At 43.4% G+C, this 138719-nt stretch overlaps 4 protein-coding genes, 4 long non-coding RNA genes and 1 pseudogene across 10 annotated transcripts; 6 read left to right on the top strand and 3 right to left on the bottom strand.

Annotated features, from left to right (window-relative positions):
- The first annotated feature begins 25919 nt into the window (after positions 1 to 25919).
- Positions 25920 to 28152, top strand: LOC146761888 (uncharacterized). Its single transcript, XR_014942711.1, has 3 exons — positions 25920 to 26113; positions 26636 to 26719; positions 28093 to 28152. It is a non-coding gene; the product is annotated as an uncharacterized LOC146761888 (long non-coding RNA).
- A 10-nt stretch (positions 28153 to 28162) lies between these two features.
- Positions 28163 to 29160, top strand: LOC146761887 (uncharacterized). Its single transcript, XR_014942709.1, has 3 exons — positions 28163 to 28239; positions 28633 to 28742; positions 29049 to 29160. It is a non-coding gene; the product is annotated as an uncharacterized LOC146761887 (long non-coding RNA).
- Positions 29161 to 50745: 21585 nt separating this feature from the next.
- LOC146761886 (uncharacterized) lies at positions 50746 to 54836 on the bottom strand. Its single transcript, XM_085539214.1, has 7 exons — positions 54713 to 54836; positions 53730 to 53776; positions 53452 to 53620; positions 53272 to 53334; positions 52344 to 52642; positions 51714 to 51755; positions 50746 to 50904 (listed from the first exon to the last, which is right to left on the bottom strand). The coding sequence occupies exons 1-7, from the start codon at positions 54834 to 54836 to the stop codon at positions 50746 to 50748; spliced, it is 903 nt and encodes a 300-aa protein (XP_085395340.1).
- A 2279-nt stretch (positions 54837 to 57115) lies between these two features.
- Positions 57116 to 60851, top strand: LOC146761885 (uncharacterized). The gene is made up of 4 exons (XR_014942706.1): positions 57116 to 57176; positions 58271 to 58363; positions 59825 to 59946; positions 60753 to 60851. It is a non-coding gene; the product is annotated as an uncharacterized LOC146761885 (long non-coding RNA).
- Positions 60852 to 63314: 2463 nt separating this feature from the next.
- LOC146761884 (DNA topoisomerase 2-beta-like) lies at positions 63315 to 68205 on the top strand (the record flags this gene model as incomplete). The annotated part of the gene is made up of 8 exons (XM_085539213.1): positions 63315 to 63416; positions 63859 to 64014; positions 64179 to 64262; positions 65249 to 65407; positions 65770 to 65845; positions 66874 to 66984; positions 67453 to 67550; positions 67765 to 68205. Coding segments are annotated over 8 exons (933 nt in total), but the record flags the coding sequence as incomplete, so codon positions are not given.
- Positions 68206 to 72809: 4604 nt separating this feature from the next.
- LOC146761883 (C-C chemokine receptor type 9 pseudogene) lies at positions 72810 to 74379 on the top strand (annotated as a pseudogene).
- An 8902-nt stretch (positions 74380 to 83281) lies between these two features.
- LOC146761882 (zinc finger CCCH domain-containing protein 11A-like) lies at positions 83282 to 86462 on the bottom strand. Of its 2 annotated transcripts, XM_085537723.1 has the most exons (7): positions 85779 to 86462; positions 85412 to 85499; positions 85232 to 85294; positions 84893 to 84979; positions 84306 to 84602; positions 83900 to 83970; positions 83282 to 83447 (listed from the first exon to the last, which is right to left on the bottom strand). In XM_085537723.1, the coding sequence occupies exons 1-7, from the start codon at positions 85830 to 85832 to the stop codon at positions 83388 to 83390; spliced, it is 720 nt and encodes a 239-aa protein (XP_085393849.1). In that variant the 5' UTR covers positions 85833 to 86462; the 3' UTR covers positions 83282 to 83387. The 2 variants fall into 2 exon arrangements, with proteins under 2 accessions (XP_085393849.1, XP_085393848.1); XM_085537722.1 differs by lacking the exons at positions 83282 to 83447; positions 83900 to 83970 and having other exon boundaries at positions 83980 to 84602.
- Positions 86463 to 105642: 19180 nt separating this feature from the next.
- LOC146761881 (zinc finger CCCH domain-containing protein 11A-like) lies at positions 105643 to 109625 on the bottom strand. Of its 2 annotated transcripts, XM_085540877.1 has the most exons (7): positions 108172 to 109625; positions 107805 to 107892; positions 107625 to 107687; positions 107286 to 107372; positions 106699 to 106995; positions 106293 to 106363; positions 105643 to 105840 (listed from the first exon to the last, which is right to left on the bottom strand). In XM_085540877.1, the coding sequence occupies exons 1-7, from the start codon at positions 108223 to 108225 to the stop codon at positions 105781 to 105783; spliced, it is 720 nt and encodes a 239-aa protein (XP_085397003.1). In that variant the 5' UTR covers positions 108226 to 109625; the 3' UTR covers positions 105643 to 105780. The 2 variants fall into 2 exon arrangements, with proteins under 2 accessions (XP_085397003.1, XP_085397001.1); XM_085540875.1 differs by lacking the exons at positions 105643 to 105840; positions 106293 to 106363 and having other exon boundaries at positions 106373 to 106995.
- Positions 109626 to 111157: 1532 nt separating this feature from the next.
- On the top strand, positions 111158 to 118933 carry LOC146761880 (uncharacterized). The gene is made up of 5 exons (XR_014942699.1): positions 111158 to 111543; positions 112063 to 112146; positions 113782 to 113928; positions 114352 to 114461; positions 117379 to 118933. It is a non-coding gene; the product is annotated as an uncharacterized LOC146761880 (long non-coding RNA).
- Positions 118934 to 138719: the final 19786 nt, after the last annotated feature.

Raw genomic sequence — 138719 nt, 5'->3', positions numbered from 1 at the left:
AGAAATATATAAGGGCTGCTGAGGCCAGGCTGGATTTCCATTTCTTTATGAACTGGGGTGTTGCTGCGGATGTGTTTATCTCCTGTTTTGTCTCTTGTGCTTGTTCAAGAATTTTAGAACATACTATGTCAGTGTTTGTTTCTATCCTGCTTTCTCTTCTCTGTCTTTCAGGTCAGCTCGTGCTAGAAGTCGATGGCATCGCTGTATGAATCAAGGTCAGTTTAGGAGCAGCTGCTAGTGGAAGGAATCAAGTCCAGGCTAATAAACGGAAGCATCTCCTGGTAAGGTGTCAGAGGCGGCAGTAATGATGTCTGTCATCATAAAAACCAGAGGGCAGGCTCATCCAAGTTCTTGCTGGCTGATGTTTGGGAGTATCTTGTTTTCCAGCTGAATGATAAGAAAGCTAAACATGCTGAGCCGTTACAGCTTGAGCTGAAGTTGTGAATGTGCTCCCGGATGTTTCCTTTAGTGGTAAATCATGTTCTGGCACTGTGATAGTCCTATCTCTGTCATGATTTGGAGCACAGTGTCTGGTTGCAAGCCTTGTGTTCCTGTTTCTATGAACCTTACATTCTTTCTGTCTTCAGAGCAAGTGCAGGGTGCTTCCTTGCTTTTGGTGGATTCATCCAGGAGGCTTTCAGAAGGCCAATTGCAGTATTCATAACACAGAGAGACAATGGGAATGGACTGTCGTTACCACCAGGCAAAAGTTTCTTATGTCATGAACAATATAAACAAAATTCTTACCTCTGGCCTGGCCCTGAGCTGCTGCAGCTAAAAGGCTGTTTGCTTTTGGGTGGCCCTTCCTGGAATTACCTGATGAATTTTCCCCCAATTTTTAAATGCCATTTGCACTCATAGCTTCAATTCTAAATTTGGGAGAGGAGTTAGATAAGGTTAGGGTAAGGTGTTTCTTTTTTTTTTTCTATTCTCCTAGGTGACTGTGTGTTTTCTGCCAGTGCTGTGGTAGCTCTGTAACCGGGGATGGTCCTAATGCTCATGAAATAGCTCTACTGGCAACCCAGAATTTGACCATTGGGCTGCCTACTGGATTAATTTCTGTAGATTGAACAAACCATCTCAAAAAGGATACAATCAGTTTATTTTTTGAAAGGCTGTCAGCTTTTGAGGTCGCTGAGAAGTCTTGGTTTATCAGTCACTAGCAGCTTGCTGGAGCTTGAAGTAGATGAATTGTCCCTTACAGAGCTGTTAAATAAAACCTTCTAATTACTTTGGCATTGTAGCTCTGAGCTAGGCTATACCGCTGGTGTGTGTGCCTGTGCTGCAGATGGCATCCTTCCTCACCCTTCTCCTCCTCCTTGGCAGAAGATATCACCATCAGCTTTCTATCTCACACAGCAGTTGTTCTCTGGGCAGAGAGTTGGTCGCTTCCCAGTTTCTCTGTGGCACTTCCCTAGGCTGTTAGTTCTCTCTTTTTCTGTTGGTGTTCTGTGTAGTCTTCAGTTTGCCCTTAGATGCCAGGCCACTTGAAAAGAGTTTTCAAATTATATCCATCCTGATTTCTTTACGTGTTGTCCTTTTTTTAAACAAACAAACAAACAAACAACAACCAAAACAAAACAAACAAACAAAAAAAAACAAAAAAAAAAACCCAAAAAAACGTCCTTTGTTCTCCCTGCTTTTCTGTCCTGTCTGGATTTAGCTGTGTTTTTCTTCAGCCTGCTTTCCTTCCAGTGCTGACAGTCATGGGGAACTCCTAGTTGTGTCAAGGAAAATGAATGCCGCAGCACACATTCCTTCTTGATATGTAGCAGGTGCTGGTGATAGCAGAGCCCCTGTTCTCTGTGAGCAACTTGTGTTTAGCCTGCATTCGTTGATCTCTGATCTGCTAACCTTGTGAAAAGATGAAACAGAGCTTCCAGCTACTTCACTGGGATTGTGGTTTGCACTGCTTTGACTTTAGTCCTGCTGGCCAGTGATGGACAAGGCAGAGGTGTTGGGATACTGAGAGAAGTGTTTGTGTTTGGAACTCTGCATTTTTTTATTTTTATTTTTTTCTTAACCATCACTGGGGACTGCTTCAGTTTAGCAGAGGAGCCTTAGTGGTGTGGTTGCCTCAGGTGTACCTGATCTCATGATGGTATGTGGCCTTTTGGCAGAGTTTGGGAACTGACCCCTCAAAACAGTGTTTAGAACTAGTTGCAGGTGATAGCAAGGCTAATCCAGTAAGGTTTTGATGAATCTGTCACAGAAGAGTTACCTGTCCTTATGAGCATGGCTGGTGTGTGGTGTATGTTGCTGCGACCTTCCTTCTTCTGTGTATGATGAAGTAGCTGCTTTCTGGGTGGGACATTAAGGCTTTGGATGTGATAAGTTGGAATCCTATTGTGAGCCCAAATTCAGCAAACAGTTACTGCTTAACAGGGGCCTCAGGCATATGTTTTAAGTTTCTCTGTTTCCTGTAGGACTTAAAAACGTGTTTATAGCTTTGCAGAGTATATATGGAACAAGGTGTGCTTGAGTATCTTGTGTTCTCCTTGGCAAGGACGTAATAAAAACCAGTCCTGGATGTTTGGTGAGGGAGCAGTGTTGAGAGAGGCGAGCCAAGTGGTGGTAGGAGTCCTGAGCCACCGGGTTTCTGTGCCTCTGTGAGGAGCTTTTTGTTTTGGAAATGTCCAGATTAGCTTTGGCTAAGCCTCTGAGCTTCTGGATGCTTCTCATAACCAGCTCAAACCTCTCAAAAGCTTGAGGTTTGTCCATCGCTAATTTTCAAATGAATTGCATGGGGAAATGAAGATAAAAACCAAAACCCTCAAGTAGAAGTACTTGTTATTTTAAGAATAGAAAGGATAATGAATATGCCAGTAGTGTTTGATTGTTATGGAGGAGCACAAAGTAGTGGCCAAGAGATAGGAGAAATAAGGAGGAAAGTCTCTTGGTTTGTTGATAAACGTCAAGATGGGTAATACACACATAAAGAAAGATAGTGGTTTTAAGGGTTGGAAAAATATTGTGAAGCACCTGTGTTTCGCCCCAGATTAAAAGATTTGGAACTCTCCCAGAGTAGAGAACAGTTTGTCTGATTTCCATTTTGCTGAGCAGTTCAGGCCATCAGAGAGGACTTGCTGGCCTCTGGACAAAGGGAGAGTGTGAAGGAGAGGAGGAAATAACGATGTTAAGATCTGTGAAGAAGGATGAATGGCAATGGTTGTTTGTCACCTTACTGCCCTTTTTGTCTCCCTAGAGCCCAGCTGACTTCCTGGGATTGCTGAATAGCTGCCTTTTGTTGCCTTTTGCTGCCTCCTGCCTATCAGACCAAAAACCAGTGGTGTAAAACTGAGTGTGAATTTAGTGGGGTAAGTCCTTGAGTTTTCTTTATTTCCGTAAAAGGCATTGGATGTCTCAGGATGGAAGTCCAGGTACCTGCTCAAGTGTATTACAGCAGTCATGGAATTTCTATTTCAGAGACTTTTTCAAAGCCCTTCAGGTGGAAAGGCAAAGGGATGTGCAACTTTGGAGTAGTAAATGGTGCATATTAAAATGTAAAGAGGGCTAATTAATGTAAACAGACTCTAGTCATGCCGGTGTATAGCTTTCTTTAGGAGGGTACTCAGGAATTCTTTTCTGACAATGAGTGATAGTGTCCCAACTCCAGGTGCGTGCTCAGCTTGGAAATGCATGCACATAGCTTTTGCTTGGCCAGCTGCTTTGAATGCATCGCACTGCATCATCTTGTCTTGACCTCTTTGCTCCCTCCATCAAAAGTTTTTCTCGGTCTAGACTCGTTGCAGGTGCTCGCTGTGTTATTTTGACCCACGTGAGATCAATACAGAGATGAATACAGAAAATTAAGTAGGGTTGTGCAGCACTAATTTGAACGTCTTAGGGAAACGATCGTGCTTAGGATAGGGTATCTTCCACACTGCTGATTGTCATCGTCCCCCACCCTTTGTGGGACTCAGACTTGTAGAACTAGCTCTTTGAAGAGAGGGCTCCTAAGGTATTAACCCATGTAAACTTCAGAGTACCAGGTGGTGTGATGGCATTTATGGGGCAGAGCCCACAGGGAATATGCCTCTGTCGTCACTCAGTCTTGTGATGACACAGCGCCTGCTGCAGCATGGGGTCAGTGGGACTGCAGGCACAGCGGCATGGAAGCTGAGCCAGCCACAGCCTGGTGTGTGCTGTGCAAGTTGCCCTGCCTGGTGCTGGGCTTAATGCTGCCCTGTGCTGATGAAGGCAGCCTCGGAGTGGTGTGGTGCAGCAATTTTTGCAGCTCCCTGCCAATCAGGACCCCGACCAAGCAGCAGGTTACTTGTGTGAGCAGGGGCGTGGGGGGGAGCCCATTTCACTTGCTGTTACAGCCTCAGAGAAATGTGGTTATTTTTAAAATGAAGCTTCTGACTGCCGGAGGACTCGTGTCATTCTCGCATCCCACTTTAGTGGATCCTGTCATGTGACTTGAAAGCACAGGCTGAGAGTGCAGGCTTGTTGGATTTCATTTGATCTTTCCTGTCGACAGGAACCAATGGGTGGCTTCCAGAATAGTTCAAGATGTCTCTGTTAAGAGCGAGTTTTACTACACGTAACTGGAACACCAAGCTCTTGATATTGTGCTGCTGATTAAAGCATTCTTTCCAATCAGCTGAAGAAATAGGCTTAGGAACACAGAGCATAATTCCTAGCTGCAGTAGATGATAGTGTAGCTTGAAGAAGTGTTCCCGTGGCGGCTCAGGTAGTTTAGATCTTAGTAGCATCTGGTAGTCTTAAGTGTGACTAATTCAGCTGGTGTACTTCTCTTTGTATTGTTGGCTCTTCATTGTTGGTGGGTAATTTCAGCAACCAGCCCAGCAAAGACTACTGGTTGGCAGATAGGCTTCTGTACTTAGCCTTGGATGCAGAGAGTAACATTTTGCTGAATCAGAGTGATTTTAGAAATTGCAGAAGGTCAGCTTTGATAGGGATCACAGAGTCATAGAATTGCTCAGGTTGGAAAAGACCTTAAAGATGGTCAAGTCCAACCATAACCTGACCAAACGTACCCTAAACCTGACAACCTGCTGCCAAATCGTGTCCCTGAGCACCACATCTAAATGGTTCTTAAACACATGCAGGGGTGGTGACTCAACCACCTGCTTGGTTTTTCCTTTGAGGAGCAAGCTGTCAGAGATGTCACTGCAGGAGCTGGTGCGGAAACTGGACAGAGGTGTGTACTTGGTTTTCAAGAAGTTGCAGGGCCTAAGAATCTGCCTGGAGAAAGTGATTGTGGGGAAGCCAGAGACACTGCAAGTTCCATCACAGCTACCACAAGGACTGTGGTGTTAAATCTCATAGAATCGTAGAATTGCTCAGGTTGGAAAAGGCATAAAGGATCATCAAGTCCAACCACAACCTAAACATACTAGCCTAACTCTAACAGCCCTCCACTACACTTTGTCACTGAGCACCGCATCATTAATGCTCGTTAATTAAGGTCAGGGAGCGTTTTTTATTGGTTAATCTTCCTTGGACTCTTTGCTTTGACATGACATTGTATCATTCTGTTTGACCTAGTCCACTTACCTAGTCTGCCTTTTGCCTTTGCCTTTATGTTTTGTCTTATGCCACTGCCATTTCCTTTTGCTTGTTGCCTTTGCCTTTTGTCCAATGCCATTTGCCTTCTTCCTTTTCCTTTTGCTTTTCCCTTTTGCATTTCACATTTGACTTTGCTTGTTGCCTTTCTATTTTGCTTTTGCCTTTTGCCTTTCCTCCATTGAATTTGCCCTCAGGTTTTTGCTTTTTGCACTGCCATTTGCTTTTGCCCTTTGCCTTTGCATTTTGCAGTTTGCTTTTGGCGTTTGCCTTTGCCTTTTGTCCTGTGCCGATTGCCTTCTTCGTCTACCTTTGGCATTAGCTTTTTCACTTTACCTTTTGCATTTCCCTTCTGCCTTTTTGTCCTACACTACTTACCTTTTGACTTTGCCATTTGCCTTTGTGTTTTGCCTTTGCCATTACGCTTTGTCTTTTGCTCTTTCTGTTTTCTTTTACCCGTTGCCTTTGCATTTTCAGTTTTCCTTTTGACGTTTGCCAGTGCCTTCTGTCGTATGCAATTTGCCCTTTCCTTTGCTCTTTCTTTTTTCCTTTTTCATTTCCCTATTGCCTTGGCCTTTTGTCCTATGCCACGTACCATCTTCCTTTTGTTTATTCTCTTTTGCCTTTTGCATTTTACATTTGTCGTTGCCTTTTGCATACGTATTGCCTTTGCCTGTTCGCCTTGCTGGGTGCTTCTGCGCTTGTGTTTTGTATTTTCCCTTTGCCTTTTGCTTCAGCCCTTGGCTTTTGACCTTCCGTTTGCCCTTGCCTTTTTCTTTTGCCCTTGCCTTATAGCTTTGTCGTTGTGTTTTGTCTTTTCCCTCTGCCATTTGCTTTGGCCTGTTGCATTTTCCTGTTGCCTTTGCATTTGGCAGTTTGCTTGTGCTTTTGCCTTTGCATTTTACCTTCTATCCTATGCCATTTGGTTTTGCCGTTGCATTTTGCCATTGCCTTTTGCCGTTTTTATTTTTCGTGTATTGCTTTGCTGCTCCATCTTTGTTGCCATGGATTGTTTTTGAGCTTTAGGTTTTTTTTGTCAGATCTGTGGATTCATTTTTTTTTTCCTTTTCCATTCGTGGAGCTCTTTTATCCTTCACTATGCAGTATTCCTTTTTTTTTTCCTCTGTGTTTCAAGCCATTTTGCTTTCCTTTCCATGGCTTTTTAGTTCTTCATCTTTCATTTCTCCTTCCTGGTTTTCCGTTGCTCTTTGGTTTTTCCTTTGTATCTTTGCCTTGCATAGCTTTTGAATGTTCTTTCTTTGTTTCCAGGGCTCATCACTGTGGAGCGTTTTTATCTGTTTCTTTTAGTTGGACTCTTTGCTTTGCCATGATCTTGTGTTCAGGTGATTTGCTTGACGTTTGTATTTCTAGACCTTTGCTTTGCTCTGTTTTCCCTGTTTATTTGTTATTCCCCCCTTTGCTTTTCTGTAGTGCATCTTTGGATTTGCTTTCCATGGTCTTTGTTTCATGTTTGCTGCTTCTTTGTCCTTCCCGTTCCTTTCTTTGCATTCTCTTTCTCCTTGCTGAGAGTATTCTTTTTCTTTCCAGACTCTTTTTTTTTCTCTTTGCTTTGAGTTTCTCCTTTCCTTTTCCTTCTTCCTTTCCTGGCTTGGCTTTCCTTGTCCCCTTGCCCGTGCCTTTCCTCTTTCTTTGCCTTCACTTACCTGATGTTTTTTTGCCCTCGCTTGTTCTGTTTGGTTTATTCCTTTCTGGCTTCTTCAGCTCCAGCCTCCTCTTTTGGCTTTCCTGCTCTGCTTGATGCATTTGCAGTTGTTTTTTTTCTCATTTTCTCAGTTGGGTCCACACCTCCTGGGCAAGGATGCCTGTTCCCTCGTGGTGGTCTTGCAGCTTTTTCACCGATGGCTGGCAAGATCCGTGCCCGGTAGCTACCCGTACCTCCTCCTTGGCATGACTGCGGGTGCTTTGCCTTCCTCCAGACAGATGTTTGGTTCTAATGGTGATCGGCAGATTCTTCTGGGCTGGCCACCCTGACGTGGCATCGCTTGTGGAAGTAGCAGCATGCCCTGTAGCTACCCTTTCCTCCTCCCAGGCACGTATGCTGAGTTTTTGGCCTCCTCCAGACTCAGCAGTCATCTTCTTCTCCCCATGTGAGTGTCTACTTTTCCTTTCATTTAATGCTGTTGTTTCTAATGCATGGCTTGATGTTGGTTTTCTCTGATCCGTTTCCTTATTCTTTTATTTCTTCTGCCTTGGTTTACGGTTCCTCCTGACTTGGAATGAATGCTTAACTTCTCTGTTTTCAGGTTCAATGATATCCATTCATCTTTCCTTTACCTTTTGACTTTGCCCTTATGTTTTGGCTTTCCACACTGCCATTTGCTTTTGCCCATTGCCTTTGCATTTTGCTTTTGGCATTTTTTTTTTGCCTTTTGTCCTGTGCCATTTGCCTTATTTCTTGAAATTTGGCAGTAGCATTTTCATTTTGCCTTTTGCATTTCCCTTTTGCCTTTGCCTTTGCCCTTTGGACTAACTGTGCCACTTAGCTTTTGCTTTTGCTTTCTGGACTTTGTTACTTACCTTTTTTATTTGCCTTTTTCTTTTGCCTTTCGCCTTTTCCTTTATGCTTTGTCTTTTGCCATAGACATTTGCTTTGACCCGCTGACTTTGCATTTTCAGGTTTCCTTTTCGTGTTTGACTTTGCCTTCTGTCATATGCCATTTGCTTTTTCCTTGACATTTGGCAGTAGCATTTTCATTTTCATTTTGCATTTCCCTTTTGCCTTTGCCTTTCTTCTATGTCACTTTCCTTTTGCCGTTCCCTTTTGACTTTTGCCTTTCCTCCATTGAATTTGCCCTCAGGTTTTTGCTTTTTGCACTGCCATTTGCTTTTGCCCTTTGCCTTTGCATTTTGCAGTTTGCTTTTGGCGTTTGCCTTTGCCTTTTGTCCTGTGCCGATTGCCTTCTTCGTTTACCTTTGGCATTAGCTTTTTCACTTTACCTTTTGCATTTCCCTTTTGCCTTTTTGTCTTACGCTACTTACCTTTTGACTTTGCCATTTGCTTTTGCGTTTTGCCTTTGCCATTACGCTTTGTCTTTTGCTCTTTCTGTTTTCTTTTACCCGTTGCCTTTGCATTTTCAGTTTTTCTTTTGACGTTTCCTGTTGCCTTCTGTTGTATGCAATTTGCCCTTTTCCTTTCCTCTTTCATTTTTCCTTTTTCATTTCCCCATTGCCTTGGCCTTTTGTCTTGTGCCACGTACCATTTTCCTTTTGTTTATTGCCTTTTGCCTTTTGCCTTTTACGTTTGTCTTTGCCTTTGGCGTATTGCCTTTGCCCGTTGGCCTTGCTGGGTGCTTCTGCGCTTGTGTTTTATATTTTCCCTTTGCCTTTTGCCTCAGCCCTTGGCTTTTGACCTTCCGTTTGCCCGTTGCCTTTTTCTTTTGCCCTTGCTTTATAGCTTTGTCGTTGCGTTTTGTCTTTTCCCTCTGCCATTTGCTTTGGCCTGTTGCATTTTCCTGTTGCCTTTGCATTTGGCAGTTTGCTTGTGCTTTTGCCTTTGCATTTTACCTTCTATCCTATGCCATTTGGTTTTGCCGTTGCCTTTTGCCATTTTTATTTTTCATGTCTTGCTTACCTGCTTTATCTTTGTTACCATGGATTGATTTTGAGTTTTGTGTTTTGTGCCGGGTATGTGGATTCATTTTTTTTTTTTCCTTTGCCATTCTTGGAGCTCTTTTATTTTATCTTATTTTTAATAAGAATTATTTTCTTATATTTATTTTTTCTTCTATTTCACTTTCCTTTTGCCTTTGCCTTTTACCATTTGCCTTTCCTCCTTTGAATTTGCTTTCAGGTTTTTGCTTTTCACACTGCCATTTGCTTTTGCGCTTTGCCTTTGCATTTTGCATTTTGCTTTTGGCGTTTTCCTTTTTATTTTTTCCTCTGCCATTTTCCTTTTGCCTTTGCCTTTTTCTTTTTCTTTTACTTTTAATTTTAATTTTTTTTTCACTTTTTTTCTTTTTTTTTCTTTTTCTCTTTTTCTTTCTCCTCTTTTTCTTTCTTATTCTCTTTTTCTCTTTCTCTTTCCCTTTCTCTTTCTCCTTCTCTTTTTACTTCTCTTTCTCCTTCTCCTTTTTATCTTTCTTCTTTCTTCTTATCTTTCTCTTTTCCTTTTTCTTTCTTTTTTATCTGTTTTTCTTTTTCTTTTTTCTTTCTTTGTCTTTCTTTTTACTTTTTTTTCTTTTTTTTCTTTCTTTTTTCTTTGTCTTTCTTTTTACTTATTTTTCTTTTTTTTTCGTTCTTTTTTCTTTCTTTGTCTTTCTTTTTATTTTTTATTTTTACTTTTTTTTCTTTCTCTTTTTCTTTTGCCTTTCTCTTTATATAATGTCTTTTGCCATAGCCACATAGCCATTTGCATTGACACGTTGCCTTTGCATTTTAAGTTTTACTTTTGGCATTTGCCTTTGCCTTCTGTCCTATGCCATTTGCCTTTTTCTTTCCTATGCCATTTTGCCGTTTGCAATTGCCTTTTGCCTTTGCCTTTTGGAATAACTGTGCCACTTACCTTTTGTCTTTGCGTTTTGGACTAACTCTGCCACTTACCTTTTGTCTTTGCATTTTTCTTTTGCCTTTCGCCTTTTCCTTTATGCTTTGTCTTTTGCCATAGCCATTTGCTTTGACCCGTTGCCTTTGCATTTTCAGGTTTCCTTTTGGTGTTTGAATTTGCCTTCTTTCATATGCCATTTGCATTTTTTCCTTTATATTTGGCATAAGCATTTTTCTTTCTTTTTTTTTTCTCTTTCTCTTACTCTTTTTCTTTCCTTTTCTCTTTTTTTTTGCTTCTTTTTTTATTTTCTTTTTCTTTCTCTTTCTTTTTCTTTTTTTCTTTTTTTCTTTTACTTTCTCTTTTTCCTTTTTTAGTTTTTTGTTGTTTTTCTTTCTTTTTCTACTTTTACTTTTAATTTTTTCTTCTTTTTTTCTTTTTTATCTTTCTCTTTTTATTTTTTCTCTTATTTTTTTTTTCTTTGTCTTTTTATTTCTCTTTCTCTTTTTATTTTTTCTCTTATTTTTTTCTCTCTTTTTATTTCTCTTTCTCTTTTTATTTTCTTTCTCTTTCTCTTTTTCTTTCTCATTATCATTTTTTTTCTCTCTTTTTTTTTTCTTTCTCTTTCTCTTTTTCTTTTGCCTTTGCCCTTATATTCTGTCTTTTGGCATGGATATTTGCATTGACACATGGTTTTGCATTTTCAGTTTTTCTTTTGGTATTTGCATTTGCCTTCTGTCCTATGCCATTTGCCTTTTCCTTTCCTATTCCATTTTGCCGTTTGCAATTCCTTTTTGTCTTTGCCTTATGGACTAACTTTGCCACTTACCTTTTGTCTTTGTGTTTTTCTCTTGCCTTTCGCCTTTTCCTTTATGTTTTGTCTTTTGCCATAGCCATTTGCTTTGACCCGTTGCCTTTGCATTTTCAGTTTTCCTTTTGGTGTTTGACTTTGCCTTCTGTCATATGCCATTTGCCATTTTCCTTGACCCTTGGCAGTAGCATTTTCATTTTGCCTTTTGCATTTCCCTTTTGCCTTTGTCTTTTGTCCTCTGCCATTGTCCTTTTGCCTTTGCCTTTTGCCTTTTGCCTTTCATTCGTTGAATTTGCCCCCAGGTTTTTGCTTTTCGCACTGCCATTTGCTTTTACCCTTTGCATTTTGCCTTTTGCTGTTGCCCTTTTCATTTGCGTTTTGTCTTGTGCCATTTGCCTTCTTTGTTTACCTTTGGCATTAGCATTTTCACTTTACATTTTCACAGAATCACAGAATCACAGAATCACATTTTGCATTTCCCTTTTGCCTTGCTTTTTGTGCTATGCCACTTACATTTTGACTTTGCCTTTTGCCTTTGCTTTTGCCATTACGCTTTTTCTTTTGCTCCTTCCTTTGCTTTTATCCGTTGTCTTTGTTTTTGCTTGGTATTTTTGATTATTAATTTTGCTTAGTGTTTTTGCTTGCCTTTTTTGCTTGGTGTTTATGGTAGCCTTTTTTCTTAGCATGTTTACATAGTGATTTGATTAGTGCTTTTGATTAGATTTTTGCTTAGTGCTTTTGCTTATTGTTTGTTATGCGTTATTTTGCTTATTTTTCTCATTTGTGTTTTTGCTTGGCGCTTTTGCTTGGTGCTTTTGCTTGGCGCTTTTGCTTGGCGCTTTTGCTTGGCGCTTTTGCTTGGTGCTTTTGCTTGGTGCTTTTGCTTGCCGCTTTTGCTTGGTGTTTTTGCTTGGCGTTTTTGCTTAGCGTTTTTAGTGTTTTTGATTAGTGATTTTGGTTAATGCTTTTGATTAGTTCTTTTGCTTAGTGCTTTAGCTTATTGATTTTCATTCATGATTTTGCTCCTTGTTTCTCAATTGTGTTTTTGCTTATTGTTCTTCCTTAGATTTTTTGCTTTGTTTTTTTGCTTTGGTTTTCTCTTAGTGTTCCTGCTTAGTGTTTTTGATTAGTGGATTTTTCTTTAGTTTTTTTCCTAAGTGATTTTTTATTACTGTTTTTCTTTCTTGTCCTCTTTGTGTGTCTCCTGCCAGTGTGTGTGTGTGTCTCCTGCCAGTGTGTGTGTGTGTCTCCTGCCAGTGTGTGTGTGTGTCTCCTGCCAGTGTGTGTGTGTGTCTCCTGCCAGTGTGTGTGTGTGTCTCCTGCCAGTGTGTGTGTGTGTCTCCTGACAGTGTGTGTGTGTGTCTCCTGCCAGTGTGTGTGTGTGTCTCCTGCCAGTGTGTGTGTGTGTCTCCTGCCAGTGTGTGTGTGTCTCCTGCCAGTGTGTGTGTGTGTCTCCTGCCAGTGTGTGTGTGTGTCTCCTGCCAGTGTGTGTGTGTGTCTCCTGCCAGTGTGTGTGTGTTTCTCCTGCCAGTGTGTGTGTGTTTCTCCTGCCAGTGTGTGTGTGTTTCTCCTGCCAGTGTGTGTGTGTTTCTCCTGCCAGTGTGTGTGTGTTTCTCCTGCCAGTGTGTGTGTGTGTCTCCTGCCAGTGTGTGTGTGTTTATCCTGCCAGTGTGTGTGTCTCCTGCAATTGTGTGTGTGTGTCTCCTGCCAGTGTGTGTGTGTGTCTCCTGCCAGTGTGTGTGTGTGTCTCCTGCCAGTGTGTGTGTGTGTGGCCTGCCTGTGTGTGTGTGTGTCACCTGACATTGTGTTTTTTCTTTCTGTCTTTTAATACTTCTCTGTTTACTCTCATGGCTGCTTAAATCCATGCCTGGTAGCTACCCTTACCTTCTCCTTGGCATGACTGCAGATGTTTTGCATTCCTACAAAGATATGTTTTGTTCTAAATGTCATCCGGAGACCCAATCTGGGCTTGTCACCCTGATGTAGCATCTCTGGTTGAGGTAGCAGCATGCCCTGTAGCTACCCATTCCTCCTCCCAGGCATGGATGCTGTGCTTTTAGTGTCCTCGAGGCTCAATTTGCATCTCTGAATTCTTTTCCTCTGTGGTTTTTGGTACTACTTTTCCCTTGTGTTTTCTTTCCACACTTTTCCTTACCGTTTCTACTTAGTGATTTTGCTTCGCGTATTTACATATTGCTTTTGATTAGTTTTTTGCTTAGTGCTTTTGCTTACTGTTTGCCATTCAGTCTTGTGTTTATCATTACCATTTGTGTTTTTGCTTTTTGTTTTTGCTTTTTGTTTTTGCTTTTTGTTTTTGCTTTTTGTTTTTGCTTTTTGTTTTTGCTTTTTGTTTTTGCTTTTTGTTTTTGCTTAGTGTTTTTGCTTAGTGTTTTTGCTTAACGTTTTGCTTAGCGTTTTGGATAGCGTTTTGGATAGCGTTTTGGATAGCGTTTTTGCTTAGCGGTTTTGCTTAGCGTTTTTGCTTAGCGTTTTTGCTTAGCGTTTTTGCTTAGCGTTTTTGCTTTGCGTTTTTGCTTTGCGTTTTTGCTTTGCGTTTTTTGCTTGGTAATTATGGTTTTCATTTTTTCTTAGCAAATTTTATTACCTTTTTTCTTTTAGCTTTATTGCTTAATGTTTTTTTTTAGTGTTTTTGATTATTGCTTTTGATTAGTTCTTTTGCTTACTGCTTTTGCTTACTGTTCCTCATTCATGCTTTTGCTTATTTTTTCTCAGTCATGTTTTTGCTTCTTGCTTTTGCTTATTTTTTTTGCTTAGTGTTTTTGCTAGGCCTTTTTGCTTGACGTTTATGCATAGCGTTTTTACATATTGCTTTTGATTATTGCTTTTGATTAGTTTTTTGCTTAGTGCTTTTGCTTATTGTTTGTCATTCTTGCTATTGCTTAGTGTTTTTGCTTAGTGTTTTTGCTTAGTGTTTTTGCTTAGTGTTTTTGCTTAGTGTTTTTGCTTAATGTTTTTGCTTAGTGTTTTTGCTTAGTGTTTTTGCTTTTTGTTTTTGCTTTTTGTTTTTGCTTTTTGTTTTTGCTTTTTGTTTTTGCTTTTTGTTTTTGCTTTTTGTTTTTGCTTTTTGTTTTTGCTTTTTGTTTTTGCTTTTTGTTTTTGCTTTTTGTTTTTGCTTTTTGTTTTTGCTTTTTGTTTTTGCTTTTTGTTTTTGCTTTTTGCTTTTGCTTTTTGTTTTTGCTTAGTGCTTTTGCTTTTTGTTTTTGCTTAGTGCTTTTGCTTAGTGCTTTTGCTTAGTGCTTTTGCTTAGTGCTTTTGCTTAGTGCTTTTGCTTAGTGTTTTTGCTTAGTGTTTTTGCTTAGTGTTTTTGCTTAGTGTTTTTGCTTAGTGTTTTTGCTTTTTGTTTTTGCTTTTTGTTTTTGCTTTTTGTTTTTGCTTTTTGTTTTTGCTTTGTGTTTTTGCTTTGTGTTTTTGCTTTGTGTTTTTGCTTACTGGTTTTGCTTACTTGTTTTGCTTACTGGTTTTGCTTTGGTTTTGCTTTTTGTTTTTGCTTAGTGCTTTTGCTTTTTGTTTTTCTTTAGCATTTTTTCTTAACTTTTATTTTGTTAAAGTTTTTGCTCATTGTTTTTATTTAGTGATTTACATATTGCTTTTTATTAGTTTTTTGCTTTGCGCTTTTGCTTATTGTTTACCAATCGTGCTTTTATTTATTGTTTATCATTTGTGGTTTTGCTTTTTGTTTTTGCTTTTTGTTTTTGCTTTTTGTTTTTGCTTACTGTTTTTGCTTACTGTTTTTGCTTACTGTTTTTGCTTACTGTTTTTGCTTACTGTTTTTGCTTATTGTGTTTGCCTGGCGTGTTTGCCTGGCGTGTTTGCCTGGCGTGTTTGCCTGGCGTTTTTGCCTGGCGTTTTTGCCTGGCGATTTGCTTGGCATTTTTGCTTGGCGTTTTTGCTTTGCGTTTTTACTTATCGTTTTTTCATAGCAATTTTGCTTAGTGCTTTTGCTTATTTCTCATTCGTGTTTTTCCTTGGCTTTTTCCTTGGCTTTTTTCCTTGGATTTTTTCATTGGCTTTTATGCTTGGCTCTTTTGCTTGACATTTTTGTTTATTGTTTTTGCTTAGTGCTTTTGATTATTGCTTTTGATTAGTTGTTTTGCCTAGTGCTTTAGCTTATTGATTTTTATTCGTGATTTTGTGCCTTTTTTCTCAATTATGATTTTGCTTATTGTTCTTCCTTAGATCTTTTGCTTTGTTTTTTTGCTTAGTTTTTTTCCTAGTATTTCTAATAGCATTCTTGCTTATTGTTCTTGGTTAGTGTTCTTGCTTAGTGGATTTTTCTTTAGTTTTTTTCCTAAGTGATTTTTTATTACTGTTTTTCTTTCTTGTCCTCTTTGTGTGTCTCCTGCCAGTGTGTGTTTGTGTCTCCTGCCAGTGTGTGTGTGTGTCTCCTGCCAGTGTGTGTGTGTGTCTCCTGCCAGTGTGTGTGTGTGTCTCCTGCCAGTGTGTGTGTGTGTCTCCTGCAATTGTGTGTGTGTGTCTCCTGCAATTGTGTGTGTGTGTCTCCTGCCAGTGTGTGTGTGTGTCTCCTGCCAGTGTGTGTGTGTGTCTCCTGCCAGTGTGTGTGTGTGTCTCCTGCCAGTGTGTGTGTCTCCTGCCAGTGTGTGTGTGTGTCTCCTGCCAGTGTGTGTGTGTGTCTCCTGCCAGTGTGTGTGTGTTTCTCCTGCCAGTGTGTGTGTGTTTCTCCTGCCAGTGTGTGTGTGTTTTTCCTGCCAGTGTGTGTGTGTGTGTCTCCTGCCAGTGTGTGTGTGTGTCTCCTGCCAGTGTGTGTGTGTGTCTCCTGCCAGTGTGTGTGTGTCTCCTGCCAGTGTGTGTGTGTGTCTCCTGCCAGTGTGTGTGTGTGTCTCCTGCCAGTGTGTGTGTGTGTGTCACCTGCCATTGTGTTTTTTCTTTCTGTCTTTTAATATTTCTCTGTTTACTCTCATGGCTGCTTAAATCCATGCCTGGTAGCTACCCTTACCTCCTCCTTGGCATGTCTGCAGATGTTTTGCATTCCTACAAAGATATGTTTTGTTCTAAATGTCATCCGGAGACCCAATCTGGGCTTGTCACCCTGATGTAGCATCTCTGGTTGAGGTAGCAGCATGCCCTGTAGCTACCCATTCCTCCACCCAGGCATGGATGCTGTGCTTTTAGTGTCCTCGAGGCTCAATTTGCATCTCTGAATTCTTTTCCTCTGTGGTTTTTGGTACTACTTTTCCCTTCTGCTTTCTTTCCACACTTTTCCTTACCGTTTCTACTTAGTGATTTTGCTTCGCGTATTTACATATTGCTTTTGATTATTTTTTTGATTAGTGCTTTTCCTTACTTTTTGCCATTCAGTCTTGTGTTTATCATTATCATTTGTGTTTTTGCTTATTGTTTTTGCTTAGTTTTTTTGCTTGGCAGTTTTGCTTGATGTTTATGCATAGCGTTTTTACATATTGCTTTTGATTACTGCTTTTGGTTAGTTTTTTGCTTAGTGCTTTTGCTATTGTTTGTCATTCTTGCTATTGCTTAGTGTTTTTGCTTAGTGCTTTTGCTTATTGTTTGTCATTCTTGCTATTGTTTAGTGTTTTTGCTTAGTGTTTTTGCTTAGTGTTTTTGCTTAGTGTTTTTGCTTAGTTTTTTTGCTTTTTGTTTTTTCTTAGTGTTTTTTCTTAGTGTTTTTGCTTATTGTTTTTGCTTAGTGTTTTTGCTTAGTGTTTTTGCTTAGTGTTTTTGCTTAGTGTTTTTGCTTACTGTTTTTGCTTAGTGTTTTTGCTTAGTGTTTTTGCTTAGTGTTTTTGCTTAGTGTTTTGGATAGCGTTTTTGCTTAGCGTTTTTGCTTAGCGTTTTTGCTTAGCGTTTTTGCTTAGCGTTTTTGCTTAGCGTTTTTGCTTAGCGTTTTTGCTTTGCGTTTTTGCTTAGCATATTTTCTTAGCTTTTTTCTTTTAGCTTTATTGCTTAATGTTTTTTCTTAGTGTTTTTGATTATTGCTTTTGATTAGTTCTTTTGCTTACTGCTTTTGCTTACTGTTTGTCATTCATGCTTTTGCTTATTTTTTCTCATTCGTGTTTTTGCTTTTGATTATTGTTTTTGCTTAGTTTTTTTGCTTGGCAGTTTTGCTTGACGTTTATGCATAGCGTTTTTACATATTGCTTTTGATTATTGCTTTTGGTTAGTTTTTTGCTTAGTGCTTTTGCTTACTGTTTGTCATTCTTGCTATTGCTTAGTGTTTTTGCTTAGTGTTTTTGCTTAGTGTTTTTGCTTAGTGTTTTTGCTTAGTGTTTTTGCTTAGTGGTGTTTTTGCTTAGTGTTTTTGCTTAGTGTTTTTGCTTAGTGTTTTTGCTTAGTGTTTTTGCTTTTTGTTTTGCTTAGTGTTTTTGCTTAGTGTTTTTGCTTAGTGCTTTTGCTTAGTGTTTTTGCTTAGTGTTTTTGCTTAGTGTTTTTGCTTAGTGTTTTTGCTTTGTGTTTTTGCTTTGTGTTTTTGCTTAGCTTTTTTCTTTTAGCTTTATTGTTTAATGTTTTTTCTTCGCGTTTTTGATTATTGCTTTTGATTAGTTCTTTTGCTTACTGCTTTTGCTTACTGTTTCTCATTCATGCTTTTGCTTATTATTTCTCATTCGTGTTTTTGCTTCTTGCTTTTGCTTATTATTTTTGCTTAGTCTTTTTACTTGGCCGTTTTGCTTGACGTTTATGCGTAGCGTTTTTACATATTGCTTTTGATTATTGCTTTTGGTTAGTTTTTTGCTTAGTGCTTTTGCTTATTGTTTGTCATTCTTGCTATTCCTTTGTGTTTTTGCTTTTTGTTTTTGCTTTTTGTTTTTGCTTTTTGTTTTTGCTTTTTGTTTTTGCTTAGTGTTTTGCTTAGTGTTTTTGCTTAGTGTTTTTGCTTTTTGTTTTTGCTTTTTGTTTTTGCTTTTTGTTTTTGCTTTTTGTTTTTGCTTTTTGTTTTTGCTTAGTGTTTTTGCTTAGTGTTTTTGCTTAGTGTTTTTGCTTAGTGTTTTTGCTTAGTGTTTTTGCTTAGTGTTTTTGCTTTTTGTTTTTGCTTTTTGTTTTTGCTTTGTGTTTTTGCTTTGTGTTTTTGCTTAGTGTTTTTGCTTGGTGTTTTTGCTTTTTGTTTTTGCTTTTTGTTTTTGCTTTTTGTTTTTGCTTTTTGTTTTTGCTTTTTGTTTTTGCTTTTTGTTTTTGCTTATTGTTTTTGCCTGACGTTTTTGCCTGGCGTATTTGCCTGGCGATTTGCTTGGCGTTTTTGCTTAGCGTTTTTTCATAGCGTTTTGCTTAGTGCTTTTGCTTATTTCTCATTCGTGTTTTTCCTTGGCTTTTTCCTTGGCTTTTTTCCTTGGATTTTTTCATTGGCTTTTTTGCTTGGCTATTTTGCTTGACATTTTTGTTTATTGTTTTTGCTTAGTGCTTTTGATTATTGCTTTTGATTAGTTGTTTTGCCTAGTGCTTTAGCTTATTGATTTTTTTTCGTGATTTTGTGCCTTTTTTCTCAATTATGATTTTGCTTATTGTTCTTCCTTAGATTTTTTGCTTTGTTTTTTTGCTTAGTTTTTTTCCTAGTATTTCTAATAGCATTCTTGCTTATTGTTCATGCTTAGTGTTCTTGCTTAGTGTTCTTGCTTAGTGGATTTTTCTTTAGTTTCTTTCCTAAGTGATTTTTTATTATTCTTTTTCTTTCTTGTCCTCTTTGTGTCTCTCCTGCCAGTGTGTGTTTGTGTTTCCTGCCAGTATGTTTGTGTCTCCTGCCAGTATGTGTGTGTGTCTCCTGCAATTGTGTGTGTGTGTCTCCTGCAATTGTGTGTGTGTGTCTCCTGCAATTGTGTGTGTGTCTCCTGCAATTGTGTGTGTGTGTCTCCTGCAATTGTGTGTGTGTGTCTCCTGCCAGTGTGTGTGTGTGTCTCCTGCCAGTGTGTGTGTGTGTCTCCTGCCAGTGTGTGTGTGTCTCCTGCCAGTGTGTGTGTGTGTCTCCTGCCAGTGTGTGTGTGTGTCTCCTGCCAGTGTGTGTGTGTGTCTCCTGCCAGTGTGTGTGTGTGTCTCCTGCCAGTGTGTGTGTGTGTCTCCTGCCAGTGTGTGTGTGTTTCTCCTGCCAGTGTGTGTGTGTGTCTCCTGCCAGTGTGTGTGTGTGTCTCCTGCCAGTGTGTGTGTGTGTCTCCTGCCAGTGTGTGTCTCCTGCCAGTGTGTGTGTGTGTCTCCTGCCAGTGTGTGTGTGTGTCTCCTGCCAGTGTGTGTGTGTGTCTCCTGCCAGTGTGTGTGTGTCTCCTGCCAGTGTGTGTGTGTGTCTCCTGCCAGTGTGTGTGTGTGTCTCCTGCCAGTGTGTGTGTGTGTCTCCTGCCAGTGTGTGTGTGTGTCTCCTGCCAGTGTGTGTGTGTGTCTCCTGCCAGTGTGTGTGTGTGTCTCCTGCCAGTGTGTGTGTGTGTCTCCTGCCAGTGTGTGTGTGTGTCTCCTGCCAGTGTGTGTGTGTGTCTCCTGCCAGTGTGTGTGTGTGTCTCCTGCCAGTGTGTGTGTGTGTCTCCTGCCAGTGTGTGTGTGTCTCCTGCCAGTGTGTGTGTGTGTCTCCTGCCAGTGTGTGTGTGTGTCTCCTGCCAGTGTGTGTGTGTGTCTCCTGCCAGTGTGTGTGTGTGTCTCCTGCCAGTGTGTGTGTGTGTCTCCTGCCAGTGTGTGTGTGTGTCTCCTGCCAGTGTGTGTCTCCTGCCAGTGTGTGTCTCCTGCCAGTGTGTGTGTGTGTCTCCTGCCAGTGTGTGTGTGTGTCTCCTGCCAGTGTGTGTGTGTCTCCTGCCAGTGTGTGTGTGTGTCTCCTGCCAGTGTGTGTGTGTGTCTCCTGCCAGTGTGTGTGTGTGTCTCCTGCCAGTGTGTGTCTCCTGCCGGAGTGTGTGTCTCCTGCCAGTGTGTGTGTGTGTCTCCTGCCAGTTTGTGTGTGTGGCCTGCCTGTGTGTGTGTCACCTGCCATTGTGTTTTTTCTTTCTGTCTTTTAATACTTCTCTGTTTACTCTCATGGCTGCTTAAATCCATGCCTGGTAGCTACCCTTACCTCCTCCTTGGCATGACTGCAGATGTTTTGCATTCCTACAAAGATATGTTTTGTTCTAAATGTCATCCGGAGACCCAATCTGGGCTTGTCACCCTGATGTAGCATCTCTGGTTGAGGTAGCAGCATGCCCTGTAGCTACCCATTCCTCCTCCCAGGCATGGATGCTGTGCTTTTAGTGTCCTCGAGGCTCAATTTGCATCTCTGAATTCTTTTCCTCTGTGGTTTTTGGTACTACTTTTCCCTTCTGCTTTCTTTCCACACTTTTCCTTACCGTTTCTACTTAGTGATTTTGCTTCGCGTATTTACATATTGCTTTTGATTATTTTTTTGCTTAGTGCTTTTCCTTACTGTTTGCCATTCAGTCTTGTGTTTATCATTATCATTTGTGTTTTTGCTTATTGTTTTTGCTTAGTTTTTTTGCTTGGCCGTTTTGCTTGACGTTTATGCATAGCGTTTTTACATATTGCTTTTGATTATTGCTTTTGGTTAGTTTTTTGCTTAGTGCTTTTGCTTATTGTTTGTCATTCTTGCTATTGCTTAGTGTTTTTGCTTAGTGTTTTTGCTTAGTGTTTTTGCTTAGTGTTTTTGCTTAGTGTTTTTGCTTAGTGTTTTTGCTTAGTGTTTTTGCTTAGTGTTTTTGCTTAGTGTTTTGGATAGCGTTATGGATAGCGTTTTTGCTTAATGTTTTTGCTTAATGTTTTTGCTTAATGTTTTTGCTTATTGTTTTTGCTTAGTGTTTTTGCTTAGTGTTTTTGCTTAGTGTTTTTGCTTATTGTTTTGGATAGCGTTTTGGATAGCGTTTTGGATAGCGTTTTGGATAGCGTTTTTGCTTAGCGTTTTTGCTTAGCGTTTTTGCTTAGCGTTTTTGCTTAGCGTTTTTGCTTTGCGTTTTTGCTTTGCGTTTTTGCTTAGCATATTTTCTTAGCTTTTTTCTTTTAGCTTTATTGCTTAATGTTTTTTCTTCGCGTTTTTGATTATTGCTTTTGATTAGTTATTTGCTTACTGCTTTTGCTTACTGTTTCTCATTCATGCTTTTGCTTATTTTTTCTCGTTCGTGTCTTTGATTCTTGCTTTTGCTTATTGTTTTTGCTTAGTGTTTTTGCTAGGCCTTTTTGCTTGACATTTATGCATAACGTTTTTCCATATTGCTTTTGATTATTGCTTTTGATTATTTTTTTGCTAAGTGCTTTTGCTTATTGTTTGTCATTCTTGCTATTGCTTAGTGTTTTTGCTTAGTGTTTTTGCTTAGTGTTTTTGCTTAGTGTTTTTGCTTATTGTTTTTGCTTACTGTTTTTGCTTAGTGTTTTTGCTTAGTGTTTTTGCTTTTTTTTTCCTTTTTGTTTTTGCTTTTTGTTTTTCCTTAGTGCTTTTGCTTTTTGTTTTTCTTTAGCATTGTTTCTTAGCTTTTATTTTGTTAGCGTTTTTGCTCATTGTTTTTATTTAGTGATTTACATATTGCTTTTGATTGGTTTTTTGCTTAGTGTTTTTGCTTATTTCTCATTCATGTTTTTTCTTGGCTTTTTTTCTTGGCTTTTTTTCTTGGCTTTTTTCTTGGCTTTTTTCTTGGCTTTTTTCTTGGCTTTTTTGCTTGGTTCTTTTGCTTGGTTCTTTTGCTTGGCTGTTTCGCTTGGCTCTTTTTCTTAGCTCTTTTGCTTGACAGTTTTGTTTATTGTTTTTGCTTAGTGCTTTTGATTATTGCTTTTGATTAGTTCTTTTGCTTAGTGTTTTTGCTTAGTGATTTTTGTTCGTGATTTTGTGCCTTTTTTCTCAGTTGTGTTTTTGCTTATTGTTCTTCCTTAGATCTTTTGCTTTGTTTTTTTGCTTAGTTTTTTTCCTAGTATTTCTGATAGCGTTCTTGCTTATTGTTCTTGCTTAGTGTTTTTGCTTAGTGGATTTTTCTTTAGTTTTTTTCCTAAGTGATTTTTTATTATTGTTTTTCTTTCATGTCCTCTTTGTGTGTCTCCTGCCAGTGTGTGTGTGTGTCTCCTGCCAGTGTGTTTGTGTCTCACACAATCACAGAATTACCCGGCTTGGAAGGGACCTCAAGGGTCATGTAGTTCCAACCCCCCTGCCTAGCAGGGCCACCAAACATACGCCAGTGTGTGTGTGTGTCTCCTGCCAGTGTGTGTGTGTGTCTCCTGCCAGTGTGTGTGTGTGTCTCCTGCCAGTGTGTGTGTGTGTCTCCTGCCAGTGTGTGTGTGTGTCTCCTGCCAGTGTGTGTGTGTGTCTCCTGCCAGTGTGTGTGTGTGTCTCTTGCCTGTGTGTGTGTGTGTCACCTGCCTGTGTGTTTTTTCTTTCTGTCTTTTAATACTTCTCTGTTTACTCTCATGGCTGCTTGAATCCATGCCTGGTAGCCACCCTTACCTCATCCTTGGCATGACTGCAGATCTTTTGCATTCCTACAAAGATATGTTTTGTTCTAAATGTCATCCGGAGACCCAGTCTGGGCTTGTCACCCTGATGTAGCATCTCTGGTTGAGGCAGCAGCATGCCCTGTAGCTACCCATTCCTCCTCCCTGGCATGGATGTATTGATTTTGGGTTCTCGAGACTCTGTTTGCACGTCTGCATTCTGTCTTTGATACTACTTTTCTCTAGTGCTTTCCCTTTGTACATTTCCTCAGAGTTTTTCCTCATTGATTTTTCTTAGGGTTGTTGCTTAGTGGGCTTTTTGTACTGTTTTTTTTTCTTTATTTATGTTTGTGTGTGTTACCTGCCAGTGTATGCCTCCGGTCAGTTTGTGTCTCCTGCCAGTGCTTGTGTCCTGCCACTTTGTGTTTCCTGCCTGTGTGCCTCACCTGCCAGTCTATTTTGTTAACTTTCTGTCTTTTTCTTTTTCTTTTCTATTTATCGCATGTGAGATTAATTTCCCAGTAACTATCCTTACCTTCTCCTTATTTTGAAGCACGTGCTCTGCGTTTTTCCTGAGAGTTTTTTTTTTTTGGTCATTGGCAGATATGGTCTTTTCTCCTGGATGGCTATACTCTTGTTGCATCTCTGGTGGAGGTAGCTGCATGCCCTGTAGCTACCTATTCCTCTTCCTTTATATTGTTGGTGATATCTTGGCCTTTTTCTGGCTCTGTTATCATCTCTGCATCACCATGAGTGTGCATTCTTTTCCTTATCCTTTTTTTCATCTGTTTTCCTTTGTTTCAGTTGTTGTTGAATTGTTGAATGCGTTTTTTTGTTTTTTCCTTATGCCGTTTTTTTTCATTTCTCTTTATCTTTAAATTTTATCTCGTTATCACTTACCGTAACTTATAGCCTGCAGTTCTTTTCCCCGAGCCAAAAGGATAATCTTTATCCCTAAAAATTTAGAGCCCTTAAGCATTTTACCACAACAGATATAGCCTTATCCCTAATGAAAATTGGGCCGCCCTTAGTCCTATGTACCAAGGTCTGCCCTTAACCATAGCCTGAAATATGAATTCTGAACTCTACTCCGAGCAGCCAGCCAGCACCAAACCCAGCTTATCTGTTGGGCCTGTTCGGCCTAAGCTGCGCTCAGCTCACCAACACAGCACAGCAGTCCTTCGGACAGGCTGTGTCAGGGTGATCTGTTCCACAGAAGGCACAGAGCTCAGTCTCCGCGTGCAACACGCTCGCCAGAGCACCAGCTCTGCTCACCACCTGTGGGACACGTGCTCCTCCCACCGTGCCAACCATTGTGACCTCAGCAATGCTCGCATGACTTCTGCGCTTTCATCATAATGGAAGTGGACGCCTCCTAGATCCGAATTTAAGGAAACCAACGCCAGGGTCAGCCCATGGGGTGATCTGAAGTCAAACAACAGGGAAGTGAAGGTGACTCTTGTGCAGCTGTCATGGTTTTGCAATTTTCATTAAAAACCGGTCAAGACTAATGTTGCCTCATAGTGCTCAATGGAGTCCCGGGGGAGATAGTGGGAAGGAATAGGGGTGCACATCTGTATGCCCCGAGGCTGGTGCTCACCTCTCTGACTGTGGCTTTAGTCTCCAGAGCCGATGTTGACTTCCCTTACTGTGGCTTTATGGCCCAGGGCCAGTGCCGGCCTCATGGGCTGGGTCTTGAGGCCATTGGGCCATTCCTGACCTCACTGAGTGGGGCTTCTGCCAGCTGGATACAGCTGCTGGCTGAACTGGCCAGGATGGAGCCTTCCCTGTGCAGCCTCCCATATGCATATCCACCCCAAGAATGGAAGTCCTCCTTCTATATGTACCCCATTCAACCACAATGTGGAAAGCAAACCATTTAGGCACCTGAAATGCTTCTGCTCCTGCAGTCTGGCAGAAAGCAATGCCCTCTGTTTCATGCCACCTCTGCACAAACTGGAAGGGAATGGGGAGACGTATGTCAGATCCAATGGGACAGGACTTCACTGAATGCAGTTTAAAAGCAAATCACCCCAGCTCTTGGTTGGGCTGTTGCCCTCTATTGCTGGGGATCCCTGACCCCTGGCCTCTGGCTTTCCACCCATGCATCCTTCCTTGGAGCCAAGTGTGCCTTTCCCAGCAGCAAGCACCAGGCTGGAGTCAGCACCAAAACCAAAACCTCCTTGCACCTTTCCCGTCCTCCTTTCACACATCGTCTTTTAGTTTCAGAAAATAGGGCCAGACCCCAGTGAAACAAGAGCTCTAGGACAAAGCAGCTGCTTTATTTTCCTCCTTCCCTTTCCTCATCTACACCCCACAGAAAGACCATTTGCCAAGTAAGGGATGCAGTGATCAGGTGTATGAGGGGCAAAGCGAATCAAGCTTAATTTCAAAGGCTTGCCTCTTCCATGTGACTTCCCTGAGGTCTGATACAATCGTACAGTCAGAGACTCATAGAATAGCCTGGGTTGAAAAGGACCACAGTGTGCAGGGTCACCAACAACCAGACCAGGCTGCCCAGAGCCACATCCTGCCTGGCCTGGTCCTATCACTATCCACCCTCGTAAACAGCCGTTCCCCCTCCTGTTCATATGCTCCCTTCAAATACTACAAGGCCCCAGTTAGGTCTCCCTGAAGCCAAGCAAAAAAAGTTCCCTCAACCTGTCCTCGTAGGAAAGGTGGTCCAGCCCTCTGATCATCTTCGTGGCCCCCCTTAGCATTATTTGCATTTCTCTTTTGCCTTCCTAAAAAACACACCTGCTTCCGGGCACATTTCATCCCACTGTTACACCTTGTAAGAAGCACTATGGCAAGACCACAAGCAGAAAACACTGTCATTCCATTTAGTAACAGAGAAACCATTCTGCCCTTGCTCATGTCTCTCGTCCCTGCCTCCTCCTGAACTGGGCAGTGTTTGTGGGCAATGAAAGAAATCCCCACATTCCAGAAAATACAGACAAAAGAGGCAGAAAAGCGGCACTAATACTTTGTCACTGGTGGAAATCTCCACAGAATGTGTTGTGCTAAAGGTGTGAGGTTAAGGGATCATCACTCTTAAGATAAAAGTCATAGCATGGAAGATTTAGGGATGGCGTGCTGACTAGAAGGAATAAACAACACTTACCTTGTATCTTATTCATTTTCTCTCTCTTATCATCAGATATCTTATCCTCATCTACAAAGCTCTGAGGTTGTCCAAAGCCTGTTGCCATGAGCTTTGCTAAACGCAGCAGTGCTGTGGCTCAGAGATATTACACTGGCAGATGGCAAAGGAGAGCTCCATAACCCAAGTGTCGAGGGAAGAAGAAAGGGGAACTGTTACAATTAATTACCTCCTCTAAATTGGTAACTGTAGGCTTCTTGTCACACACTAGTGCCTTAAAGCAGAGCAGCACAGATGTTGACAACCATGACAGGGATTTCTGCATACAAGCAACCACACGAGGCTGGGCACACTCTCCTGTCTGTTTGCCATTCCTAGAAAACCCAGAAGAGCTCAGTGTTCTCTTGCTTTTAGTTTACATACTCCAAGCATTTCCAAAGGCATGCTGCTCTGCAGAAAAAGCTGAGCTGTCCAGAAAGTTTGTTCAGGAAGAATGCAGCAGTATCAGTGCCCGTCATCCTGGGGGACCTGAATGCATTTGTTAAGAGAACAGGGAAAGAAGAGGGAAGAGAGCAAAACACCAGGCACTAGCAGTGCTGCCCACAGGGGGCGGGGCTTGAGGCAGGGCCTGTGCCAGAGGGGGGCCTGGCACAGTTAGGGCCAGCTCAGGGCCCGGAGCAGAGGGGGAGCAGGCAGAGGCAGGGCCTTGGGGCCCAGGATGGAGGAGGACCAGGCACAGCTGGGGCCAGCTCAGGGCCCAGACTGGAGAGGGACCCGGCACAGTTGAGGCCACTGCAGGGCCCAGGTGAGAGGGGAACCCAGCACAGTCGGGGCTGCTTTGGGGCTCAGGCCGGAAGGGGGCCCGGCACAGCCAGGGCCTTGTGGCAGCACTCAGACTCTCCAGTTCAACCATTAACCATAACCTCAAATGGTAACTGTAGTGAAAGGCAGGAGCTGATACAGCTGCTTTACTCTGTTTTAATTTTCCTAAGAATGGTGAAGGACTCGAGCTAGTATCCAAAAAAAGGAATTTCTGAAAAAAAAAAACCAACACAAATCTAAACAAAAAATCCCAAATACACTTTTCTGAAGAACAGGATTCACAAAACGTTGCTACGGAGCAGATCTCCAAGTAGAGACTCTTTCTCTTAGACAGCCAGCTCTTAGATGAGATTAGGGAGGGCAGGAACCAGGCTCTCCCCCTTTTTGCACATATGAAATGCTTCCAGCTGTGCTCCACAGCAGAACATCTTTTAATGAAGATTAAAACCTGTGAAATGAAAGAATCCATTGCTATTTCTTTCACATTTGTGGTTATTGACTTCAGTTCCAACCAGGTGGACTCGCAGTGTCTTACAAGTGAGACGTGGAAGCAGGTACAGAGTGGAGAGCCAGCACCCTCAGTCTCCAGGTGAGTAACAGCAGCCAAGGAGGCCTTTGGGCTCTGCAGGGTCCAAGTGTGGAGCATTACACACAGGAACACCTGAGTATAAAGACAGTGGCAGAGCTGTAGAGCTAGCCATAACAGAGAGGCACAGTGGCTCAGCTCATTTCCCACAGTAACACTGGAAATAAGAGCCATGAGGGAAATGCAGATGCTTTCTGCCTTCCTCTTTTGTCTCATGCCTTCTGCCCCCATCAGAGGGGAGGAATGAGCTGCACTTCCACAGAGACATTCCCCTCACAGCCACTCACACCTCAGGTGTGGAGGGGTGAGCTGGGGCTGCTGGTGGTAGCTGTGGAACACTGCCATCTGTGGTGCCCCATCCTACCTTTGACACTGTGCAAATGACTTCAAGCAGAGATGTAGCAGAGGGAACACAAAGCATTTAATAACTTATCAAACAAAGCAATGAGTAATAGAAATGACAGTATTTCCAAAGAAGTGGCAGGGCACTGGGGCTGTGTAGCAGGCTGTAGAGGCTCTGCATGGAACACTGCCCCTTGCCACAACCCCAGGAGCTGCTGGGGCAGCAGCATCCCTGTCAGTGGGGGATGTCGCCAGTGGTGGACAGGGACACAAGGAGAAGCCACACCTTGATGTAGCTCTGCATCTGCTCCTCTCCTGCTCATGTCCAGTCCTTTCATCTATTGCACTTTCCATCTTCTGTCCTTCTTTCTTACCTTTCTTCTTTTCTGCTCTTTTCCTCTCCTTTAGTTGTCTTACCTGTATCTGATTTTCCCCTGTTCTGTTCTTTTACTGCTCTGGTCTGCATCCAGTGTCTGCACCGCAGCTCTAGGTTGGACTTTGTGTTGGGATGGAGAAAGGTTCACAGGGCATAGATTTGTACAAGAAAAGCTCTCCTGCTGTGCCCAGCAGGGGATGAAAAGGAGCCCTTAGGACACAGGACCAGAAAGGCAGCTTTTTTTTCCAAAGGCCACAGCGTAAGCTCGTGTAACTGGGAAGGATTCTGTTGTATATCTCCTGGAAGTGCCTTTGAATGAATAGTTTTTGGGCTTCTTTCCAATTCTTACTCAGAGGAAATGAGGTTTTTATCCTTGTATCTTTGCAGGAAGACAGAGAGGAGGGAACCTGTCTGGTGAAATGCTCAGGTGCCATTTCCTTCCTTGCACCAACAGCCTGTTTGTGTCCACGCAATGCCAGTTGTCCTCCTGACAGTTTCTACTGATCCTTCCCTGAGTCCTTCTGCTAAGCACTGCTGTTTCTGTATTCTCAGGGCCCTGTTAGGACTAAAAGAGGAGCGGATAACAGATGGAAGGATCTGGCCTTCTGCTGGGTGATAGCCACCTCCATGTCATGTTCCTGCTTTCTCTTTTCCACAGGTGGCATTGTGCTTCCCAAGGAGCACATGGACCTTTTAGATGGGAGTGCACATCAAGGATCCACCAGGGTCTCAGCTTCCTTCCTGCTCTGCACCTGAGTGAGGGACACCGTGACCTGCTCAGGAGGCAAGATGTCATGTCAGGGAGGTTTCCTGGCTTTTTGTCATCTGTGCTTTGCTGTGCTGTGCTATTTTTTTCCTTTGCAGTGCTAAACTTTGATTCCCTGGTCTTTGGCTTGCTTTTTTCTTTATTTTTCTTTGTATTGCTATGTATTTAATTTTCTTATGCTGTGTCATTTTCTGCTTTACGGCAACATTTGCAAGAGACTTTGAATTCTCCTGGTTCAAACTGCAGTCGGCTTAATCAAATGTGTAAGAAATATATAAGGGCTGCTGAGGCCAGGCTGGATTTCCATTTCTTTATGAACTAGGGTGTTGCTGCGGATGCGTTTCTCTCCTGTTTTGTCTCATGTGCTTGTTCAAGAATTTTAGAACATACTATGTCAGTGTTTGTTTCTATCCTGCTTTCTCTGTCTTTCAGGTCAGCTCGTGCTAGAAGTCGATGGCATCGCTGTATGAATCAAGGTCAGTTTAGGAGCAGCTGCTGGTGGAATGAATCAAGTCCAGGCTAATAAACGGAAGCATCTCCTGGTAAGGTGTCAGAGGTGGCAGTAATGATGTCTGTCATCATAAAAACCAGAGGGCAGGCTTATCCAAGTTCTTGCTGGCTGATGTTTGGGAGTATCTTGTTTTCCAGCTGAATGATAAGAAAGCTAAACAAGCTGAGCCATTACAGCTTGAGCTGAAGTTGTGAATGTGCTCCCGGATGTTTCCTTTAGTGGTAAATCATGTTCTGGCACTGTGATAGTCCTATCTCTGTTATGATTTGGAGCACAGTGTCTGGTTGCAAGCCTTGTGTGCCTGTTTCCATGAACCTTGCTTTCTTTCTGTCTTCAGAGTAAGTGCAGGGTGCTTCCTTGCTTTTGGTGGATTCATCCAGGAGGCTTTCAGAAGGCCAATTGCAGTATTCATTACATGGAGACACACGATGGGAATGGACTGTCGTTGCCACCAGTCAAAAGTGAGTTTATTATGGATGATTTAATTTTGATTACTCTGAGCAGTTGCAGTGTGGTAGAGGATGTCACGAAACCATTTATTTGGGAGCACAGGTAAGAGTCACGAGAAATGCAAAGGTAGTTTCTGTTTTGGCTGTCAAAATGGTGGAGTTTTTGTGGAAGGGCAATGTCTGGGCTTCCTGTAAGCAGGCCCCCTCTGAGAGATAGGGCTTTGCTTGCTGCTTTGCTGTGCCTACCTGTCTGCTCCCTGTGCTTGCTGCATCTGATACCAGTGGTCATGGAACTGGCTCCCCAGGGCTGTGGGCCTGGCCATGAGCTGCTGCAGCTTAAAGGCTGTTTGCGTTTGAGTGGCCCTTCCTGGAGCATTGGGTTGGACTTGATGATCCTCGTGGTTCCCTTACCAGTTGGGATATTCTGTGGTTCTATGATCTTGGTGGTTTTCCTTGGAATTACCTGATTTTTTTCCCCCAATTTTTTTATGGCATTGGAACTCACAGTTTCAATTTTAAATGTGGGTGAGGAGTTAGATAAGGTTAGGGTAAGGTGTTTCTTTTTTTTTCTATTCTCCTAGGTGACTGTGTGTTTTCTGCCAGTGCTGTGGTAGCTCTGTAACTGGGGTTGTTCCTAATGCTCATGAAATAGCTCTAGTGGCAGCACAGAATTTGACCATTGGGCTGCCTGCTGGATTACTTTCTGTAGACTGATCAAACCATCTCAAAAAGCATACAATCAGTTTATTTTTTGAAAGGTTGTCAGCTTTTGAGGTTGCTGAGAAGTCTTGTTTTATCAGTCACTAGCAGCTTGCTGGAGCTTGAAGTAGATGAATTGTCCCTTACAGAGCTGTTAAATAAAACCTTCTAATTACTTTGGCATTGTAGCTCTGAGCTAGGCTATACCGCTGGTGTGTGTGCCTATGCTGTAGATGGCATCCTTCCTCACCCTTATCCTCCTCATTGGCAGAAGGTATCACCATCAGCTTTCTACCTCACCCAGCAGTTGTTATCTGAGCAGAGACTTGGTCGCTTCCCAGTTTCTCTGTGGCACTTCCCTAGGCTGTTAGTTCTCTCTTTTTCTGTTGGTGTTCTGTGTAGTCTTCAGTTTGCCCTTAGATGCCAGGCCACATGAAAAGAGTTTTCAAATTATATCCATCCTGATTTCTTTACGTGTTGTCCTTTTTTAAAAATAAAAAAATAAAAAAGAGGAGCACTCTGGAATCTTCTGTAGCAATCACCATTTCAGACTTGTCCATTATTCCTCTTGAGGCTGTTCTCTAATGTGTTTAGTTCAAGATCAGTCCCTGTCCTTTGTTCTCCTTGCTTTTTTGTCCTGTCTGGATTTAGCTGTGTTTTTCTTCAGCCTGCTTTCCTTCCAGTGCTGACAGTCATAGGGAACTCCTAGTTGTGTCAAGGAAAATGAATGCCGCAGCACACATTCCTTCTTGATATGTAGCAGGTGCTGGTGATAGCAGAGCCCCTGTTCTCTGTGAGCAACTTGTGCTTAGCCTGCATTTGTTGAGCTCTGATCTGCTAACCTTGTGAGAGGATGAAACAGAGATTCCAGGTACTACTCTGGAATTGTGGTTTGCACTGCTTTGACTTTAGTCCTGCTGGCCAGTGATGGGGACAAGGCAGAGGTGTTGGGATGCTGAGAGAAGTGTTTGTGTTTGGAACTCTGCATTTTATTTTTTTTCTTAGCAATTAGGGGACCACTTAAGTTTAGCAGAGGAGCCTTAGTGGTGTGGTTGCCTCAGGTGTACCTGATCTCATGATGGTATGTGGCCTTTTGGCAGAGTTTGGGCTCTGACCCCTCAAAACAGTGACTGGAGAGAGCAATAAGGTCTCCCCTCTGCCTCCTTCTTCTCAAACTGAACAGGCCCAGTTCCTTCAGTTGCTCCCTGTAGAGTGTATTCCCCAACTCTTTCCCCAGCTTTGCTGCCCTTCTTTAAACCTGCTCCAGCACCTCCTTTCTGAATTGGGGTGCCCAGAACTGAACACAGTACTCGAGGTGAGGCCTCACCAGGGCCAAGTGCAGGGGCAGGATGACTTCCCTAGTCCTGCTCACTACACCATTCCTGACCCAATCCAGGATGCCATTGGCCTTCTTGGCCACCTGGGCACACTGCTGGCTCATATTCAGCTGACTGTCCATTAGTACACCATGGTCCATCAGGCAGCTTTCCAGCCTCTCCTCTCCATGCCTTTTGGGTTGCCTGGCGTTGTTGTGACCAAAATGCAGGACCCAACACTTGGCTCTGTTGAAAATCAACCAGTTTGTCCTGGCCCATTGATCCAGTCTATCCAGGTCCCTCTGTAGCACCTCTCTCCCCTCAGGCAGCTCAACCCTCCCTCCCAGCTTGGTGTTGTCTGCAAACTTACTGAGGATATGCTCCATCTTCTTGTCAAGATCATTAATAAAGGTGTTGAATGGAAGCATCCCCAGTACCGAGCACTGGGGGACATTGCTTGTTACTGGCTGTCAACTGGATTTAACTCTGTTGACTGCAAGTCTTTGGCCCGGCCTTCCAGCCATTGTTTGACCCAGTGCAGCATATGCCCATCTAAACTGTGGGCAACCAGCTTGTCCATGAGGATGCTGTGGGGTACAGCATCAGAGGCTTTACCACATTAACAGCCTTATCTTCATCCACTAAGTGGGTCACCTTGTCATAGAATGGGATTACCATTCATACACCCATGCTGACTGGGCCTGATCCCCTGGTTGATCCTTAATTGGTCCATGATGGCTCCTGAGATTATCCGTTCCATAACTTTTCCTGTAGCTGATGTGAGACTGATAGTTCTGTAGCTGCCATGATAATCTTACTGACTGTGTTTGAAGAAGGGTGTCCCATTTGCCAGTCTCCAGTCCACCAGGATGTTTCCAGTTAGCCAGAACTGCTGAACGATGTTGGAGAGTGGCTTGGCAACCACATCCGCCAACTCCCTCAGCAATCCGGGGTGCGATCCTTCTGGCCCGTGGACTTGTGAGCATCCAGCTTTCAGAGCAGGTCCAAAACCTTCGCACCGTGAATTACACAGGGACTGCTGGGTTCCTTGTCCCTACCTACCAGCACATGGGACTGTATTCCCAGGGAGTAACAAGTCTTGCTATTAAAGACTGAGGCAAAGAAGGCATTAGGTACCTCAGCCTTATCCTGATCCTTAGTCACCAAGTTGCTCTTGGTGTCCAACGAGGAATGGAGATTCTCCCTAGTCCTCCTCTTGCTGTTGGTTTATTTATCGAAATATGTATTCTTGCTGTTTACCTTAGTGGCCGAGTTCAGTTCTAGCTGGGCTTTGGCTTTCCTAATTTTCTCCCCGCACAGCTTTGCTACGTACCTGTAATCATCACAAGTAGCTTGCCCACTCTTCCAGAGACGGTAAACTTTCCTTTTGCTCTTGAGTTCCAGTCCAAGGTCTCTGTTCAGCCAGTCCAGCCTCCTTGCCTGTTGTCTTGTCTTCTATGTCTTGGAGATGGTCAGCTCCTGCACCTTTAACATTAATTTCCTAAAGAATTGCTGGCCTTCCTGTTTTCCCACGCCCTTCAAAGCTATCTCCCAAGGGAGTCTCTCAACCATGGTCCTAGAGAGTTTAAAGTTTGCCCTCTGGGAGTCCAAGGTAGCAGTTCTGCTGACTCCCTTCTGTGGTTCAACATGGACTGAGAAATGTGGCATCTCACGATCACTATGCGCCAGAGGGCCTCCAACCTTTCCATCTCTCACAAGACCTTTTCTGTTAACAAACAGCAGGAGTTTGCTTCCCCTTGTTGGCTCCTTCACCATCTGTGTCAGGAAGTTATCTCCCACACACTCCTGAGGTCTCCCCTGAGGACGTCCAGGACTGTTCCCTATCTGCTGCATTAGGAATCCAGCAGATGTCTGGGACGTGGAAATCCCCCACAAGAACAAGGGCGAGAGACCTTGAGACCTCATCCAACCATCTATAAAGTGTCTTGTCCGGATCTTCATGTGGTTGGGTGGCCTGTAGCACACTCCTGTGATTCTGCCAGTTTAACTGGCCTTGGCTTTTATTTTGACCCATAAGCTCTCAACCGTATCATTGCCATCACTGATTTCCATACATTCACATTCTTTCTTAACATAGAGGGCTACATCACTGCCTTGCCTGCCTTGCCTGTCTCTTTTGAAGAGCTTTAGAAAAAGAAGTGGGAAGCTGAATTGATACTTGGAAAAATGAGAAATGTTTACAATATTTTTTGCAGAAGAAGCCCTCAGCAGGCAATCATTCTGTTCCGCTTTTGGCCAGGCACAGTTGCTTGTCTTCCAGAATGTCTGCATATGGATGAATGACAGCACAGTCCTGGGAATTTTTAAGCAAGGTAGGAAGGGGGACCTGGGGAACTACAGGCTGGTGAGCCTCAGCTTTGTGCCTGGGAAAATCATGGAGCAGATCCTCCTAGAAGCTCTGTTAAGGCATATACAAGACAGAGACCTGAGACAGCCAGCACAGTTTGACCAAGGGCAGATCTTGTCTGAGCAATGTGGTGTCCTATGATGGAGAGATGGCTTGGGTTGGCAGGGGAAGGGCAATGGTTGTCATCTACCTGGACTTCTTCAGAGCCTTTGACATGTTCCCACACCACATCCTTCTCTCTAAATTGGGGAGGTGTTGGATTTTGTGATTGTTCAGTGGATTAGGAATTGGCTGGCTGGACGCAGGCAACGGGTTGTGATCGATGGTTCTGTGTCAGGGTGGAGGCTGATCACAAGTGATGTCCCTCTGGGTTCGGTACTGGTACTGATGCTCTTCAACATCAATGACATAGATTATGGCATCGAGTGCACCCTCAGCAGGTTTGCAGACAATACAAACTGAACAGTGTAGTCCATACATTGAAGGGAAGGGAAGCCATCCAGAGGGACATGGACAGGCTGGAGAGGTTGTGGGTGTCCCATCCCTGGAGGCATTCAAGTCTGAGCTACCTATGTTTCACTTCTGTGTTTATCAGTGGGGCAAGAGGAAAATCCTCTTTCTTATTCTTCTTTTTTTTTTTTTTTTTTTTTTCTCTCTCTGTAGAACTGCAAATGCAATCGGGGGAAGTTGGATGGCATCAAGGGCACGTGTTTTGGATTCTTCTTAGGTGGAGATAACTGTAAAACTGTAAGGAAGGGAAAGAACACGTGTGGGGCAGGGGGTGCTGCTTAACAACCTACAGTGAAGTGCAGAGAACTTTTCATGTAGTGTTCAATCACTGTTTTCTCAAAGGCAGTACAATTCTGAGCTATGCAACAATTAAGCCAGTGATTTTAAGTATCACTTTCTGATGGCTGTGGCTACCTGTGTTCAGAGGACATGCTTAATTCACTGCGCCAGTGGAAATTCTGATGAGCAATTAGCAAAAATACCCTTGTCGTTAGGGAGAAACAAGAACACCATCCTCCATAAAGTAATCAGTGCCATTTCAGTAAGTGACACCTGTACATATCAAAGGAGGGGAAAAACCCCCAAACAAACAAACAAACAAAAAAACCAAAGAAAAAAACAAACAAAAAAAAAAACCTACAGGTGTGCCTTACATATTAATGAAATTGGAACAAAATGTTAGGAAGGGCAAGACTATGCTTGAGTTTTCCCAGTAATTAGTGCCTGAATTCCAGAATGGATTTCTTAACCTTTGTTTCATCCTCTGGGTCCTATTTAATTTCCATGTAATGCCTCATTTCTCAGTGAAAATCCAGCCATTGGATTAAGGGCAAAAATGATGTGCAGAGTAGAAGTTGTTACTTCTTCCCTCTGAATACAGTCTGCTTCAACACACTTTAAATCTGAACACCTTTAAAACTGATGCAAAGAGAAGCATGTTTGGTTGTTTTGTATTGTTTTGGCCAGATCCCAGTGTTGCTGCACTCGCTGGTAACACGGGCCCAAGCCCTGATGTATCTGAAACTGATCAGGAAGGAATGCTAGCAAGAATCAGCTGATGCAGTGCCAGCAAGCTTTCAGTCACAGTGTTAAGGAAGGATGAAGATTCAGGCTGGGAACAGTTTCCTCATCACCTGATTTGGCCAAATGTAACTTGATGCTAGAAATACACCAGGTCCTCGCTCCCTGCATAGCAAGAGATTCCTCAGTTCTCCTCCAAAGGCTGCATAAGTAACTTCTGTGTGATGAGTGCTGAGATCAAACTTTGTGTCACTCCTTGCAAGTTCTGTGACAGTGAGATACTGTGTTACCCACTCACAGGTATCATGTCTTTGGTAACAGGGGTAACTTGGTAACAGAATCACAGAAATATCAAGGTTGGAAAAGACCTAGAAGATCATCTAGTCCAACCATTACCAATACTTCCCAGCTAAATCATATTCCTCAACACAACATCCAGACGTTTCTTGAACACTCCCATGGTCTGTGACTCTACCATCTCCCTGGGCAGTGCATTCCAATGCCTGAGTACCCTTTCCGAGAAGTAATACTTCCTAATGTTCAGCCTGAATCTCCCCTGACACAGCTTGAAACCATTCCTTCTAGTTCTGTCATCAACCCCCAGCTCACTACAACCTCCCTTCAGGAAGTTATAGAGAGCAATAAGGTCTCCCCTGAGCCTCCTCTTCTCCAGGCTGAACAATCCTAGCTCCCTCAGCCGCTCCTCATAAGGCCTGTGCTCCAGACAATTGGAAACCACACACCCAAAATCCAGTGCTTTTTCAATGGTGTGAAGCTAACCCCTTCCACAGATTGTAAATTAGTCTTTGATGGAAATGACCACAGGGAACCCAATGAATCCTGTACATACACCTCTGTCATAGGCCAACAACAGACTGTGATGCCAGGGTAACGGTTGATGTTGCAGATGCCTTCCTGTCACTGGAATACATGGGGTTTACAGAGTCTTGGACGTGGGGCTGTGCTCCTTTATTTTTCTTTGTTGTTTTCTTCTGGTTACAGGGAGGCATCTGTCCCTTCTGCCACTGTGAAGTTGCTCTGGGAAATGAAACCGTTTGCAGCTGTGGAAGGAGGGCCACTGCGTTTGGAGAGGCTACACATTCAGATGTATGGAAGTTGATGTTAGTGTTTGCCTAAAGATGTGTTCTCAAATTCAATCCCCCAAATGAATGAATTGCTGTAGGAGGCTAGATGTGCTTTTACAGTCTAGATTCATTGACTTTAAAATGATACTGGTGTTGATGACTAGGAAAGGGGCTGGGTGGTTGTGCAGGGAAGACAATTGAATGCTGCCAAAGATCTGTGTTTATCAGGCAGGAAACAGTGGGCATTGGCCTCCCGTGAGCTGGGCTTGATACTGGTCTACTGGGACTCTTCTGGCCTGGATATCTTCAGAGAATGTTGTTCTAGCTCTTGTAGTTGTAAAGCGTGGGGAAGGAAACATTGGTCAAGAAGTAAGAACCTGCAAGATAATTTTGGATGGATTTAAACGATGCAGTTGAAGACAGCGTTTCCCCCTGAATAATCCAAGTGTTTTGCACTGTGTATTAATGAAAACTATAGTGCTAAACAAGTCTCTTAAACTGACGTTTGAGTGTGCCTGTCTTCTCCCACAGAATGATGAGAAAGCAAAATATGTCATCTGTTTACAGCTTATGTTGACTGGTGACCCAAGTACTTCCTTTAGTGATCAAGGATCCTCAGTAATAATGAGTGATGATCCTGACCCTGGTGTGATCTGGTGACCTGTGTCTCTTTGCAAACCATAGATGCCTATTTCTATTAAGGTTTTTGTTGTCTCAAATAAGTTTCTCCAAAGATGCTCTTAAAGTAAGCTGTCTTAGCATATGAAGATGATGCACGTAGCCTTCCACTGAAGAACCACCTTGCAGAAACAGTGGGGAAAAACACACTTAGAAAAAGCAGAGGGGGATTGACGGAGATATCGTGGTTCCTTTTAATCTTGGATGCAGGGATTTTACATTCAGGATTTTGGGATGTTCTTAACTTGGCTATTCTCCTTGCGTGTTGATACAGGCTAGTTAATTAATGTCGGGGAGCGTTTCTTATCAGCTAATTTTCTTTGTATTCTTTGCTTTGACATGACATTGTATTCATTCTATTTGCCCTAGTCCACTTAGATTTTCCGTTTGTGATCTGCCTTTTTCCTTTGCCTTTTTCCTTTGCCTTTTGCCATTGCCTTTATGTTTTGTCTTTTGCCATTGCCATTTCCTTTTGCTTGTTGCCTTTGCCTTTTGTCCAGTGCCATTTGCCTTCTTCCTTTTCCTTTTGCTTTTGCCTTTTGCATTTCCCATTTGACTTTGCTTGTTGCCTTTCCATTTTGCTTTTGCCTTTGCCTATTGCCCATTGCCTTTGACTTTGCCTTGTGCCTTTGCCCTTTGCCCTTTGCCTTTTGCCCTTGCCTTTTCCCTTTGCCGTTTGCTTTTGCCCATTGCCTTTGCCCGTTGTTTTTGTATTTTGCTTTTGCCTATGCCTTCGATTTTTGCCTTTCACTTTTGCCTTTGCCCGTTGCCTATGCATTTTGCTTTTGTCTTTTGCCTTTGCCTTTGTTCCTATGCTGTTTTTAATTTTCCTTTTGCCTTTTACTCTTTGCCTTTTCCTTTGTTTTTTGCCTTTTCTTTTTTGCTTTTCTTTTTCCGTTTTTCCATTTGCATCTGCCTGTTGCTTTTGCCCTTTGCCTTTGGTATTTTGTATTTCCCTTTTGCCTTTGCCTTTTGTCCTATTCCTTTTACCTTTGCCTTTTCCCCTTGCCACCTAACATTGCTTGTTAGCTATCTGTTTCCCTTTTGCGTTTTGCTTTGGCCTTGTTTCCTTTGGTATTTTGCATTTCCATTTTCCTTTGCCTTTTGTCCTATGGCCTTTGCCTTTTGCATTTGCCATTTATCTTTCACTTTGGCCTTTACATTTTGCTTTTGCCTGTTATCTTTGCCGTTTACCTATGCCTTTTGCCTTTGCCTTTTGCTGTAGCCTTTTACCTTTGCCCTTCAGATTTGTTTTTTGCCTTTGCCATTAACATTTTCCTTAATGCCTTTCCGTTTTGCATTGACCTTTGCCATTTGCCTTTAAATTTTGCATTGACCTTTGCCATTTACCTTTCCATTTTTCTTTGGCCTTTGCCTTTTGCCTATGCCCTTTTCCTTTGACATTCCAATTTCCTTTTGCCCTTTCTCCTTTTGCCAATTTTCTTTTGCTCTTGAATTTTGTGCCAGACTTTTACTTCTGCCCATGCTTTTTTACTTTTGCCCTTGACATTTGCATTTTTTATTTATAATATCTTGGTTTGCTGCTCTATCTTTGTTGCCATGGATTGCTTTTGAGCTTTGGGTTTTTTGTCATATCTGTGGATTCATTTTTTCTCTTTTCAGTTCTTGGAGCTCTTTTGTCTTTCACTATGCGGTATTCCTTTTTGTTGACCCGTGGCCTTTGCATTTTCAGGTTTCCTTTTGGTGTTTGACTTTGCCTTCTGTCATATGCCATTTGCCTTTTTCCTTTACATTTGGCAGTAGTGTTTTCATTTTACTATTTGCATATCCCTTTTACCTTTGCCTTTTCTTCTATGTCACTTACCTTTTGCATTTCCTCCTTTTAATTTGTCCTCAGGTTTTTGCTTTTGCCCTTTGCCTTTGAATTTTGCATTTTGATTTTGGTGTTTTCCTTTTCCTTTTGTCCTATGTCATTTGCCGTTTTCCTTTACCTTTGGCATTAGCTTTTTCACTTTACCTTTTGCATTTCCCTTTTGCCTTTGTCTTTTGTCCTCTGCCATTTTCCTTTTGCCTTTGCCTTTTGCTTTTTCTTTTGCCTTTGTTCTTATGCACTGTCTTTATCCATAGCCATTTGCACTGACAAGTTGCCTTTGCATTTTCAGTTTTCCTTTTGGCCTTTGCCTTCTCTCCTGTGCCATTTGCCTTTTTCCTTTGCTTTGTCATTTTGCCATTTTCAGTTCCTTTTTGCCTTTGCCTTTTGTACTAACTGTCCCACTTAGCTTTTGCCTTTGCCTTTTGGAATCTGACACTTACCTGTTGTCTTTGCGTTTTTCTTTTGCCTTTCGCCTTTTCCTTTATGCTTTGTCTTTTGCTCTTTCCATTAGCTTTTACCCGTTGTCTTTGCATTTTCAGTTTTTATTTTGTCATTTCCCCTTGCCTTCTGTCGTATGCAATTTGCCTTTTCCTTTGCTCTTTCATTTTTCCTTTTTCATTTCCTTATTGCCTTGGCCTTTTGTCCTATGCCACGTACCATTATACTTTTGTTTATTCCCTTTTGCCTTTTACATTTGTCTTTGCCTTTGGCGTATTGCATTTGCCCGTTGGCCTTGCTGGGTGCTTTTTCCCTTGTGTTTTGTATTTTCCTTTTGCCTTTTGCCTCAGCCCTTGGCTTTTGACCTTCCATTTACCCGTTGCCTTTTTCTTTTGCCCTTGCCTTATAGCTTTGCCGTTGCGTTTTGTCTTTTGCCTCTGCCATTTGCTTTGGTCTATTGCATTTTCCTGTTGCCTTTGCATTTGGCAGTTTGCTTTTGCTTTTGCCTTTGCATTTTGCCTTCTGTCCTATGCTATTTAGTTTTCCTGTTGCCTTTTGCCCTTTTTATTTTTCATGTCTTGCTTTTCTGCTCCATCTTTGTTGCCATGGATTGCTTTTGGGTTTTTTGCCGGGCATGTGGATTCCTTTTATTTTCCTTTTTCATTCTTGGAGCTATTTTATCCTTCACTATTCCTTTTTGTTTCTCAGTGTTTCAAGCCATTTTGCTTTCCTTTCCTTGGCTTTTTAGTTCCTAAGCTTTCATTTCTCCTTCCTGGTTTTGCTTTGCTCTTTGGTTTTTCCTTCGTATCTTTGCCTTGTGTAGCTTTTGAATGTTCTTTCTTTGTTTCCAGGGCTCATCACTTGATGTATTAGGCGGCACGAACTCACGGGATGTAACGCGATAGGCCTCCCCGTGCTCGGTAATGTATATGTATGAGGCTGAAATTGGAGCCCTATATAAGGGTCTCACACGGTTCATTAAACGCCATTTTACAGCTCACCATATTGGTGTGTTCAGCGTGTAACTTGGTCATGGGGCCGTCAGATGCACATTCTCAATGATGGACGTAGTTCTTTAGGTTACCTTACACAAGGCAACAATTGGTGCCCCGTGTGAGGCTGTCCTGAGAGTGAGTGTGCGACGGCTAACCGCGAGACGGACGCGAATCCTGCGGTTAGATCCCGTGGAAGCGCCGGAGGGGCGATATATTGGCTGCAGCTACTGATTATCCTGCGGTAAGACCGTGGAAGACCGTGGGACTTTGGGCCCGGGTATATATACAAAGGGTGCGAGGACGTACGGTGTCGAGCACCAGAAAAAACATGGATTCCGTCACAAAGGTACTATTACGGGTTTGTAAAACCCACTGCGGTAGGAATGCTCCTTCTATGAAGGAGATTGTTGCCGTTATTACTTTTTTGCAGGAAGCGGAGCTTTCACCCTCCCCTTGTAATTTGCTCGATTCGGAGCGGTGGGAATCTTTCACCGCTGCCCTGCTCCTAAGAGCAACAAACGATTATAAGGCGGAGGAGTTAAAAACCTGGGTTTTGGTCCTAGGTGCGCTTAAAGCGGCTAAGGAGGAGAAAAAGATCCAGGCAGTCGCGAATGGGGTTTTTGGGGTGGGTTCCGGGACGTCTGGGGTCCCGGAGGGTGCGGAGGAACCGCTCCCTTGCGGCGACTCCGTACCCAAGATGGCGCCGACCACGCCGGCCGTTTTCACAATGGCCATGGCGGCGCCCGAAACAACTCCCGAAGGGATGGCGGAAGTTGCCTCATCTGGGGAGGCGCCGCCATATTATCCCCGCCTATACCCCTGTTTGCAGAGCTTTCGTTCACCTGAGGGGGGTGGGTCCTGTCCGAGGGAGGGAGAGTCATGGGGGGAGGCGCGCCGTGGAGGCGTTAAGCCACCCCTAGACCCGCCCCCGGAGGAGGGACCTCATCCCGCGAAAGGGGAGGAACGAAAGGTACTGCCTGCCCCTACCCCTTTGGTTTCGTCTCCCGCGGAGGGGGAGGAGAAAGGGGAGGAACAAAAGGTACTGTCTGCCTTCACCCCGTCGGTTTCGTCTCCCGCGAAGGGGGAGGAGAAAGGGGAGGAACGGAAGGAATTGCCTGTCCCCACCCAGTCGGTCGTGGTTCCCCGGAGGAGGGGGGAGAAGTGGGAGGAGCGAGAGATATCGCGTAAGCCCACTGATTGGACTGACATTTGCGATACAATGCGAGAGGTGGGGCTCAAGGAGCGGGACTGGGCGGTGTTCCCAATTGTAGTCAAACAGGAGGGACCGGTTTGGGTACCTTTGGAAGAAAAAGGAAAAAGAACAGATAAAGAACTGCTGCTAGTACCAACGAGAAGGACATCTGTTGTATCACTTGCTGTGTGTCTTTGTGTAATTGCATTCATTACCGGGGGAGAGGGTACTCACTTAACATCACAACCAGAAAATATTTGGGTTACATGGTCTAATCGAACTGGGCAGAAAGATTTCTGCCTTAGCCTGCAGTCAGCCACATCACCGTTTAGAACATGCCTTATAGGTGTACCCAGGTGGGACCCAAAGGAGTTTAACGGATATGTGCATAAGAACAACTGCAAGAGAGATGCAGTGGACAAAGTTTTCTTTATGAAAGCATTTGAGTCTAAATTCACTGACTGGGCCAGAATGTCTGCATGTTTTATTAGATCCTTGAACACCTCCTTGCCCTGGGATCCACCAGAGTTGCAGCTTCTTGGATCCCAATCGGTTGGTAACGTAACATGGAATAAGAACTCTCAAAAGTGGGAACGCCCGGTTAGATGTTTGTATTTTTCGGGTTTTAGGACACCGGGTCAACTGTCCAATCGCAGGGTATGGGAAGGCCTACTCGGGAATGGGGCACCATTCTCGGGAACAACTGGGTCGGAACCCTTTACTTTACTTAACCCCATTCAATTTGACATATATAGCTTGTCAGGGGCATATTGTGGTTTCTCAGCTGAAAGGGTGGAGGGATTCTCCCATCCCTGCTCCGGGGATGGCTCCAAGAATGGATTTGCAGACCAATGCATAAAGCAGGGTGGGAGGTGGCTCTCTTACAATCAGAAGTATGTGGTACGTCATCCTAACGGGTCCACCTATAATCTCTCATGCTACTGGGGCCCTGACGATCTGGCATGTTCTGGTTGTTGTTCTCGAAAAGAACCTTTAGCTGGGGAAGGAATAAACTGCAATGGTACAGCCAAGGCCCTTCCTAAGGACATATTTTTGATATGTGGGGATAGAGCTTGGCAAGGGATACCAAAGAATCCAGTTGGGGGGCCGTGTTATTTGGGAAAGCTGACATTGTTGGCTCCCAATCACACTGCAATGATAAGTGTTATGAAAAAGATCGATCGAGCTCGACGCCAGAAAAGGTCAATAAAAACATTGGACCAGGATTGTAGTGATGAGGTTCAGCTGTGGGGTCCCACAGCTAGAATCTTTGCATCCGTCTTAGCTCCGGGAGTAGCTTCAGCCCAGGCCCTAAGAGAAATTGAGAGATTGGCATGCTGGTCCGTGAAGCAAGCTAATGTCACCACAGCAGTCCTGTCGGAACTCCTGATGGACGTTAACAACATCAGACACGCTGTTCTTCAAAATAGAGCTGCAATTGACTTTCTGCTGCTTGCTCAAGGGCACGGGTGCAAGGACTTTGAAGGGATGTGTTGTTTCAATCTGAGCGACCACAGCGATTCGATACATAGGAAGTTGGAATGGATGCAAGAACACACGAAGAAGATCGCAATAGATGATGCATTCGGAAGCTGGTTGGAGGGACTGTTTGGTAATCTGGGCCCATGGCTTAAGCAGTTTCTCAAAGTATTAATCATAGGTATTTTATTCTTTTTAGCTTTAATGATTTGCTTACCTTGTTTGTTTCAGTGTGTCCAGGGTTGTTTACAGCGTATGATAGAAAGAATGTTTAATGAAAAAATGGAGTACCAACGGGTATATGATAAACTTTGAGAAGAAGGAACTGTATAAACCCAAGATGCCTTGGATATAATCATTAGAAAACTACTGATGTTATTAGATATTGCACTACCTACCTCTGTAGCTTGTCTACCTCACTTTTTAGATAACTTATTAAGTTTAAATTATAGAGACTAACATTTTTATATTAGGATTAAGGATTAGCGTTCGGGATGTAACGGGGCATACTTTATCGAGCATGGAGAGGGGGAAATGATGTATTAGGCGGCACGAACTCACGGGATGTAACGCGATAGGCCTCCCCGTGCTCGGTAATGTATATGTATGAGGCTGAAATTGGAGCCCTATATAAGGGTCTCACACGGTTCATTAAACGCCATTTTACAGCTCACCATATTGGTGTGTTCAGCGTGTAACTTGGTCATGGGGCCGTCAGATGCACATTCTCAATGATGGACGTAGTTCTTTAGGTTACCTTACACAAGGCAACAATCACTGTGGAGCGTTTTTATCTGTTTCTTTTAGTTGGACTCTTTGCTTTGCCATGATCTTGTGTTCTGGTGATTTGCTTGATGTTTGTATTTCTAGACCTTTGCTTTGCTCTGTTTTTCCTGTTTGTTTGGTATTCCCCCCTTTGCTTTTCTGTAGTGCCCCTTTGGCTTTGCTTTCCATGGTCTTTGTTTCATGTTTGCTGCTTCTTTGTCCTTCCCGTTCCTTTCTGTGCATTCTCTTTCTCCTTGCTGAGAGCATTCTGTTTCTTTCCAGACTCTTTTTTTTTTTCTCTTTGCTTTGAGTTTTTCCTTTCCTTTTCCTTCTTCCTTGCCTGGCTTTGCTTTCCTTGTCCCCTTGCCCGTGCCTTTCCTCTTACTTTGCTTTCACTTACCTGATGTTCTCTTGCCCTCGATTGTTCTGTTTGGTTTATTTGTTTTTGTCTTCTTCAGCTCCAGCCTCCTCTTTTGGCTTTCCTGCTCTGCTTGATGCATTTGCAGTTGTTTTTTTTCTGATTTTCTCAGGTGGGTCCACGCCTCCTGGGCAAGGATGCCTGTTCCCTCGTGGTGGTCTTGTAGCATTTTCACCGATGGCTGGCGAGATCCGTGCCCGGTAGCTACACTTACCTCCTCCTTGGTATGACTGCGGGTGCTTTGCCTTCCTCCAGAGAGATGTTTGGTTTTGGTGATCGGCAGATTCTTCTGGGCTGGCCATGCTGACGTGGCATCACTGGTGGAAGTAGCAGCATGCCCTGTAGCTGCCCTATCCTCCTCCCAGGCACGGATGCTGAGTTTTTGGCCTCCTCCAGACTCAGCAGTCATCTCCTTCTCGCCATGTGAGTGTCTACTTTTCCGTTCATTTGACGCTGTTGTTTCTAATGCATGGCTTGATGTTGGTTTTCTCTGATCCATTTCCTTATTCTTTTATTTCTTCTGCCTTGGTTTACGGTTCCTCCTGAGTTGGAATGAACTGTTGACTTTACTTTTTTCTGGTTGATTGTTATCCATTCATCTTCTCTTTTTCCTTTTTACTTTGCGCTTTTATTTTGACTTTCCACACTGCCATTTGCTTTTGCCTGTTGCCTTTGTATTTTGCATTTGGCATTTTGCAATTGGTGTTTTCCTTTGCTTTTTGTCCTATGCATTTGCCTTCTTCGTTTACTTTTGGCATTAGATTTTTCACTTTACCTTTTGTATTTCCGCTATGCCTTTGCCTGTTGTCCTACGCCACTTACTTTCGACTTTGCCATTTGCGTTTGCATTTTGCCTTTGCCTTTGCCATTACGCTTTGTCTTTTTCTCTTTTCATTAGCTTTTACACGTTGCCTTTTCATTTTCATTTTTCCTTTTGTCATTTCCCGTTGCGATCTGTCGTATGCAATTTTCCTTTTCCTTTGCTCTTTCATTTTTCCTTTTTCATTTCCCCATTGCCTTGGCCTTTTCTCCTATGCCACATACCATTTTCCTTTTGTTTATTGCCTTTTGCCTTTTGAATTTTACATTTGTCTTTGCCTTTGGCGTATTGCCTTTGCCTGTTGGCCTTGCTCGGTGCTTCTGCCCTTCTTTTTTTTTATTTTCCCTTTGCCTTTTGCCTCAACCCTTGGCTTTTGACCTTCCGTTTGCCCGTTGCCTTTTTCTTTTGCCCTTGCCTTATAGCTTTGTCGTTGTGTTTGGTCTTTTCCCTCTGCCATTTGCTTTGGCCTGTTGCCTTTGCATTTGGCAGTTTGCTTGTGCGTTTGTCTTTGCATTTTGCCTTCTGTCCTATGCTATTTAGTTTTGCCGTTGCCTTTTGCCTTTGACTTTTGCCCTTTTTATTTTTCATGTCTTGCTTTGCTGCTCCATCTTTGTTACCATGGATTGCTTTTGAGTTTTGGGTTTTTTTTTTCATATCTGTGGATTCCTTTTTTTTTTTTTCCTTTTCAATTCTTGGAGCTCTTTTATCCTTCACTATGAGGTATTCCTTTTTGTTTCTCAGTATTTCAAGCCATTTTGCTTTCCTTACCTTGGCTTTTTAGTTCTTCAGCTTTCATTTCTCTTTTTTGTTTTATCTTTGCTCTTTAGTTTTTCTTTTGAATCTTTACCTGCCCTTGTTTTTGAGTGTTCTTTGTTTCTTTCCAGTGCTCAGCACTGGTGAGCTTTTTTATTGTTTCTTTGATATGGACTCTTTGCTTTGACATGATCTTGTGTTCGGGTGATTTGCTTTACTCTTGCATTTCTAGACCTTGTTTTGCTTTGCTCTGTTTTCCTTCCATGTTTCGTTTTCCTCTGGTTGATTTTTTATAGTGCTCCTTTTTCTTTACTTTCCATGGTCCTTGTTTCATTATTGTTGCCTCTTTGTCTTTCCTGTTCCTTTATTTTCCTTAGTGATTTTTGATACTGTTTTTCTTTCATTTCCTCTTTGTGTGTCCTGCCATTCTGTCTCCTGCCAGTGTGTTTCCTGCTATTGTGTGTTTGTCTCCTGCCAGTGTGTTTCTTCTTTCTGTCTTATAATACTTCTCTGTTTACTCTCATGGCTGCTTAAATCCATTCCTTACCTCCTCCTTGGCATGACTGCAGATGCTTTGCATTCCTACAAAGATATCTTTTGTTCTAAATGTCATCCGGAGACCCAATCTGGGCTTGTCACCCTGATGTAGCATCTCTGGTTGAGGCAGCAGCATGCCCTGTAGCTACCCATTCCTCCTCCCTGGCATGGATGTATTGTTTTTTAGGTCCTCGAGACTCTGTTTGCATGTCTGCATTCTGTCTTTGATACTACTTTTCCCTAGTGCTTTCCCTTCGTACATTTCCTCAGAGTTTTTCCTCATTGATTTTTCTTAGTGTTGTTGCTTATTGTTTTTCCGTACTGTTGTGTTTTTTTTATTTTATTTTTTCTTTGTTTTGGTTGTGTGTGTCTCCTGCCAGTGTATGCCTCCGGTCAGTTCGTGTCTCCTGCCAGCACTTGTGTCCTGCCACTTTGTGTTTCCTGCCTGTGTTCTTCTCCTTCCAGTCTGTTTTTTGTGTTTTTTTTTTTTCTTTCTTTCTTTCTCTCTTTTCTTTTTCTTTTCCTCTTATCACTTCTGAGATTCATTTCCCAGTATCTAGCCTTACCTTCTCTGGTGGAGGTAGCAGCATGCCCTGTAGCTACCTATTCCTCTTCCCTTGTATTGTTGGTGATATCTTGGCCTTTTTCTGGCTCTGTTGTCATCTCTGCATCACCATGGGAGTGCATTCTTTTCCTTATCCTTTGTTTGATGTGTATTCCTTTGTTTGTTTCAGTTGTTGTTGAATTGTTATTTTGTTGTTGTTGTTTTTTCTTTATGCTGTTATTTTTACTTCTCTTAATCTCTGAATTTTATCTCATTATCACTTAGCCTAATTTATAGCCTGCAGTTCTTTTCCCCGAGTCACGTTCAGGTTTGGAACCAGTCAGCCTGGGGTTACACCTTCCCATGTTGCATCTTTGTTGTTGCTAGGGAAAAGGAGTGGCTCCTTTTCTACAAGATACTCTGAAAACATCTGTACTAAAAGCATGGGATTTATTTTGGTTGGGGAAAACAAACTGCTTCCCATCTTACTCCCCCGTCACTTCCTTGGAGCCTTTCCTACTGCTCGCATTTGCAGTTCCTCTTGTAGACATGTAGTTAGATAAGAGCATCTCTGCTTTCCTTGTCCCTTTCCAGCTTGCCCTGATTCTTCTGCTGCTGTCCTGCCTCTTCTGCTTCTTTCTCTGGTTCTCCTTGTTAAATAAATTGCAGCCCAACCTTCAAAAAGGAAAGAAGAATTTAACTGCAGTGACCCATGTCCTTATCGCACTGTGGTCTGTGCTGAAATGGCTATTGACTGAATTGGGAACAAGGCTGCCTTCCCCCTGCTTTCACATAGCCTCTCTATGGCGTACAATAAGTGGGGTTTCACAGGTTGTGTGAGGAGCAGCCGGGTCCAAACCTTCCCTCCTTGTCAATGCAGTGGCTGGGGAGGTTTCACAGCTCCTTGGAGCCAGGGAGCTCTTTGGTGGAGCTGACGGAGGAAGGTCCCACCTCCAGCAGGGGAAATAAGAAGGAATTCTGCCATGCAAAATAAGGAATAACATACCAAGTGGGGATTGAACAGTGAAGCAGGAAACAGATGCTCTGTTGGAATACGGAATAAAGGGGGACTAAAAGAGGGAAACTTAAAGGTAGTTTATAGAAACAAGTAAAGGATAGTTAAATTTTACAAGTAAAAGAAACAAGGGGCCTAGGAGAGCAAAGAGGATGCAGATAAGGAGTGAGACCTCACGGACGACATCAGGCAAGGAGGAGAATAACTACTTGTAAACTACCAGAAGAGGAGTTTCATCCCCCTGATAAGAACAAGAGGGGGTCTGCATGCTAAAGAACTATTGAATATGTATCAGAATTCCAAGAACTACTGACTATGTATTAGAATTCCGAGAAATCATTGACTATGTATTAGATGTACCTATATCTGTGTCACGATTTTACAAGTCGGTGTGCAATTTTGGTGGAGCAATCCCCCTTGCACCCGGTGCTGGAATAAAAATACCTGCTTTATAACCCATCTCTGGATTGTAGAGTTTTATTCCGCAAGTCAGGATGAAATGCATTCATTTGGCTATGGCTTTTTGGATGCAGCACTGCTCAGCAGCCCTGGGCTGTGAGAGCACTGACATGATGCAGCGGGATGCCACTGGGATGCAGGGACAATTCCTGCTTTTCCGCAACCCAAACTCAGGTCTTGTGGAGGCCCCAGAAGGAAGAGTGCAGTGCTGTGCAGTGTTACTGGGCTGGGGATGAAGGCTGAGGATGACTCATCCCCACTCAAGGGAAGTGCTGTGTGTGGCTGGTCTCATGCGTGTGCCATGGACTCTTTCCTTACCGGAACACACAGGAGTTTTGAGGCACAGCACTGAATGACTGTGCTGGGTTTTCCAGAGCCCCCAGGGCTTTGGGGACATTACTGCCACCATGTCGCTGTGCCCTGGCTGCTGGTGGGTCTCAGATCCTTGCCGTCCCTTTCTTCCCCACCGCTGCCATCCCTAGAATTGATCCCTAGCTTGATGCCTTGTTCCATCCTCTTCCTGGTGACTCTTTAGGACAAATAGGGACAGAGCCACTGATGTCTCCCCACCTTGTAGGCCTGGGGATTGTCCTGAGTACCCAGCATCACTCTGCTGATGCGAACCACTTTCTAGGGTCTGTCCCCTGTCCTCAGCTTGGCTGGGGTCCACCCGTATGGAATCACCTGTAAATAAGGGATAATAGAGACAGGAGCAGGACTGGGGGCTGCTGCAGCACCCATGTGCATCCAACCCCTCAACATCACATAGGAGACCCCCTCTACTTGCTTAGTGAAGAAATAGCCCCCCCACCCAAAAGGGTGGGAAGGGCATGGGAGGCCTTTGCTCCTGTCCCCATTTGGGGTAAGAAAAGGGGCTAAAGGGTTGCAGAGTGGGACCCCCTCAGCTGTCTGCCCCCAGAAGCTGGAGGGGGAGGAAAGGAGAGGGAGAAGTGGAAGATGAGGGGGGAAATGAAAACACTTTGAGTTTGACAGAAAGCCTTTAATTCCAGGAAAGAAACGCTTGGCTTTGACTCAGCCGCACTCAGAGCAAAAGCCATCCCTGTGCCCACTGTGATGTCCTGCCAAACTTCTGCCCTGCAGCGCTTGGCTCACCTTGTTGCCTCAGTTTCCCCTCGTGCGACGTGCAGTGGTGCCACACCCAGCCATCCTCAGGACCCACAGTGAGTCTGTTTGTGACCAGTGTGTCACTGATTGACAGCATCCGGGTGGGAATGCATCAACATAGAGCCAGGGGAGAGCTGAGCAGCGCTGGGGTGCGTGGGAAGTCAGCCCCAAGGGGAAAGAAAGTCTCCCCCGTGGAAAAAGTGGGTCGTTTAAAGCCTTGGGTGAGATGCTGGATAACAGGAAATGAATGAGCTTAATATGTGCCACCTGGGTACTGCCTGAACGTCCTCCAACACCACAAGTGCTGTCCAGAGCTCTCCAGTGTCCCCTCGTGCTCCTTGCAGTTCCCCAGTAAGCTCCCATTGCCTCCCAGTATTGTCTAGACTCTCTTTGTGCAAACTCTGTATCCCCCAGTACTGCCTGAAGCCGCCTCAGTGCTGTCTGCATCCTTCAATAGCCTCCCAGTGGCACCAGTACTGCCCAGTGCCCCCAGTTAACACAGCCATTGTACAGTACGTGACCATCTCCTTCCACGAGAACAACACAAGGCCACAGAGATGTTGACAGCAGCGATTGTGTTGGAGACGTTCAGTCTAGAGGAGCTGCAGCTCTTGGTTCACTGCAACCACTCCAGCATCCGCAGAGGTGGGCATGGGGATCTGGGTGGCCTTTGGTGCTGCAGGAATGACTGCAGGCAGAGATGTACCCAAGTGAGCACCAAACATTTAACACATTAACAGACTAAACAGTAAAGAAATGACAATATTCCCAAAAATTTCCAGGTAAAGGCAGAAATCTTCCTTTTACACTTTGTACCAATTAAACAAAGAAACAAACAAACACGTGCTGAAATCACAAGTGATAACCTTGCTGCCAGTACTGGTTGACCTGAGTGATCTCTCCAGAGGTGCTTTGAAGTGGTTGTTCCCTTGGCAGAGGAGAGAAGTAAGCTTCGTGCTTGGGTACTTAAAATAAAGTTCAGTGTTCTGGGTCTTCCAGTACACCTGCCTGGGGAAGCAAGCAATTCTTTGGGAGAAACCATCACATTTCTCTTTCATTTGACAGAACTCGGTGCAGTATCAGCTTAATGTTGACACTGAGGTCCATCTGCAATTATTTTAGAGAGTTTTGTGCCACACAACCCGACTGTTTGTTTCATCTTGCTTCAGATGCAATGGCTGACTTCCTGACTGGCATCCTCACTCGAGCAGAGAGCCACTTGGGCTCCTGTCCCCGTGACCTGGATGCTGAAAAGAAGCTGTGGGACTCAGCCAGGAGGGATCTGTCATTTCATTTGCTGGGAGGAACCAGCAGGCCTACCTTGCCAGTGTCCAGAGTGCCTGCCTCATTTTTGGCCAAAGTCAGCAGTAGATGGACTCAGAGCTCTGTGCATGTGCCTCTTCACTGTCCTGCTTGGCTGGTGGCATTCAGGGGGGATTTTGTGAGGTGAGGTCTCTGCTGGGCGATTCAAGCCCAACACATTTGAAGTTGAGTGGCAGACAGTATGTATTTTGATTTCCAGGCTTGTGACTTGGTCACAGGGACTGGCAAGTAGGATGGAGAGGGCTCTCTGGAGATTTTGCCCTGTTGCTGCACATTGCTGCCAGCACCACAGCAGGAGGCAGATGGCCATACATCAGTTGGTGGATGCACAGAGAATGAATACCTCCCTGCCCAGAGACCACAGTCTGCAACTAAGGAGACAGAGTGACAGAAAGCATGCTGTAGGTTTCCAGTCCACTTTATGTCTAGCACTTAGAGGTATGTTCTGTCTGAACTGTCTGATACTTTGGTCAGTTAGTGCTACAGAACAGAAGCAGACAGTGACTTCTGGATGGGCAATTGATTCTAACAAAGAGAAAAGCACTGCAGGAAGCCTTACCTCCACTGCAGAGAAATCAGTTCCCAGCCCTATGTCAGTTCAGTTAAGCATCACTGCTCCTTCCCCAAGAAGGATCCTCTATGAAATGCAACAGGACAAAATGTGAACCTTTCACAATGTATCAATCCTTTCAAACCAAGGCATCTAGCATCTCAAAATGACTACTGCTCGACTACCAGGTCATTTCAGATCACATAGGCTTCAACATCTGGGAAGCCTCTGTTATTAAAGGAGAAAAGGGCTCATGCACTTGCATAAGGGCCACGACTTTGGGGACAGCAGCTACTCCCTTTCTTTTCCATCCAAAGCTGTCATTTAGCTTTCACTGCATCTATTTCGTGCAGACATTAATTAGTTCTGCAGTGCACTGAATGGTGCAAAGACTGTGGATCAAGGGAACCAATCTAATCAGTCCTTAATTTCCTGATGAGAAATCTCTCTCAGTCTCTTGGAATAGCACTGATCACTTGGAGCACATTAAATTAAAGCACCCAGGAAAAAGTTCCTCCGGTGGCAAAAGTTGAATCACAGCGCCACCTGCTGGAGACCGACATCTCGAGGGAAGCAGGATGGATGTTGCAGCCAAATGTGCTCCTCCACCACTGGTTTTCTGAGACGTACCCGTGAGCACCACACATTTGTACGGTCTGTCTGTCCGTAGAGCTACAAAGGCAGAAGCAGAACATCTATATGGTTTGTTGTAGCTGTGGGTTGTGACTGATATCAGTCCTTGGATCTGTTACACTTCACAATTGCGTTCAGAGTTTTTTCAGGTCATCCTGGCTTTCTGGTGCTCCCTGCACAGTGACACCATCTCTTCTGTCACCCCATTTAGTCAAACTGACTGTGATTTGCATGTAGCTCCTCCACGGTGCTTCCAAATTCCTAACAAAGTGGGAAATGAGCCAGGGGACCCATCTGATATCTGATAGATGCTGACACAAAAGCAATCTGTCATAAAGCCCTTTGCACTGATGCGATTCAGTGTAATACCTAGCATGGGTTTGTTTACCTTTCCTTGAGGCTTCAGGTCATTTCTAGCAGTAACAATGCTTACTGCAGGTCACTCAAGACCACGTTATGACTATGAGTCTTATTTGAAATCCATTCCTAGCCATGAGAGCTGGGCAGTATTTAAATAGTGCTTCATTTGAGCTCAGGATTGGTGCATCCCTAAACGTAGGAAATAGGGAAGGGGGGTGTCTGATAAGGACAGCACTTCACCGGGACGGTGCCACAGCACCTTCTTACCTCTTTGATTGGAGCTCCGTGGTGGGGCTGGGGCCGGCACACTGCCTGTGCTCTGGCCCCTGGCTCTTTTTTTTTAGCAGGCAACTGCACTGCTGCCTGTTGCTCTTCGTCGAAGCCCTTGCGTTTCCCTCCAGCCAGGGTCTTGGAGACAGAGCGGGGGCACACAGCCAGGGAAGGTCTTCTCCCTGAGCTGGGACCTGCTATTACTGGAAGCCCTCCACCCTGGAGATGATCTCTCACAGAAAGCACTTTCTGCAGCACTTTCACGTTGTTCTTTCCATTTTGCTCATGTTGTACATCTATTATAATCAAGAAAGGAGAAGCAGTTAGACTTCAAGGGAGCCAAAGGCTACTTTCAGTCTGCAGAATGGGCCACAAAACTGGGAAATCTCATCTTGAGTGCTCGCAGCAGCAGATCTTAGGTGAATTGTGGGTTTGCATTTCAAATCTGGACAGGGAAGGTAATTGAAAATCGCAGGGACGAAGACCTCAAGCAACATGCAGCAACAACACTCCCAGGAAAGAACAGAGAGAAAGCCTGACTAGAACGACATCAAATCAAACCCTGATGCCTGTTGTGCCTCTGTACCTCTCTTGGGTGCCACGTCACAGGCTGCAGTCCTCCCCAGACCTGCCGCAAGGCTGCGCTTTGCTGGAAGGCCGCTTGCGTCATCTTCTGTCAGAAAGAAACAAGAAATACTTGAAGAGCATCTCTTGGGAGGAAGATTTGATCACAGCCAACCACCAACTTCAACTCTCCAAGTGTAGTTCCTACCATTTTCCTTTTTGCTGCTACAGCATGGTGCCATTTCTGCAGTCAGCACAGATCTGCAGTGGACTTTCTTCACTCTTCCATCACACATGCACCCCTTCATGCAGCCCTATTTAGAGGCAGGTACCCACACCACAGCTCACAAGAGGTTCTTACCTGCATGGGCTTTCCGTTTCCCACCTTGCCCAGCACCATTCCATGGACGCACGGGCTCTGTCCCTAAAAGAAGAGATCGTGTGTTGATTTCACAGATGTCAGTAGCAGTATTGTCCTGTTAGCCCGTGTCCACCCCCCACTAAAGAAAGACCCTGTTTTACAGACAGAAGAGAAACTCACTTTTGCGTGGCAGTAAGGACAGTCCATTCCCATTGCGTCCCTCTGTGCGCTGAAAGGTGCAGCTGAATGTCTGGCAGCTGCGCCGCCTCTGAAGAGAGAAAGGAAGAAACGGTGGTGGGAACAGGCAGCTGAGTTTGGCAGAGAGCTTCCAGATCGTGCCAGAGATGGGATATCAGAGTTCTGAGACATCATTGATCACTAAGGGAAAATACAGCCTGAGCCCTGCCCGTGCCATTAGCCCAGGCTGTCAACAGTGAGCGCAAAATCCAACCACTTACTGAGGTCCCAAAGGACCAGCAGGGCTCCCCCTGCTCCACTCCTTCCCCTTACAAATGAGAACAAGGAAGAAAAGTCAAGCCGAAGGAACCCAGCCATACCAGTCTCTGATTTGCGCAGAGCTCTGTAGAGAGTGTTATTTACAGCTGGTTAGCTGAGAAGGGTCATAAACACAGTGCAGCTAAGCAAGCAGCCATACCACCTGCAAGGACAGCAAGAACAACAGGATGCCCTGTGGTGAGAAACTAGCCATGGTTTTGTGATCTCAGCAAGGGAGTAACTTTCAGGATGATAACTACAAGTTGCAAAGATACTTGGGGATGGTATGTAATTGGGAACCAATTATGAGCTCCGCTTTTGCAATATGTATGAGCTAATTATTCCTATTATAAATGTACGTGCAGCCAAGGAATAAGCGAGATTAGCTGATCATATGTCAATGACAGGTGTGGTCATTTGCTTTTCTCCCACCATTCTAAAATGGAGCTCAAATGGAGAAGAAGCTGAAATTCCCTTCAGTAAAGCACTGTCACGTACACCTGGGGATGGACTGGTGATGTCTTTGCCTACAAGCCTGCTCCATCTTTGTGTCCATACCCCCGACTTGTTTCCTCCCGTGTCTGAGGAAAAGCAGCCACCCTATGTTTGCAATTTCCAGTAACTGACAGCAGACACACGGCAAACACTGAAGTACCCACTCGCCCAAATGGGGGGCAATGGCATGGGGACATCCATGCTCCTGCCCAGCACTGCCCCAGGAGCTGCCCTGCCCTGGGAGGTCTGTGCACAGGGTGAGCGGTAAAGACAGCAGGTGTCCCTGAGTTGTCTCCATCAGATGTCACACAGGAGCAACACACAAACCACACACAGGTGAGTGCTGCGCCCTCACTCAGCAGAACCGTGGTGGGAAATTCTCATGTGGGGCCAGCGAGTGAAACTGCTGAGGCTGGTGACACGACGCTGAACTTTCAGCAGGTCAGGGCACCGGGTCGTCCCCCGGTCACGACGTCCCTCTCTGAGTCAGGCAGTGCCTGCAGTGCGTGCTCCCAGCGGGGCTCGGTGTAGAGGTGCTGCTCCTCGGGGGCCTCCCTGCTGTGTGTGTGTCCCATCGCATTTTGGCATGTGGCCCCATCCTCATTTTTTCACCCCTCAGCACCTGTTCAGCATTACAGTCCAGAGGCCCCAAGCTGGGGACGAGGCACTCCATCAACCTGAGAGCGGAGCGGAGCAGCACAGCCAGCTGCTGCCAAGGCCGTATGTGTCGGCCAGAAGGGTTTTGCCTCAATCACTCACTACGCAAAGCTGTGCCATGATGGGGACTGGCACCAGTAGTGCTGAACTGTCATTAATTCCATGTCTGAAAGGCCCCCGGAGGTGGCTGTGACTGTCTGGCTGTCACGTAGCATTGCAGCAGCCTGTCTACAGTGTGGGGAAAGGAAGCAACATGAGAGCAGAGGAGGAAATGCCACTTCTCACAGACAAACCTGCTCAACTGACAGCAGCTCCCACCTCCAACAGATGGGCACTACAGGAACGCCTCTTCCAGGGAGCAGAGCAACTACGGGAGAGCCAGGAGACATGGCTGCTGCAAACATCACTTGAAGTCTCAGTAAATAACATGCTATGGTTGTACTCACCCTGAAACCTGAACTACTGAGTTTGGTACACGTAGTCACCACTTCCACGTGATCAACGCTCGGTTAAAATCCCATGTAAGACTGCATTAGGGCTGGGATCATCTTGCGTTTAGCATGGAATTCCCTTGTATTCCATGCTAGGTATGGCTGAGACTTGATTCCAGGTGTGCCTCTGAACTTCTGCTTGCAGCCCCCAGCAGAAATCTCCCACAAGGACACAGAAATTAGCAGCAACTGAAAAAAAGAAGTGATGGCTGATGGTGGTGGGGCCTCTCCTATTCCTGTCCCCGTTCTGACAGCCCCAGCAGCTCAGGTTAGCCTACATGGGGTCGAGTCCACAAATGCACATAGATGTTTCTCCATCCCCCCCGAGGCAAGGAGCAGAGGTGATACATGAAGAACTGCCTCTGACTCGCACAGTCGTTCAGTATAAATGGACTCAAATCTTATCTTCTTGCCTTCTAATTTTTCCTTATTTCCCAACCTTTCTTCCAGCCTAGATCTGATTTACCTTTAAGAGAAAGCTCTCCCTACAAGGCACAAAGCAGACATACACGCTGGATGATAAAGTTTATTTTTCTTTTTTAATTCCTGAGGTTATAAAAGGAAAACAAAAAAGCATCAAGAAACATTCCAGTATGTAACTGCCTACACCTCTGTGACTGCACAGATGCTGGCATATACAGATCTCTTCTTTCCCCCATGTGGAACATGAAATTTGATGTGAACGGGACTTGCAATTCTTTGGCAGCTAAAACCAGAAGATGTGTCTGATCAAGTTACAGTATAAGTGTCTGAGTATAATTAAAACTACAGTGCAATTTCAAGTCTTATAAAGAGCAAATTTGACTACCCAGAGTACAAGCCAGTAATTGATACTAGCTTAGGGAGAGAAAAAGCCTCACAGTATGGTGCTATTAATATACATGCCAGGGCTGTATAAAGTTGGCCTATTTATGTACAGAATGGTCTGTATTAGTTTAAATTATGTCTGAGGCCAAATAACCTGTTAAGACTGATACTTATTGTCTAAAATGAAATCCTGACAATTCTGTATGAAATTAGTCATCTATTACTCAGCGAAGAACTGCTGACTACTCCTAATGCTGTTAACAGAAACTTCATTTGTATTCCCATCCATATTTTTGCTGCTGCAAGCTATAATCCAAGCCCCAAGCTCAACTTCAAGCATAATGGGGTTTAAGATTGTAGGCCCTACCAGGTCTCATGACAAGAAAAATATTATTTCACATTCTTCAGTGTTCGTAAGGACTTATTTTCCTAGTAATGCTTCTGGTCATTTGTCACTCAAGTGGTCTAGGAATTATATAGACACATGGAAAGGACACAGAGTAAAACTGTGGGATTTTAGACGCTTTTTTACAAAAGCTTAAGCTGAAGCCTTCAGAGGTCTGTGTCTCACTCCAATTATTGGAAGAGATGGTTCAAATACACATATATATACACCCAGAAAAAGATGAAGACAGCAAACGAAGCCAATGTTTTCCGATTGATTTATTACAAGTTCTAAGCAACAGATGGGAAGATGGGAAAGTTGGTGAGAAAAGAGAAAAATTCTAGGAAATGATTTGCAGAGTAAGGATAGTCCCCATCAGGGATCCAGCGGCGTCTTGTTGGTCTGCAGGGCGGCAGCAAATTGGTCAGTGGTATCTCACTAATATGCAGTTGGGCAGAGAGGTACCTCCATTGCATCCTTTCTGTTACCGGGGCAACAGCTGTTTGTTGGGTAACTCCTGCTTAGTTACCGGGGGCATCGTGCTCTGTTTGTCACAGACAGGTAGCTGTCTCAAGGTAATTAACCATTAATTCCAAAAGCTTGTTGAGCGGGTTATATCTCAGATGGCTGCCACTGAGCAAGCTTTGAGCCAAAAATTGTTAATGTTCTGACTTTTCAAACTGTTGAGCTTTGCTCACAAAGGCAGCCAAGCTGAAGCTGAACTGGGTGATATTACTTTATCCCTTTCTCTTATGCAGGAGAGTGCTTGAAATGATGGTAGCTCTGTCTTTTACTCCATAATAAAAGAAGCAGTACCTCAGTAAATCACAGAATTTTCCCAAAGTAGTTAAAATTTTACTTGAACTGCATATTCAGTCTTTATGCATTCTTCTCTTCTTTGTTTTGGAGAAGAAACTCACTGGATGGGAACTCCTGTAAGAGATCAGTCTTTCAGAACATTTCTGTGCCATTTTATAGTGATACGTTGTTGTTTTAAAGTGATGCCTTGTATTCATAAAGGCTCTCAGTCAGCTAGCCTAAATTCTCATTTAGTCTTTATAAAACATCAATTTTGTTAAGCTGTCAGTTTCCTCTGAGGCCTTGTTCTAGCCACGCAGGAACAGCTACAGATTACCGGCATTCTGTGGCTGACGTGGAGTGGAGCTGAAATGGAGAGGATAACAGGAATGGAGTATCTTTTCTAATACCGTCAGATAATTGTATTGATGATATACTAAGTGGTGAGCCCAACCTTAAAATTGCATGCAGATTTTCAAAGTAGTATTTAAATGATGTCACTGAGAGCGATGTGAGTTAGAAAAACCTTCTGCGGGAGTGTCCAATAGGTCACAAGCCTGTACTGCTGCACAAATGTAAGCATTAATCACATGGTTTATCTATTTAAATACTGAGTATTTGATCAGATAGTTCCCTACACCAGGTCGCACAGGTAGGCGTCCAGGCAGGTCTTGAATATCTCCAGACCCCACAACCCCCCTGGGCAGCCTGGTCCTGTGCTCTGTCACCCTCACTGTAAAGAAGTTCTTGTGCACATTTGTGCAGAACTTCCTGTGCTCCAGTTTCCAGATGTTTATACAAACATATCTGTTTATTTGCTTATACAAACAAATCAACACTTCTAATGTTATGAAACTGAAATTTTTTTTAGGCGTTCATTAAGAAGAAGATTGGTGATCGAAAAGAGTGGTTAACAAACTTCATGGAGGACACGCGACAGCGTCGACTACATGGCCTTCCTTAAGTGAGTCCTAAGCAACAGTAACAAATCTGGTGGATGAGATTTAAATGTAACAAGGTGTTTGTATTGAGTGAAAAATGTCTGTGGGTTTTTTTCAACAATATTTATATGGTACAGAGACAAAACATTTGACCTACAAGGACTTAACAAGGAGTTGATCCTTTTCTCAAATTCAGACGATGAAAGATCTGTTCCCTCTCTTGTTAATGGTAAGCTGACCGTTTATTATGATTTGTTGGAATATTCTCTTTTATTGTTTTTTAAACTTGTGATTTGGTTTGAAAGCCAATATATTTAGGTAGAGTTTAGAAGACTTCTATATTTTTGTTGTTGTCATTTATACGCTGAGGAGTTATGACAGTTCTTCTGTGAAGAAGTTTAAACTGATGCTTTGTAGCCTTTTAGATTAACCAGAACTCTACCCCGGACATTACAAGTCCTTTGCTTCTGCTTAAACAGTCAGAAAAAGCAAGTCTTTTAGGTGCTTATAATAATTACAATTCAAGTTGTATCTGAATTTAGATAAAAATGAAAGGGTGAAATGTTTTCTCCCATCATGTAGCACAAAAACTCTTAATGCTTATTGATCCTTCATGCAGTCATCCTATGGTTCTCTAAATCAGATTTACTAACTCTTCCTTTGCAATGGCGTGGGTATGAAAAGAAGCATCTTTTACTGCACAGTTTGTTCTTCATGTGTAAAGCTGTCTGCAGGCAGCATGAAAAGAAATTTCTGCCTGTATTTTTGTCAGTATAAATATGCTTACTAAGATATGGTAAAAAAACCTTGAGGTTTCATAAGACAAAAAGGAAAAAGCATTTATCTCCGGTTTCCAAACTGGATGATATGCAGACAAGTTCTGCATATCAGAACAAGGTCCCTTCCACAAAGATGGTGTAGTTCAAGTGTACAGGTACATCAAGTGTACCTAAACGATAAAGATAAGATCAAAGAGAATGGCTTCTTAAAACTGTAAAAGATCTAGGAGGGATAGAAATAGCATGTATTTTTGTTTTATCAGAAATAGTTAAATTTCAGAGTGCTTTAAAATAAGTGTAAGCTACAATTACAGTTGTCACTGCTGGATTTGTGTTGATTCTTAGGAAAAAGATTTTGCTCACTATACTGGAAAGAAAAAAACTCTTGACTTGCACGGGTACATTTAGGATGAAATTATACTTATTAGAATAGTGTGTGTGCTACTGGCTTAAAGGGTTAAGTTTCCATTCTTCGGACAACTTTTTGTTAAAATATTCATTTCTACTATTATTTTTATTATCTTAAAATAATTGAAAATAATTTATTTTGTTAAAATTACAGTATGCATTTTTTCCCCCTCTAAAGTTTAAGTTTCTTTCCAGAGTTTAGAAATGAGAAACAAACCAAAATCAAGATGTATTTTTTTTTTTCTTAGAAACCAATGCTTTTTTTATGTGTTGAAAATGGGATCTTCTTCTTACTAGGTTTAAAACCAGAGCAGCGCAAGGTTTTGTTCACTTGCTTTAAGAGAAATGATAAACGTGAAGTAAAGGTTGCTCAGCTGGCTGGTTCTGTTGCTGAAATGTCAGCTTATCACCATGGGGAGGTGAGTACGAAGAGTAGAAAAGTTGTGAGAATTTGTAGCCTGAATGTTTACTGTATTAAAATTCCAAATCTTTTGACTCAATCTACTAATTACAGGTTTAATTTTAAAGAGTTTGAGCCGAGCAGTAAATACTTTAAAAAGAAAATATATTTCCACTATGTCCAATTCCTTATGCGTGGTGGTATTACCAAATAGTTAATGGGTTATGGAGAAACGGTAAGTAGATAAGTACATAGTAAACTTATTCCATATTCTCAATCATAGTAACTATGTGCAATGGAAATTTTTGGTGTTGAACAAAAAATAGAGTCTTTTAAGGTAAGAAGGGTACAGTGTTCTCCAGTACCTGATACAATATTGAAACAATGGTTGCTTCTATCTCTTGTTTGTTTATGTTTATCTGAAATATCAACGTGAGTTGCCATATTCATTCTCTTTCCATCCTTTCATCTTTGCCTTTGAATGCAGTGAGTAGTAGTTTGTGCAAGAGAAAGCAGGTGCAATCATTTTTTGCCCCTTTATTTACTCCAGAAAAGTGTTTTAAAAATCTGAGAAAACTTTGGGTTTTTCCATGCATTGAGTACAAGGACATTTAACTCAGGGAGGCAATGTGGCTACAAAAGAAGGAGCTTTATGCTTTGCCAGTAGCTCTAGTAAGAGGCTATGTTCCTTTCTCAAGCTGACTTCTTTGAAATTGAGGTCAGGTTAGTCACAGAATTCCTGGACATTAAAAATCTTCCTTCTTGACTGATTAGGAAAGAGTGTACTTCTAATGTTTATTTCTGTGAACGTGTATTTTCTTGCAGCAAGCATTAATGATGACTATTGTCAACTTGGCTCAGAACTTTGTTGGAAGTAACAATGTTAATCTTCTACAACCTATTGGTCAGTTTGGTACCAGGCCTCATGGTGGAAAGGATGCTGACAGACCTGGCTGTATTTCCACTATGCTAAGGTAAACATATTGTCGATGGTTTACATTAAGCTTTTGAAAAGCTTTATTATCGAAGTAGTCCTTTCACAAGAGTAAAGGATTTATTTTATTTTATTCTAATTTTTTTTATGTGAAAGGAATAGGAGAGGATTAGTCTGTTTTGATAGCTGTTAGTGCTCAATTTTTGCCTTATATTTGTAAGTGTGGTTTTTCATCTTGAGTTTTCTGCAGAGATTTTCACTGCATAGAACTGCTGTATAGAATGTAGCTTTCAAGGAATTAAACTCTGAATTATAAAGATGAAGACTGAAAATGCTGTAGACTTAGGTCTGTGTGCTGTGTGATCAGTTGTTAGTGTGTTATGTACATGTGTAATTGGGAAGGAAACAGACATCATCTGTTATTAGTATGCCATTCCATTGGGAAGAACTTTGTCTTCTCAGGAGGTGTGTACATTGTAATTTCAGCTTCAGAATGGCAAAGAATAGAAGACATGAAAAAAATAGGTCATATTTGGACACACTGAGGGTTAAAGCACTTAGACGTGAAAACTAGTGGGACTCCAGTTAAACAGATTTTTATTTTCTTTCTTTCTTAAAGCCCTTTAGCCAGGTTTCTTTTTCCACCAGTGGATGACAACTTGCTGAAATTCCTTTATGATGACAACCAACGTGTAGAGCCTGAATGGTATATGCCCATCATTCCTATGGTTTTAGTAAACGGAGCTGAAGGAATCGGTACTGGATGGGCTTGCAAACTTCCAAACTATGATACCAGAGAGATTGTAAACAACATCAGACGAATGCTGGATGGCTTAGATCCCCATCCCATGATAAAAATAATAATATACACTAGCATTTTATACACTTGGTAATCAAATCTAATTTTGTGCTTAGGAAATGTAGTCATATAACTCCATGAATGCTTGATTATTGAAGTATCGAGGTTGAACTGTCCTTGTAATTTTGCATGGGAGCCTTTCTTGACTGTTGGAAAGTGATGTGGAGAAGTTCATCTTGAAGAAAAGAAACAGTGCAATTTGTGTATTTCCAGTTATTTCAGAGGACTTTCTGTTCTCTGTTGACAGTAAGACTTTGAAGTTTCAAGTCCTAAAGATAGTCATTTTGCGTGGGAGTAGAGTAGAAAGTTGTGCTGCTATTTCTTAGATGAGGTGCAAGTATTTATCTTCTGCCAAATATACAGTTTCCACCGTCTTATCCAAATTGTACTCTTCAACACATCTGTAAGCATAGGAGAAGGTACTGTCACTGTTCAAGAAAGTCAGCAGCTGCTAAACTGTATGTAACTTCTGCTCCTTTATTTAAAATGTTACAAGAAGTTTTTGGAAGTGCTGTATATTTCAAAAACACTTTGCACAGTAAGAATACTCGTGTGAACCCAGAACCTCTGTAATCAACAGCTAAGGTAATTTATTGAACCTTTACTTTACAACTAATTGATAAATGGGTATTGCTACTTTGTGTCGTCTAAGTCACAGGGGCAGAAACATCTCCACTTAGATCACATTTCGCTGCCTCTGAGAGTGCAATATCAGTTTTCATGACTCAGTGAATTTTCTTTTTCAAATACTTGGGAACAATAATTAGAATTTTTTTAATTAATGCAATCCATTGCCCTTCCCTTAGGACTCTTAGGCCTTCTGTGTAGTCTCAAAGTCAATTGAAGCCTCACTGTGACAGATGGTGGCAGAACTGCCTCTTTCAAGCTCCTTTCTGTATTCTGGTATGGTTCGTGGCTGCATGGTAAGCTGGATAAGGGAATCAATTCAGTTAAAATAAATAATGACAGTAATTAAAAGTCTGTCACCACATTAGTTGATGTTTAAACTGAATGGGTTCCACTATCTTTGCCAAACAGCACATGAATGTGTGTGCCCCGGTGGCGCAGTGGTAGGAATGCCGCCTTGCAACACTGGGGCCCGGAGTTCGAATGCCCCCTGTGGCGCAAGTGGTAGAAGTGCCGCTCTGCTACACAGAGGCTCGAATCCCGGGGGCTGGACTCGATGATCTCTAAGGTCCCTTCCAACCGGCACGAGACTGTGATACTATGATACTATGAATAAAAAAAAAAAAAAAAATAGCTAGGGAATGTAGCCCAGTTTCTCCATTTCTTTTAGTGCTGATGTAAACTTAGAGTGAGACTGGGGTATTAATGCACTTTCTGTCATGTGTTAGCTGTGTTTTCTTTTTTCTGGGAAAAAAAAATACAAAAAGAAAACCAAATTTAAAAAAAACAAAACAATAAGCAACTAAAATAAAAAAAATTGAAACAAAAGGAAAGAACCTCACAACTCCTCACAACCTCCCAGAAAGAACTTTTCTGGGAAAAAAAAAAAAAATACAAAAAGAAAACCAAATTTAAAAAAAACAAAACAATAAGCAACTAAAATAAAAAAAATTGAATTTTGTTTGTTTGTGTTGTAGAGAATAGATCAAAAAGAGACGTGATTCAAATTTTGGTTCAGAGGGGCTATGAATCCAATCCAGTTAAAGCTTGGAAAGAAGTGCAGGAAAAGGTGATGATCAGAATTCAATGGATACATTTGATGCTGTTGTTATAAATGATATTCATTTATCAAGATGTATGTTTTTGTAGTAGTCTGATTAATTTATGACACAACACTTTAAGAAGATTATTCATTGCTACGTTTCATTGGCTATCATTCTTACAAACACGAATTTTCATAAAAATATTGTTGCATAATGGTGGTATTCCAGATAGATAATTCTAAGACAACTAGATAATATAAAGGTTGAGAATGAGAAGTTCATACGTTCAGGGTTTTTATAGCACTTTGACAGGAACATGCCTTTTTGGAAAAGACAAGAAAAAATTTCTTGTTACTGAATCCATGAGGAAACACCTTAGTATTCCATCAGGGTATTTAGGGGAATTGCTGTTGTTCATTTACAGAGCTAAGATTAATCATATGTCTAATTCTGAATATTTCACTTCAGGCAGCGGAAGAGGAGGAGCCACAAAACCCAAATGATGATGCTTCCTCTGCTTCTGGATCGACTTCTGGCCCTGATTTTAACTATATCTTAAACATGTCTCTGTGGTCGCTCACAAAAGAGAAAGTGGAAGAGCTCATTAAGCAGAGAGATTCAAAGGTTGGTGTGCTGTGAGAGGCTTATTCTGAAATGATTTAATAATTACTGATGTGCCCAATTGTGAATGTTCTGTTCAGATAGTATGTACTAAGTTACTTGTAACTGATGATTCAGCTGACACATAACTTATAAACTTATATTTATATGCTACTTTCACATTTTAGGAGAGAGAACTAAATGACCTTAAAAGGAAATCTGCTTCGGATCTCTGGAAAGAAGACTTAGCAGCTTTTGTTGAGGAGCTTGAAGTATGTTTTACAAATCTTTCTAAAAATATATATTAAAAATAAGCAAAATAAACAAACAAAAAAGAAAGAAAACAAGGGAAAAAAAAAACAAAACAAACAGATTGATCTTCAAATATAGGGGCAAGTTGGAAATCTGTTTTGGGCAGTTGACTTCCTATTTGTTGTCCTCAGGGACTGTTTCTTGTGTCCGTACAGTACAGTTCTTTTTCCAAGTCAGTGAAAGAAAAGCTACCAGGAACAAATTTGTTTTCAAATGACAAAAAATCTGTGAGTAGGAGCTAGCAATTCTAAGCGATCTAGCCAGTTGGGAAGCAGTAAGCATTATCAAATTCAAAGCCACAAATCTGGGAACAAAGCATGTAGACAAGAAGTGCTAGACAAAAGGCTTTTACCTTGCACCATTAGTATCTCTGGCCAAAAGGTAAAGGCGTATTGGTGGGTAACTTGCTGAGCCTCAACCTTCAGTGCTTCCTGAAAATGGCTGATGTAATCTTTTGAAGTAACACAGGATAATACAAATGTTTATTCCTCTGCACATTCATGGTGCAGATGCAATTGGAAGTATTCTGTGCTGAAACCTCAACTTCTGTAATAAAAAGCTGGAAAGGGCTGGAAAATGTGCCTTATAAAACTTACTCTTAAAGCTCACTGCTTGCTTTAAACACTGAAGGACTGAAAAGTTATATCAGTACCTGGAGATACAAGTGAGGAAGAGAAACTTGATGAAAGGAAGATATTCCAAAGTGTCCAAAAGTTTCCATTTGTTTGAGCTTGAAAAAAAGTGTAGTTTTTAACCACATGAAGTAGAGGAGAACTCACCAAGATTAAGTGACAGATTTTACATTAGTAAAATGTGCGTTATAATTCAGCAGACAATTAAGGGCGGTCTTCTGCTCCATGTTAATAAATACTGAAAAAGCACCATGTTCCACTTTGCCTTTACTGAAAATGAACATGTTTCCCTCCCGCCCCTGGTTGTTTGTTAGAAAGTAGAAGCACAGGAAAGAGATGACATTCTGGCTGGTATGATTGACAAACCAATAAAAGGTGAAGTAGGTAAACCCAAGATGAAGAATCTTCAGTTGGAAGAGACCATGTCATCACCATTTGGTGATGCCAGCAGGAAACTGCTGAAAAGGGAAAAGGTAAACCAACTGTTGCTACAGTTACATTATTTAACTGCTGTATTTTTCTGTCCTGATAATGCAAATCCAAAGACTAGACCCCACTAAACCCCATTAGTACTGTATGTATGTGTGATGTTTTGCTAACTCAATGTGTAAAGAAATTAATGCTGGACTTATTTTATATTTGAACACCTATTATGACTACTTATTGCTGGAGTGTTTTCGTTGCTTTTTTTTTTTTTTTTTCCCCTTTCCAGTACTATTATAATAGTCAATATAATAGTCTACTTTAATTTATTCTCTTCTAGAAATTGTATTGCAGTTTATTGTTGAAATATAAAGGTATAATTTTATTTTGACAAACTTGTTAATATTTTTAGGGTGATGCTGATCCCGTAGCAATTTCTGACTCAGATTCTGAATTTGACATTCCAAAGAAGACCGCAGCACCCAAAGGTAGTAACTTTGTTAATATTTTTAGGGTGATGCTGATTCTGTAGCAATAACAATGGAATTTGATGAAGAATTTGGTGTGCAAGCTGAGGGTGGTGGGGATGACGCGGTGAATACAGCAGCCTTAGCAGCCTATATTGTTAAAGTAAAGAAAGAGAAGGAGGAGCCTGGTGAGATATCCTTACACAGTCATCATTAAGCTTGTATGAGAACTAATTTTGCATTAATTGTATTTTTAACACATTCTGAGAAGGGAAATATACCACAATAAGTATTTCATCTGATTTTCTTCCTTAAAGAGATGTGTAGAAATACTTCAAAACAATTCTGTATTACTTACAGCATACAATCCCAGTTCTCCCAACCATAAGATTTGTGCCCCAGTCTCCTTACAGCATTGTTGTCCTTCTCTGGACATGCTTCAGGGCCTGGATTCTTTCATGTAGTGAAAGACCAAAAACTGAACATGGCATTCAAGATGCGGCCTGGCCAGAGCTGAGTGGAATCATAGGTCACCAGCCAGGGGAATCACCTCCCTGCTCCTGCTGGTTGCACAACTTCTGATGTTTGGTAGCAGTTTAAATTATGTGCCTCCATTCTTCTAGATTCAAATAAGACTTTTTTTTCTCAAGTACCTTTGTAATCTGAGGCAGGCCCTGCTGAGTAACTTCCCCTTTCTGATATTTATGCGGTAACATAACTATACTTAAATGTGTAAAAATGTATTGTTTTCACTGATCTGATTACTATTAGCAATTTCTACAGAATATGTATGTGGTTTTATGTCGTAAATAGAAACTTAATGCAGTAGTCTTATGAATAATGGTATTGAGATTTATGCAGGGGAAAAGAAATAATTGGTTCTGATGCTTAGAGGAACATGGCTTGTATAGTAGGCACATGGTACACGCTTAGCCTAGCTGTAGTATCAGAAAGGTGTATCTGTGAGATTGATCTTGACTGTAACCGATAAGGATGATTTAAAATATGCAGTGAACAAATCTTATTCTGAACATTCTCTGTGGTTGTAGATACAACAAAATTGGACAGTGACCAGGAGGATTCTCTTCCTGCTTTCTCATCATTTTTCACCCCAAAACAAACAGAGAAAATTCTAAGTGAAACAGTAGCTGCTAAAAAAGGTAAGTGTAGGATTACCCTCTAAATCAAGCCTTTTTTTCAAGTTCTTCACTTCCATCTTTGCATCATCTCTTCACCATCATCATCTTAAAAGTGGGAATAGCATTCATGTATTTCAAATTCAGTGGCACTGCAGGAGAAGGTGTGAATTTCTTCCAGCTTCTTAATGATATTAATTTCTTTCTTTCTACCATAATGGCAATACTTACTATGTAGAGATTTCAGCCTTTTAGTTTAGATTGCTTAAAGATTGCTAGAGAGAATGGTAACTCCAGAAGTAGTATAAAAGAGAGGGATAAAACTGAGAAAATCAACAGTTATGTTATATTTTCTGCCTTTTGAGAAGAAGCTTGAGCTGTAAATGAACTTCAACATTACACGCAGACATGATAAGATGTAGCAATGTCCCTGCTGTTTTTTCCAGCGTGCCGAACTCTGATGTTTTATTGAAATTATGTTCTCACACCTAGGAAAAGGGAGAGGGGCAACGAAAAGGAAAGCATCTGACTCATATAATGAAGGTGAATACAACTCTATGAAGAAGGCACCTAAGTCATCACCGTGCAAGGTCAGTCCTCTTAATGGTCCTTTCCACTTGTAAAAATAACCTAATGGCTCACTTTCAGTGAACGATGCATGTTCATATGGCGGGGTGCTGATGTAGTAACTGGGTTGTAGCTGTGGTTATGTTAGAGCTGTTGGAGAATAGTTGCTTCAGGACTGAATGTCACGATGCGAAACGCACAGAGCTTCTCAAAGGATTTGTCTTTTCTTTTCCAAAGAAATCCAAGAAAGCCACTTTTGACCAGGATTCTGATGTGGAAATCTTCCTGTCTGGCTTTGCCTCCAAAACTGCCCCGAAGCCCCAGACAGGTCGGGCTAGAAAAGAAGTGAAATATTTTGCAGAGTCTGGTGAAGATGATGACTAAGTGCCCAAAGAGCACACAGCTGTTTTCCAGCGACTATCTTGTGTTGTCTTTTTGGTCCCTTCTGTCGCCAACTTTTCTACATTCGACTTATTTTATGTGATAAATGTAATTGATGGTTTTTATTCTTGTGTGTAGGAATTTTAACATCTTGTTCTTACACCTACAGTTCTATGCTCTTTTTTACTCATTGAAATGTCATGTATTTGTCTGACTGGCTCGTAGAGATGTTCTAGACAGCGGTGCTAAAGCACATTTTAATTGTCATGGTTACAAACAGCAAACCTGCTTTTTGAAATAAAGTTTAAACATTAAAAATTGGAAAACTCTTTGTTGTGTGTGTGTGTGTAACGTTGGGGCGGAGGGAGCGACTGCCACATGGGTGCTTTTTTAAAATAAATGTATTTTATTCTTTGCCAGGAGACTCCATGGAAAAAGGTAAACAGTATATGAACATAGAAAGCATTGTTAAACAATCGCAATGTACAAACAGAGCCAGTGAAAGTACATCACAGACTTGCTAGAATATATTTAAAAAAAAAATTAAAAAAAAAAATCCACTAGTGCTTTAAATGAAACCTAAGAAACAGACACTTTAAATCTGTTAACCATTCTACCAGAGTTTTCACTCTGCTTCATGGTGATTTAAGAAGGCCAAGAAGGCAGATTCTCTCCTTGTGTTTCTGGAAGTCCTGTCTGTACTTCCCTAGCACCTGGAAGGCCGCATAGCCCAGCTCGTTCCTGGTGGTCAACTCTAAAGGAAATACCCTGGACTCACCCATTTGATAGCTGTACATGAGTCGGCTGGTTATCATCCCATGAAGTTTCCCTAATGGCTTGTGAATAAGTAAACAAAAACATGGTAACACTGAGAAGTGTTTCTGTTTTGGAGGCTATCATTGCTGTAGAAATGCAGTAATTAATGGTGTAGATAGGTCACCAGCCAGGTAATAAACCACTTTTTCCATTTTAAAGTGACGTTAACAGTGGAACCAATGACATCTGAATAACTGATCTGGCAGTTAATGCTGACACCGATGTCTTTTCTGTGAGTGCAGGGATTTTTGTGTACTTTTTATGATGTATTAGGCGGCACGAACTCACGGGATGTAACGCGATAGGCCTCCCCGTGCTCGGTAATGTATATGTATGAGGCTGAAATTGGAGACCTATATAAGGGTCTCACACGGTTCATTAAACGCCATTTTACAGCTCACCATATTGGTGTGATCCGCGTGTAACTTGGTCATGGGGCCGTCAGATGCACATTCTCAATGATGGACGTAGTTCTTTAGGTTACCTTACACAAGGCAACAATTGGTGCCCCGTGTGAGGCAGTCCTGAGAGTGAGTGTGCGACGGCTAACCGCGAGACGGACGCGAATCCTACGGTTCGATCCCGTGGAAGCGCCGGAGGGGCGATATATTGACTGCAGCTACTGATTATCCTGCGGTGAGACCGTGGAAGACCGTGGGACTTTGGGCCCGGGTATATATACAAAGGGTGCGAGGACGTACGGTGTCGAGCACCAGAAAAAACATGGATTCCGTCACAAAGGTACTATTACGGGTTTGTAAAACCCACTGCGGTAGGAATGCTCCTTCTAAGAAGGAGATTGTTGCCGTTATTACTTTTTTGCAGGAAGCGGAGCTTTCACCCTCCCCTTGTAATTTGCTCGATTCGGAGCGGTGGGAATCTTTCACCGCTGCCCTGCTCCTAAGAGCAACAAACGATTATAAGGCGGAGGAGTTAAAAACCTGGGTTTTGGTCCTGGGTGCGCTTAAAGCGGCTAAGGAGGAGAAAAAGATCCAGGCAGTCGCGAATGGGGTTTTTGGGGTGGGTTCCGGGACGTCTGGGGTCCCGGAGGGTGCGGAGGAACCGCTCCCTTGCGGCGACTCCGTACCCAAGATGGCGCCAACCACGCCGGCCGTTTTCACAATGGCCATGGCGGCGCCCGAAACAACTCCGGAAGGGATGGCGGAAGTTGCCTCATCTGGGGAGGCGCCGCCATATTATCCCCGCCTATACCCCTGTTTGCAGAGCTTTCCTTCATCTGAGGGGGGTGGGTCCTGTCCGAGGGAGGGAGAGTCATGGGGGGAGGCGCGCCGTGGAGGCGTTAAGCCACCCCTAGACCCGCCCCCGGAGGAGGGACCTCATCCCGCGAAAGGGGAGGAACGAAAGGTACTGCCTGCCCCTACCCCTTTGGTTTCGCCTCCCGAGGAGGGGGAGGAGAAAGGGGAGGAACAAAAGGTACTGTCTGCCTTCACCCCGTCGGTTTCGTCTCCCGCGAAGGGGGAGGAGAAAGGGGAGGAACGGAAGGAATTGCCTGTCCCCACCCAGTCCGTCGTGGTTCCCCGGAGGAGGGGGGAGAAGTGGGAGGAGCGAGAGATATCGCGTAAGCCCACTGATTGGACTGACATTTGCGATACAATGCGAGAGGTGGGGCTCAAGGAGCGGGACTGGACGGTGTTCCCAATTGTAGTCAAACAGGAGGGACCAGTTTGGGTACCTTTGGAAGCAAAAGCAGTTGCTCGGTTTATAGAGGCGATTGACAAAAAGGGATTGAGATCCCCGATGACAATGAGTGCCTTTGAGGCTCTCGTAGCCCCAGGTCCCATATGATATTGAAAGCCTTATGAGAGTAGCCCTCGAACCAGTACAGTTTACTGTGTGGAAGGAGGAGTGGATAATACAACTCAAAGCTGTTTTAGCACAGGCTGCGCGCGATCCACAGCATCCAGCAAATGGGAAGGAGGGAGATCCAAAAACTGATTTAATGAGGCTTTCAGGTTCATCTGCGGATTTGGCTGGATCTGCAGAGAGGCAGCTTAGGGACCTCCGCCCAGGAGAGCTGCTTGCCACCACGGGGGCGGCTACCTCTGCTTTTATACACTTTATAAGAAAAGCAGAGCCTGTAGCCCCGTGGTCAGAGATTATGCAGGGTCCCTCAGAGTCATTCTCTGAGTTTGCCAATCGATTGATACGGGCAGTAGAAGGATCGGAACTGCCTAAGGAAGCGCTGACATTGTTGGCTCCCAATCACACTGCAATGATAAGTGTTATGAAAAAGATCGATCGAGCTCGACGCCAGAAAAGGTCAATAAAAACATTGGACCAGGACTGTAGTGATGAGGTTCAGCTGTGGGGTCCCACAGCTAGAATCTTTGCATCCGTCTTAGCTCCGGGAGTAGCTTCAGCCCAGGCCCTAAGAGAAATTGAGAGATTGGCATGCTGGTCCGTGAAGCAAGCTAATGTCACCACAGCAGTCCTGTCGGAACTCCTGATGGACGTTAACAACATCAGACACGCTGTTCTTCAAAATAGAGCTGCAATTGACTTTCTGCTGCTTGCTCAAGGGCACGGGTGCAAGGACTTTGAAGGGATGTGTTGTTTCAATCTGAGCGACCACAGCGATTCGATACATAGGAAGTTGGAATGGATGCAAGAACACACGAAGAAGATCGCAATAGATGATGCATTCGGAAGCTGGTTGGAGGGACTGTTTGGTAATCTGGGCCCATGGCTTAAGCAGTTTCTCAAAGTATTAATCATAGGTATTTTATTCTTTTTAGCTTTAATGATTTGCTTACCTTGTTTGTTTCAGTGTGTCCAGGGTTGTTTACAGCGTATGATAGAAAGAATGTTTAACGAAAAAATGGAGTACCAACGGGTATATGATAAACTTTGAGAAGAAGAAGGAACTGTATAAACCCAAGATGCCTTGGATATAATCATTATAAAACTACTGATGTTATTAGATATTGCACTACCTACCTCTGTAGCTTGTCTACCTCACTTTTTAGATAACTTATTAAGTTTAAATTATAGAGACTAACATTTTTATATTAGGATTAAGGATTAGCGTTCGGGATGTAACGGGGCATACTTTATCGAGCATGGAGAGGGGGAAATGATGTATTAGGCGGCACGAACTCACGGGATGTAACGCGATAGGCCTCCCCGTGCTCGGTAATGTATATGTATGAGGCTGAAATTGGAGCCCTATATAAGGGTCTCACACGGTTCATTAAACGCCATTTTACAGCTCACCATATTGGTGTGATCAGCGTGTAACTTGGTCATGGGGCCGTCAGATGCACATTCTCAATGATGGACGTAGTTCTTTAGGTTACCTTACACAAGGCAACATTTTTACAAGGAAGGAGATGCAAACTGAGGGCATCCAAGAGTAGTTTTCATATTAACTGATCAGACAGTCCTTGAAATTTCCTTTTCTGGATGTGTACAGTAGGTCCGTTTCATCTGGTTGGTGCCTTGATCGTTTTAGGTACGAGAGACAAAAGGAAAGCACCAAACATCCAGTACAGAAAGTACAGCCATACATCTGTATGTACAAAGTCATCAGAAATGCAAGCAGAATTGAAAGTCTGAGATCTGTCTTGTCACCATGCAGTCTTGAATGTTCAGAAAACAGAAGCTTAACTATTTTTATTTTCTTTTTCTTTTTTTCTTTCTTTTTTTCTTTTTGCATGAAATGGCTGATTTAGAGTTTCAAAAGTTTGCATTTTCTATTTGAAAGAGTTTAAACAGCAAGGAGTATATATCAATACATATGAAAATGTCTTGGTCTTTGTTGAGTTTTTACCTATCTATATATATACATATAGATATATATTGATATATAGATATATATTGAATCCAGAAAGTAAGCAGCAGTAAAAATGTTTTTTCTTGCTTTTCATCCCTGTACATAAGGTGTTAGGAATGTCTGATGTAGCTGGAATATGTCTTATTGCACCATAGGGGATTGACTGACACTGCTGTTATCCACCGAGCTAGGTGAGATACTCGGGCTGTGTTCTGCAGTGTTTCCATTTGAGGTTGGTGTCAGTGGTTCGTGTCCTTCAGAGTTCTCCAACATTTCTTGAATAAGAGGCGGCATGGATCCAGGAATTTCCATTTTCAGCGTAATGACACATTCCGCACCTTAAAGAAGAAAACAAAAGAGAAGTCCTCTCTATTAGGATGAGTTGTGCAGTTTCTTTTTCCATAGCATCATTGGTAGTAATTTCAGGGTATGTTATTTCAACAGCTTTGATGTCTCCCTCTATAGCTCTGCATACAAAATTATGTAAGTAAGTGAGCTCCTTCATTTCATGGCAGGAAAATTTAGCAAGATGAGCTCTCCTTAACAAATTGATTTAAAATGGTGCTCACAGCAGCCAACAGCACAGTACAGTAAATTAGATGAACCGCGTCTTTTCCCAGAAGGAATCAAAATGGTACCAAATGATGCTGAGAAATTAAAGGCAACTGAGATCACTTGGAAGGCGTTATAAATTGGAACGTACTTCCCAATTCCTAAGCTGGATGGGATCTGCAAAGCCTGCGGGAGGGCGAAATGTTGGGGGCTCCGTGCTAGGCAGGTGCAGTGCAATGCCAGAAGTAAATACTGCCTCACTGCAAACTGTGGAGTAAGGACCAGAATTCAACAAGCCCTTGTCTTATAAAAGAAGAAACTCAGCCAAAGGGATACTTTGGCAAAGCTGCCTTCTCAGGGGGTTGCAGGTGTTTAGAGCTAATTCATCATAAAAGTACACAGAAACCCTGTTTACATCTGATGTAACTGAAGTTAAGGGACTGTTCAGTACTTCCCAAGTGCAACTAAAATTCAGTGCATGTTCTAGTGCATGCCAGCTCTGTAGAACAGTTTAGAATAGGGAAGGAGTGTGCAAAGTTGTCAATAGCATGTATAAGATCAACTTCTACGGCTGCATCTTGTTTCTAACATGCATCAGTTTTGACAGGTACATCACCATTGTTCAAGCAACAAAAGCTAAATCTTCCAAGAAAAGGAGGATCCCGCGCAGCAAACTCGTGTGCATGGCTGTCTGTCTGGCATCTGTCAGCCTGTGCCTCCCTGAGATCATGTACAGCCAGAGCAAGCAGATCGGTGCTGTGACGGTGTGCAAAATGATGTACCTGCCCAACGTTGGCTTCTTCCTCCCGCTTCTGGTCATGGTTATTTGCTACACCCTGATCATCCACACCCTCCTCCAAGCCAAAAGATGCCAAAAGCAGAAGTCCTTAAAGATCATCATCATGATCATCATGGCCTTTCTCCTCTCTCAGTGCCCATACAACATTGTTTTGCTGATCAAAACCATCAACATGTACACCGGGGCGGTGTACAGCTGCCAGACCATCAACGGGCTAGACACTGGTCTGCAGGTCACCCAGAGCATCGCCTTCCTCCACAGCTGCCTCAACCCCTTCCTCTATGTCTTTGCCGGGGAGCGCTTCAGGATGGCACTGGCCAGGATGGTGCGGAGCACAGGCCGCTACTGGCTTGGAGGCCAGGAGCAGTGCTCCTCCTTGGGTGACAGCCAGGACCACAGCTCCAACTTGTCCTTTGCCATGCTGGGGCGGTGGCAGATGAGGAACTCACTCACCCTCAGCACCCATTTGGCCTCCTCTGTTGTTCCTGCCTCGTCCCAAATCCTTGTGTAAGCCAGTGTCTCCTGAGGGGTATCAAGTATGTCCTTTCAGACATCGTTCCTGCACCCTGAAGATTGCCTTGGAAGAGGGCTGGCCTCCGTGGTTGTGTCCAGGACTAAGCAGGGACACTGAGGGCCCTACATGTGCCTTCTTTGTGCCCTGCCAAGCCAGACCAGGCCTCGTTCACGTAGGGAAGTGAAACCTTCAGCACCATGCAGCAAAATGGAGCCAGGCATGTTGTGAGCCAAGCTGATGAAGGAAAGAGCTATTTCTGAGGCAGCTCTTAGAACCCATCCATGGCTCAAAGCACAGCCCAAACAGCAAGCCTCTCAGGAAAGCCATGAGCAGCATGCAAGGATGAACCATCTTCCCATCCACGGGGAGCAGTGAGAAGGAGCTGGGTGCTTGCTGCAGGCCAGCTCCACGATAACTCAATTTTTGGCCATTCCCTGGTTTCGGAAAGTGAAGGCTGTTCCCTGCACACTTGGGCACAATGCTGCTTTGTGGGACAGGCAAAGGAAAGCTAATATTCTGTACTAACTACAGAATTAAATCCTTCTCCTGTATTTTAGCTTTTTGATGTAAGAATTCAAGGCCATTGGATGCTCTGAGTTTTCTGTCCCTGAGCACTCAAACCCCAAACCGACGATTCAACAAACCATCAATTATGAGCTGGTACCTTTGCAATGACAACAAAAGACGTTTAACCCAGAACTGATGAGACAGAGAGTTGTAAGACCTCAAACCCATCATTAGCAACATTTTGGTTGAGATGCTCCTCCTGGGGCTGGTGGGGTACAAGGTGCGTGTAGGTGGGAGCTGCATCAAGCCTAAGTTTCTTGGGAACTGGGAAGGGCCGACATTGGCACCAGAAGAGCATGGGAGCTCTGCGGTACCACAAGGCTCCCAGCAATCCCGATTCACAACCCCGGCACCGCTGAGTTTATGCTGCTTGCTTTAGTGCTCAGGAGGCTTTCTTGTAAATAACCAATTTTAATAATCTGCTTTGGCATTAGGTGACTATCAGTCATTAAAGCATCTTGGTAAACACCGCTTTTCTGCAAGGCTTGGCACTGCTTTCCTAACTAACACAGTAAATCTGGGGATCTACTTTGATATACATTTTTTGAGGGCTTTTTACCGTTTTTCTTTTTTTTCCTTAGAGAAATAAATGCTGAAAGATATGTGCATCTTTTCCTGTATGTGTAAAGGCGGCATTTGTGATTTGCGCAGAACTCTGTAGAGAGTGTTATTTACAGCTGGTTAGCTGAGAAGGGTCGTAAACACAGTGCAGCTAAGCAAGCAGCCATACCACCTGCAAGGATCCAAGGACTATTACCCATTTCAAGCCAGGGACTGGATCCTGATACAGACCGGGAAGGAGACAAAGCTGCAACCTGACTGGGAAGGACCATTCCAAGTACTTCTAAAGACAGAAACAGCTGTGAGAACAGCCGAGAAAGGATGGACTTATGACACACTGGTAAAGGCATCCACTAGCCCTGAGGCATGGGAACTGTTGCCACAGAAAAACCTTTAAAAGATAAGAATTAGAAGGAAATCATGAAAAGTTTTTTTATATATTTTTTTTATTTTTTATTATTATTTTAAATAACCTTTAACTTCTCCTCAAATAGGTAAATAAATTGTGTATTTAAGTGGGAGAATATTATAACCTATATAGAACTAATGCTCACAAAATGTTTTCCTTGTTGTAACAAAAAGTTTTTACTGCTGTACCCATTTGTTATCCTGATAATTATCTGGAAATAGTGAAATCTGACAATAATGCAGGGGAGGGAACAACTGATAGTTTTGTTATGAATAAGGGACTCTTGTAGTGTGTGGAATGATGTATGGTGGACAACTCCAATTGAGGCTGGACAGATACACTCCTTGAAAATATCCAGAATGTCCAGGATAGGGAAGAGCTTAAAAAGGGGTAGAAAATCTTCCTTAAAACACTGCAGTTATGACAATTAAGGAGATAAAAGATCTTAGACAAACAGTTGAAACTGAAACAAGATATGGGGACGTTAATGCCTGGGTAGAATTGATTAAGTATACTGTCCAGAGTCTCAACCATAGCAATTGCTACGCTTGTGCATCTGGACGGCCCATAGCTCAGGTGGTGCCCATTCTGCTGGGATGGACCGAGAACCCCAAGAGAATGTGATGCATGATTGCCCTGTAGCAAGAGAAAACTGCCAGGGGAAATAGAGACTGCAGATCTCTCTCGTTTCCTCCAATGCCTGATACAGATGTCAAGATCCCTCCTGCAATCTCTACAGCGGTAGGTAACCATACAGCTTGCCTCTCACAGCAGGGTGTGAAGGCTACGAGGCCTATAGGAAACTTTTCCTTATGCAGTGAGGTCTTGAATGTTACGGAGGATTCAGCAGGAAATTATTCAAGACTGGGAATCTCCAGGGCAAATCTCTGGTGGTACTGTGAAGGAAAGATTTTTATGGTCCAGCTTAACCATCTAACTGGGGAGGCACCTGTGCACTTGTTCAATTAGTTATACCATTCACCCTGGCATTTGAAAAAGAAATGTATATAGATTCAGTCGGGGTACCTAGAGGTGTCCCTGATAAATTTAAGGCAAGAAATCAAATTACTGCAGGATTTGAGTCACTGTTTTGGTGGGTGGCAATCAACAAGAACATAGACTGGATTAACTACATATAAATTAGACAAAAGTGCAATTAGGGGAATGGCAGAATAGCTAGATGCCACGCACCAGAAAAGAAATGATCTAGCAGGAGAGAAATCCTGCTAGACTAAAGAAAAGGGGGGTATGAACAGCGAAGCAGGAAACAGATGCTCTGCTGGAATTCGGAATAAAGGGGGGCTAAAAGAAGGAAACTTAAAGGTAGTTTATAGAAACAAGTAAAGGATAGTTAAAGGTAACAAGTAAAAGAAACAAGGGGCCTAGGAGAGCAGGGAGGATGCAGATAAGGAGTGAGACTTCACGGGCAACATCAGGCAAGGAGGAGAATAGATATTGTAAAATACCAGAAGAGGAGTTTCATCCCCCTGATAAGAACAAGAGGGGGTCTTCATGCTAAAGACCTACTGAATATGTATCAGAATTCCGAGAACTACTGACTATGTATTAGAATTCTGAGAAATCATTGACTATGTATTAGATGTACCTATATCTGTGTCACGATTTTACAAGTCGGTGTGCAAGTTTGGTGGAGCTATCCCCCTTGCACCCGGCGCTGGAATAAAAATACCTGCTTTATAACTCATCTCTGGATTATAGAGTGTTATTCCGCAAGTCAGGATGAAATGCATTCATTTGGCTATGGCTTTTTGGATGCAGCACTGCTCAGTAGCCCTGGGCTGTGGGAGCACTGACATGATGCAGCGGGATGCCACTGGGATGAAGGGACAATTCCTGCTTTTCCGCAACCCAAACTCAGCTCCTGTGGAGGCCCCGGAAGGAAGAGTGCAGTGCTGTGCAGTGTTACTGGGCTGGGGATGAAGGCTGAGGATGACTCATCCCCACTCAAGGGAAGTGCTGTGTGTGGCTGGTCTCATGCGTGTGCCATGGACTCTTTCCTTATCGGAACACACAGGAGTTTTGAGGCACAGCACTGAATGACTGTGCTGGGTTTTCCAGAGCCCCCAGGGCTTTGGGGACATTACTGCCACCATGTCGCTGTGCCCTGGCTGCTGGTGGGTCTCAGATCCTTGCTGTCCCTTTCTCCCCCACTGCTGCCATCCCTAGAATTGATCCCTAGCTTGATGCCTTGTTCCATCCTCTTCCTGGTGACTCTTTAGGACAAATAGGGACAGAGCCACTGGTGTCTCCCCGCCTTGTAGGCCTGGGGATTGTCCCGAGTACCCAGCATCACTCTGCTGATGCGAACCACTTTCTAGGGTCTGTCCCCTGTCCTCAGCTTGGCTGGGGTCCACCCATATGGAATCACCTGTAAATAAGGGATAATAGGGACAGCAGCAGGACTGGGGGCTGCTGCAGCACCCATGTGCCCCCAACCCCTCAACATCACATAGGAGACCCCCTCTACTTGCTCAGTGAAGAAATAGCCCCCCCAACCCCCCCCCCAAAAAAAAAATCCCCGAGTGACTCATTTGGGGCTAAAAAGGCAGCAAAAAGCAGAAGCTTGGGAAGGGTGGGAGGGGCATGGGAGGCCTTTGCTCCTGTCCCCATTTGGGGTAAGAAAAGGGGCTAAAGGGTTGCAGAGTGGGACCCCCTCAGCTGTCTGCACCCAGAAGCTGGAGGGGGAGGAAAGGAGAGAGAGAAGTGGAAGATGAGGGGGGAAATGAGGACACTTTGAGTTTGACAAAAAGCCTTTCATTCCAGGAAAGAAACGCTTGGCTTTGACTCAGCAGCACTCAGAGCAAAAGCCATCCCAGTGCCCGCTGTGACGTCCTGCCAAACTTCTGCCCTGCAGCGCTTGGCTCACCCCGTTGCCTCAGTTTCCCCTCCTGCGACGTGCAGTGGTGCCACCCCCAGCCATCCTCAGGACCCACAGTGAGTCTGTTGGTGGCCAGTGTGTCACTGAGTGACAGCATCAGGTGGGAATGCATCAACATAGACCCAGGGGAGAGCTGAGCAGCACTGGGGTGCGTGGGAACTCAGCCCCAAGGGGAAAGAAAGTCTCCCCCGTGGAAAAAGTGGGTCATTTAATGCCTTGGGTGAGATGCTGGATAACAGGAAATGAATGGGCTTAATATGTGCCACCTGGGTACTTCCCGAACGTCCTCCAACACCATAAGTGCTGTCCAGAGCTCTCCAGTGTCCCCTCGTGCTCCTTGCAGTTCCCCAGTAAGCTCCCATTGCCTCCCAGTATTGTCTAGACTCACTTTGTGCAAACTCTGTATCCCCCAGTACTGCCTGGAGCCACCACAGTGCTGTCTGCATCCTTCAATAGCCTCCCAGTGGCACCAGTACTGCCCAGTGCCCCCAGTTAACACAGCCATTGTACAGTACGTGACCATCTCCTTCCACGAGAACAACACAAGGCCACAGAGACGTTGACAGCAGCGATTGTGTTGGAGACGTTCAGTCTGGAGCAGCTGCACCTCTTGGTTCACTGCAACCACTCCAGCATCCCCAGAGGTGGGCATGGAGGTCTGGGTGGCCTTTGGTGCTGCAGGAATGACTGCAGGCAGAGATGTACCCAAGTGAGCACCAAACATTTAACACATTAACAGTCTAAACAGTAAAGAAATGACAATATTCCCAACCATTTCCAGGTAAAGGCAGAAATCTTCCTTTTACGCTTTGTACCAATTAAACAAAGAAACAAACAAACACGTGCTGAAATCACAAGTGATAACCTTGCTGCCAGTACTGGTTGACCTGAGTGATCTCTCCAGAGGTGCTTTGAAGTGGTTGTTCCCTTGGCAGAGGAGAGAAGTAAGCTTCGTGCTTGGGTACTTAAAATAAAGTTCAGTGTTCTGGGTCTTCCAGTACGCCTGCCTGGGGAAGCAAGCAATTCTTTGGGAGAAACCATCACATTTCTCTTTCATTTGACAGAACTCGGTGCAGTATCAGCTTAATGTGAACACTGAGGTCCATCTGCAATTATTTTAGAGAGTTTTGTGCCACACAACCCGACTGTTTGTTTCATCTTGCTTCAGATGCAATGGCTGACTTCCTGACTGGCATCCTCACTCGAGCAGAGAGCCACTTGGGCTCCTGTCCCCGTGACCTGGATGCTGAAAAGAAGCTGTGGGACTCAGCCAGGAGGGATCTGTCATTTCATTTGCTGGTAGGAACCAGCAGGCCTACCTTGCCAGTGTCCAGAGTGCCTGCCTCATTTTTGGCCAAAGTCAGCAGTAGATGGACTCAGAGTTCTGTGCATGTGCCTCTTCACTGTCCTGCTTGGCTGGTGGCATTAAGGGGGGATTTTGTGAGGTGAGGTCTCTGCTGGGCGATTCAAGCCCAACACATTTGAAGTTGAGTGGCAGACAGTATGTATTTTTATTTCCAGGCTTGTGACTTGGTCACAGGGACTGGCAAGTAGGATGGAGAGAGCTCTCTGGAGATTTTGCCCTGTTGCTGCACATTGCTGCCAGAACCACAGCAGGAGGCAGATGGCCATACATCAGTGGTGGGATGCACAGAGAATGAACACCTGCCTGCCCATCAATAATTCCCCAGAGACCACAGTCTGCAACTGAGGAGACAGAGTGATAGAAAGCATGCTGTAGGTTTGCAGTCCACTTTATGTCTAGCACTTAGAGGTATGTTCTGTCTGAACTGTCTGATACTTTGGTCAGTTAGTGCTACAGAACAGAAGCAGACAGTGACTTCTGGATGGGTAATTGATTCTAACAAAGAGAAAAGCACTGCAGGAAGCCTTACCTCCACTGCAGAGAAATCAGTTCCCAGCCCTATGTCAGTTCAGTTAAGCATCACTGCTCCTTCCCCAAGGAGGATCCTCTATGAAATGCAACAGGACAAAATTTGAACCTTTCACAATGTATCAGTCCTTTCAAACCAAGGCATCTAGCATCTCAAAATGACTACTGCTCGACTACCGGGTCATTTCAGATCACATAGGCTTCAACATCTGGGAAGCCTCTGTTATTAAAGGAGAAAAGGGCTCATGCACTTGAATAAGAGCCACGACTTTGGGGACAGTAGCTACTCCCATTCTTTTCCATCCAAAGCTGTCATTTAGCTTTCACTGCATCTATTTCGTGCAGACATTAATTAGTTCTGCAGTGCACTGAATGGTGCAAACACTGTGGATCAAGGGAACCAATCTAACGTCCTTTATTTCCTGATGAGAAATCTCTCTCAGTCTCTTGGAATAGCACTGATCACTTGGAGCACATTAAAGTAAAGCACCCAGGAAAAAGTTCCTCCGGTGGCAAAAGTTGAATCACAGCGCCACCTGCTGGAGACCGACATCTCGAGGGAAGCAGGATGGATGTTGCAGCCAAATGTGCTCCTCCACCACTGGTTTTCTGAGATGTACCCGTGAGCACCACACATTTGTACGGTCTGTCTGTCCGTAGAGCTACAAAGGCAGAAGCAGAACATCTATATGGTTTGTTGCAGCTGTGGGTTGTGACAGATATCAGTCCTTGGATTTGTTACACTTCACATTTGCGTTCAGAGATTTTTCAGATCATCCTGGCTTTCTGGTGCTCCCTGCACAGTGACACCATCTCTTCTGTCACCCCATTTAGTCAAACTGACTGTGATTTGCATGTAGCTTCTCCACGGTGCTTCCAAATTCCTAACAAAGTGGGAAATGAGCCAAGGGACCCATCTGATATCTGATAGATGCTGACACAAAAGCAATCTGTCATAAAGCCCTTTGCACTGATGCGATTCAGTGTAATACATAGCATAAATTTGTTTACCTTTCCTTGAGACTGCAGGCCATTTCTAGCAGTAACAATGCTTACTGCAGGTCACTCAACACCACGTTATGACTATGAGTCTTATTCAAAATCCATTCCTAGCCATGAAAGCTGGGCAGTATTTAAATAGTGCTTCTTTGGAGCTCAGGATTGGTGCATCCCTAAGAGTAGGAAATAGGGAAGGGGGGTGTCCTGGAAATGGGTGATATTGAGATGGTGGAGATGCTGAACGCCTTCTTTACTTTGGTTTTCACTTCAAAGACTGCCCCTTGGGACTCCTGGACCCTGGATGGAAAAGGGACAGCCTGGGTAATGGAGAGCTTCGGTCTGGGTGAGGAGGGGGTGATCTGGGAGCATCTGAGTGAGATCAGTGTGCACAAATCCATAGACTCTGATGGGATGCATCCACATGTGCGGAGGGAGCTGGCAGAGGTAATTGCCAAACTCTGTCATCTTTGACAGGTCTTGGAGAAGAGAAGTGCCTGAAAGCTGGAGGAGAGCCTGTGACTCTGCAGTCTTCAGAAAGGAGCAGGAGGAGGATCTGGTAAACTGCATGGCAGTCAGTTTCACCTCTGTCCCTGGAAAGGGGCTGGAACAGCTTGGTCTGGATGCCTTCTGCGAGCAATTGGAAAGGAAGAAGTTTATCAGCAGTATTCAGCTTGGATTCACCGAGGAAAAGTCATGCTCAACCAACCCTGCAGCCTTCTATAATGGCATCACAGCACAGAGTCCATTTGGAGACCTGTGGTCTGCAGTGTTCCACAGGGCTTGGTGCTGTGTCTGATCTTGCTCAGTATCTTCACTGATGACCTTGAGGAGGGGATAGTGTCCATGCTCTGTAAGTACGCCTATGATACAAAGCTGGGAGGAATGGCTGGCACACCTGAAGTCTGTGCTGCCATTCAGCAAGACCTGGACAGACTGGAGAGCTGGGCACCAATAAACATGAAGAGGTTTAACAAAAGCAAGTGCAGAATCTTCAGCCTGGGAAGGAGTAGCAGCAAGTATCAGTACAAGGGCATGGAATGTTGTGTGGGCACACGGGTGTGCAAAGGAGGCATGGTGGCACACATAGATGTCCATGCACATGGGTAGACAGAAGGACAGGGTTGCACATCAATGTGTGTGCACATTGTTATTCAAATGGCTGGGGTCATACAAGTATGAGCAGGCATGTGGCTGTGTGCAAGAGAGGAGCTGCCCATGTTTGTGTGCAGGGCTGTGCAATGGAGTGGGGTTGTACAGCTGTGTGCGGGGGCCAGGTCCTGTGTGCCATGGAGCTCCATGGGAAACCTCTATGAGTGCTAGGAACAGCAGGAGCACTTGGAGCACTGCCTGGAAGAACGGTGCTGGGATGGGCTGTGGTGGGCCGAAGATGCGTAGTGGACCGAAGATGCGTAGATGCTACTCTGGACCAAATGTCGTGCAGCTGCTCATGGAATGCCACTGGACAAATCAGGCTATGCAGTCTTTGTGAATATGTAATTATGATAGTTTATTGATTGAATGCATTAAAGAAAAAAAAAAAGGAAAAAAAAAAAAAAAATTAATAAATAAATAAATAAATAAAAGAAATCCCAGAATGTAGTAAAACATGGAATGCTGAGTTGGGCTGCAACTGAAATGCTGTGCACTGCAGCCGCTGCCTTGTGACACTTTTCCTCTCAGTCCTTCATGTTCACCTTCTGCATCATCTCCGCAAGTATGTTCATCTCTGCGAAGAACTGGAAAGAAACAAAGCAAGCGTAGAAGTAGGACAGAAACAATCTAGGGAGATCTCTTGAAGAAAGCCTGACCAGTAAACTTCCAGAATGACCCCGTGCGGAACAGCACGTTCCTTTCATTCAGGTCACTGACACTACTTCCCATGACACGTTGTCTATGGTAAGATTCATGCTCTGTCATGGGAAGGTCATTTCAAAGGTTGCAGTGCCCAACATGGCAAGCTTCTTTATCACAGCAAAACCTTCTGGCTGTTACCAACCACACTGTTCTCAAGCCAGAGGAAGGCGTCCAAGCTCCCCACGGCAGCTTTCACTGACAGTGTCATTTCCTCAAACACACAATTTTTCTATTCCATCGCTTCTCTCAGGATTTTGCCATCTCTTTTATGTCTGACAGATGTAGGCACTGAGACCAACAAGAGAATGCGTGTCTGTGTTCACCAAGGACTCACCTCTGCACGTGCAGCTCTCAAAGAAGCCTTTCTCATTTCCCTTTTCCTTTCTTTTTGTTGTTGTCTTCTTGCTAGAAAGCAAGAATACCAATGAATTCATTTTGTCTACAGCAAAGCTGCAGAAACATGGGTGCCGAGAAAACAAATGGCAGTCCAAAGACAAAGCAAATGGGACTAGGAAGCCTCTCAGTGAGTAACATTTCCAGGGGGAAATACAGAAGAGCACAGTGAAGTTAATGGAATGAGATGCGTTTAGGTATTCTGGCACCTCGCTGCCTTTGGACTTTGTAGCCTTCAACTCCTTTCTCCTCCACAGAGAAGGAAAAGGTAAAGCAAGCCCTAAGCAAACTCAATGTGTTTGATAAGGACAGCACTTCACCGGGACGGTGCCACAGCACCTTCTTACCTCTTTGCTTGGAGCTCCGTGGTGGGGCTGGGGCCGGCACACTGCCTGTGCTCTGGCCCCTGGCTCTTTTGTTAGCAGGCAACTGCGCTGCTGCCTGTTGCTCTTCGTCCATGCCCTTGCGTTTCCCTCCAGTTAGGGTCTTGGAGACAGAGCGGGGGCACACAGCCAGGGAAGGTCTTCTCCCTGAGCTGGGACCTGCTGTTACTGGAAGCCCTCCAGCCTGGAGATGATCTCTCCCAGAAAGCACTTCCTGCACTGCTTTCACGTAGATCATTCCATTTGCCTCACATTGTACATCTGTTATAATCAAGAAAGGAGAAGCAGTTAGACTTCAAGGGAGCCCAAGGCTACTTTCAGTCTGCAGAATGGGCCACAATACTAGGAAATGTCATCTTGAGTGTTCACAGCAGCAGATCTTAGGTGAAGTGTGGGTTTGCATTTCAAATCTGGACAGGGAAGGTACTTGTAAATCCCAGGGACAAAGACCTCAAGCAACATGCAGCAACAACACTCCCAGGAAAGAACAGACAGAAAGCCTGACTAGAACGACATCGAATCAAACCCTGATGCCTGTTGTGCCTCTGTACCTCTCTTGGGTGCCACGTCACAGGCTGCAGTCCTCCCCAGTCTTTCCGCAAGGCTGCGCTTTGCTGGAAGGCCGCTTGCGTCATCTTCTGGCAGAAAGAAACAAGAAATACTTGAAGAGCATCTCTTGGGAGGAAGATTTGAGCACAGCCAACCACCAACTTCAACTCTCCAAGTGTAGTTCCTACCATTTTCCTTTTTGCTGCTACAGCATGGTGCCATTTCTGCAGTCAGCACAGATCTGCAGTGGACTTTCTTCACTCTTCCATCACACATGCACCCCTTCATGCAGCCCTATTTAGTGGCAGGTACCCACACCACAGCTCACAAGAGGTTCTTACCTGCGTGGGCTTTCCGTTTCCCACCTTGCCCAGCACCATTGCATGGACGCACGGGCTCTGTCCCTAAAACAAGAGATCTTGTGTTGATTTCACAGATGACAGTAGCAGTATTGTCCTGTTAGCCCGTGTCCACCCCCCACTAAAGAAAGACCCTGTTTTACAGACAGAAGAGAAACTCACTTTTGCGTGGCAGTAAGGACGGTCCATCCCCATTGCGTCCCTCTGCGCGCTGAAAGGTGCAGCTGGATGTCTGGCAGCTGCGCCGCCTCTGAAGAGAGAAAGGAAGAAACTCAGGTCGGAACGGGCAGCTGAGAGCTTCCAGATCGTGCCAGAGATGGGATATCAGAGCGCTGAGACATCACTGATCACTAAGGGAAAATACAGCCTGAGCCCTGCCCGTGCCATTAGCCCAGGCTGTCAGCAGTGAGCTCAGGATCCAACCGCTTACTGAGGTCCCAAAGGACCAGCAGGGCTCCCCCTGCTCCACTCCTTCCCCTTACAAATGAGAACAAAGAAGAAAAGTCAAGCCAAAGGAACCCAGCCATACCTTTCCGCTCACAGAGCAGGCATTGGATCCGCACTTGTCTCCTTGCTGAGACATGATCGCTCAAGTGTCAGAGGAAGCACAAGTTCTCTCACAAGCTCTCTCCACAGGAACTTTCCCTGCTCTTGGAAAGAGCTGGCTTCACTCTTCCTAAGACTGCCTTGATCCTCCAAATCTCCCTGCAAACAGGAACCCTGCAGAAATCATCCACAAGAGAAAAGTCATGAGGGAGAAGTATATTCCCAGCTTTCTTCTGCCATGCAATTGAGTCTCTTGTGGAGGGAAAGGTCTGGGAATCAGCTGGCTGCAAGAACGTCCCAACGCTAGCTGCAGCTTGTGTCTGACTGCCGTGGCTTGTGTCAGCAAGTGCTCTTCTCCATCTCCTCAGGAGCTCTGCACCCAGCCATCCGTGTGGTAGTGAGGCACAAGTTGCGCTCTGTTTCCTTTTGAATGGTGTTTCATCATCCTCACCAAAACACGGGTTGGAATCTCCACAAGAACCTCTTTCCCCTGGGAACAGCCATGTGGAGGGGCACTGCTGGAGCTGGAGACTTCTCCCCGGCCTAGCATTTCATGTCTGTAGAGACACATCCCACAGCCAGCCAGCACCAAACCCAGCTCACCTGTTGGGCCTGTTCAGCCTAAGCTGCGCTCAGCTCACCAACACAGCACAGCAGTCCTTCGGACAGGCTGTGTCAGGGTGATCTGTTCCACAGAAGGCACAAAGCTCAGTCTCTGCGTGCAGCAGGCTCGCCAGAGCACCAGCTCTGCTCACCACCTGTGGGACACGTGCTCCTCCCACTGTGCCAACCATTGTGACCTCAGCAATGCTCGCATGACTTCTGCGCTTTCATCATAATGGAAGTGGACGCCTCCTAGATCCGAATTTAAGGAAACCAACGTCAGGGTCAGCCCATGGGGTGATCTGAAGTCAAACAACAGGGAAGTGAAGGTGACTCTTGTGCAGCTGTCATGGTTTTGCAATTTTCATTAAAAACCGGTCAAGACTAATGTGGCCTCATAGTGCTCAATGGAGTCCCAGGGGAGATAGTGGGAAGGAATAAGGGTGCACATCTGTATGCCCCGAGGCTGGTGCTCACCTCTCTGACTGTGGCTTTAGTCTCCAGAGCCGATGTTGACTTCCCTTACTGTGGCTTTATGGCCCAGGGCCAGTGCCGGCCTCATGGGCTGGGGTTTGAGGCCCTTGGACCATTGCTGGCCTCACTGAGTGGGCCTTCTGCCAGTTGGATACAGCTGCTGGCTGAACTGGCCAGGATGGAGCCTTCCCTTTGTAGCCTCCCATGTGCATATCCACCCCAAGAATGGAAGTCCTCCTTCTATATGTACCCCATTCAACCACAATGTGGAAAGCAAACCATTTAGGCACCTGAAATGCTTCTGCTCCTGCAGTCTGGCAGAAAGCAATGCCCTCTATTTCATGCCACCTCTGCACAAACTGGAAGGGAATGGGGAGACATACGTCAGAACCAATGGGACAGGACTTCACTGAATGCAGTTTAAAAGCAAATCACCCCAGCTCTTGGATGGGCTGTTGCCCTCTATTGCTGGGGATCCCTGACCCCTGGCCTCTGGCTTTCCACCCATGCATCCTTCCTTGGAGCCAAGTGTGCCTTTCCCAGCAGCAAGCACCAGGCTGGAGTCAGCACCAAAACCAAAACCTCCTTGCATCTTTCGCGTCCTTCTTTCACATATAGTCTTTTAGTTTCAGAAAATAGGGCCAGACCCCAATGAAACAAGAGCTCTAGGACAAAGCAGCTGCTTTATTTTCCTCCTTCCCTTTCCTCATCTACACCCCACAGAAAGACCATTTGCCAAGTAAGGGATGCAGTGATCAGGTGTATGAGGGGCAAAGCGAATCAAGCTTAATTTCAGAGGCTTGCCTCTTCCATGTGACTTCCCTGAGGTCTGATACAATCGTACAGTCATAGACTCATAGAATAGCCTGAGTTGAAAAGGACCACAGCGTGCAGGGTCACCAACCACCAGACCAGGCTGCCCAGAGCCACATCCTGCCTGGCCTGGTCCTATCACTATCCACCCTCGTAAACAGCCGTTCCCCCTCCTGTTCATATGCTCCCTTCAAATACTACAAGGCCGCAGTTAGGTCTCCCTGAAGCCAAGCAAAAAAAGCCCAGTTCCCTCAACCTGTCCTCGTAGGAAAGGTGCTCCAGCCCTCTGATCATCTTCGTGGCCCCCCTTAGCATTATGTGCATTTCTCTTTTGCCTTCCTAAAAAAACTACACCTGCTTCCGGGCACATTTCATCCCACTGTTACACCTTGTAAGAAGCACTATGGCAAGTCCACATGCAGAAAACACTGTCATTCCATTCAGTAACAGAGAAACCATTCTGCCCTTGCTCATGACTCTCGTCCCTGCCTCCTCCTGAACTGGACAGTGTTTGTGGGCAATGAAAGAAATCCCCACATTCCGGAAAATACAGACAAATAAGAAATAGGCAGAAAAGCGGCACTAATACTTTGTCACTAGTGGGAATCTCCACAGAAAGTGTTGTGCTAAAGATGTGAGGTTAAGGGATCATCACTTAAGATAAAAGTCATAGCATGGAAGATTTAGGGATGGCGTGCTGACTAGAAGGAATAAACAACACTTACCTTGTATCTTATTCATTTTCTCTCTCTTATCCTCGGATATCTTATCCTCATCTACAAACCTCTGAGGTTGTCCAAAGCCTGTTGCCATGAGCTTTGCTAAACGCAGCACTTCTGTGGCTCAGAGGTATTACACTGGCACATCGGAAAAGAGAACTCCATAACCCAAGTGTCGAGGGAAGAAGAAAGGGGAACTGTTACAATTAATTACCTCCTCTAAATTGGTAACTCTAGGCTTCTTGTCACACACTAGTGCCTTAAAGCAGAACAGCACAGATGTTGACAACCATGACAGGGATTTCTGCATACAAGCAACCACACGAGGCTGGGCACACTCTCCTGTCTGTTTGCCATTCCTAGAAAGACCCAGAAGAGCTCAGTGTTCTCTTGCTGTTAGTTTACATACTCCAAGCATTTCCAAAGGCATGCTGCTCTGCAGAAAAAGCTGAGCTGTCCAGAAAGTTTGTTCAGAAAGAATGCAGCAGTATCAGTGCCCGTCATCCTGGGGGACCTGAATGCATTTGTTAAGAGAACAGGGAAAGAAGAGGGAAGAGAGCAAAAAACCAGGCACTAGCAGTGCTGCCCACAGGGGGCGGGGCTTGAGGCAGGGCCTGTGCCAGAGGGGGGCCTGGCACAGTTAGGGCCAGCTCAGGGCCCGGAGCAGAGGGGGAGCAGGCAGAGGCAGGGCCTTGGGGTCCAGGATGGAGGAGGACCAGGCACAGCTGGGGCCAGCTCAGGGCCCAGACTGGAGAGGGACCCGGCACAGTTGAGGCCACTGCAGGGCCCAGGTGAGAGGGGAACCCAGCACAGTCGGGGCTGCTTTGGGGCCCAGGCTGGAAAGGGGCCCGGCACAGCCAGGGCCTTGTGGCAGCACTCAGACTCTCCAGTTCAACCGTTAACCATAACCTCAAATGGTAACTGTAGTGAAAGGCAGGAGCTGATACAGCTGCTTTACTCTGTTTTAATTTTCCTAAGAATGGTGAAGAACTCGAGCTAGCAAACAGAAACAGAAATTCTGGAAAAAAAACCAACACAAATCTAAACAAAAAATCCCAAATACACTTTTCTGAAGAACAGGATTCACTAAATGTTACTATGGAGCAGATCTCCAAGTAGAGACTCTTTCTCTTAGACAGCCAGCTCTTAGATGAGATTAGGGAGGGCAGCAACCAGGCTCTCCCCCTTTTTTGCACATTTGAAATGCTTCCAGCTGTGCTCCACAGCAGAACATCTTTTAATGAAGATTAAAGCCTGTGAAATGAAAGAATCCTTTCCTATTTCTTTCACGTTTGTGTTTACTGACTTCAGTTCCAACCAGGTGGACTCGCAGTGTCTTACAAGTGAGACCTGGAAGCAGGTACAGAGTGGAGACCCAGCTCCCTCAATCTCCAGGTGAGTAACAGCAGCCAAGGAGGCCTTTGGGCTCTGCAGGGTCCAAGTGTGGAGCATTACACACAGGAACACCTGAGTATAAAGACAGTGGCAGAGCTGTAGAGCTAGCCATAACAGAGAGGCACAGTGGCTCAGCTCATTTCCCACAGTAACACTGGAAATAAGAGCCATGAGGGAAATGCAGATGCCTTCTGCCTTCCTCTTTTGTCTCATGCCTTCTGCCCTTATCAGAGGGGAGGAATGAGCTGCACTTCCACAGAGACATTCCTCTCACAGCCACTCACACCTCAGGTGTGGAGGGGCGAGCTGGGGCTGCTGGTGGCAGCTGTGGAACACTGCCATCTGTGGTGCCCCATCCTACCCTGGAGATGGGCATGTAGAGCTGAGAACCTTTGACACTGTGCAAATGACTGCAAGCAGAGATGCAGCAGAGGGAACACAAAGCATCTAATAACTTATCATACAAAGCAATGAGTAATAGAAATAACAATATTTCCAACCAAATATCCCCCATCCTAACAGTCATGTCTGATCTCCAAAATCCCACCCAAACAATTTCCCACCCCCTAAAAATATTCCATTCCCCTCAAAAGGCACCTCCCCTCACCATCCAAACCTTGAATTTCCTTCCCACAATTCCCACCCAGGAATTACTCACACTAATTACCAGCATGCAAGGCATGAGGAACGCCTGTTCCTCGTGTGCGGATACCTGAAAAAGAGAAGTGGCAGGGAACTGGGGTTCTGTAGCAGGTTTTAGAGGCTCTGCATGGAACACAGCCCCAGGCCACAACCCCATCAGCTGCTGGGGCAGCAGCATCCCTGTCAATGGGGGATTTCGCCAGTGGTGGGCAGGGACAGAGTGAAGCCACACCTTGATGTAGCTCTGCATCTGCTCCTTTCCTGCTCATGTCCAGTCCTTTCCTCTATTGCACTTTCCATCTTCTGTCCTTCTTTCTTACCTTTATCCTTTCTTCTTTTCTTCTCTTTTCCTCTTCTTAAGTTGTCTTACCTGTATCTGTTTTCCCCCTCTTCTGTTCTTTTACTGCTCTGGTCTGCATCCAGTGTCTGCACCACAGCTCTAGGTTGGACTTTGTTTTGGGATGGAGAAAGGTTCACAGGGCATAGATTTGTACAAGAAGAGCTCTCCTGCTGTGCCCAACAGGTGATGAAAAGGAGCCCTCAGGACCCAGGTCCACAAAGGCAGCTTTTTTTTCCAAAGGCCACAGCGTAAGCTCGTGTAACTGGGAAGGACTCTGTTGTAGATCTCCTAGAAATGCCTTTGAATGAATAATTTTCTGAACTTGTTTCCAGTTGTTGCTCAGAGGAAAAGAGGTTTTTATACTTTTATCTTTTCAGGAAGACAGAGAGGAGGGAACCTGTCTGGTGAAATGCTCAGGTGCCATTTCCTTCCTTGCACCAACAGCCTGTTTGTGTCCACGCGATGCCAGTTGTCCTCCTGACAGTTTCTACTGATCCTTCCCTGAGACCTTCTGCTAAGCACTGCTTTTTCTGTATTCTCAGGGCCCTGTTAGGACTAAAAAGAGGAGCGGATAACAGATGGAAGGATCTGGCCTTCTGCTGGGTGATAGCCACCTCCATGTCATGTTCCTGCTTTCTCTTTTCCCCCGGTGGCATTGTGCTTCCCAAGGAGCATATGGACCTTTTAGATGGGAGTGCACAGCAGTGATCCAACAGGGTCTCAGCTTCCTTCCTGCCCTGCACCTGAGTGAGGGACACCGTGACCTGCTCAGGAGGCAAGATGTCATGTCAGGGAGGTGCGTTTTCCTTGTTTTTTGTCGTCTGTGCTTGGCTCTGCTGTGCTGTGCTGTTTTTTTCCTTTGTAGTGCTAAACATTGATTCCCTGGTCTTTGGCTTGCTTTTTTCTTTATTTTTCTTTGTATTGCTATTTTTTTTTTTCTTTTGCTGTGTCATGTTCTGCTTTATGGTGACATTTGCAAGAGACTGTGAATTCTCCCGGTTCAAACTGCAGTCGGCTTCATCAAATGTGTAAGAAATATATAAGGGCTCCTGAGGCCAGGCTAGATTTCCATTTCTTTATGAACTCATCCTTCTGCTCCTCCTTGGCAGAAGGTATCACCATCAGCTTTCTACCTCACCCAGCAGTTGTTCTCTGAGCAGAGACTTGGTCGCTTCCCAGTTTCTCTGTGGCACTTCCCTAGGCTGTTAGTTCTCTCTTTTTCTATTGGTGTTCTGTGTAGTCTTCAGTTTGCCCTTAGATGCCAGGCCACATGAAAAGTGTTTTCAAATTATATCCATCCTGATTTCTTTACGTGTTGTCCTTTTTTTAAACAAACAAACAAACAAACAAACAAATCAACAACAACCAAAACAAAACACAACAGCAAAAAAAACAAAAAAAAAAAACAAAAAAACGTCCTTTGTTCTCCCTGCTTTTCTGTCCTGTCTGGATTTAGCTGTGTTTCTCTTCAGCCTGCTTTCCTTCCAGTGCTGACAGTCATGGGGAACTCCTAGTTGTGTCAAGGAAAATGAATGCCACAGCACACATTCCTTCTTGATGTATAGCAGGTGCTGGTGATAGCAGAGCCCCTGTTCTCTGTGAGCAACTTGTGCTTAGCCTGCATTCGTTGATCTCTGATCTGCTAACCTTGTGAGAAGATGAAACAGAGCTTCCAGCTACTTCACTGGGATTGTGGTTTGCACTGCTTTGACTTTAGTCCTGCTGGCCAGTGATGGACAAGGCAGAGGTGTTGGGATACTGAGAGAAGTGTTTGTGTTTGGAACTCTGCATTTTTTTATTTTTATTTTTTTCTTAACCATCACTGGGGACTGCTTCAGTTTAGCAGAGGAGCCTTAGTGGTGTGGTTGCCTCAGGTGTACCTGATCTCATGATGGTATGTGGCCTTTTGGCAGAGTTTGGGAACTGACCCCTCAAAACAGTGTTTAGAACTAGTTGCAGGTGATAGCAAGGCTAATCCAGTAAGGTTTTGATGAATCTGTCACAGAAGAGTTACCTGTCCTTATGAGCATGGCTGGTGTGTGGTGTATGTTGCTGCGACCTTCCTTCTTCTGTGTATGATGAAGTAGCTGCTTTCTGGGAGGGACATTAAGGCTTTGGATGTGATAAGTTGGAATCCTATTGTGAGCCCAAATTCAGCAAACAGTTACTGCTTAACAGGGGCCTCAGGCATATGTTTTAAGTTTCTCTGTTTCCTGTAGGACTTAAAAACATGTTTATAGCTTTGCAGAGTATATATGGAACAAGGTGTGCTTGAGTATCTTGTGTTCTCCTTGGCAAGGACGTAATAAAAACCAGTCCTGGATGTTTGGTGAGGTAGCAGTGTTGAGAGAGGCGAGCCAAGTGGTGGTAGGAGTCCTGAGCCACCGGGTTTCTGTGCCTCTGTGTGGAGCTTTGTGCTTTGGAAATGTCCAGATTAGCTTTGGCTAAGCCTCTGAGCTTCTGGATGCTTCTCATAACCAGCTCAAACCTCTCAAAAGCTTGAGGTTTGTCCATCACTAATTTTCAAATGAATTGCATGGGGAAATGAAGATAAAAACCAAAACCCTCAAGTACTTGTTATTTTAAGAATAGAAAGTATAATGAATATGCCAGTAGTGTTTGATTGTTATGGAGGAGCACAAAGTAGTGGCCAAGAGATAGGAGAAATAAGGAGGAATGTCTCTTGGTTTGTTTCTCTAGGATCTTCAGGAACTGTTGATAAACGTCAAGATGTGTAATACACACATAAAGAAAGATAGTGGTTTTAAGGGTTGGAATAATATTGTGAAGCACCCGTGTTTCACCCCAGATTAAAAGATTTGGAACTCTCCCAGAGTAGAGAACAGTTTGTCTGATTTCCATTTTGCTGAGCAGTTCAGGCCATCAGAGAGGACTTGCTGGCCTCTGGACAAAGGGAGGGTGTGAAGGAGAGGAGGAAATAACGATGTTAAGATCTGTGAAGAAGGATGAATGGCAATGGTTGTTTGTCACCTTACTGCCCTTCTTGTCTCCCTAGAGCCCAGCTGACTTCCTGGGATTGCTGAATAGCTGCCTTTTGTTGCCTTTTGCTGCCTCCTGCCTATCAGACTAAAAACCAGTGGTGTAAAACTGAGTGTGAATTTAGTGGGGTAAGTCCTTGAGTATTCTTTATTTCCATAAAAGGCATTGGATGTCTCAGGATGGAAGTCCACGTACCTGCTCAAGTTTATTACAGCAGTCATGGAATTTCTATTTCAGATACTTTTCAAAGCCCTTCAGGTGGAAAGGCAAAGGGATGTGCAACTTTGGAGTAGTAAATGGTGCATATTAAAATGTAAAGAGGGCTAATTAATGTAAACAGACTCTAGTCATGCCGGTGTATAGCTTTCTTTAGGAGGGTACTCAGGAATTCTTTTCTGACAATGAGTGATAGTGTCCCAACTCCAGGTGCGTGCTCAGCTTGGAAATGCATGCACATAGCTTTTGCTTGGCCAGCTGCTTTGAATGCATCTCACTACATCATCTTGTTTTGACCTCTTTGCTCCCTCCATCAAAAGTTTTTCTCGGTCTAGACTCGTTGCAGGTGCTCACTGTGTTATTTTGACCCACGTGAGATCAATACAGAGATGAATACAGAAAATTAAGTAGGGTTGTGCAGCACTAATTTGAAAGTCTTAGGGAAACGATCGTGCTTAGGATAGGGTATCTTCCACACTGCTGATTGTCATCGTCGCCCACCCTTTGTGGGACTCAGACTTGTAGAACTAGCTCTTTGAAGAGAGGGCTCCTAAGGTATTAACCCATGTAAACTTCAGAGTACCAGGTTGTGTGATGGCATTTATGAGGCAGAGCCCACAGGGAATATGCCTCTGTCGTCACTCAGTCTTGTGATGACACAGTGCCCGCTGCAGCATGGGGTCAGTGGGACTGCAGGCACAGCGGCATGGAAGCTGAGCCAGCCACAGCCTGGTGTGTGCTGTGCAAGTTGCCCTGCCTGGTGCTGGGCTTAGTGCTGCCCTGTGCTGATGAAGGCAGCCTCGGATTGGTGTGAGGCAGCACTTTTTGCAGCTCCCTGCCAATCAGGACCCCAACCAGCAGCAGGTTACTTGTGTGAGCAGTGGCGTGGGGGGGAGCTCATTTCACTTGCCGTTACAGCCTCAGAGAAATGTGGTTATTTTTAAAATGAAGCTTCTGACTGCCGGAGGACTCGTGTCATTCTCGCATCCCACTTTAGTGGATCTTGTCATGTGACTTGAGTGCACAGGCTGAGAGTGCAGGCTTGTTGGATTTCATTTGATCTTTCCTGTCGACAGGAACCAGTGGGTGGCTTCCAGAATAGTTCAAGATGTTTCTGTTAAGATCGAGTTTGAACCCTGAGCTCTTGATATTGTGCTGCTGATTAAAGCATTCTTTCCAATCAGCTGAAGAAATAGGCTTAGGAACACAGAGCATAATTCCTAGCTGCAGTAGATGATAGTGTAGCTTGAAGAAGTGTTCCCGTGGCGGCTCAGGTAGTTTAGATCTTAATAGCATCTGGTAGTCTAAAGCGTGACTGATTCAGCTGGTGTACTTCTCTTTGTATTGTTGTCTCTTCATTGTTGGTGGGTAATATCAGCAACCAGCCCAGCAAAGACTACTGGTTGGCAGATAGGCTTCTGTACTTAGCCTTGGAAGGCAGGAGGATGCAGAGAGTAACATTTTGCAGAGTGCAGAGTGATTATAGAAACTGCAGAAGGTCAGCTTTGATAGGGATCATAGAGTCATAGAATTGCTCAGGTTGGAAAAGACCTTAAAGATGGTCAAGTCCAACCATAACCTGACCAAATGTACCCTAAACCTGACAACCTGCTGCCAAATCATGTCCCTGAGCACCACATCCAAATGGTTCTTAAACACATGCAGGGGTGGTGACTCAACCACCTGCTTGGTTTTTCCTTTGAGGAGCAAGCTGTCAGAGATGTCACTGCAGGAGCTGGTGCGGAAACTGGACAGAGGTGTGTACTTGGTTTTCGAGAAGTTGCAGGGCCTAAGAATCTGCCTGGAGAAAGTGATTGTGGGGAAGCCAGAGACACTGCAAGTTCCATCACAGCTACCACAAGGACTGTAGTGTTAAATCTCATTGAATCATAGAATTGCTCAGGTTGGAAAAGGCATTAAGGATCATCAAGTCCACCCACAACCTAACCATACTAGCCTAACTCTAACAGCCCTCCACTACACTTTGTCTCTGAGCACCCCGTCAAAATGATTTTGATGATACCTTTTGCATACCCCTTTTACCTTTGCCTTTTCTTCTATGTCACTTACCTTTTGCCTTTCCTCTGTTGAATTTGCCCTCAGGTTTTTGCTTTTCGCACTGCCATTTGCTTTTGCCCTTTGCCTTTGAATTTTGCATTTTGCTTTTGGTGTTTTCCTTTTGTCCTATGTCATTTGCCGTTTTCCTTTACCTTTGGCATTAGCTTTTTCACTTTACCTTTTGCATTTCCCTTTTGCCTTTGTCTTTTGTCCTCTGCAATTTTCCTTTTGCCTTTGCCTTTTGCTTTTTCTTTTGCCTTTGTTGTTATGCACTGTCTTTAGCCATAGCCATTTGCATTGACAAGTTGCCTTTGCATTTTCAGTTTTCCTTTTGGCTTTTGCCTTTGCCTTCTCTCCTGCGCCATTTGCCTTTTTCCTTTGCTTTGTCATTTTGCCATTTTCAGTTCCCTTTTGCCTTTGCCTTTTGTACTAACTGTCCCACTTAGCATTTGCCTTTGCCTTTTGGAATCTGCCACTTACCTTTTGTCTGTGCATTTTTCTTTTGCCTTTTGCCTTTTCCTTTATGCTTTGTCTTTTGCTCTTTCCATTAGCTTTTACCCGTTGTCTTTGCATTTTCAGTTTTTATTTTGTCATTTCCCGTTGCCTTCTGTCGTATGCAATTTGCCTTTTCCTTTACTCTTTCAATTTTCCTTTTTCATTTCCCTATTGCCTTGGCCTTTTGATCTATGCCACGTACCATTTTCCTTTTGTTTATTGCCTTTTACCTATTGCATTTTACATTTGTCTTTGCCTTTTGCATACATATTACATTTTCCCGTTGGCCTTGGTGGGTGCATCTGCCCTTGTGTTTTGTATTTTCCCTTTGCCTTTTGCCTCAGCCCTTGGCTTTTGACCTTCCGTTTGCCCGTTGCCTTTTTCTTTTGCCCTTACCTTATAGCTTTGCCGTTGCATTTTGTCTTTTCCCTCTGCCATTTGCTTTGGCCTGTTGCATTTGCCTGTTGCCTTTGCCTTTGGCAGTTTGCTTTTGCTTTTGCCTTTGCCTTGTGTCCTATGCCATTTTGTTTTGCCATTGCCTTTTGCCGTTGCCTTTTGCCCTTTTTATTTTTAATGTCTTGCTTTGCTGCTCCGTCTATGTTGCCATGGATTGCTTTTGATTTGTGGTTTTTTTTTTTCATATCTGTGGATTCCTTTTTTTTTTTTTTCTTTTCAATTCCTGGAGCTCTTTTATCCTTCACTATGAGGTATTCCTTTTTGTTACTCAGTATTTCAAGCCATTTTGCTTTCCTTACCTTGGCTTCTTAGTTCTTCAGCTTTCATTTCTCTTTTTTGTTTTATCTTTGCTCTTTAGTTTTTCTTTTGAATCTTTACCTGCCCTTGTTTTTGAGTGTTCTTTGTTCCTTTCCAGTGCTCAGCACTGGTGTGCTTTTTTATTGTTTCTTTGATATGGACTCTTTGCTTTGACATGATCTTGTGTTCAGGTGATTTGCTTTACTCTTGCATTTCTAGACCTTGTTTTGCTTTGCTCTGTTTTCCTTCCATGTTTCGTTTTCTCCTGTTTGATTTTTTATAGTGCTCCTTTTTCTTTACTTTCCATGGTCCTTGTTTCATTATTGTTGCCTCTTTGTCTTTCCTGTTCCTTTATTTTCCTTAGTGATTTTTGATATTGTTTTTCTTTCGTTTCCTCTTTGTGTGTCCTGCAATTCTGTCTCCTGCCAGTGTGTGTTTCCTGCTATTGTGTGTTTGTCTCCTGCCAGTGTGTTTTTTCTTTCTGTCTTATAATACTTCTCTGTTTACTCTCATGGCTGCTTAAATCCATCCCTTACCTCCTTCTTGGCATGACTGCAGATGCTTTGCATTCCTACAAAGATATGTTTTGTTCTAAATGTCATCCGGAGACCCAATCTGGGCTTGTCACCCTGATGTAGCATCTCTGGTTGAGGCAGCAGCATGCCCTGTAGCTACCCATTCCTCCTCCCTGGCATGGATGTATTACTTTTTGTGTCCTCGAGACTCTGTTTGCATGTCTGCATTCTGTCTTTGATACTACTTTTCCCTAGTGCTTTCCCTTCGTACATTTCCTCAGAGTTTTTCCTCATTGATTTTTCTTAGTGTTGTTGCTTATTGTTTTTCCGTACTGTTGTGTTTTTTTTATTTTATTTTTTCTTTTTTTTTTGTTTGTGTTTGTTACCTGCCAGTGTATGCCTCCAGTCAGTTTGTGTCTCCTGCCAGCACTTGTGTCCTGCTACTTTGTGTTTCCTGCCTGTGTTCCTCTCCTTCCAGTCTGTTTTTTTTTTCTTTCTTTCTTTCTTTCTTTCTTTCTTTCTTTCTTTCTTTCTTTCTTTCTTTCTTTCTTTCTTTCTTTCTTTCTTTCTTTCTTTCTTTCTTTCTTTCTTTCTTTCTTTCTTTCTTTCTTTCTTTCTTTCTTTCTTTCTTTCTTTCTTTCTTTCTTTCTTTCTTTCTTTCTTTCTTTCTCTCTTTTCTTTTTCTTTTCCTCTTGTCACTTCTGAGATTCATTTCCCAGTAACTAGCCTTACCTTCTCTGGTGGAGGTAGCAGCATGCCCTGTAGCTACCTATTCCTCTTCCCTTGTATTGTTGGTGATATCTTAGCCTTTTTCTGGCTCTGTTGTCATCTCTGCATCACCATGGGAGTGCATTCTTTTCTTTATCCTTTGTTTGATCTGTATTCCTTTGTTTGTTTCACTTGTTGTTGAATTGTTATTTTGTTGTTGTTGTTTTTACTTATGCTGTTTTTTTCATTTCTCTTAATCTCTGAATTTTATCTCGTTATCACTTAGCCCAATTTATAGCCTGCAGTTCTTTTCCCTGAGTCACGTTCAGGTTTGGAACCAGTCAGCCTGGGGTTACACCTCCCCATGTTGCATCTTTGTTGTTGCTAGGGAAAAGGAGTGGTTCCTTTTCTACAAGATACTCTGAAAACATCTGTACTAAATGCACGGGGTTTGATTTTGGTTGGGGAAAACAAACTGCTTCCCGTCTTACTCCCCCGTCACTTCCTTGGAGCCTTTCCTACTGCTCGCATTTGCAGTTCCTCTTGTAGACATGTAGTTAGATAAGAGCATCTCTTATCTAACTACAAGGGGACAAGAGCTTTCCTTGTCCCTTTCCAGCTTGCCCTGATTCTTCTGCTGCTGTCCTGCCTCTTCTGCTTCTTTCTCTGGTTCTCCTTGTTAAATAAATTGCAGCCCAACCTTCAAAAAGGAAAGAAGAATTTAACTGCAGTGACCCATGTCCTTATCCCACTGTGGTCTGTGCTGAAATGGCTATTGACTGAATTGGGAACAAGGCTGCCTTCCCCCTGCTTTCACATAGCCTCTCTATGGCGTACAATAAGTGGGGTTTCACAGGTTGCGTGAGGAGCAGCCGGGTCCAAACCTTCCCTCCTTGTCAATGCAGTGGCTGGGGAGGTTTCACACCTCCTTGGAGCCAGGGAGCTCTTTGGTGGAGCTGACGGAGGAAGGTCCCACCTCCATCAGGGGAAATAAGAAGGAACTCTGCCATGCAAAATAAGGAATAACATACCAAGTGGGGATTGTACAGTGAAGCAGGAAACAGATGCTCTGTTGGAATATGGAATAAAGGGGGACTAAAAGAGGGAAACTTAAAGGTAGTTTATAGAAACAAGTAAAGGATAGTTAAATTTTACAAGTAAAAGAAACAAGGGGCCTAGGAGAGCAAAGAGGATGCAGATAAGGAGTGAGACCTCACGGACGACATCAGGCAAGGAGGAGAATAACTACTTGTAAACTACCAGAAGAGGAGTTTCATCCCCCTGATAAGAACAAGAGGGGGTCTTCATGCTAAAGACCTACTGAATATGTATCAGAATTCCGAGAACTACTGACTATGTATTAGAATTCTGAGAAATCATTGACTATGTATTAGATGTACCTATATCTGTGTCACGATTTTACAAGTTGGTGTGCAAGTTTGGTGGAGCTATCCCCCTTGCACCCGGCACTGGAATAAACATACCTGCTTTATAACCCATCTCTGGATTATAGAGTTTTATTCCGCAAGTCAGGATGAAATGCATTCATTTGGCTATGGCTTTTTGGATGCAGCACTGCTTAGCAGCCCTGGGCTGTGGGAGCACTGACATGATGCAGCGGGATGCCACTGGGATGCAGGGACAATTCCTGCTTTTCCGCAACCCAAACTCAGCTCTTGTGGAGGCCCCGGAAGGAAGAGTGCAGTGCTGTGCAGTGTTACTGGGCTGGGGATGAAGGCTGAGGATGACTCATCCCCACTCAAGGGAAGTGCTGTGTGTGGCTGGTCTCATGCATGTGCCATGGACTCTTTCCTTACCGGAACACACAGGAGTTTTGAGGCACAGCACTGAATGACTGTGCTGGGTTTTCCAGAGCCCCCAGGGCTTTGGGGACATTACTGCCACCATGTCGCTGTGCCCTGGCTGCTGGTGGGTCTCAGTTCATTGCTGTCCCTTTACCCCCCACCGCTGCCATCCCTAGAATTGATCCCTAGCTTGATGCCTTGTTCCATCCTCTTCCTGGTGACTCTTTAGGACAAATAGGGACAGAGCCACTGGTGTCTCCCGGCCTTGTAGGCCTGGGGATTGTCCTGAGTACCCAGCATCACTCTGCTGATGAGAACCAGTTTCTAGGGTCTGTCCCCTGTCCTCAGCTTGGCTGGGGTCCACCCGTATGGAATCACCTGTAAATAAGGGATAATAGGGACAGCAGCAGGACTGGGGACTGCTGCAGCACCCATGTGCATCCAACCCCTCAACATCACATAGGAGACCCCCTCTACTTGCTCAGTGAAGAAATAGCCCCCCCAACCCCCCCCCCCCCAAAAAAAAATCCCCGAGTGACTCATTTGGGGCTAAAAAGGCAGCAAAAAGCAGAAGCTTGGGAAGGGTGGGAGGGGCATGGGAGGCCTTTGCTCCTGTCCCCATTTGGGGTAAGAAAAGAGGCTAAAGGGTTGCAGAGTGGGACCCCCTCAGCTGTCTGCACCCAGAAGCTGGAGGGGGAGGAAAGGAGAGAGAGAAGTGGAAGATGAGGGTGGAAATGAGGACACTTTGAGTTTGACAAAAAGCCTTTAATTCCAGGAAAGAAACGCTTGGCTTTGACTCAGCAGCACTCAGAGCAAAAGCCATCCCCGTGCCCGCTGTGACATCCTGCCAAACTTCTGCCCTGCAGCGCTTGGCTCACCTTGTTGCCTCTGTTTCCCCTCGTGCGACGTGCAGTGGTGCCACCCCCAGCCATCCTCAGGACCCACAGTGAGTCTGTTGGTGGCCAGTGTGTCACTGAGTGACAGCATCAGGTGGGAATGCAACAACATAGAGCCAGGGGAGAGCTGAGCAGCGCTGGGGTGCGTGGGAACTCAGCCCCAAGGGGAAAGTCTCCCCCGTGGAAAAAGTGGGTCATTTAATACCTTGCGTGAGATGCTGGAGAACAGGAAATGAATGAGCTTAATATGTGCCACCTGGGTACTGCCTGTACGTCTTCCAACACCACAAGTGCTGTCCAGAGCTCTCCAGTGTCCCCTCGTGCTCCTTGCAGTTCCCCAGTAAGCTCCCATTGCTTCCCAGTATTGTCTAGACTCTCTTTGTGCAAACTCTGTATCCCCCCAGTACTGCCTGGAGCCACCACAGTGCTGTCTGTGTCCTTCAATAGCCTCCCAGTGGCACCAGTACTGCCCAGTGCCCCCAGTTAACACAGCCATTGTACAGTACATGACCATCTCCTTCCACGAGAACAACACAAGGCCACAGAGATGTTGACAGCAACGATGGTGCTGGAGACATTCAGTCTGGAGGAGCTGCAGCTCTTGGTTCACTGCAACCACTCCAGCATCCCCAGAGGTGGGCATGGAGGTCTGGGTGGCCTTTGGTGCTGCAGGAATGACTGCAGGCAGAGATGTACCCAAGTGAGCACCAAACATTTAACACATTAACAGTCTAAACAGTAAAGAAATGACAATATTCCCAACCATTTCCAGGTAAAGGCAGAAATCTTCCTTTTACACTTTGTACCTATTAAACAAAGAAACAAACACGTGCTGAAATCACAAGTGATAACCTTGCTGCCAGTACTGGTTGACCTGAGTGATCTCTCCAGAGGTGCTTTGAAGTGGTTGTTCCCTTGGCAGAGGAGAGAAGTAAGCTTCGTGCTTGGGTACTTAAAATAAAGTTCAGTGTTCTGGGTCTTCCAGTGCGCCTGCCTGGGGAAGCAAGCAATTCTTTGAGAGAAACCATCACATTTCTCTTTCATTTGACAGAACTCGGTGCAGTATCAGCTTAATGTGAACACTGAGGTCCATCTGCAATTATTTTAAAGAGTTTTGTGCCACACAACCCGACTGTTTCTTTCATCTTGTTTCAGATGCAATGGCTGACTTCCTGACTGGCATCCTCACTCGAGCAGAGAGCCACTTGGGCTCCTATCCCCGTGACCTGGATGCTGAAAAGAAGCTGTGGGACTCAGCCAGGAGGGATCTGTCATTTCATTTGCTGGGAGGAACCAGCAGGCCTACCTTGCCAGTGTCCAGAGTGCCTGCCTCATTTTTGGCCAAAGTCATCAGTAGATGGACTCAGAGCTCTGTGCATGTGCCTCTTCACTGTCCTGCTTGGCTGGTGGCACTCAGGGGGGATTTTGTGAGGTGAGGTCTCTGCTGGGCGATTCAAGCCCAACACATTTGAAGTTGAGTGGCAGACAGTATGTATTTTGATTTCCAGGCTTGTGACTTGGTCACAGGGACTGGCAAGTAGGATGGAGAGAGCTCTCTGGAGATTTTGCCCTGTTGCTGCACATTGCTGCCAGCACCACAGCAGGAGGCAGATAGCCATACATCAGTGGTGGGATGCACAGAGAATGAACACCTGCCTGCCCATCAATAATTCCCCAGAGACCACAGTCTGCAACTATAGGAGACAGAGTGACAGAAAGCATGCTGTAGGTTTGCAGTCCACTTTATGTCTAGCACTTAGAGGTATGTTTTGTCTGAACTGTCTGATACTTCGGTCAGTTAGTGCTACAGAACAGAAGCAGACAGTGACTTCTGTATGGGCAATTGATTCTAACAAGGAGAAAAGCACTGCAGGAAGCCTTACCTCCACCTGCAGAGAAATCAGTTCCCAGCCCTATGTCAGTTCAGTTAAGCATCACTGCTCCTTCCCCAAGGAGGATCCTCTATGAAATGCAACAGGACAAAATGTGAACCTTTCACAATGTATCAATCCTTTCAAACCAAGGCATCTAGCATCTCAAAATGACTACTGCTCGACTACCAGGTCGTTTCAGATCACATAGGCTTCAGCATCTGGGAAGCCTCTGTTATTAAAGGAGAAAAGGGCTCATGCACTTGCATAAGGGCCACGACTTTGGGGACAGCAGCTACTCCCATTCTTTTCCATCTAAAGCTGTAATTTAGCTTTCACTGCATCTACTTCATGCAGCCATTCATTAGTTCTGCAGTGCACTGAATGGTGCAAAGACTGTGGATCAAGGGAACCAATCTAATCAGTCCTTAATTTCCTGATGAGAAATCTCTGTCAGTCTCTTGGAATAGCACTGATCACTTGGAGCACATTAAAGTAAAGCACCCAGGAAAAAGTTCCGCCGGTGGCAAAAGTTGAATCACAGCGCCACCTGCTGGAGACCGACATCTCGAGGGAAGCAGGATGGATGTTGCAGCCAAATGTGCTCCTCCACCACTGGTTTTCTGAGAGGTACCCGTGAGCACCCCACATTTGTACGGTCTGTCTGTCTGTAGAGCTACAAAGGCAGAAGCAGAACATCTATATGGTTTGTTGCAGCTGTGGGTTGTGACTGATATCAGTCCTTGGATCTGTTACACTTCACAATTGCGTTCAGAGTTTTTTCAGGTCATCCTGGCTTTCTGGTGCTCCCTGCACAGTGACATCATCTCTTCTGTCACCCCATTTAGTCAAACTGACTGTGATTTGCATGTAGCTCCTCCACGGTGCTTCCAAATTCCTAACAAAGTGGGAAATGAGCCAAGGGACCCATCTGATATCTGATAGATGCTGACACAAAAGCAATCTGTCATAAAGCCCTTTGCACTGATGCGATTCAGTGTAATACCTAGCATGGGTTTGTTTACCTTTCCTTGAGACTGCAGGTCATTTCTAGCAGTAACAATGCTTACTGCAGGTCACTCAACACCACGTTATGACTATGAGTCTTATTTGAAATCCATTCCTAGCCATGAGAGCTGGGCAGTATTTAAATAGCGCTTCTTTGGAGCTCAGGATTGGTGCATCCCTAAAGGTAGGAAATAGGGAAGGGGGGTGTCCGGGAAATGGGTGATGCTGAGATGGTGGAAATGCTGAACGCCTTCTTTACTTTGGTTTTCACTTCAAAGACTGCCCCTTAAGACTCCTGGACCCTGGAGCGAAGAGAGAAAGACTGGGAAATGGAGAGCTTTCCTCTGGGTGAGGACGGGGTGATCTGGGAGCATCTGGGTGGGATCAGTGTGCACAAATCCATAGACTCTGATGGGATGCATCCACATGTGCGGAGGGAGCTGGCAGAGGTAATTGCCAAACTCTGTCATCTTTGACAGGTCTTGGAGAAGAGAAGTGCCTGAAAGCTGGAGGAGAGCCTGTGACTCTGCAGTCTTCAGAAAGGAGCAGGAGGAGGATCTGGTAAACTGCACGGCAGTCAGTTTCACCTCTGTCCCTGGAAAGGTGCTGGAACAGTTTGGTCTGGATGCCTTCTGCGAGCAATTGGAAAGGAAGAAGTTTATCAGCAGTATTCAGCTTGGATTCACCGAGGAAAAGTCATGCTCATCCAACCCTGCAGCCTTCTATAATGGCATCACAGCACAGAGTCCATTTGGAGACCTGTGGTCTGCAGTGTTCCACAGGGCTTGGTGCTGTGTCTGATCTTGTTCAGTATCTTCACTGATGACCTTGAGGAGGGGATAGTGTCCATGCTCTGTAAGTACGCCTATGATACAAAGCTGGGAAGAATGGCTGGCACACCTGAAGTCTGTGCTGCCATTCAGCAAGACCTGGACAGACTGGAGAGCTGGGCACCAATAAAAGTGAAGTGGTTTAACAAAAGCAAGTGCAGAATCTTCAGCCTGGGAAGGAGTAGCAGCAAGTATCAGTACAAGGGCATGGAATGTTGTGTGGGCACACGGGTGTGCAAAGGAGGCATGGTGGCACACATAGATGTCCATGCACATGGGTAGACAGAAGGACAGGGTTGCACATCAATGTGTGTGCACAGTGTTATTCAAATGGCTGGGGTCATACAAGTATGAGCAGGCATGTGGCTGTGTGCAAGAGAGGAGCTGCCCATGTTTGTGTGCAGGGCTGTGCAATGGAGTGGGGTTGTACAGCTGTGTGCGGAGGCCAGGTCCTGTGTGCCATGGAGCTCCATGGGAAACCTCTATGAGTGCTAGCAACAGCAGGAGCACTTGGAGCACTGCCTGGAAGAGCGGTGCTGGGATGGGCTGTGGTGGGTTGAAGATGCGTAGTGGACCGAAGATGCGTAGATGCTGCTCTGGACCAAATGCCGTGCAGCTGCTCATGGAATGCCACTGGACAAATCAGGCTATGCAGTCTTTGTGAATATGTAATTATGATAGTTTATTGATTGAATGCATTAAAGAAAAAAAAAAAGGAAAAATAAATAAATAAATAAATAAATAAATAAAAGAAATCCCAGAATGTAGTAAAACATGGAATGCTGAGTTGGGCTGCAACTGAAATGCTGTGCACTGCAGCCGCTGCCTTGTGACGCTTTTCCTCTCAGTCCTTCATGTTCACCTTCTGCATCATCTCCGCAAGTATGTTCATCTCTGCGAAGAACTGGAAAGAAACAAAGCAAGCGTAGAAGTAGGACAGAAACAATCTAGGGAGATCTCTTGAAGAAAGCCTGACCAGTAAACTTCCAGAATGACCCCGTGCGGAACAGCACGTTCCTTTCATTCAGGTCACTGACACTACTTCCCATGACACGTTGTCTATGGTAAGATTCATGCTCTGTCATGGGAAGGTCATTTCAAAGGTTGCAGTGCCCAACATGGCAAGCTTCTTTATCACAGCAAAACCTTCTGGCTGTTACCAACCACACTGTTCTCAAGCCAGAGGAAGGCGTCCAAGCTCCCCACGGCAGCTTTCACTGACAGTGTCATTTCCTCAAACACACAATTTTTCTATTCCATCGCTTCTCTCAGGATTTTGCCATCTCTTTTATGTCTGACAGATGTAGGCACTGAGACCAACAAGAGAATGCGTGTCTGTGTTCACCAAGGACTCACCTCTGCACGTGCAGCTCTCAAAGAAGCCTTTCTCATTTCCCTTTTCCTTTCTTTTTGTTGTTGTCTTCTTGCTAGAAAGCAAGAATACCAATGAATTCATTTTGTCTACAGCAAAGCTGCAGAAACATGGGTGCCGAGAAAACAAATGGCAGTCCAAAGACAAAGCAAATGGGACTAGGAAGCCTCTCAGTGAGTAACATTTCCAGGGGGAAATACAGAAGAGCACAGTGAAGTTAATGGAATGAGATGCGTTTAGGTATTCTGGCACCTCGCTGCCTTTGGACTTTGTAGCCTTCAACTCCTTTCTCCTCCACAGAGAAGGAAAAGGTAAAGCAAGCCCTAAGCAAACTCAATGTGTTTGATAAGGACAGCACTTCACCGGGACGGTGCCACAGCACCTTCTTACCTCTTTGCTTGGAGCTCCGTGGTGGGGCTGGGGCCGGCACACTGCCTGTGCTCTGGCCCCTGGCTCTTTTGTTAGCAGGCAACTGCGCTGCTGCCTGTTGCTCTTCGTCCATGCCCTTGCGTTTCCCTCCAGTTAGGGTCTTGGAGACAGAGCGGGGGCACACAGCCAGGGAAGGTCTTCTCCCTGAGCTGGGACCTGCTGTTACTGGAAGCCCTCCAGCCTGGAGATGATCTCTCCCAGAAAGCACTTCCTGCACTGCTTTCACGTAGATCATTCCATTTGCCTCACATTGTACATCTGTTATAATCAAGAAAGGAGAAGCAGTTAGACTTCAAGGGAGCCCAAGGCTACTTTCAGTCTGCAGAATGGGCCACAATACTAGGAAATCTCATCTTGAGTGTTCACAGCAGCAGATCTTGGGTGAAGTGTGGGTTTGCATTTCAAATCTGGACAGGGAAGGTACTTGTAAATCCCAGGGACAAAGACCTCAAGCAACATGCAGCAACAACACTCCCAGGAAAGAACAGACGGAAAGCCTGACTAGAACGACATTGAATCAAACCCCGATGCCTGTTGTGCCTCTGTACCTCTCTTGGGTGCCACGTCACAGGCTGCAGTCCTCCCCAGTCTTTCCGCAAGGCTGCGCTTTGCTGGAAGGCCGCTTGCGTCATCTTCTGGCAGAAAGAAACAAGAAATACTTGAAGAGCATCTCTTGGGAGGAAGATTTGAGCACAGCCAACCACCAACTTCAACTCTCCAAGTGTAGTTCCTACCATTTTCCTTTTTGCTGCTACAGCATGGTGCCATTTCTGCAGTCAGCACAGATCTGCAGTGGACTTTCTTCACTCTTCCATCACACATGCACCCCTTCATGCAGCCCTATTTAGGGGCAGGTACCCACACCACAGCTCACAAGAGGTTCTTACCTGCATGGGCTTTCCGTTTCCCACCTTGCCCAGCACCATTGCATGGACGCACGGGCTCTGTCCCTAAAACAAGAGATCGTGTGTTAATTTCACAGATGACAGTAGCAGTATTGTCCTGTTAGCCCGTGTCCACCCCCCACTAAAGAAAGACCCTGTTTTACAGACAGAAGAGAAACTCACTTTTGCGTGGCAGTAAGGACGGTCCATCCCCATTGCGTCCCTCTGCGCGCTGAAAGGTGCAGCTGGATGTCTGGCAGCTGCGCCGCCTCTGAAGAGAGAAAGGAAGAAACTCAGGTCGGAACGGGCAGCTGAGAGCTTCCAGATCGTGCCAGAGATGGGATATCAGAGTGCTGAGACATCATTGATCACTAAGGGAAAATACAGCCTGAGCCCTGCCCGTGCCATTAGCCCAGGCTGTCAACAGTGAGCGCAAAATCCAACCACTTACTGAGGTCCCAAAGGACCAGCAGGGCTCCCCCTGCTCCACTCCTTCCCCTTACAAATGAGAACAAAGAAGAAAAGTCAAGCCAAAGGAACCCAGCCATACCTTTCCGCTCACAGAGCAGGCATTGGATCCGCACTTGTCTCCTTGCTGAGACATGATGGCTCAAGTGTCAGAGGAAGCACAAGTTCTCTCACAAGCTCTCTCCACAGGAACTTTCCCTGCTCTTGGAAAGAGCTGGCTTCACTCTTCCTAAGACTGCCTCGATCCTCCAAATCTCCCTGCAAACAGGAACCCTGCAGAAATCATCCACAAGAGAAAAGTCATGAAGGAGAAGTATATTCCCAGCTTTGTTCTGCCATGCAATTGATTCTCTTGTGGAGGGAAAGGTCTGGGAATCAGCTGGCTGCAAGAACGTCCCAACGCTAGCTGCAGCTTGTGTCTGACTGCCGTGGCTTGTGTCAGCAAGTGCTCTTCTCCATCTCCTCAGGAGCTCTGCACCCAGCCATCCGTGTGGTAGTGAGGCACAAGTTGCGCTCTGTTTCCTTTTGAATGGTGTTTCATCATCCTCACCAAAACACGGGTTGGAATCTCCACAAGAACCTCTTTCCCCTGGGAACAGCCATGTGGAGGGGCACTGCTGGAGCTGGGGACTTCTCCCCGGCCTAGCATTTCATGTCTGTAGAGACACCTCCCAGCAGCCAGCCAGCACCAAACCCAGCTCACCTGTTGGGCCTGTTCAGCGTAAGCTGCGCTCAGCTCACCAACACAGCACAGCAGTCCTTCGGACAGGCTCTGCCAGGGTGATCTGTTCCACGAAATGCACAGAGCTCAGTCTCCGCGTGCAGCACGCTCGCCAGAGCACCAGCTCTGCTCACCACCTGTGGGACACATGCTCCTCCCACCGTGCCAACCATTGTGACCTCAGCAATGCTCGCATGACTTCTGCGCTTTCATCATAATGGGAGGAAGTGGACACCTTCTAGATCCGAATTTAAGGAAACCAACGCCAGGGTCAGCCCATGGGGTGATCTGAAGTCAAACAACAGGGAAGTGAAGGTGACTCTTGTGCAGCTGTCATGGTTTTGCAATTTTTATTAAAAACCAGTCAAGACTAATGTGGCCTCATAGTGCTCAATGGAGTCCCAGGGGAGATAGTGGGAAGGAATAGGGGTGCACATCTGTATGCCCCGAGGCTGGTGCTCACCTCTCTGACTGTGGCTTTAGGAACTGATGTTTAGTGCTGGCCTCATGGGCTTGGGCTTGAGGCCCTTGGACCATTGCTGGCCTCACTGAGTGGGGCTTCTGCCAGTTGGATACAGCTGCTGGCTGAACTGGCCAGGATGGAGCCTTCCCTCTGTAGCCTCCCATGTGCATATCCACCCCAAGAATGGAAGTCCTCCTTCTATATGTACCCCATTCAACCACAATGTGGAAAGCAAACCATTTAGGCACCTGAAATGCTTCTGCTCCTGCAGTCTGGCAGAAAGCAATGCCCTCTGTTTCATGCCACCTCTGCACAAACTGGAAGGGAATGGGGAGACATATGTCAGAACCAATGGGACAGAACTTCACTGGATGCAGTTTAAAAGCAAATCACCCCAGCTCTTGGTTGGGCTGTTGCCCTCTATGGTTGGGGATCCCTGACCCCTGGCCACTGACTTTCCACCCATGCATCCTTCCTTGGAGCCAAGTGTGCCTTTCCCAGCAGCAAGCACCAGGCTGAAGTCAGCACCAAAACGAAAACCTCCTTGCACCTTTCCCGTCCTCCTTTCACACATCGTCTTTTGGTTTCAGAAAATAGGGCCAGACCACAGTGTAACAAGAGCTCTAGGACAAAGCAGCTGCTTTATTTTCCTCTTTCTCTTTCCTCATCTACACCCCACAGAAAGACCATTTGCCAAGCAAGGGATGCAGTGATCAGGTGTATGAGGGGCAAAGTGATTCAAGCTTAATTTCAAAGGCTTGTCTCTTCCACGTGACTTCCCTGAGGTCTGATACAATCGTACAGTCATAGACTCATAGAATAGCCTGGGTTGAAAAGGACCACAGCGTGCAGGGACATCAACCACCAGACCAGGCTGCCCAGAGACACATCCTGCCTGGCCTGGTCCTATCACTATCCACCCTCGTAAAAAGCCGTTCCCCCTTGCTGTTTATATGCTCCCTTCAAATACTACAAGGCCGCAGTGAGGTCTCCCTGAAGCCAAGCAAAAAAAGCCCAGTTCCCTCAACCTGTCCTCATAGGAAAGGTGCTCCAGCCCTCTGATCATCTTCGTGGCCGCCCTTAGCATTATTTGCATTTCTCTTTTGCCTTCCTAAAAAACTACACCCCCTTCCGGGCACATTTCATCCCACTGTTAGGCCTTGTAAGAAGCACTATGGCAAGTCCACATGCAGAAAACACTGTCATTCCATTCAGTAACAGAGAAACCATTCTGCCCTTGCTCATGTCTCTTGTCCCTGCCTCCTCCTGAACTGGGCAATGAAAAAAATCCCCACATTCCAGAAAATACAGACAAAAAAGAAAGAGGCAGAAAAGCGGCACTAATACTTTGTCACTAGTGGTAATCTCCACAGACAGTGTTGTGCTAAAGGTGTGAGGTTAAGGGATCATCACTCTTAAGATAAAAGTCATAGCATGGAAGATTTAGGGATGGCGTGCTGACTAAAAGGAATAAACAACACTTATCTTGTATCTTATTCATTTTCTCTCTCTTATCATCAGATATCTTATCCTCATCTACAAAGCTCTGAGGTTGTCCAAAGCCTGTTGCCATGAGCTTTGCTAAACGCAGCACTTCTGTGGCTCAGAGATATTACACTGGCACATCGCAAAAGAGAACGCCAAAACCCAAGTGTAGAGGGAAGAAGAAAGGGGAACTGTTACAATTAATTACCTCCTCTAAATTGGTAACTGTAGGCTTCTTGTCACACACTAGTGCCTTAAAGCAGAACAGCACAGATGTTGACAACCATGACAGGGATTTCTGCATACAAGCAACCACACGAGGCTGGGCACATTCTCCTGTCTGTTTGCCATTCCTAGAAAGACCGAGAAGAGCTCAGTGTTCTCTTGCTGTTAGTTTACATACTCCAAGCATTTCCAAAGGCATGCTGCTCTGCAGAAAAAGCTGAGCTGTCCAGAAAGTTTGTTCAGAAAGAATGCAGCAGTATCAGTGCCCGTCATCCTGGGGGACCTGAATGCATTTGTTAAGAGAACAGGGAAAGAAGAGGGAAGAGAGCAAAAAACCAGGCACTAGCAGTGCTGCCCACAGGGGGCGGGGCTTGAGGCAGGGCCTGTGCCAGAGGGGGGCCTGGCACAGTTAGGGCCAGCTCAGGGCCCGGAGCTGAGGGGGTGCAGGCGGAGGCAGGGCCTTGGGGCCCAGGATGGAGGAGGACCAGGCACAGCTGGGGCCAGCTCAGGGCCCAGACTGGAGAGGGACCCGGCACAGTTGAGGCCACTGCAGGGCCCAGGTGAGAGGGGAACCCAGCACAGTCGGGGCTGCTTTGGGGCCCAGGCTGGAAAGGGGCCCGGCACAGCCAGGGCCTTGTGGCAGCACTCAGACTCTCCAGTTCAACCATTAACCATAACCTCAAATGGTAACTGTAGTGAAAGGCAGGAGCTGATACAGCTGCTTTACTCTGTTTTAATTTTCCTAAGAATGGTGAAGGACTCGAGCTAGCAATCAGAAACAGAATTTCTGGAAAAAAACCAACACGGATCTAAACAAAAAATCCCAAATACACTTTTCTGAAGAACAGGATTCACAAAACGTTGCTATGGAGCAGATCTCCAAGTAGAGACTCTTTCTCTTAGACAGCCAGCTCTTAGATGAGATCAGGGAGGGCAGGAACAAGGCTCTCCCCCTTTTTTGCACATTTGAAATGCTTCCAGCTGTGCTCCACAGCAGAACGTCTTTTAATGAAGATTAATACCTGTGAAATGAAAGAATCCATTGCTATTTCTTTCACATTTGTGTTTATTGACTTCAGTTCCAACCAGGTGGACTCGCAGTGTCTTACAAGTGAGACGTGGAAGCAGGTACAGAGTGGAGAGCCAGCACCCTCAATCTCCAGGTGAGTAACAGCAGCCAAGGAGGCCTTTGGGCTCTGCAGGGTCCAAGTGTGGAGCATTACACACAGGAACACCTGAGTATAAAGACAGTGGCAGAGCTGTAGAGCTAGCCATAACAGAGAGGCACAGTGGCTCAGCTCATTTCCCACAGTAACACTGGAAATAAGAGCCATGAGGGAAATGCAGATGCCTTCTGCCTTCCTCTTTTGTCTCATGCCTTCTGCCCTTATCAGAGGGGAGGAATGAGCTGCACTTCCACAGAGACATTCCTCTCACAGCCACTCACACCTCAGGTGTGGAGGGGTGAGCTTGGGCTGCTGGTGGTAGCTGTGGAACACTGCCATCTGTGGTGCCCCATCCTACCCTGGAGATGGGCATGTAGAGCTGAGAACCTTTGACACTGTGCAAATGACTGCAAGCAGAGATGCAGCAGAGGGAACACAAAGCATCTAATAACTTATCATACAAAGCAATGAGTAATAGAAATAACAATATTTCCAACCAAATATCCCCCATCCTAACAGTCATGTCTGATCTCCAAAATCCCACCCAAACAATTTCCCACCCCCTAAAAATATTCCATTCCCCTCAAAAGGCACCTCCCCTCACCATCCAAACCTTGAATTTCCTTCCCACAATTCCCACCCAGGAATTACTCACACTAATTACCAGCATGCAAGGCATGAGGAACACCTGTTCCTCGTGTGCAGATACCTGAAAAAGAGAAGTGGCAGGGAACTGGGGTTCTGTACCAGGTTTTAGAGGCTCTGCATGGAACATAGCCCCAGGCCACAACCCCATCAGCTGCTGGGGCAGCAGCATCCCTGTCAGTGGGGGATGTCGCCAGTGGTGGACAGGGACAGAGTGAAGCCACACCTTGATGTAGCTCTGCATCTGCTCCTCTCCTGCTCATGTCCAGTCCTTTCCTCTATTGCACTTTCCATCTTCTGTCCTTCTTTCTTTCTTACCTGTATCCTTTCTTCTTTTCTGCTCTTTTCCTCTTCTTAAATTGTCTTACCTGTATCTGTTTTTCCCCTCTTCTGTTCTTTTACTGCTCTGGTCTGCATCCAGTGTCTGCACCACAGCTCTAGGTTGGACTTTGTGTTGGGATGGAGAAAGGTTCACAGGGCACAGATTTGTACAAGAAAAGCTCTCCTGCTGTGCCCAACAGGTGATGAAAAGGAGCCCTCAGGACCCAGGTCCACAAAGGCAGCTTTTTTTTCCAAAGGCCACAGCGTAAGCTCGTGTAACTGGGAAGGACTCTGTTGTATATCTCCTAGAAATGCCTTTGAATGAATAATTTTCTGAACTTGTTTCCAGTTGTTGCTCAGAGGAAAAGAAGTTTTTATACTTTTATCTTTTCAGGAAGACAGAGAGGAGGGAACTTGTCTGGTGAAATGCTCAGGTGCCATTTCCTTCCTTGCACCAACAGCCTGTTTGTGTCCACGCGATGCCAGTTGTCCTCCTGACAGTTTCTACTGATCCTTCCCTGAGTCCTTCTGCTAAGCACTGCTTTTTCTGTATTCTCAGGGCCCTGTTAGGACTAAAAAGAGGAGTGGATAACAGATGGAAGGATCTGGCCTTCTGCTGGGTGATAGCCACCTGCATGTCATGTTCCTGCTTTCTCTTTTCCACAGGTGGCATTGTGCTTCCCAAGGAGCATATGGACCTTTTAGATGGGAGTGCACAGCAATGATCCAACAGGGTCTCAGCTTCCTTCCTGCCCTGCACCTGAGTGAGGGACACCGTGACCTGCTCAGGAGGCAAGATGTCATGTCAGGGAGGTGCGTTTTCCTTGTTTTTTTACGTCTGTGCTTGGCTCTGCTGTGCTGTGCTCTTTTTTTCCTTTGCAGTGCTAAACTTTGATTCCCGGGTCTTTGGCTTGATTTTTCCTTTATTTTGCTTTGTATTGCTTTTTTTTTTTTTGTGTGTGTGTTTTTTTTTTATTACTGTGTCATGTTCTGCTTTATGGTGACATTTGCAAGAGACTGTGAATTCTCCTGGTTCAAACTGCACTCAGCTTCATCAAATGTGTAAGAAATATATAAGGGCTGCTGAGGCCAGGCTGGATTTCCATTTCTTTATGAACTGGGATGTTGCTGCGGATGTGTTTATCTCCTGTTTTGTCTCTTGTGCTTGTTCAAGAATTTTAGAACATACTATGTCAGTGTTTGTTTCTATCCTGCTTTCTCTTCTCTGTCTTTCAGGTCAGCTCGTGCTAGAAGTCGATGGCATTGCTGTATGAATCAAGGTCAGTTTAGGAGCAGCTGCTAGTGGAAGGAATCGAGTCCAGGCTAATAAACGGAAGCATCTCCTGGTAAGGTGTCAGAGGCGGCAGTAATGATGTCTGTCATCATAAAAACCAGAGGGCAGGCTCTGTTCTTGCTGGCTGATGTTTGGGAGTATCTTGTTTTCCAGCTGAATGATAAGAAAGCTAAACATGCTGAGCCGTTACAGCTTGAGCTGAAGTTGTGAATGTGCTCCCGGATGTTTCCTTTAGTGGTAAATCATGTTCTGGCACTGTGATAGTCCTATCTCTGTCATGATTTGGAGCACAGTGTCTGGTTGCAAGCCTTGTGTGCCTGTTTCTATGAACCTTACATTCTTTCTGTCTTCAGAGCAAGTGCAGGGTGCTTCCTTGCTTTTGGTGGATTCATCCAGGAGGCTTTCAGAAGGCCAATTGCAGTATTCATAACACAGAGAGACAATGGGAATGGACTGTCGTTACCACCAGGCAAAAGTTTCTTATGTCATGAACAATATAAACAAAATTCTTACCTCTGGCCTGGCCCTGAGCTGCTGCAGCTTAAAGGCTGTTTGCTTTTGGGTGACCCTTCCTGGAATTACCTGATGAATTTTCCCCCAATTTTTAAATGCCATTTGCACTCATAGCTTCAATTCTAAATTTGGGAGAGGAGTTAGATAAGGTTAGGGTAAGGTGTTTCTTTTTTTTTTCTATTCTCCTAGGTGACTGTGTGTTTTCTGCCAGTGCTGTGGTAGCTCTGTAACTGGGGTTGTTCCTAATGCTCATGAAATAGCTCTACTGGCAGCCCAGAATTTGACCATTGGGCTGCCTGCTGGATTAATTTCTGTAGATTGAACAAACCATCTCAAAAAGCATACAATCAGTTTATTTTTTGAAAGGCTGTCAGCTTTTGAGGTCGCTGAGAAGTCTTGGTTTATCAGTCACTAGCAGCTTGCTGGAGCTTGAAGTAGATGAATTGTCCCTTACAGAGCTGTTAAATAAAACCTTCTAATTACTTTGGCATTGTAGCTCTGAGCTAGGATATACCGCTGGTGTGTGTGCCTGTGCTGCAGATGGCATCCTTCCTCACCCTTCTCCTCCTCCTTGGCAGAAGGTATCACCATCAGCTTTCTATCTCACACAGCAGTTGTTCTCTGAGCAGAGACTTGGTCGCTTCCCAGTTTCTCTGTGGCACTTCCCTAGGCTGTTAGTTCTCTCTTTTTCTGTTGGTGTTCTGTGTAGTCTTCAGTTTGCCCTTAGATGCCAGGCCACTTGAAAAGAGTTTTCAAATTATATCCATCCTGATTTCTTTACGTGTTGTCCTTTTTTTAAACAAACAAACAAACAAATAACAACCAAAACAAAACAAACAAACAAAAAAAAACAAAAAAAAACCCCCAAAAAACGTCCTTTGTTCTCCCTGCTTTTCTGTCCTGTCTGGATTTAGCTGTGTTTTTCTTCAGCCTGCTTTCCTTCCAGTGCTGACAGTCATGGGGAACTCCTAGTTGCGTCAAGGAAAATGAATGCCGCAGCACACATTCCTTCTTGATATGTAGCAGGTGCTGGTGATAGCAGAGCCCCTGTTCTCTGTGACCAACTTGTGCTTAGCCTGCATTCGTTGATCTCTGATCTGCTAACCTTGTGAGAAGATGAAACAGAGCTTCCAGCTACTTCACTGGGATTGTGGTTTGCACTGCTTTGACTTTAGTCCTGCTGGCCAGTGATGGACAAGGCAGAGGTGTTGGGATACTGAGAGAAGTGTTTGTGTTTGGAACTCTGCATTTTTTTATTTTTATTTTTTTCTTAACCATCACTGGGGACTGCTTCAGTTTAGCAGAGGAGCCTTAGTGGTGTGGTTGCCTCAGGTGTACCTGATCTCATGATGGTATGTGGCCTTTTGGCAGAGTTTGGGAACTGACCCCTCAAAACAGTGTTTAGAACTAGTTGCAGGTGATAGCAAGGCTAATCCAGTAAGGTTTTGATGAATCTGTCACAGAAGAGTTACCTGTCCTTATGAGCATGGCTGGTGTGTGGTGTATGTTGCTGCGACCTTCCTTCTTCTGTGTATGATGAAGTAGCTGCTTTCTGGGAGGGACATTAAGGCTTTGGATGTGATAAGTTGGAATCCTATTGTGAGCCCAAATTCAGCAAACAGTTACTGCTTAACAGGGGCCTCAGGCATATGTTTTAAGTTTCTCTGTTTCCTGTAGGACTTAAAAACGTGTTTATAGCTTTGCAGAGTATATATGGAACAAGGTGTGCTTGAGTATCTTGTGTTCTCCTTGGCAAGGACGGGATAAAAACCAGTCCTGGATGTTTGGTGAGGTAGCAGTGTTGAGAGAGGCGAGCCAAGTGGTGGTAGGAGTCCTGAGCCACCGGGTTTCTGTGCCTCTGTGTGGAGCTTTGTGCTTTGGAAATGTCCAGATTAGCTTTGGCTAAGCCTCTGAGCTTCTGGATGCTTCTCATAACCAGCTCAAACCTCTCAAAAGCTTGAGGTTTGTCCATCACTAATTTTCAAATGAATTGCATGGGGAAATGAAGATAAAAACCAAAACCCTCAAGTAGAAGTACTTGTTATTTTAAGAATAGAAAGGATAATGAATATGCCAGTAGTGTTTGATTGTTATGGAGGAGCACAAAGTAGTGGCCAAGAGATAGGAGAAATAAGGAGGAATGTCTCTTGGTTTGTTGATAAACGTCAAGATGGGTAATACACACATAAAGAAAGATAGTGGTTTTAAGGGTTGGAAAAATACTGTGAAGCACACGTGTTTCGCCCCAGATTAATAGATTTGGAACTCTCCCAGAGTAGAGATCAGTTTGTCTGATTTCCATTTTGCTGAGCAGTTCAGGCCATCAGAGAGGACTTGCTGGCCTCTGGACAAAGGGAGGGTGTGAAGGAGAGGAGGAAATAACGATGTTAAGATCTGTGAAGAAGGATGAATGGCAATGGTTGTTTGTCACCTTACTGCCCTTCTTGTCTCCCTAGAGCCCAGCTGACTTCCTGGGATTGCTGAATAGCTGCCTTTTGTTGCCTTTTGCTGCCTCCTGCCTATCAGACTAAAAACCAGTGGTGTAAAACTGAGTGTGAATTTAGTGGGGTAAGTCCTTGAGTATTCTTTATTTCCGTAAAAGGCATTGGATGTCTCAGGATGGAAGTCCAGGTACCTGCTCAAGTTTATTACAGCAGTCATGGAATTTCTATTTCAGAGACTTTTTCAAAGCCCTTCAGGTGGAAAGGCAAAGGGATGTGCAACTTTGGAGTAGTAAATGGTGCATATTAAAATGTAAAGAGGGCTAATTAATGTAAACAGACTCTAGTCATGCCGGTGTATAGCTTTCTTTAGGAGGGTACTCAGGAATTCTTTTCTGACAAGGAGTGATAGTGTCCCAACTCCAGGTGCGTGCTCAGCTTGGAAATGCATGCACATAGCTTTTGCTTGGCCAGCTGCTTTGAATGCATCGCACTGCATCATCTTGTTTTGACCTCTTTGCTCCCTCCATCAAAAGTTTTTCTCGGTCTAGACTCGTTGCAGGTGCTCACTGTGTTATTTTGACCCACGTGAGATCAATACAGAGATGAATACAGAAAATTAAGTAGGGTTGTGCAGCACTAATTTGAACGTCTTAGGGAAACGATCGTGCTTAGGATAGGGTATCTTCCACACTGCTGATTGTCATCGTCGCCCACCCTTTGTGGGACTCAGACTTGTAGAACTAGCTCTTTGAAGAGAGGGCTCCTAAGGTATTAACCCATGTAAACTTCAGAGTACCAGGTTGTGTGATGGCATTTATGAGGCAGAGCCCACAGGGAATATGCCTCTGTTGTCACTCAGTCTTGTGATGACACAGCGCCCGCTGCGGCATGGGGTCAGTGGGACTGCAGGCACAGCGGCATGGAAGCTGAGCCAGCCACAGCCTGGTGTGTGCTGTGCAAGTTGCCCTGCCTGGTGCTGGGCTTAATGCTGCCCTGTGCTGATGAAGGCAGCCTCGGAGTGGTGTGGGGCAGCACTTTTTGCAGCTCCCTGCCAATCAGGACCCCGACCAGCAGCAGGTTACTTGTGTGAGCAGGGGCGTGGGGGGGAGCCCATTTCACTTGCTGTTACAGCCTCAGAGAAATGTGGTTATTTTTAAAATGAAGCTTCTGACTGCTGGAGGACTCGTGTCATTCTCGCATCCCACTTTAGTGGATCCTGTCATGTGACTTGAAAGCACAGGCTGAGAGTGGAGGCTTGTTGGATTTCATTTGATCTTTCCTGTCGACAGGAACCAATGGGTGGCTTCCAGAATAGTTCAAGATGTCTCTGTTAAGAGCGAGTTTTACTACACGTAACTGGAACCCTGAGCTCTTGATATTGTGCTGCTGATTAAAGCATTCTTTCCAATCAGCTGAAGAAATAGGCTTAGGAACACAGAGCATAATTCCTAGCTGCAGTAGATGATAGTGTAGCTTGAAGAAGTGTTCCCGTGGCGGCTCAGGTAGTTTAGATCTTAGTAGCATCTGGTAGTCTTAAGTGTGACTGATTCAGCTCGTGTACTTCTCTTTGTATTGTTGGCTCTTCATTGTTGGTGGGTAATTTCAGCAACCAGCCCAGCAAAGACTACTGGTTGGCAGATAGGCTTCTGTACTTAGCCTTGGAAGGCAGAAGGATGCAGAGAGTAACATTTTGCAGAGTGCAGAGTGATTATAGAAACTGCAGAAGGTCAGCTTTGATAGGGATCATAGAGTCATAGAATTGCTCAGGTTGGAAAAGACCTTAAAGATGGTCAAGTCCAACCATAACCTGACCAAACGTACCCTAAACCTGACAACCTGCTGCCAAATCATGTCCCTGAGCACCACATCTAAATGGTTCTTAAACACATGCAGGGGTGGTGACTCAACCACCTGCTTGGTTTTTCCTTTGAGGAGCAAGCTGTCAGAGATGTCACTGCAGGAGCTGGTGCGGAAACTGGACAGAGGTGTGTACTTGGTTTTCAAGAAGTTGCAGGGCCTAAGAATCTGCCTGGAGAAAGTGATTGTGGGGAAGCCAGAGACACTGCAAGTTCCATCACAGCTACCACAAGGACTGTGGTGTTAAATCTCATAGAATCGTAGAATTGCTCAGGTTGGAAAAGGCATTAAGGATCATCAAGTCCACCCACAACCTAACCATACTAGCCTAACTCTAACAGCCCTCCACTACACTTTGTCACTGAGCACCGCATCATTAAAGCTCGTTAATTAAGGTCAAGGAGCGTTTTTTATTGGTTAATCTTCCTTGGACTCTTTGCTTTGACATGACATTGTATCATTCTGTTTGACCTAGTCCACTTACCTAGTCTGCCTTTTGCCTTTGCCTTTATGTTTTGTCTTATGCCACTGCCATTTCCTTTTGCTTGTTGCCTTTGCCTTTTGTCCAATGCCATTTGCCTTCTTCCTTTTCCTTTTGCTTTTCCCTTTTGCATTTCACATTTGACTTTGCTTGTTGCCTTTCTATTTGCTTTTGCCTTTTGCCTTTCCTCCATTGAATTTGCCCTCAGGTTTTTGCTTTTCGCACTGCCATTTGCTTTTGCCCTTTGCCTTTGCATTTTGCAGTTTGCTTTTGGCGTTTGCCTTTGCCTTTTGTCCTGTGCCGATTGCCTTCTCCGTCTACCTTTGGCATTAGCTTTTTCACTTTACCTTTTGCATTTCCCTTCTGCCTTTTTGTCCTACACTACTTACCTTTTGACTTTGCCATTTGCCTTTGTGTTTTGCCTTTGCCATTACGCTTTGTCTTTTGCTCTTTCCATTTTCTTTTACCCGTTGCCTTTGCATTTTCAGTTTTCCTTTTGACGTTTGCCAGTGCCTTCTGTCGTATGCAATTTGCCCTTTCCTTTGCTCTTTCTTTTTTCCTTTTTCATTTCCCTATTGCCTTGGCCTTTTGTCCTATGCCACGTACCATCTTCCTTTTGTTTATTCTCTTTTGCCTTTTGCATTTTACATTTGTCTTTGCCTTTTGCATACGTATTGCCTTTGCCTGTTCGCCTTGCTGGGTGCTTCTGCGCTTGTGTTTTGTATTTTCCCTTTGCCTTTTGCTTCAGCCCTTGGCTTTTGACCTTCCGTTTGCCCGTTGCCTTTTTCTTTTGCCCTTGCCTTATAGCTTTGTCGTTGTGTTTTGTCTTTTCCCTCTGCCATTTGCTTTGGCCTGTTGCATTTTCCTGTTGCCTTTCCATTTGGCAGTTTGCTTGTGCTTTTGCCTTTGCATTTTACCTTCTATCCTATGCCATTTGGTTTTGCCGTTGCATTTTGCCATTGCCTTTTGCCGTTTTTATTTTTCGTGTATTGCTTTGCTGCTCCATCTTTGTTGCCATGGATTGTTTTTGAGCTTTAGGTTTTTTTTGTCAGATCTCTGGATTCATTTTTTTTTTTCCTTTTCCATTCGTGGAGCTCTTTTATCCTTCACTATGCAGTATTCCTTTTTTTTTTTTCCTCTGTGTTTCAAGCCATTTTGCTTTCCTTTCCATGGCTTTTTAGTTCTTCATCTTTCATTTCTCCTTCCTGGTTTTCCGTTGCTCTTTGGTTTTTCCTTTGTATCTTTGCCTTGCATAGCTTTTGAATGTTCTTTCTTTGTTTCCAGGGCTCATCACTGTGGAGCGTTTTTATCTGTTTATTTTAGTTGGACTCTTTGCTTTGCCATGATCTTGTGTTCAGGTGATTTGCTTGACGTTTGTATTTCTAGACCTTTGCTTTGCTCTGTTTTCCCTGTTTATTTGTTATTCCCCCCTTTGCTTTTCTGTAGTGCATCTTTGGATTTGCTTTCCATGGTCTTTGTTTCATGTTTGCTGCTTCTTTGTCCTTCCCGTTCCTTTCTTTGCATTCTCTTTCTCCTTGCTGAGAGTATTCTTTTTCTTTCCAGACTCTTTTTTTTTTTCTCTTTGCTTTGAGTTTCTCCTTTCCTTTTCCTTCTTCCTTTCCTGGCTTGGCTTTCCTTGTCCCCTTGCCCGTGCCTTTCCTCTTTCTTTGCCTTCACTTACCTGATGTTTTTTTGCCCTCGCTTGTTCTGTTTGGTTTATTCCTTTCTGGCTTCTTCAGCTCCAGCCTCCTCTTTTGGCTTTCCTGCTCTGCTTGATGCATTTGCAGTTGTTTTTTTTGTCATTTTCTCAGGTCTGTCCACGCCTCCTGGGCAAGGATGCCTGTTCCCTCGTGGTGGTCTTGCAGCTTTTTCACCGGTGGCTGGCAAGATCCGTGCCCGGTAGCTACCCGTACCTCCTCCTTGGCATGACTGCGGGTGCTTTGCCTTCCTCCAGACAGATGTTTGGTTCTAATGGTGATCGGCAAATTCTTCTGGGCTGGCCACCCTGACGTGGCATCGCTGGGGGAAGTAGCAGCATGCCCTGTAGCTACCCTTTCCTCCTCCCAGGCACGTATGCTGAGTTTTTGGCCTCCTCCAGACTCAGCAGTCATCTCCTTCTCCCCATGTGAGTGTCTACTTTTCCTTTCATTTGATGCTGTTGTTTCTAATGCATGGCTTGATGTTGGTTTTCTCTGATCCGTTTCCTTATTCTTTTATTTCTTCTGCCTTGGTTTACGGTTCCTCCTGACTTGGAATGAATGCTTAACTTCACTTTTTTCAGGTTCAATGATATCCATTCATCTTTCCTTTACCTTTTGACTTTGCCCTTATGTTTTGGCTTTTCACACTGCCATTTGCTTTTGCCCATTGCCTTTGCATTTTGCTTTTGGCATTTTTTTTTTGCCTTTTGTCCTGTGCCATTTGCCTTATTTCTTGAAATTTGGCAGTAGCATTTTCATTTTGCCTTTTGCATTTCCCTTTTGCCTTTGCCTTTTGGACTAACTGTGCCACTTAGCTTTTGCTTTTGCTTTCTGGACTTTGTTACTTACCTTTTTTCTTTGCCTTTTTCTTTTGCCTTTCGCCTTTTCCTTTATGCTTTGTCTTTTGCCATGGACATTTGCTTTGACCCGCTGACTTTGCATTTTCAGGTTTCCTTTTCGTGTTTGACTTTGCCTTCTGTCATATGCCATTTGCTTTTTCCTTGACATTTGGCAGTAGCATTTTCATTTTCATTTTGCATTTCCCTTTTGCCTTTGCCTTTCTTCTATGTCACTTTCCTTTTGCCGTTGCCTTTTGACTTTTGCCTTTCCTCCATTGAATTTGCCCTCAGGTTTTTGATTTTCACACTGCCATTTGCTTTTGCCCTTTGCCTTTGCATTTTGCAGTTTGCTTTTGGCGTTTGCCTTTGCCTTTTGTCCTGTGCTGATTGCCTTCTTCGTTTACCTTTGGCATTAGCTTTTTCACTTTACCTTTTGCATTTCCCTTTTGCCTTTTTGTCCTACGCTACTTACCTTTTGACTTTGCCATTTGCTTTTGCGTTTTGCCTTTGCCATTACGCTTTGTCTTTTGCTCTTTCCGTTTTCTTTTACCCGTTGCCTTTGCATTTTCAGTTTTCCTTTTGACGTTTCCTGTTGCCTTCTGTTGTATGCAATTTACCCTTTTCCTTTCCTCTTTCATTTTTTCTTTTTCATTTCCCCATTGCCTTGGCCTTTTGTCTTGTGCCACGTACCATTTTCCTTTTGTTTATTGCCTTTTGCCTTTTGCCTTTTACGTTTGTCTTTGCCTTTGGCGTATTGCCTTTGCCCGTTGGCCTTGCTGGGTGCTTCTGCGCTTGTGTATTGTATTTTCCCTTTGCCTTTTGCTTCAGCCCTTGGCTTTTGACCTTCCGTTTGCCCGTTGCCTTTTTCTTTTGCCCTTGCCTTATAGCTTTGTCGTTGCGTTTTGTCTTTTCCCTCTGCCATTTGCTTTGGCTTGTTGCATTTTCCTGTTGCCTTTGCATTTGGCAGTTTGCTTGTGCTTTTGCCTTTGCATTTTACTTTCTATCCTATGCCATTTGGTTTTGCCGTTGCCTTTTGCCATTTTTATTTTTCATGTCTTGCTTACCTGCTTTATCTTTGTTACCATGGATTGATTTTGAGTTTTGTGTTTTGTGCCGGGTATGTGGATTCATTTTTTTTTTTTTTTCCTTTTCCATTCTTGGAGCTCTTTTATTTTTTCTTATTTTTAATAAGAATTATTTTCTTATATTTATTTTTTCTTCTATTTCACTTTCCTTTTGCCTTTGCCTTTTACCATTTGCCTTTCCTCCTTTGAATTTGCTTTCAGGTTTTTGCTTTTCACACTGCCATTTGCTTTTGCGCTTTGCCTTTGCATTTTGCATTTTGCTTTTGGCGTTTTCCTTTTTATTTTTTCCTCTGCCATTTTCCTTTTGCCTTTGCCTTTTTCTTTTTCTTTTACTTTTAATTTTAATTTTTTTTTCACTTTTTTTTCCTTTTTTTTTCTCTTTTTCTTTCTCCTCTTTTTCTTTCTTGTTCTCTTTTTCTCTTTCTCTTTCCCTTTCTCTTTCTCCTTCTCTTTTTACTTCTCTTTCTCCTTCTCCTTTTTATCTTTCTTCTTTCTTCTTATCTTTCTCTTTTCCTTTTTCTTTCTTTTTTATCTGTTTTTCTTTTTCTTTTTTCTTTCTTTGTCTTTCTTTTTACTTTTTTTTTCTTTTTTTTCTTTCTTTTTTCTTTGTCTTTCTTTTTACTATTTTTTCTTTTTTTTTCGTTCTTTTTTCTTTCTTTGTCTTTCTTTTTATTTTTTATTTTTACTTTTTTTTCTTTCTCTTTTTCTTTTGCCTTTCTCTTTATATAATGTCTTTTGCCATAGCCACATAGCCATTTGCATTGACACGTTGCCTTTGCATTTTAAGTTTTACTTTTGGCATTTGCCTTTGCCTTCTGCCCTATGCCATTTGCCTTTTTCTTTCCTATGCCATTTTGCCGTTTGCAATTGCCTTTTGCCTTTGCCTTTTGGAATAACTGTGCCACTTACCTTTTGTCTTTGCGTTTTGGACTAACTCTGCCACTTACCTTTTGTCTTTGCATTTTTCTTTTGCCTTTCGCCTTTTCCTTTATGCTTTGTCTTTTGCCATAGCCATTTGCTTTGACCCGTTGCCTTTGCATTTTCAGGTTTCCTTTTGGTGTTTGAATTTGCCTTCTTTCATATGCCATTTGCATTTTTTCCTTTATATTTGGCATAAGCATTTTTCTTTTTTTTTTTTTTTCTCTTTCTCTTACTCTTTTTCTTTCCTTTTCTCTTTTTTTTTGCTTCTTTTTTATTTTCTTTTTCTTTCTCTTTCTTTTTCTTTTTTTCTTTTTCTTTTTTCTTTTACTTTCTCTTTTTCCTTTTTTAGTTTTTTGTTGTTTTTCTTTCTTTTTCTTTCTTCTTTTACTTTTACTTTTTTCTTCTTTTTTTCTTTTTTATCTTTCTCTTTTTATTTTTTCTCTTTTTTTTTCTTTGTCTTTTTATTTCTCTTTCTCTTTTTATTTTTTCTCTTATTTTTTTTCTCTCTTTTTATTTCTCTTTCTCTTTTTATTTTCTTTCTCTTTCTCTTTTTCTTTCTCATTATCATTTTTTTTCTCTTTTTCTTTTTCTTTCTCTTTCTCTTTTTCTTTTGCCTTTGCCCTTATATTCTGTCTTTTGGCATGGATATTTGCATTGACACATGGTTTTGCATTTTCAGTTTTTCTTTTGGTATTTGCATTTGCCTTCTGTCCTATGCCATTTGCCTTTTCCTTTCCTATTCCATTTTGCCGTTTGCAATTCCTTTTTGTCTTTGCCTTATGGACTAACTTTGCCACTTACCTTTTGTCTTTGTGTTTTTCTCTTGCCTTTCGCCTTTTCCTTTATGTTTTGTCTTTTGCCATAGCCATTTGCTTTGACCCGTTGCCTTTGCATTTTCAGTTTTCCTTTTGGTGTTTGACTTTGCCTTCTGTCATATGCCATTTGCCTTTTTCTTTACATTTGGCAGTAGAATTTTCATTTTGCCTTTTGCATTTCTCTTTTGCCTTTGTCTTTTGTCCTCTGCCATTTTCTTTTTGCCTTTTGCGTTTCCTCCGTTGAATTTGCCCTCAGGTTTTTGCTTTTCACAATTCCATTTCCTTTTGCCCTCTGCCTTTGCATTTTGCATTTTGCTTTTGGCATTTTCCTTTGTATTTCTTTCCTCTGCCATTTTCCTTTTGCCTTTAACTTTTTTTTTTCTTTTTATCTTTTTCTTATCATTTTTTTTCTTTTTTTTTCTTTTTCTATTTCTCTTTTCCTTTTTCTTTCTCTTTTTCTTTTTTTCCTTTTTTCTTTTCCTTCCTCTTTTTCTTTTTTTTTACTTTCTCTTTCTTTTTCTCTTTCTTTTTCTCTTTCTTTTTCTCTTTCTTTTTCTTTTTCTCTTTCTTTTTGTTTCTTTTTTTCCCTCTTTTTATTATTTTTTGTGGTATTTTTCCTTTTCTTTCTCTTTTTCTTTTTTTTCTTAATTTCTCCTTTTTTTTTCTTTCTCTTTCTCTTTTTCTTTCTCATTCTCATTTTTTTTTCTCTTTTTCTTTTTCTCTCACCTTTGTCCTTATGTTGTGTCCTTTGCCATAGCCATTTGCATGGACACACTGCTTTTGCATTATCAGTTTTCCTTTTGGGATTTGCCTTTGCCTTCTGTCCTATGCCATTTGCCTTTTCTTTTGCTTTGCCATTTTGCCATTTGCAATTCCCTTTTGCCTTTGCTTTCTCTACTAACTCTGCCACTTACCTTTTGTCTTTGAGGTTTTCGTTTGCCTTTCGCCTTTTCCTTTATGCTTTGTCTTTTGCCATAGCCATTTGCTTTGACCTGTTGGCTTTGCATTTTCAGGTTTCCTTTTGGTGTTTGACTTTGCCTTCTGTCATATGCCATTTGCCATTTTCCTTGACCCTTGGCAGTAGCATTTTCATTTTGCCTTTTGCATTTCCCTTTTGCCTTTGTCTTTTGTCCTCTGCCATTGTCCTTTTGCCTTTGCCTTTTGCCTTTTGCCTTTCATTCGTTGAATTTGCCCCCAGGTTTTTGCTTTTCGCACTGCCATTTGCTTTTACCCTTTGCATTTTGCCTTTTGCTGTTGCCCTTTTCATTTGCGTTTTGTCTTGTGCCATTTGCCTTCTTTGTTTACCTTTGGCATTAGCATTTTCACTTTACATTTTCACAGAATCACAGAATCACAGAATCACATTTTGCAATTCCCTTTTGCCTTGCTTTTTGTGCTATGCCACTTACATTTTGACTTTGCCTTTTGCCTTTGCTTTTGCCATTACGCTCTTTCTTTTGCTCCTTCATTTGCTTTTATCCGTTGTCTTTGTTTTTGCTTGGTATTTTTGATTATTAATTTTGCTTAGTGTTTTTGCTTGCCTTTTTTGCTTGGTGTTTATGGTAGCCTTTTTTCTTAGCATGTTTACATAGTGATTTGATTAGTGCATTTGATTAGATTTTTGCTTAGTGCTTTTGCTTATTGTTTGTTATGCGTTATTTTGCTTATTTTTCTCATTTGTGTTTTTGCTTGGTGCTTTTGCTTGGCGCTTTTGCATGGCGCTTTTGCTTGGTGCTTTTGCTTGCCGCTTTTGCTTGGTGTTTTTGCTTGGCGTTTTTGCTTAGCGGTTTTAGTGTTTTTGCTTAGTGATTTTGGTTAATGCTTTTGATTAGTTCTTTTGCTTAGTGCTTTAGCTTATTGATTTTCATTCATGATTTTGCTCCTTGTTTCTCAATTGTGTTTTTGCTTATTGTTCTTCCTTAGATTTTTTGCTTTGTTTTTTTGCTTTGGTTTTCTCTTAGTGTTCCTGCTCAGTGTTTTTGATTAGTGGATTTTTCTTTAATTTTTTTCCTAAGTGATTTTTTTATTGTTTTTCTTTCTTGTCCTCTTTGTGTGTCTCCTGCCAGTGTGTGTGTGTGTCTCCTGCCAGTGTGTGTGTGTGTCTCCTGCCAGTGTGTGTGTGTGTCTCCTGCCAGTGTGTGTGTGTGTCTCCTGCCAGTGTGTGTGTGTGTCTTTTGCCAGTGTGTGTGTGTGTCTTTTGCCAGTGTGTGTGTGTGTCTCCTGCCAGTGTGTGTGTGTGTCTCCTGCCAGTGTGTGTGTGTCTCCTGCCAGTGTGTGTGTGTCTCCTGCCAGTGTGTGTGTGTGTCTCCTGCCAGTGTGTGTGTGTCTTTTGCCAGTGTGTGTGTGTGTCTTTTGCCAGTGTGTGTGTGTGTCTTTTGCCAGTGTGTGTGTGTGTCTTTTGCCAGTGTGTGTGTGTCTCCTGCCAGTGTGTGTGTCTCCTGCCAGTGTGTGTGTGTGTCTCCTGCCAGTGTGTGTGTGTGTCTCCTGCCAGTGTGTGTGTCTCCTGCCAGTGTGTGTGTCTCCTGCCAGTGTGTGTGTCTCCTGCCAGTGTGTGTGTCTCCTGCCAGTGTGTGTGTCTCCTGCCAGTGTGTGTGTGTGTCTCCTGCCAGTGTGTGTGTGTGTCTCCTGCCAGTGTGTGTGTGTGTCTCCTGCCAGTGTGTGTGTCTCCTGCAATTGTGTGTGTGTGTCTTTTGCCAGTGTGTGTGTGTGTCTCCTGACAGTGTGTGTGTGTGTCTCCTGCCAGTCTGTGTGTCTCCTGCCAGTGTGTGTGTGTCTCCTGCCAGTGTGTGTGTGTGTCTTTTGCCAGTGTGTGTGTGTGTCTTTTGCCAGTGTGTGTGTGTGTCTCCTGCCAGTGTGTGTGTGTGTCTCCTGCCAGTGTGTGTGTGTCTCCTGCCAGTGTGTGTGTGTCTCCTGCCAGTGTGTGTGTGTCTCCTGCCAGTGTGTGTGTGTCTCCTGCCAGTGTGTGTGTGTGTCTCCTGCCTGTGTGTGTGTGTGTCTCCTGCCAGTGTGTGTGTGTGTCTCCTGCCAGTGTGTGTGTGTGTCTCCTGCCAGTGTGTGTGTGTGTGGCCTGCCTGTGTGTGTGTGTGTCACCTGACATTGTGTTTTTTCTTTCTGTCTTTTAATACTTCTCTGTTTACTCTCATGGCTGCTTAAATCCATGCCTGGTAGCTACCCTTACCTCATCCTTGGCATGACTGCAGATCTTTTGCATTCCTACAAAGATATGTTTTGTTCTAAATGTCATCCGGAGACCCAATCTGGGCTTGTCACCCTGATGTAGCATCTCTGGTTGATGTAGCAGCATGCCCTGTAGCTACCCATTCCTCCTCCCAGGCATGGATGCTGTGCTTTTAGTGTCCTCGAGGCTCAATTTGCATCTCTGAATTCTTTTCCTCTGTGGTTTTTGGTACTACTTTTCCCTTGTGTTTTCTTTCCACACTTTTCCTTACCGTTTCTACTTAGTGTTTTTGCTTCGCGTATTTACGTATTGCTTTTGATTATTTTTTTGCTTAGTGCTTTTCCTTACTGTTTGCCATTCAGTCTTGTGTTTATCATTATCATTTGTGTTTTTGCTTATTGTTTTTGCTTAGTTTTTGCTTAGTGTTTTTGCTTAGTGATTTTGCTTATTGTTTTTGCTTGGCGTTTTCTCTTAGTGTTTTTTCTTAGTGATTTTTCTTAGTGTTTTTGCTTAGCGTTTTTGCTTAGCGTTTTTGCTTAGCGTTTTTGCTTAGCGTTTTTGCTTAGCGTTTTTGCTTAGCGTTTTTGCTTAGCGTTTTTGCTTAGCGTTTTTGCTTTGCATTTTTGCTTTGCGTTTTTGCTTAGCGTTTTTTGCTTGGCTTTTTTGCTTGGTAATTATGGTTATCATTTTTTCTTAGCAAATTTTATTACCATTTTTCTTTTAGCTTTATTGCTTAATGTTTTTTCTTAGTGTTTTTGATTATTGCTTTTGATTAGTTCTTTTGCTTACTGCTTTTGCTTACTGTTCCTCATTCATGCTTTTGCTTATTTATTCTCATTCATGTTTTTGCTTCTTGCTTTTGCTTATTTTTTTTGCTTAGTGTTTTTGCTAGGCCTTTTTGCTTGACGTTTATGCATAGCGTTTTTACATATTGCTTTTGATTATTGCTTTTGATTAGTTTTTTGCTTAGTGCTTTTGCTTATTGTTTGTCATTCTTGCTATTGCTTAGTGTTTTTGCTTTTTGTTTTTGCTTAGTGTTTTTGCTTAGTGTTTTTGCTTAGTGTTTTTGCTTAGTGTTTTTGCTTAGTGTTTTTGCTTAGTGTTTTTGCTTAGTGTTTTTGCTTAGTGTTTTTGCTTAGTGTTTTTGCTTAGTGTTTTTGCTTAGTGTTTTTGCTTAGTGTTTTTGCTTAGTGTTTTTGCTTAGTGTTTTTGCTTAGTGTTTTTGCTTAGTGTTTTTGCTTAGTGTTTTTGCTTAGTGTTTTTGCTTAACGTTTTGGATAGCGTTTTTGCTTAACGTTTTTGCTTAGCGTTTTTGCTTAGCGTTTTTGCTTAGCGTTTTTGCTTAGCGTTTTTGCTTTGCATTTTTGCTTTGCGTTTTTTGCTTGGTAATTATGGTTTTCGTTTTTTCTTAGCAAATTTTATTACCTTTTTTCTTTTAGCTTTATTGCTTAATGTTTTTTCTTAGTGTTTTTGATTATTGCTTTTGATTAGTTCTTTTGCTTACTGCTTTTGCTTACTGTTCCTCATTCATGCTTTTGCTTATTTATTCTCATTCATGTTTTTGCTTCTTGCTTTTGCTTATTTTTTTTGCTTAGTGTTTTTGCTAGGCCTTTTTGCTTGACGTTTATGCATAGCGTTTTTACATATTGCTTTTGATTATTGCTTTTGATTTGTTTTTTGCTTAGTGCTTTTGCTTATTGTTTGTCATTCTTGCTATTGCTTAGTGTTTTTGCTTTTTGTTTTTGCTTAGTGTTTTCTTAGTGTTTTTGCTTTGTTTTTGCTTTTTGTTTTTGCTTTTTGTTTTTGCTTTTTGTTTTTGCTTTTTGTTTTTGCTTTTTGTTTTTGCTTTTTGTTTTTGCTTTTTGTTTTTGCTTTTTGTTTTTGCTTTTTGTTTTTGCTTTTTGTTTTTGCTTTTTGTTTTTGCTTTTTGTTTTTGCTTTTTGTTTTTGCTTTTTGTTTTTGCTTTTTGTTTTTGCTTTTTGTTTTTGCTTTTTGTTTTTGCTTTTTGTTTTTGCTTTTTGTTTTTGCTTTTTGTTTTTGCTTTTTGTTTTTGCTTTTTGTTTTTGCTTTTTGTTTTTGCTTTTTGTTTTTGCTTTTTGTTTTTGCTTTTTGTTTTTGCTTTTTGTTTTTGCTTTTTGTTTTTGCTTTTTGTTTTTGCTTTTTGTTTTTGCTTTTTGTTTTTGCTTTTTGTTTTTGCTTTTTGTTTTTGCTTACTGTTTTTGCTTACTGTTTTTGCTTACTGTTTTTGCTTACTGTTTTTGCTTTGGTTTTGCTTTTTGTTTTTGCTTTGGTTTTGCTTTTTGTTTTTGCTTTTTGTTTTTCTTTAGCATTTTTTCTTAGCTTTTATTTTGTTAACGTTTTTGCTCATTGTTTTTATTTAGTGATTTACATATCGCTTTTTATTAGTTTTTTGCTTTGCTGTTTGCTTATTGTTTACCATTCGTGCTTTTATTTATTGTTTATCATTTGTGTTTTTGCTTTTTGTTTTTGCTTTTTGTTTTTGCTTTTTGTTTTTGCTTTTTGTTTTTTCTTACTGTTTTTGCTTATTGTGATTGCTTGGCGTTTTTGCCTGGTGTTTTTGCCTGGCGATTTGCTTGGCGTTTTTGCTTGGCGTTTTTGCTTTGCGTTTTTGCTTAGCGTTTTTTCATAGCGTTTTTGCTTAGTGCTTTTGCTTATTTCTCATTCGTGTTTTTCCTTGGCTTTTTCCTTGGCTTTTTTCCTTGGATTTTTTCATTGGCTTTTTTGCTTGGCTCTTTTGCTTGACATTTTTGTTTATTGTTTTTGCTTAGTGCTTTTGATTATTGCTTTTGATTAGTTGTTTTGCCTAGTGCTTTAGCTTATTGATTTTTATTCGTGATTTTGTGCCTTTTTTCTCAATTATGATTTTGCTTATTGTTCTTCCTTAGATTTTTTGCTTTGTTTTTTTGCTTAGTTTTTTTCCTAGTATTTCTAATAGCATTCTTGCTTATTGTTCTTGGTTAGTGTTCTTGCTTAGTGGATTTTTCTGTAGTTTTTTTCCTAAGTGATTTTTTATTATTGTTTTTCTTTCTTGTCCTCTTTGTGTGTCTCCTGCCAGTGTGTTTGTGTCTCCTGCCAGTATGTGTGTGTGTCTCCTGCCAGTATGTGTGTGTGTCTCCTGCCAGTATGTGTGTGTGTCTCCTGCCAGTATGTGTGTGTGTCTCCTGCCAGTGTGTGTGTCTCCTGCCAGTGTGTGTGTGTGTCTCCTGCCAGTGTGTGTGTGTGTCTCCTGCCAGTGTGTGTGTGTGTCTCCTGCCAGTGTGTGTGTGTGTGGCCTGCCTGTGTGTGTGTGTGTCACCTGACATTGTGTTTTTTCTTTCTGTCTTTTAATACTTCTCTGTTTACTCTCATGGCTGCTTAAATCCATGCCTGGTAGCTACCCTTACCTCATCCTTGGCATGACTGCAGATCTTTTGCATTCCTACAAAGATATGTTTTGTTCTAAATGTCATCCGGAGACCCAATCTGGGCTTGTCACCCTGATGTAGCATCTCTGGTTGATGTAGCAGCATGCCCTGTAGCTACCCATTCCTCCTCCCAGGCATGGATGCTGTGCTTTTAGTGTCCTCGAGGCTCAATTTGCATCTCTGAATTCTTTTCCTCTGTGGTTTTTGGTACTACTTTTCCCTTGTGTTTTCTTTCCACACTTTTCCTTACCGTTTCTACTTAGTGTTTTTGCTTCGCGTATTTACGTATTGCTTTTGATTATTTTTTTGCTTAGTGCTTTTCCTTACTGTTTGCCATTCAGTCTTGTGTTTATCATTATCATTTGTGTTTTTGCTTATTGTTTTTGCTTAGTTTTTGCTTAGTGTTTTTGCTTAGTGATTTTGCTTATTGTTTTTGCTTGGCGTTTTCTCTTAGTGTTTTTTCTTAGTGATTTTTCTTAGTGTTTTTGCTTAGCGTTTTTGCTTAGCGTTTTTGCTTAGTGTTTTTGCTTAGTGTTTTTGCTTAGCGTTTTTGCTTAGCGTTTTTGCTTAGCGTTTTTGCTTAGCGTTTTTGCTGAGCGTTTTTGCTGAGCGTTTTTGCTGAGCGTTTTTGCTGAGCGTTTTTGCTTAGCGTTTTTGCTGAGCGTTTTTGCTGAGCGTTTTTGCTGAGCGTTTTTGCTTAGCGTTTTTGCTTAGCGTTTTTGCTTAGCGTTTTTGCTTAGCGTTTTTGCTTTGCGTTTTTTGCTTGGCTTTTTTGCTTGGTAATTATGGTTATCATTTTTTCTTAGCAAATTTTATTACCATTTTTCTTTTAGCTTTATTGCTTAATGTTTTTTCATAGTTTTTTTGATTATTGCTTTTGATTAGTTCTTTTGCTTACTGCTTTTGCTTACTGTTCCTCATTCATGCTTTTGCTTATTTTTTCTCATTCATTTTTTTGCTTCTTGCTTTTGCTTATTTTTTTTGCTTAGTGTTTTTGCTAGGCCTTTTTGCTTGACGTTTATGCATAGCGTTTTTACATATTGCTTTTGATTAGTTTTTTGCTTAGTGCTTTTACTTATTGTTTGTCATTCTTGCTATTGCTTAGTGTTTTTGCTTAGTGTTTTTGCTTAGTGTTTTTGCTTAGTGTTTTTGCTTAGTGTTTTTGCTTAGTGTTTTTGCTTAGTGTTTTTGCTTTTTGTTTTTGCTTTTTGTTTTTGCTTTTTGTTTTTGCTTTTTGTTTTTGCTTTTTGTTTTTGCTTTTTGTTTTTGCTTTTTGTTTTTGCTTTTTGTTTTTGCTTAGTGTTTTTGCTTTTTGTTTTTGCTTTTTGTTTTTGCTTTTTGTTTTTGCTTTTTGTTTTTGCTTTTTGTTTTTGCTTTTTGTTTTTGCTTTGTGTTTTTGCTTTGTGTTTTTGCTTTGTGTTTTTGCTTTGTGTTTTTGCTTTGTGTTTTTGCTTTGTGTTTTTGCTTAACGTTTTGGATAGCGTTTTTGCTTAGCGTTTTTGCTTAGCGTTTTTGCTTAGCGTTTTTGCTTTGCATTTTTGCTTTGCGTTTTTTGCTTGCCTTTTTTGCTTGGTAATTATGGGTATCGTTTTTTCTTAGCAAATTTTATTACTTTTTTCTTTTAGCTTTATTGCTTAATGTTTTTTCTTAGTGTTTTTGATTATTGCTTTTGATTAGTTCTTTTGCTTACTGCTTTTGCTTACTGTTCCTCATTCATGCTTTTGCTTATTTATTCTCATTCATGTTTTTGCTTCTTGCTTTTGCTTATTGTTTTTGCTTAGTGTTTTTGCTAGGCCTTTTTGCTTGACGTTTATGCATAGCGTTTTTACATATTGCTTTTGATTATTGCTTTTGATTAGATTTTTGCTTAGTGCTTTTGCTTATTGTTTGTCATTCTTGCTATTGCTTAGTGTTTTTGCTTTTTGTTTTTGCTTAGTGTTTTTGCTTAGTGTTTTTGCTTAGTGTTTTTGCTTAGTGTTTTTGCTTAGTGTTTTTGCTTAGTGTTTTTGCTTAGTGTTTTTGCTTAGCGTTTTTGCTTAGCGTTTTTGCTTAGCGTTTTTGCTTAGCGTTTTTGCTTAGCGTTTTTGCTTAGCGTTTTTGCTTAGCGTTTTTGCTTAGCGTTTTTGCTTTGCATTTTTGCTTTGCGTTTTTGCTTTGCGTTTTTTGCTTGGTAATTATGGTTTTCGTTTTTTCTTAGCAAATTTTATTACCTTTTTTCTTTTAGCTTTATTGCTTAATGTTTTTTCTTAGTGTTTTTGATTATTGCTTTTGATTAGTTCTTTTGCTTACTGCTTTTGCTTACTGTTCCTCATTCATGCTTTTGCTTATTTATTCTCATTCATGTTTTTGCTTCTTGCTTTTGCTTATTTTTTTTGCTTAGTGTTTTTGCTAGGCCTTTTTGTTTGACGTTTATGCATAGCGTTTTTACATATTGCTTTTGATTATTGCTATTGATTAGTTTTTTGCTTAGTGCTTTTGCTTATTGTTTGTCATTCTTGCTATTGCTTAGTGTTTTTGCTTTTTGTTTTTGCTTAGCGTTTTTGCTTAGCGTTTTTGCTTAGCGTTTTTGCTTAGCGTTTTTGCTTTGCATTTTTGCTTTGCGTTTTTGCTTTGCGTTTTTTGCTTGGTAATTATGGTTTTCGTTTTTTCTTAGCAAATTTTATTACCTTTTTTCTTTTAGCTTTATTGCTTAATGTTTTTTCTTAGTGTTTTTGATTATTGCTTTTGATTAGTTCTTTTGCTTACTGCTTTTGCTTACTGTTCCTCATTCATGCTTTTGCTTATTTATTCTCATTCATGTTTTTGCTTCTTGCTTTTGCTTATTTTTTTTGCTTAGTGTTTTTGCTAGGCCTTTTTGTTTGACGTTTATGCATAGCGTTTTTACATATTGCTTTTGATTATTGCTATTGATTAGTTTTTTGCTTAGTGCTTTTGCTTATTGTTTGTCATTCTTGCTATTGCTTAGTGTTTTTGCTTTTTGTTTTTGCTTAGTGTTTTTGCTTAGTGTTTTTGCTTAGTGTTTTTGCTTAGTGTTTTTGCTTAGTGTTTTTGCTTTGTTTTTGCTTTGTTTTTGCTTTTTGTTTTTGCTTTTTGTTTTTGCTTTTTGTTTTTGCTTTTTGTTTTTGCTTTTTGTTTTTGCTTTGTGTTTTTGCTTAGTGTTTTTGCTTAGTGTTTTTGCTTAGTGTTTTTGCTTAGTGTTTTTGCTTTGTTTTTGCTTTGTTTTTGCTTTGTTTTTGCTTTTTGTTTTTGCTTTTTGTTTTTGCTTTTTGTTTTTGCTTTTTGTTTTTGCTTTTTGTTTTTGCTTTTTGTTTTTGCTTTTTGTTTTTGCTTTTTGTTTTTGCTTTTTGTTTTTGCTTTTTGTTTTTGCTTTTTGTTTTTGCTTTTTGTTTTTGCTTTTTGTTTTTGCTTTTTGTTTTTGCTTTTTGTTTTTGCTTTTTGTTTTTGCTTAGCGTTTTTGCTTAGCGTTTTTGCTTAGCGTTTTTGCTTAGCGTTTTTGCTTAGCGTTTTTGCTTAGCGTTTTTGCTTACTGTTTTTGCTTACTGTTTTTGCTTTGGTTTTGCTTTTTTTTTTGCTTTGGTTTTGCTTTTTGTTTTTGCTTTTTGTTTTTCTTTAGCATTTTTTCTTAGCTTTTATTTTGTTAACGTTTTTGCTCATTGTTTTTATTTAGTGATTTACATATCGCTTTTTATTAGTTTTTTGCTTTGCTGTTTGCTTATTGTTTACCATTCGTGCTTTTATTTATTGTTTATCATTTGTGTTTTTGCTTTTTGTTTTTGCTTTTTGTTTTTGCTTTTTGTTTTTGCTTTTTGTTTTTTCTTACTGTTTTTGCTTATTGTGTTTGCTTGGCGTTTTTGCCTGGTGTTTTTGCCTGGCGATTTGCTTGGCGTTTTTGCTTGGCGTTTTTGCTTTGCGTTTTTGCTTAGCGTTTTTTCATAGCGTTTTTGCTTAGTGCTTTTGCTTATTTCTCATTCGTGTTTTTCCTTGGCTTTTTCCTTGGCTTTTTTCCTTGGATTTTTTCATTGGCTTTTTTGCTTGGCTCTTTTGCTTGACATTTTTGTTTATTGTTTTTGCTTAGTGCTTTTGATTATTGCTTTTGATTAGTTGTTTTGCCTAGTGCTTTAGCTTATTGATTTTTATTCGTGATTTTGTGCCTTTTTTCTCAATTATGATTTTGCTTATTGTTCTTCCTTAGATTTTTTGCTTTGTTTTTTTGCTTAGTTTTTTTCCTAGTATTTCTAATAGCATTCTTGCTTATTGTTCTTGGTTAGTGTTCTTGCTTAGTGGATTTTTCTTTAGTTTTTTTCCTAAGTGATTTTTTATTATTGTTTTTCTTTCTTGTCCTCTTTGTGTGTCTCCTGCCAGTGTGTGTTTGTGTCTCCTGACAGTGTTTGTGTCTCCTGCCAGTATGTGTGTGTGTCTCCTGCCAGTGTGTGTGTCTCCTGCCAGTGTGTGTGTCTCCTGCCAGTGTGTGTGTCTCCTGCCAGTGTGTGTGTCTCCTGCCAGTGTGTGTGTCTCCTGCCAGTGTGTGTGTGTGTGTCTCCTGCCAGTGTGTGTGTGTGTCTCCTGCCAGTGTGTGTGTGTGTGGCCTGCCTGTGTGTGTGTGTGTCACCTGCCATTGTGTTTTTTCTTTCTGTCTTTTAATACTTCTCTGTTTACTCTCATGGCTGCTTAAATCCATGCCTGGTAGCTACCCTTACCTCATCCTTGGCATGACTGCAGATCTTTTGCATTCCTACAAAGATATGTTTTGTTCTAAATGTCATCTGGAGACCCAATCTGGGCTTGTCACCCTGATGTAGCATCTCTGGTTGATGTAGCAGCATGCCCTGTAGCTACCCATTCCTCCTCCCAGGCATGGATGCTGTGCTTTTAGTGTCCTCGAGGCTCAATTTGCATCTCTGAATTCTTTTCCTCTGTGGTTTTTGGTACTACTTTTCCCTTGTGTTTTCTTTCCACACTTTTCCTTACCGTTTCTACTTAGTGTTTTTGCTTCGCGTATTTACGTATTGCTTTTGATTATTTTTTTGCTTAGTGCTTTTCCTTACTGTTTGCAATTCAGTCTTGTGTTTATCATTATCATTTGTGTTTTTGCTTATTGTTTTTGCTTAGTTTTTGCTTAGTTTTTGCTTAGTGTTTTTGCTTAGTGATTTTGCTTATTGTTTTTGCTTGGCGTTTTCTCTTAGTGTTTTTTCTTAGTGATTTTTCTTAGTGTTTTTGCTTAGTGTTTTTGCTTAGCGTTTTTGCTTAGCGTTTTTGCTTAGCGTTTTTGCTTAGCGTTTTTGCTTAGCGTTTTTGCTTAGCGTTTTTGCTTAGCGTTTTTGCTTAGCGTTTTTGCTGAGCGTTTTTGCTGAGCGTTTTTGCTGAGCGTTTTTGCTTAGCGTTTTTGCTTAGCGTTTTTGCTTTGCGTTTTTTGCTTAGCTTTTTTGCTTGGTAATTATGGTTATCATTTTTTCTTAGCAAATTTTATTACCATTTTTCTTTTAGCTTTATTGCTTAATGTTTTTTCATAGTGTTTTTGATTATTGCTTTTGATTAGTTCTTTTGCTTACTGCTTTTGCTTACTGTTCCTCATTCATGCTTTTGCTTATTTTTTCTCATTCATTTTTTTGCTTCTTGCTTTTGCTTATTTTTTTGCTTAGTGTTTTTGCTAGGCCTTTTTGCTTGACGTTTATGCATAGCGTTTTTACATATTGCTTTTGATTATTGCTTTTGATTAGTTTTTTGCTTAGTGATTTTGCTTATTGTTTGTCATTCTTGCTATTGCTTAGTGTTTTTGCTTAGTGTTTTTGCTTAGTGTTTTTGCTTAGTGTTTTTGCTTAGTGTTTTTGCTTAGTGTTTTTGCTTAGTGTTTTTGCTTTTTGTTTTTGCTTTTTGTTTTTGCTTAGTGTTTTTGCTTAGTGTTTTTGCTTTTTGTTTTTGCTTTTTGTTTTTGCTTTTTGTTTTTGCTTTTTGTTTTTGCTTTTTGTTTTTGCTTTTTGTTTTTGCTTTTTGTTTTTGCTTTTTGTTTTTGCTTTTTGTTTTTGCTTTGTGTTTTTGCTTTGTGTTTTTGCTTTGTGTTTTTGCTTTGTGTTTTTGCTTTGCGTTTTTGCTTTGCGTTTTTGCTTAGCGTTTTTGCTTAGCGTTTTTGCTTAGCGTTTTTGCTTAGCGTTTTTGCTTAGCGTTTTTGCTTAGCGTTTTTGCTTAGCGTTTTTGCTTAGCGTTTTTGCTTAGCGTTTTTGCTTAGCGTTTTTGCTTTGCGTTTTTGCTTTGCGTTTTTTGCTTGCCTTTTTTGCTTGGTAATTATGGTTATCGTTTTTTCTTAGCAAATTTTATTACCTTTTTTCTTTTAGCTTTATTGCTTAATGTTTTTTCTTAGTGTTTTTGATTATTGCTTTTGATTAGTTCTTTTGCTTACTGCTTTTGCTTACTGTTCCTCATTCATGCTTTTGCTTATTTTTTCTCATTCATGTTTTTGCTTCTTGCTTTTGCTTATTTTTTTTGCTTAGTGTTTTTGCTAGGCCTTTTTGCTTGACGTTTATGCATAGCGTTTTTACATATTGCTTTTGATTATTGCTTTTGATTAGATTTTTGCTTAGTGCTTTTGCTTATTGTTTGTCATTCTTGCTATTGCTTAGTGCTTTTGCTTAGTGTTTTTGCTTAGTGTTTTTGCTTAGTGTTTTTGCTTAGTGTTTTTGCTTAGTGTTTTTGCTTAACGTTTTGGATAGCGTTTTTGCTTAGTGTTTTTGCTTAGCGTTTTTGCTTAGCGTTTTTGCTTTGCGTTTTTGCTTTGCGTTTTTGCTTTGCGTTTTTGCTTTGCGTTTTTGCTTTGCGTTTTTTGCTTGGTAATTATGGTTATCGTTTTTTCTTAGCAAATTTTATTACCTTTTTTCTTTTAGCTTTATTGCTTAATGTTTTTCTTAGTGTTTTTGATTATTGCTTTTGATTAGTTCTTTTGCTTACTGCTTTTGCTTACTGTTCCTCATTCATGCTTTTGCTTATTTATTCTCATTCATGTTTTTGCTTCTTGCTTTTGCTTATTTTTTTTGCTTAGTGTTTTTGCTAGGCCTTTTTGC

The sequence above is a fragment of the Coturnix japonica genome, chromosome 2, assembly GCF_054131305.1.
Source record: "Coturnix japonica strain WE chromosome 2, WE-NBRP24, whole genome shotgun sequence".
NCBI classification, from domain to species: domain Eukaryota; kingdom Metazoa; phylum Chordata; class Aves; order Galliformes; family Phasianidae; genus Coturnix; species Coturnix japonica.
This window is presented reverse-complemented; position numbering and strand designations above follow the sequence as displayed.

Coding starts and splice junctions, on each gene's coding strand:
- LOC146761886 (XM_085539214.1), bottom strand. CDS start 54,836: ATGGGACACACACACAGCAGGGAGGCCCCCGAGGAGCAGCACCTCTAC. Junction 52,643..53,271: donor GAAACGGAAAGCCCATGCAG/GTAAGAACCTCT, acceptor TGATTATAATAG/ATGTACAACATGAGCAAAAT. Junction 51,756..52,343: donor ACGGAGCTCCAATCAAAGAG/GTAAGAAGGTGC, acceptor CTGCCTTTGTAG/CTCTACGGACAGACAGACCG.
- LOC146761882 (XM_085537722.1), bottom strand. CDS start 85,832: ATGTCTCAGCAAGGAGACAAGTGCGGATCCAATGCCTGCTCTGTGAGC. Junction 85,500..85,778: donor CCTGCTCTGTGAGCGGAAAG/GTATGGCTGGGT, acceptor TTCTCTCTTCAG/AGGCGGCGCAGCTGCCAGAC. Junction 85,295..85,411: donor GTCCTTACTGCCACGCAAAA/GTGAGTTTCTCT, acceptor CTCTTGTTTTAG/GGACAGAGCCCGTGCGTCCA.
- LOC146761881 (XM_085540875.1), bottom strand. CDS start 108,225: ATGTCTCAGCAAGGAGACAAGTGCGGATCCAATGCCTGCTCTGTGAGC. Junction 107,893..108,171: donor CCTGCTCTGTGAGCGGAAAG/GTATGGCTGGGT, acceptor TTCTCTCTTCAG/AGGCGGCGCAGCTGCCAGAC. Junction 107,688..107,804: donor GTCCTTACTGCCACGCAAAA/GTGAGTTTCTCT, acceptor CTCTTGTTTTAG/GGACAGAGCCCGTGCGTCCA.